The following is a 144179-nucleotide window of genomic DNA, read 5'->3' as shown; positions in this document are numbered from 1 at the left end:
GTCTCTGTACATATACACACGGGGGGCAAGCAGCGGGGCATGAGCGGTTAAAGTTTATTTCTGGATGTATTCATTACACAGTGAAAGGGTTGCAGTTGGGGCTAGGCAATTGTGGCGCCAGCGTGTGATTGTGGCAAGACAGCCTGACCACCCAAAAATGGCTGAGCTAACAGGGACAGGAGAGCAGGCGAGGTTTACACTTGCACTCGCTAGCCTTTGGCAACTTAAGTCTCCTCACCGTCCCCACCAACACACCTTATGATGATTATTCACCCCGCTGAAACCACTATACACTGCAACAGTTTGTTGACGGATGACAAAAAAGAGCCAGAGAGAGCGCAAAAGGGCAGAGAGAGGAGAGTGGCAGAGAGATCACAAGCGGAGAATCTGAGTCTCTGCTTTTCTGTTGAAACTAACAACTTCAGAGGAGACAGCCACCAAGCAATCCTGGCAATCACATACTCTTCCACAAAGAAATAATAAGCAGCAACTGGAGAGAGCGAGAGAGAAATTGTGAGAGAAAGAAAGACGTGAGGGTAAAAAGTGAGAAATGGATAGAGAGAGTTAAGAGAAACTACTTCTTTGGAGAAGTAACTGTGCTCAACCTCCGAATGTTGAGAGAGAGAGAGCAGTTTATTTGATGGCTCTGTACGTTTGAAATGGTGAAAAACTTGCTCCCGTCACCTTTGCCTTTCTATGGCCTGTGTTGCTGAGGGTGTTTCACTCTGAGATGTTGTGTAGCTGTTTTGTGATGAGAACACCCTGAGGGAGACACAGCGGGACACAGGGTGTTAGGGTTCAGCTGTGTTTGCTTGCTTACAACCCGAGGAGGAGAAAAAAACAGAGACATAAAATCAATGATGAGACTGTTAGTGGAGGTTTAAAAGGGAGCGTTTAGAGAGGATCCCTGGGTGGAAGGTGATGTAGTTTCAGTTTGTAAAAAGCATGTGATCCAACTCCACACTGCAAGAGAGCGAGGGGCAATACGGCTTCTATGTGAAATTGCGGTTTTGTGTGAAAGCATATAGGAGTGATGGAGCCAGAGGATGAGTGAGCTTGAGAACATGTGTTGATCTGTTTTTTTTGGGGGTATTTATGTGAGGTGGAAGAGGTGAAGGGGTGGGGAGATAGTGTGTGTGTGTGTGTGTGTGTGTGAGTGTGCACCCTTACATGCATGTTCTGCACATATGCGTACAAATGCCAGCGCTCTGGATATCAGTCTTGTGCGTGGTTCAGGATGATAAATCACATCCCATTCTTTAGCAGTGACAGCTCTTCGTGGCAGCAAATCTGATTCTGGCCTCTTAAATCAAGACATGTGGTTGAACGGAGGCTGTGAGATCTGAGGTTTGCGATGCCTCTCAAAGAGAATGTCTGAATGGGCCTTTTGATAAGAAAACAGCTTGAAGCCATCCCACACAGGCATGAAAACAGCATGCACCTCCCGTGTGAGAGCCAAACAGATTGGAGGGGATGCGATGCTGGATCTGTTCCTATTACCCAACGAGCCAAGTGCGCAGAGTGATTGACAATGATTAAGTGTAAGAGGGTATGCTAGTGTCATTCCCTGAAACATATTTCCTACTTGTCAGTGTGTAGGAGGGTTGGGCAGAGCCTGTCCATCAAAAAAGACGGGATGAATACATGGTCTCTATCATTTACAGATCTTATCGCTCTCCATCAAATTACTGTCTAACAGGATACCTGAAGTCCATTATGATGTTTTCCCAACTGCATTGGTTAAGTGTATTTTTTAAAGTGTAGGTCAGCACAACAATAAGAGGGTATATCACAGATATAAAAAAAACCTCCTCCAGCTTTGGAATACGATCATCCAAGTTTCAACTTGGAATCTGTTGTGGAGTGTCTGCCAAGTTTCAGGAAAACAGCGCTTGTTGACAAGTTGGTTGAATCATGATCAAGGCACCTGCCACATTGAGAACCTGAAACAGACACCATTTGGCAGTTCACAAGGTCACTCGTTCTGTGTTGAGGAGAGAAAGCATGTGCCAGATTCTCCTTTCAATCACAGTACATGCAGAGAATACCACCCACTTTTACACGGTTGGTTTTGGATCAGACGTAACAAAAAACTTAGATGTGCTTATTAGTGGCACCCTTTCGGGGCTGTTCTTTAGTTCACTTGCTTTATACAACACACGGTTTTCATTATGAGTTCACCACCTTATAGTCTGAGCTACATTTCATTAAGTACCTGCTCTCTGTTTCCTACTTTTCAGAATTAGCGGCCTGCTGGGTTGTGTGTGTGTTATATGTTGTTCCTCGGTGCAACTGCAAAGGAAAACATAAACACTAAATTGAAGCAGTTATGGCAATTAAACACTAATCACAACAGTATATTTCCAAACATGTAGAAAACAAAACCAAGGCAATTATTCTGTTGAAATATCTATTTATGTGTTACTACCTGAATTGTAAGAAATCATACAGTGGTGTGGCTTTCAGGAAAATATCAGGGTTATTATACTTTTTTCATGTCTATCATTTGTAACATGTTTATCAAAATGATAATGCATTTAACTACAAATATAACCATAGTGTTTATTTTGATTCAATTCAATGAATAAAAAAAATATTGTCAAATTTATGTTAAATAAGTGCAAATGTGAATTACATTTATTTTCATTTTTATCCTAACACCTTTTAAAGCTGCCAGCAAGTCTAAAAAAAAAACAATACCTGAAATATCGTGTGCAGAAGATAAACTACACAGCTACCTGTATAACCTTTCACTTCACACCTGCTTCTGATGTCATTAGCAAATTTTGCCTTAAAACCTAGTTATTATTATGACGATAATGCAGCAGCACATTACTTAAATATAATGTAGAAAAAAAGTGTAATGAAAATGTAAATTGTGAAATGAGCATTCATATTTATAGCTTTTTAAAAAATCAAATTCTTGTAATTAATATATTTACATTTTCATGCCTCATTTGATTTGTGCAACAGTGATGGCAATAATTATCAAAACAATTAATAATGCATTTGTACAACATAAACAACTTTGAAACTTCTTCTCTCTCATTCCAATTTCCAGGAGATGACACATGAGCTGCTGCACATGTTGCAGTCAACAAATGGTCACAACAAATCCTGCTCCGTCTCACCTGAGCCTGATTTGGAGGAAACATTATTCCTGCTAAATCTCTGCATAACAAAGACTTCTATGTATGTGCTTTTTAATTAGGAAGAAACAGGAGATGTGCCATCCAGGGAGCGTCGGTGGGAAAGTGAGAAAAAAAAAAGAGGGAGAGAACGCAAGGAGGATACTGACGGGGGGTAACAACAGTTGCAGACAGAGCTCTGAGCTTTTTTTTTCTCCAGGAGCTTCCTCACAGGTACGCATGGCATGCAGCAGCAGCAGCAGCAACAGCAGCAGCAGCAACAGCAGCAGCAGCAGCAGCAGCAGCAGTAGTGTGTCTTTGGCTGACCTATTTAGGTAATTGCACTCTTCATTAAAAAAACTCCATCTGCAAGAGAAATTACACTTCCCCAATGGTATCTAGGTAACATAATCTCCCTCCGGCGGACTAATTGCATGGCATGATAACCTCATAGGCTCGGCCTGTTTAATTTTTCATCTCTTTTCAAATAATTATGGATCAGTAGAGAGAGGTATTGATTTGATTCATTAACTTCCTACACTGAGCCAAGGTTAACGATTACACAGATCCCCAATTACACAGCAAAGATCCACCGGTCTATTTGCTTTGATTGGCTTCCACTTTATTGTTGGCAAAGGTTGTGTTGAAACAATGCACGGATTTGGGAGCGAGGGAACTAAGGAGCAGGTGTACTGTAAATGCACCGTGCCTTGCAGCTATAAGCACATTATTGACAAGTAAAATGAAAGTGTGCAGCTGAATAATCTGCTTTGGAACAGACTGTAGCGATATTTTCTGCAACACAGGGTTGCATTCCCACTGAGATGTGTCTTTCCACCGCTGGCATCTTTTGCTCAGGCTTAATGGGAAGGACACACCGTTGCATATCCTAGCCTGAAAGCGTAGCGTGTTTTGTTGAGAAGTTGAGAGCATTTCAATAAATGAGTCTCACAGCAGCAATGGGAGCCACATTTCCACCTTGCACTTTGCTCAAACACCTGCTGTGCTCTACTTGTGAACAAACAGGTCTTTAGAAGACACAGGGCCTGAGGCAGGGTGAACAGGCAGAGGAAGCAGTTCAGGCTCTGACTCCAGGGTGTCTTACTTAATGTGAAGAAGAAAGGTTTGAGGGCATGTGTGAACAATACTGTAAAGAAATTATCCCACAACATATATTTTCTTTTACACTATATTGCTTTGTTATACAATACAGTGATGTAATTCTTTAAATGTGCGACTCTATAGCATCAATTGCTTTTTCACTTTATATCCTCACACCTGAGAATCAAACTATAACTCCACTTCCCATTCTGTACTCTTTTGATTCTGTCACTCAGATTTTCTAAATACTCAAAATATTCAAAAACACAATATCAGTCTTTGTTACTTGAACAAGTTTGCAATACAGTAAAATCCTTGTCTTGTGTTAGACGAGTGTGTCCGGCCCCTCCAGGATGATTTGAGACAGACATGAGGACATTAAAATGACTGTAACGTCTAAATGATTTCCTCCCATTAAGTTTCCTTGACTCTCTCCTTCCATAATCATTTCTCTTATTTCCGCCACCTTGTGCCGGAAAAGGAGAGGAAGCTTGTCTTCACCCATCCACAGATGAATTACATATCTCCTTCACATCAAGGATGAAAAAAATTAATAGGAAAGAAAAAAAGAGTTACAGAAAGCACCAGATTTCATCCACATGTGTAAGTGCTGTAAGCTATTCTCGCCACTCCGAATGGGCTGTTGGGGCAATTTTGAGTGTTTACTATTACATCCACAATAAATGTTTTTGCTTGTTGGTCACACCATGGGGAACTTGCTAATCTACCCACTGCAATCACTTCTCTTCTCAGTCTCCAACTGAGGGCCCCCTCTTCTGTGTGGCCAGTGCCTAAAAGCACACACATGCACCGCACACATGCTGTCCAATGATCTCACCTGCTCTCTATGTGGCTTCCTGTGAGCCCTTCCAAACCTGTTATGTATGAAAGACAATAGCCAGCTGAGTGCGTGTCTGTGTTGAGCACTATAATGAACCCGACTGGTATGGGAGACTGATACTGATATATAATATTATATCAACACTTTAGTTAAACTCGTAAGGCCCTGAGGTTCCCCCCCCCCATTTACGGTGCGCAGAGTATATTTACAAACAGTACAGAAATAGAAATTCAAAATACAGATAACAGACAAGATAAATAAATAAGTTAAAATGTTATATAAAATGATTCAAGCTAAAAACAGTGTTATGATGCATATAAGTAAGGGTATTCAGACGTCTGTTTTATTAAAGAATATTTGACATTTCATTACATTATACATACGCTATGTATATGTATGAAAAATGACAATATAAAGAATAAATTAAAATAAAACAAGTCATTAAAAGATATCTGTGCTGGTCACTGTCACTCAGTTATTAACCATTTTAATGAAGAATGAATTAAAAAAAGTAAAAAATTGTTTCCACCATTTCTAAATCACCCCAAGCACTGTTTTGTGCAATATTATGGTGTGTGTATAAAAACATTTCTTTGATAGACTCAATATCGGCCGATAATTTCGGAGGCCTGATAAATCGGTCAGGTTGTTGTACTACGGTTGCTATGACGCAAAGGAATAACAACTTGAAAGGATAAACGAACATGTGCAGTTCTTTCTATCGTCTCACCACTGGCACCAACATTGTCACAGAAAGAGGGAATTATCCACACTATCCCACGCCTCTGGATGAGATCTGGGTAGGATCTGAGCAGGACCTCACCCACACATTACAAAGCGGCCTTGGGACTCACCTCATCCATTATTTTCTAATCAAAATGAATGTCTAAGTTGGTGGCCTCTCTTTTTCTTTCTTTCTTTTGATTCTTCTCACATCCTCTTTCTCATTCTTTTCTCTCCTTCCTCTCGGTCCTCGTTATTTTTTTTTCTGTCTACTGGCGGACAATGGAAACTCCTCAGACAGGCTAGGCTTTCCATGGGGTATACTAAACTAGACCCTGAGACCTATAGGGGCCCAGAGGGGAAACCCACCAACTATTCCTGCAGTCTCTGCCATGGAGGCTCATGTTGCCTTTCACCATCCATCTGTGGGCATAGAGAGAGTGCAGACAGGCTGGCCTGCTTTTATTTGCCCAGCATTTCCATTCAGGGTGATGAGGCCTGCCAAGGTTTCACAGGTACTGGTAATGTAAGCCTTGCTCTTGGGGTCTCAGTAGTCTAATTTAGGGGGTTTAGACAGCAGGTCAGGGGCGTAGCGAGCGGTTTGGTTGAATGGCTCTGAGTTAGGTTGCACTGTCTCTCAATCAAGCCCTTCATGAAGCAGACAGGGGGGAGGAGGAAAGCAGGGGTGCTACTTCCACTGTACAAAGTTATTCCTCCCTCCATTGCTTTCCTCTCTCTCTCTCTCCCTCTCTTTCTCCCCCTTTCTTTTCTGCATTGAGGTTCCACAGTGCATATAGTGCAGTAGCAGTCCCAGAAGGCTCATTCTCAGGCTGTTGACATTACAAAAAAGTGTAAGTTTTAACAAGTGTTTAAAGAGCACGGCTGGGGACACGGGTCTGTGACTCTGAATGTTTGGAGTGTTAACAGGACCCTGGGTACGGCTCAGCACAGCTCACGAAGGGGATTCAGAATGACATGTTTAGAGAAGTCTGGTCATTGTGGCTTACCGGTTTTCCCCAGCAGCCCCACCCCTCACCAACACAACCGGGACAGGGTTGCAGTCACTACCAGATGATATTACTAAATAGGTGGATACACAAGTTTGTTTTTGTAATTAGCTATTGCTCTCTGATTGAAGCCTCTAAAATTATGGGAAATAAAAACGAGTTTTTCGACCTGAGTCGGTAGCTGCTCTGGGAAATTGGGTAATTTTGCAAATCACCCCTGCAGGTACCTTTGCCAATTTCATCAGTGTGGGGGACAATAAAAACAACAGAGGGAAAAGCAGAGTAGAAATAATTCCTGTTTTAAGTAACAACCCAATTACACCACAGCCATACAACAGACCCAGAGAGACACTTGGATGGGGTTAATTTGAATAATGAGTGTAAATACTCTCCGTGGACTACTCAGAAACAATCCTCTTCATTGCCCACTTCATAGGTTTTTATTTAAGTAATTACACAAGTTTCTCTTCTGCATGAGTGTACCTTTTAGTGTTTTATTGACAAATAATTTGCATTGCTCTCATTATCTCTGAACCAAGATACTTGTGCTTAATTAGTTGCACTACATTTTTAACTATATAAGTCAAACCTCATTCACTGAAGTTAAAACAAATGGGCTAACTATATATATTTTTTACAATATATACAAACAAGACAATACAACCATCAACAAATCTAGGAACATTTTCACAACACAAATGATACCAATAGTCTATTTTTGTCTGTATTGTAGGCCTCAAGTTACTCATTGATCCGATTTTGAGCTCTCTTGGTTCAGAACTGCTGCAGTTATGTCCCTCTCAAGATCTGTAAGAATCTGTCTAGGTTACTCACTGCACCCCTAAAACCAACCTCTAAATCATATCTATGACATTTCTCCATCATTGGTTTGTTGCCAATTTACCTCATGGCAAAATCCCATCTGAGTTATACCCCACCTATCCCCCTTCATAGCTCCCAATTCAAACATTTGACAGCCTCTGGAAAGGTGCAGTTCAAGTTGTTTTCACTCAGACATCTCTCAAATGCAGCGTTAACAGACAGTATGAAAAATACCCCGAAGACACATATCAGTTTGGCTAAAAACAGGGTGTTAGGAGGAAAACATTCACAACCCCTTGTGAACCAATATGTTTGAAACTCTCGAGAGACACGGTGCTACTGCTTTCTACCTATTTTTTTAGAGACCAGCAATTAGCTTATCCCGAATTGTATCTCAGAGGAAAGTTTACTGTCAACACACTGTTCAGTATGAGAAGGTCAGATTTTACACATAGACAAGAACTGTGTGGGTTTAAAAGAAGGATTTACTTGTGTTTAAAATTCACTTGCACACAACACAGCAGGTAATTTCTCATTTCCCTTCAGTGGCTGTGTGTATGCTTGACAAAAATCACTATTTCTCACTGCAGTCCTGCGGGGCGTCCGTCAGGTTGACAACTTACTGCTAGGTCCACTGAACTCTTGAATTTTTGATTCTGAACATAACCCACAGCTTTGTTTTTTTTACTTCAACAAAAACATAGTTGGATACGGCACATACCTATCTCTCAACAGAATTTTAACCCCAAACCTGCACGCCAATGATCCACTGTATGTGGTGAACATTTATCAAGTTTCGTTTTACATACTGTTGCACAAAGAGCTGAGTGTTCTGGTAGCCTACAGTAAGGGACAGACCTCAGAGCCCACATGATCTGCATATGTGTGCCGTAAACCTCACCATACTTATGAGGGGATATTTCTTCTTCTTCTTTATATTTCGGATACATTTCTGTGGTCAGCATAACATATTTTGCATAGAGTTGAACTGAGGTGGTGGTTATAAAGGAGAAAAGAGGAACTTGTTGAAGATGTATTTTTTACCATCAGGGTAAAAATATTACAAAGTTGAGTTAAAGGAAATGAAATAACTCAGATTCCAAAATATGTTATTTTCACATCTCTCCTAATCCAGGAAGTTGATGTTTTATATATATCTTGATAAAAAATAAAACTTTTTCACCACCTCCCCTGAAACCCTGTACAGCAACACACAAACATATAGAAGCACAAACACATACACATGCACAGACTCATGTACACACAAACTCATGCACAATAACAGGGAGACCCTTTTTCCTCAAATGGGATACGACAATCCAATCAGGCATGCAATCATGCTAAAACAGAGTAAACACGGCCAATTACAGAGCATTTTGCTGGATGCTGATTAGTGCCTGTTACCCCCAGGCTACAGTGAGGTAAACAGAAGCAATGACCGACGGCACGTTGACGTTCTCCCTTCACTTCACTTGCCCAACCGCATGAGGGATGACAAGTCGGCGTGCGTAATCTGTTAAAGGTAGAATAACAAATACCAAATTGCCACTTCGGTTCCTCCATCCCCCGGCAGCCGTTTCCACCCCTGGAGGGCAATTTGGACCAAGATTTATTAGACATAATTAACTGACTGTGCTGCTCCTGTCTTAGCCCTGATATTTAATTTGCTCACTTAAACAAAAGACAGTCAAATGAGATGTATATTCTCTGTGAAGGCCTTTTGTTAGGCTTACTGCTCTGCTTTTCTGACTATGAAAGACTTAATGAAGTTTACATAGTTGCTACAGTTACATGATATAAATGCATGTGGCCATGCATACAAATGCACACATGCCACTGATGAGACATTGCCAGAGAATACTATTAGATTGTTTTGTCAACACAATAATGAAATAGCTGCTCACATTGCAAACAGGAAATTGTATTATTCAGATGAAGTTGCAGTAGATTGATGGATAGTAAAAAGTATGCTTCTTTACTTTAGACAAGTTCATCATTTACACTGAAAACAAATAATACTATAGTAGAAAAACACACAAAGATCAAATAATATACTTGTCCCTGATTTCAGCCTATAACATTTAAATTAGTTAAAATCCATTCAAGAATTATTATTTTTTTCATTTGATTTTATTTTGGTAACAGCAAGCAATCATTTTAAAATTATTTATATTATAACCATGCACTCCCTGCAGTTCCCCTCTGAGCAGCACTGTTATACCTACAAATGCCTGTTGACACTTAATGTAAAACCAACAAATTTCAGCTTAACCCATTCTACATTCTCAATGTGAAAGAGGACAGACCTATATTCATGAATACAAAATTATGAAATTGCAGTAGAGTAAACCTTTATTCGATAATCAGAGGTTTCTGATGAGTTGATTTGGGTGGCTCCAGATGTTGCAGTTCCTGACTCTTCTTTACTCCCGGAAAATACAAAAATGGGAAGAAGGAGGTCTGGTTGCTAAAAGACACCACCTGTTATGGCACTCACCTGTCAGCCAAGCCAGTCATGCCTTTATTTATGGATTACTTTAAGCATTAATATAATTTAAACTGGTGAATTATGTAAAAATTCCCCTTCCTACAGTCGTCCTGAAGTGGGAATTTAGCTAAACTAAATTGTTTTTGTACCTGTACATGTTTATTTCTGCTGTAAAGTTAAGCATTTTAACATGGGAGTCTATGGGGATTGACTCGATTTTGGAGCCAGCATCAAGTGGCCATTCAAGGAATTGCAGTTTTTGGCATTTTCATATTGGCTTCATCTTTTAGCCCTGGGGGCTGCCGCTTGGGGTGGAGTAGGAGAGGCTATATCAGTATTAACATGCAGTTAATTTTTGTGAGAATCTAACATCGTAATCACATTAAGTAACAGCAAAAAAATCTTTGTTCATTTTATTCCGTGGGTGGTATTAGTGGCTTATCAGTGAGGGTTGGCGGTGGCGTATTGGGCATTAGTGGTACCAAAGCCTGCAGAGAAAGAGGAAGTGTGTTCTCTGTAATGCTGGAGGTTGTGGTGGGGTGGGCGGAGAGTCGGTGCATGTCTGTTTGTTTCTCTGTCTGGTTTTCAATCTGAACCTATAAGTGTTTGGAGGGTTTGAGTGTGTTGGAAACCCCCTCTCTGTCCTGACTGTCTGTCCAGCTGCTGTTCGACAAGACAGAAGTGTTGAAACACTTCACTTCCTGAGATGCAGCCAACATCAGCATCGCCAAGCCTGGTTGTTATGTGTGTTCAGTGTGTTTGTGTAGTGTGTACATATTTCATATTCAATAGCTGGCGAGTCAGTGTAAATACTGTATTAGTAAAAAAATAATGTATTATTATTTTTTAGTTCTTCATACTGTTATGTTTTTATTAATCATTTTTCTCCCAGTCATACAGTATTTAGTGACGCATGGTTACTATACAGGAAAGGCGAGCACACTGGACACGTTGTCTGCAGTAGCTTCCCTTACATGTGCACTTCCTGTCTCACTTCCTCTTAAACAGAGACAGGATCTTTCTGTCTTTTATCATTATATTCTCATTCTCTGTATTACTACAATATACGTGGCAGCAGCACATTGGGGTACAGTATACAGCAGTGACAGAGCACTTCTCTAAACATAAATTTGTCATAGAATAGGGATCTGAAATTCCATTATTATATCAAAGTAGTTTTTGGTTTGCTATATTTTAGTGAATCTAGAATTGCGGGTGCATTGGTGAATAATTGATATTGTATCTTGTAACATATTTGACACACAGAATTACCTTTGTTATCACATTATCTCTCATTTCTGGAAAATAGAATGTGCATAGCATTGTCTGCAGAGTGACAGTAGAACACACAAAATCAGAGTACACAGTGCGTTTTTGTATGTGTGCATGTGTGTGCATCTGTGTGTGTAGATATGTGGATGACTATGCGCCTGCACACGTACATGAATGCAAGTGTGTAATGACAAGACCCGAGACAAGGGATGCCCTGCAGCTGCTTGTTCCATCTGATGAGGCAGAGTCAAGCTCTGATAGATTCCATCTACCTTGCCTTAACCTTAATTTGCCAGGATGCGGCACGTCAAACAGCCTCAGGACCAATGGAATCTGTCAGCCAACTTCAAAATGTTTTTCATTTCTTTCTCTGCCGTAACAAAGGGGTTCAAACGTGCATCCACTCAAGCAGCAAGAGATCTCCTATCCTCTTTCGTTTGCATGTCTCTTTCATGAGGCGTTCCGTTAAGTATTTTGCTCCAAGGAAGCTAATGTTGACACGTGAACTTGAAGTGTGATTCAAGGTCTTTTCTTTTTAATTTTTTTTTAAGTACCAACCTGTTGGTCAGTCTCTACATACCTTTCAAGTTGAGGGTGTTATATCTGTGCTTACAAAAAATCTTAAATTAATCCAAACTTACTAAACCAGATGATAATGATTAGAAAGAAATAATTACTTTCTACTTTAAGTTATCGAAACCATACTGATGTGGGTTCTTTTTTTAGTGTGGCATATATGGTATGTGCTTTCCGCAAACTGTGCTTTATTAAAACCCCACACTGCATTTGATATTAGATTCTCTGTATTTGCTGTTTCCAGGGTGCTACTCTTAGTTGAAAAGTTTTGGTCTCCTAATGCTGGCTTGTCATGAAGTACAGACGGAGACAGACATTCTCAGTTCCCCAATTCAGCACATGTAATTGCTTTTTACTGGCAGCACACTGTTACTCACAATAATAATGTAACTGCTTGGTAAAAGATTACTTTAAATCCATGCAAAATAGATGTTTTTTTTTTATCATATAGTTCTTTAATTTGGTACAGTTCTTGTTGCTTGGCTTGCACCATGACAGCTTGCATGTTTGTCTGCGTGCATGAACGTGCATGCATTTACTCTACGTGCAAATGTGCATGTTTGTGTGTCTGAGTACAGCTGTTTGCTTCTTTCCACAGAGTGCCTCTGTGGTTGCCTCCTTGGCCCTGAATGCCGGAAGTCCCCCACCAGTCGCATGTGACATTGGTTCCTGACACCCTCGTGTTTACAGTGAGCGCAGACGGACGCGGCCCCCTCCAGAAACGTTTGTCCTTAGTAAAAGAGGAGGTGTTTGTCCTTCCAAGCCTCTTGGGAAATTGTCCACGGCTCTCGTTAAGCGGCTCCAGACCACACTGAAAACACAGCCCTGTCCACAACAGATGTTTGTTTTGCGTCGACTCTGCTCTGTTGCGCTCGGAGCATAAGAATAGAATCCTTGTGGAGGCTGTTGTCCACATGAGCCACTTTGCTGTGGAGACTGTAGTTGATGAATTATATCAACAGCATCCCCAGACCCCTTGTTTAAAGTAATTTTATTGTACAAAAAGATTTTACACTTAAGACGATATGTTCACTCCAGAAAATAGCCAAACATTGGAATAGATAATGAAAAAATCAGGGCTACTTTTTTTTTTTTTTTATAGGAAAATGATATGAAATTCAATCCATATGCTTCCCTGATTAAAGCACTGTTCCCTAAGTGTTTGTGTGATGAAAGGTCCTTGCATAATCTTAATAGAGAGTAGGTTTAAAAAGAAAGAAAGTAAAACGAGAAAAAGAAAAGGAAAATATGGCCCAGTACATTACCACCAGCCAGGTCATTAATGAGCATTGCTCATGCTGTCATGGCAACTATTATCACAGTGATGTCGCTAATGGCATCTGAGACAGAGCAAGAGAAATATGTGAAAATTATTGTCAGATTCAATTAGGATCCTTGCGTCTGAACTCAGCTGGTCCTCCTCCAGGCCCCTCATTGATTAGCTATCAAATTGAAAGAAGAATGGAAATGGTGGAACTCAGACACCCTGATGTGAGAGTCATCACAGGATCCTGACGCTCAATGATAGAAGAAGCCTGACCCTAGCCAGCAACCTTAATCACCATCATTGCTGACATATTTCTGTTAGTTGTAGTGCAAACTATCATCTGCACTCAGAATGTAATTGTTGTGACAATGCCTTAGACGGCTGATGATTCAGTGCAGAGCGTTTCGCTGCATCGTTTGGAACAAAAACTAAATCAATGCACAGCCAAGAAACAAGTTCAAGTTGATTCACACAACATTGTTAATAAATTTTGACATAATTAAGTGAAAAACAAATTGTTTTCTCTCTTTGAATTTTGTTTGGTATTTTTTGTTTAGGCCACAAATTATAGGCCTATCACTGAGAACGTTTACCGGAAAATAATGAAGCATGGCTCGAGGAAATGGTGTGTTGAGAATGATGTCAGCTTAATGAGAACCATATTGGCCTGATGGGCAGGTGGTTTGGTGAAAGGGAACAAGTGAAAAACAGCGTGGATGTTTAAGAGCTGGGTGCTGGAGTAATCTGGATTGATGAGTCCCGTTTGGTCAACATGTTTGTGCGCTCTGGAATGCATGAGGTTGTGGTGGCGGGCCACATTAGAGAGGCCGGCCTGGATGGCCAGATTCCTGTGGTCAGACAACGACAGAGCTTCTTGCCCCCGTTTCAAGAAAAAAAAAAAGCAAAACCTCACTCGTGTTTGCTGGCCTGCTGTCGACAATAAAGTCGACTCAAAGCACACTCAGCTAACCTTCAAATTGCCTGACTATTTTAGCATAGAGGTATATATATGTTCCAGTATAGCAAGCCTGGGTCTCATTATGTCTCTCAAATGGAAAGTCTTCCATAAAAGACAGGATTTTGAAATGGACATGTGTTAATAAGAAAGAATAAGGACATTTTCTTCCCTCTGAATGAACATCAGTATGGTTTGGATCATGTGTATATTTAGATTAATAACCCACTATGTCTGCAACCTGACTGTGAACCACAAACTACAACACAACCATGCCAAAACTAACCTTTAAGGTTGTTGGGATTGTATCATTGTCCCATGCCTTTCAAGATCGTGTGACAGCAATAATTGCAGGTTATCGTGTGCCGTGTCTTCAGGAAATCTAAAATCAAGTGGACAATGTGGCCTATGTTTCTGTGTTCACAGCTTTAATGCTGAAGTTGTCTGCAGAGTAGAGATTTTAATGTAATACAACTGAGAGGATATTGCAGATTCACTTCCCATGTGTGCTGAAATGTAATCCCGCTTGGAGACAACAGTCATAGTGGTCAGTGTTAGCACATAGTGGTCACAAAGGGAACGTTGTGTATCGTAGTCTTTGGATCCTAGATTTCACAGACAGCACTTCCAGTTTAGACTGGATCTATGATCATCACTACCCAAAGGGGGGGTCTGTCCAAAAATCTCAACCAGGGACGTTTGGCTTCCCCTGGGACTTGCGTGCTTCATTCTTTGGCTCAGTCATCCAGCCAGCTCTTAAGGGATTGTCTAGTTTGTCTGGGTGGGGGCAGTGGTCAGTCCTGCGGCGGCTCTGGAACACAGTGGTCTGCCGCCTTCATTCTGTGGCAAAGATCGTGATCAGGGTCAAAGGAAGAGACGTAACAATACGGTTGCCTTTCTTCAGATGTAAACAGAGAACCTTTGATGTTTGGTGTGTTTTTGAATGTGGGTTTGACATGATGGAGGAGCGCCTTCTTGTCTGGAACATGTGGGAACTTCTGCGTCTTACCTTCCTTTATCTCTCCTTTATCCTCAGACATCACAACACATGACTTCATCTAAGACAATGGAGTCCAATAAAAATCAGCTGTCTTTGGAAAAATGTCGTCTGCCAAACACTGTTTGCCTGGAGCACTTTAAGTCTGCCGCAGGTGCTGCAGACATTTTAGTAGCAGACACTGAAATTGTGTTTTGTTCATATCTTATAATAATACATTACATTGAATGGCTTGGCTTTCAAATGATGCAGACAAAATAACCGCTATTACTTCATGCAACCATCCACACAGCATGACGTGTGTGCACGAAAGGGCTTTTCATTTGAAAGAGGGGTTTTCAAATTATTTACAGGCCAAAACCCAAAATTATATGAGGTGAAGCAAACCTGCTGCTTTCTTGCAAATGGGAAATTCTTTTGATTTTCTTGGATGCTTTTGAAGGTTTCCCCTTCCCTATTTAAACTGTATCAGCTTAGTGCAAGTGGTGATTTCAGAGGAGATGGATAAGGTGATTGAGATCTAATAACCACAACAAATGCCCCTCCCTCATTAGTCATTACTAAATACTCCCATTCTTCTCAGTTTGGCAGGGCACCAAAAACAAAATCACCACAACCTCACTGTTTAGTCCTCTACCTCTTGTATTGACACATACATTTCCACACTGACAAACCATAAAGGGTTGCATGCTGCCACTCATAGTGAGTGACATGTCTTAGCTGAGGCTAATATTATTACAGATAAATAAAGAGGATGTGTAATAATCCATACATGTTATTATCCCATTATGAAATTCTAGCCTGTGGCGCAGCCCTTTGGAAACTTTTAGACTTGACTGTGTTTGCTCAGGGCCTATTAATAAACTCCCCTTTGAATGATGGAGTGTGTCCCAAGCAGACAGCACATGTCAGTGATGAGAGAGAGACAGAGAGAGAGAGAGACAGAGAGAAAGAGAGGGAGAGAGGAAAGTTGACTGGACCAGTAGACAGGCTACCACAGCTCTCTTACTATTTACAGAAGACGTATACGCAGTCCACTTGTTTAGAGACAGGCCCTCTTTCTCTGTCTCTCTCTCTCTCTCTGGCTGGATGGTGCCACCACACCACGCCATCCTATTGCCCCCATTTACAGTGCCCTGCTGCAGCCACCATCTCCGTTCTTTCCTCTCACACCATCTTCCTGCCCGCTGCCACTTCATTTACTCCAACAGTGACGGCTTCCTCGCTTGTCTCACAACCCACTTCCCAGACCTGGTTCACTGGCCCTTACCACAGTACACCCACTGTCTCAAATGGCTTATGAACAAAGCATACTTTTCACGTTATAAAAAAAAGAGAGAAGGAAACGCTCATTTAAATTCAAACCAGTGTATTTGTGTAATAGCAGGGTAATTACACGGAAAGAAAGGCGACATAATTTAAATGTGGAGGGTTTATGCAGTGGAATGAAACACATAAGTACTTGTTTGTATAACCAATCTGTATATCTGTGGACACATTTTTAAACAAACAAGAGAAAAGGGTGCTTTTTTCCCATTAAATCACTGATTAAGATTGGATTCTTCCTCTCTATGTTTCTGCAGTAGATCTGTGTGCAAGCTGGCATTCTGGCATGCCCTACAAACAGTCTGACCTCTAGGACAGATGCAACCATCAGGCTGGTCTGGTTGTACGCAAGTCTGGGTGGAGGAATTCAAACCCTGCCACCAGGAATGCTTTCCCCCATACCTCCACATTCCAAAAGCAGATGATACACATTCCCAAAAAGTTTCCCCTAGAGGCTTCTTGAAAGCTTGTATCTGTCATAACCACCTCTCACATGGTGTCCAAAGCTAAACCGTAATCAAAGGCCACACTTTGGCAGGGAAAAGTATTTGGTCCTGGTTAAGTATCTTTTGATCCCAGGGCAGGGATGAGTAAGAGGCCAAAACAGCGGCAGACATGGCGTCTGCTTTGGGTGCGGTGATCACAAGCCTTTGATGAGACGAGAAGAAGGGGAGAAAAGTGGCGGAGGATGTGATTTTGGCGAACATGCAGTCACACACTTACTTGCACAAATGCTTGTACCCGTGTATGGTTGTGCACTCGCCTCCCATCAATTCAGTAACACTGCAGGCACTAACAATAGAACACACCTGTTGGTCATTACTGCAGAGACACCAGACACCATGTAGACGCACCAGGCTCACTCCCAGAATCCCCACAGGGGGGCCTGCATGGCTGTTGCTGACACACGGTAGCCTGTGGAGAGAGACACTTTCCGGACAGATGTACGCGCATCTAGAAGCACATACATTCATACAACAGAAACACAGACAAACAATGATCAACAGACCTGAACCGTGTTAGAATCATTTAGGTGTTTATTCTGTAGTCCGTCCGTCCATATGAGTGTCCCTCCAATCCCATAAAAGGCATCATAACGGGATGTCCCGTTTGTGTGTGTGTGTGTGTGTGTGTGTGTGTGTGTGTGTGTGTGTGTAATTGTGGGGGGTAGGCCCACACAGGCGGTGCTAGAGACTCATACAAGCCTTTAACTAAAACTCACAATGCATGCAGTCAACTATGTTAAATAAATGACACAAACAAAGGGTCAAAAGGTAAACAAGAAAATGGGCAAACATGCACATATCAAAGCCACTATTGCAACATCTCCCATCTATAAGACCTTCATAAGGACATTCAGACTTTCATTCTTGGACTTTTACCCAATCCTCTTGGAAAGACCACCAACATCCCCCATTTTCTCATGTCGTACTTGTGCTCCAGAACCAGGTTCCCCTGGCGGTTCCCCTGCCATCGCCACACATGGACAGATGCAAACTGTTGGGAAGTGGATGGGGAAAGTCCCATAGTGGACCAGATTAGGAATAGCGAACCAATCTCTAGGGTAAATCCAGTTAAAACAACATACTTGCAACATACTACTTGCCAACAGTATCATCATTTTAAAAGGATGGTTCAGATTTATTTAAGTGAGGTTGTATGAGGTACTTATCCATCGTCAGTCTGTTACATACAATAGATGACGGATGGCACTTTTTTATAGCTGAAATACGTTTCACTGCGGCGCAAATCCACTGCAGTGCATTGCTTAACTGTATGTTTCCCCAAACTCCAACTTCTACTGTAGGCAATAAGTACCTCATACAACCCTACATCAGTAAATTCAAACTATCCCTTTAAAAGGAACAATTCACCAAAAGAAGGGAGAGATTTGTCACCATCGATGTAAGTAATCTGAAACAATATTAAGGCTTAATTACATTTTTTAATCCAGCAGCAGGAGCTTACAAACATCACAGCGATGTGCTTTATTAAGAACACTCACATTAAGAGCACAGAAGAGTAACGAGAGCTTTGTGATTGGGCAACATCTAGAATATTGGATTTTAGAATCCATGTGGATATACAGTGCAAAGTTTGGGTATGAAGCCATTAAGTTAGTTAAATATGGATATTTGCCTTGTCTACTTCAGCTGGTGTTGTGTTTACAGTGAAAATAATTGCATTGTGTTAAGCCTGTACATTGTAGACATTAATTTTATCGGTGTTTATACTCAACATTTCATTCTTGGCTAAAGTATTTGTTAACTGCTGTATGTTGGCTACTGTGCACTGTTAACTAAATAAAAGCTTGGCGACCATCTTTTTATGTTATAAACAGTAAGATAATAGCTCCATGCCTCTACAACTGGAGCTTTCAACTTTCCTTGTATATTTTGGATGCTATTCTTCCAACCATCTTGTATCCCAAATTCTGGCAAGAATAAAGTCACATTTTCTGAACAGACTGGGAATGTGAGCAGCTAACCCAAATCAGAGAAATATGAAAATATTGCTTGATTGTCTATGAACATTTGTCAGCTTAGTGCTCACAATTAATTTACAGTCCATCCACTTACAAAAACCAAACCCCATCCTCTTTTGTCATCCACAGAAATCAATTTAGGAACCAGAGAATGGCCTCTCTGGCCCACTCATTATCCTAGCATACGATGTTGCATTTGTAATTCTCATGTAATCAAAATTGCCATTGATGTGTGCTCTCGTCCCTCTGGCAAGGCAATTCATGAAACATAGAGGTAATCACAATAACTGCGTAGTGACAGAATATGCTGATTATGTGATTAAGTGTGCATGTAATTGGCATTATTGTTATTTTTAGCTAGAAGTTAATTGCTAATGGAGATCCTAGTAATTGGATCACCGAATGGCAACACTGCAAATCTATTAGCTCCTAATAATTGCTGCAAAGTGAGAACAGAAAGAGTGGGTGGAAGGTGTTTATGGGGGGATAAGTAGCTGTCTCCTTGCTGTAGAGGGGATACAAATAGCATATTTGTCAAATTTTGAATTTACAGCATTACACTTAAAATGGGTGAGGTGTAATGGAGACTTAGGTGGTGAAAGGCTACCAATTTAAGTTTTTGTTGTTGGTGTTTAGTGTTTGTGAGTATGATGTGTGTTCAGTAAAATATTCCTTAACAGAAAGACATCAGTGAGCACAGGAAAAAAATGCACATTTTAGGATGGCAAATATATGGCGGAAAAAGAGAAAAGAAGAAAGAGTTGAATGGAAAGAGAAACACAGAGGGAGAGGGAGAGAGAGAAAGACAGGAGCCTGCGCTGTATCATTTGACAGGGGACCTCTCCAGTGCTATCAGATGGAGGCGTCAGAATGATCAGTCTCACACACATACACACACACACACACACGCTCTCTCTCTTTCTCTGTCTCCCTCTGTTTCCCCTTGTCTCCTTCCAGAGCAAGGACCAGCCGTTCGCTGATAGAACAGGCCCATTAGGATCCTGCTATCGCCCTCCACAGCGGAGAGATTGAAAGGCCCTGATAGCTGCTCTGCGATCCCCACAGTCCCGGGAAAATCACTCCATATCAGTCATTGGATCCCTTGCTTGAGACAAAGGGAAGAGAGGGAAGGAGGGAGCAGACGGAAAGGAGGAATGAAAGGCAGGTTAGACACCTAGTGAGAGTTAAAGAGGGAAAACGCGAAGCTGAGAAGGAATGACAGAGACTGTCAGGGAGGTAGAAAAATTCAGAGAAAGACAAAAGGAAGAAGAAGTGTGTGAGTCTTTGTCTTACTGCCTACATGCTGTTTACCAGAGGAGACAGCAGCAGATATCAGGAACGGCACATGAGCCTTTCTGAAGTTTATACCGTGTGACAGAAAAGAATCCCATCCTCCAACACAAAGTGTCAGGATTTTATGCATCTCACGGCGACACAAACTAAAGATTTCAGATGTAGACGTGCTTTCCTGTAGTTCAGTTATCCTTACTTTCACAGGCTTCTACTTTGTACCCTGGCCATCATCTCCTCCTCACTGCCTACAGGGAAACCCAGTCATTTAGGCGGCGGGGCAGAGGGTCTGTAGGTCAGGCCGGTGCAGGGTGGAGGACAGGACAGGACAGTCGAGCAGGGGACAAAGGCATGTCCTTGTATGGGCAGACACTTGACTGGCATGGCAGAGGCCAGCTCAGTGGTGCTAAGCTGCATGGCCTCCTATCAGTGGGGACGCAGGAGCAGCCAGATCCAGGGCACTTAGTGGATGACTTCCAGAGAACTGGCCAGGATAAACTTTGCGTGTGTGAGGTGTGAAAAAACTAGTGTACATTCATGCGTCTTGCGTGTGTATACGTTAATGTATGTGTAAGCAGGTGCCGGGGTTCATGTGAGTCACATTTATGCCGTCAAGAAATTGACTGACTGATTGACTCATATAAGGTGGAAACCACAGTGGTCTGGAAGAGCTGCCTGTGTAGCATCTGATTGAGTGAATGAGTCATGCAGATTGAAATAGGCAGTCTGAGCCGGAGCGAGTTTCACTTGAGCTGAGTGTGTCTGGATGTAAGAGCAAAGTTTTAAATTGCTGTGTACGCATATATGCATGTGCGTGCACCCGTGAATGTATGTACGTGTGTGTGTCTGTGAATCAGCTGCCCTCTGTGTCGTAGGGTAAGAGGCAAAAAACATTGTCTCTGCGATTTTGGCTGCTCTAATAACACCTTGCCACTGAGAGGCTAATGAAGCATGTCTGCTTTCTTCATCCTGACAGAGAATGAGAGGGCAGACACAGACACAGACACACACACACACACAGACACACAGACACACAGACTCACACACACACACACACACACACACACACACACACACACACACACAGAGCGCTGCAGAACAAGAGCTCTCTGGAGGTCACTATCGCGAATGTGACTCCAAATATCTCTTGTACATCTGCAATAGAAAGAAAGAATGAGAGGGAAATCAAGCAAGAATGACAGTATCCCAGCAGTTTGTCTTGCTTCGGCTGTAAGGGTCGGTGGGTTTGTGGTGCTTAGACCTCAGGATGCCTCCTGTACTGCCCGGGGGGCCTGTTTGAAGAGCAGGAGCTGATGAGGCTTCACCGTGAAGCCACATAGTGGTTTAACGGTGCAACTAATACGCCCAAGTCTCAGAGTCGACACAGCCAAAGTAGCAATTCCACGGAACGGTAGATTTCTATTAATTAAATCATAATTGGGTTTTATATATTTATTTGGTGGAGACATTGGCAGAGAGAAGAGTAAGATTAGGCAGAGATTTGCATGTAAAATGTACGAGCTTCATTACACTACCTTGGCAAAGACGGAATAATTCGCCTGCCTGCGGGGCACACAGATGGCTCTGTATGTTTGCTAATTTGCTCTCCTTTCAAGGTCATTAGTTCTGTTTGGGGAACTATCGAAAAGTTTATTTGAGGTGGGTAAGTTCCTGAAATGTTTGCAATGTGACAGCTCCTTTGTTGTGGGTCTGTAGATTAGAAGCAAACTTGAACCTCATCAAGTATCAGAACAACGCAAGGCTTTGCTAAAATACTGCAATTGGATGTAAAAATGAAAATGTTAGAAAAATAAAAACTAAATATTTAAACTAATATTAATACATCAAAATGTAAATATGGACACCCACTAAAAGGAAAAAAAAGTTGTTTTTGCAGTTCAGTGGTCACATGTAATATTTTGTTTTCACCACATTTTGTTCTCACCAACACTAATGAGTACTGTACAGACATAGTGTACTACCTGTATGTTATCTGAACAGCACCCAGCCGCGTCTCTCTCGAGCTCATTACTCAGCGGAGGTCTGGAAAGCTGAATCAATTTTTCAAAGTGCAATATTCACCATTTTCTCTTCCCTCTTTAGACAGGTCCTGTTTAGTTTTCTTGTGCAGGAAATGAGTTTTGACATAATGGATTTTTGCCCAGCATTACATAAACACTGACAGCACTGGCACAGTGTGCGGCGCAGGTTGCTAAGGCTTTGTTTGCGCTGAGACCTGCCGGCACCTCCTGTCACTCACATCTGGTTGTAAATAATATAGATACAGTACTTTTTTTAAAGGAAAAAAAGTACTAAAAACAAAATATTTGCCTGTCACAGAGCAAGACAGCTTTTTGGCAATTACAAATCTGAGCACAATAATTTAAATGAGCAGCCCTGTAAATTCCATTCATTGCCATTTGTTGCTACAGTCTGTATTAAAAACATATGAGCAGAAACTGTAAAGTAAATTATGAGCTCCAAGCCACACAGCTTGTTGTTCTGTTTCCTTTTCTTTGTAGGTTGAGTCTGAATCATTGATGAGCAGAGTTTGATGACAGCTATCATTTCCAATATTGTCTTTGACATGTGACGGACTACTTTAAACAAAGACCTAGTGATAAAACACGGTAAAAAAAAAAGTCTGAATCCACGAAAATCAAAGCCATGTCAGCATATTGTGCAGTCTGAATGGAAATATATACGTATGTGGATCTAGATTGGTCACGTCTTGTCAGTGGAATTGATTTAAAAACCCAAGAACACAAAAGGATTTGTTAACTAGAGAATAAGAGAGATAGTTGTGGGCATGTATCTTTTGAGTATATGCCGCTACTGTAAGTGTGATAATTCAAAATTAGCGTGTCGAATTCTCCGTCTTCCGAGATAGGCAATAGCAGTGTGTCTTATAGGGCTATGTTTCATTTAATAATGAAATAGACGAGGGAAAAAGTTTAATCAGCCTGGGTATTATTGAGGATATAGTGCAGACAGTCTTGCATGGTAGACATAGAATAAAAAAGAATCACTTTTATTACTATCTAACTGCAATTAGTTTAACCCTTTTATCTCTCACCATTTGTAACGCTATTTGGACCATTTCACAGAGCCTGGAAATTTGGGCAGTAACAGTGAAATTGATATAGTGAGGGAGATACCATCAGCCCAGAGGGAAGGGTCGGGTGGGGGGTGGGGGGCCCTGCTTATTTCACAGTCTGTCCTTATGGCTTAAATCCAGCCAGATAGTAGCCACGGAGGAGTCTCTATTTTACAGAAGCACATATTTTTTAAAAATCTAATAATATATCTGTCTATCTATCTGTGTGTCTATCTGTCATAGGAATCTTCAAACATGCATGGTCATTTAGGACACATACATAAAACTAAGCACCTTAGTATATGGTTTGTCCTGTGTACTAAAACCCCCAAAAGTCTTCACAGATCGATATAACCAACCCATATTTGACCTTAAATATAGGTCTACGGTTGACAGACCTTAATCCAAAATACCTCCTGTTCTCTTCCATGAGATTCAGGAGATAGAAATTAAAATATTCTCTTTCCAAATAATAATATGACTAAGACATCTCATTAGCATACAGTGCAGGGAAGAAGTCTTTAATGAAGGTATCAGAAGGATCTTATTGTCTGGGGATTAACACTTTCTTTTTCTTAAAAGCCATTATTCAACATTGACTAATGAACGTATTGTATTTATTTGTGTTATTTTTGGTCTTTTCTTCATGTTAATTGGCTGTTTTCATATTTCTTCTTTTTTTTTTTTTCCAAAATAGGGCATTGCAATTACTTCATTTTTTTTGCTGTATAATTAGAGGTTAGATTTATTTGTTTATTTCAGTGCTTATTTCAACTTTAAACTTGAGATTGACAACAATTGAAAAAATTATATGGGAGGTTTAGTCACTGACATTTCCAGACCCTTGTAAAAAGAACAATGAAAAACACGAGTGGATTTACAGTAAACATATCAGGTTGTGCATCAGACAAAACAAACAATTGAAATATAAATGTATTTATTTTGGAGTGTTACCCACAAAATGTAAATCATTTTAGGCCAAATCAGGTGATAAAATTCACTCTGTAATTAATACAAAAAAATCTTTACGATTGTAAACAAAGCCTGTAAGGCAGAGTGTGAGCCACTTTAAAACTGCCTGTTTCCCTCCTGTTCATTCGTAACTAATCTAAGTTGGCTCCATGAAAAATTAGGACCAGTTGAACCACAGCTCAAAACCATTAGACATAAAGTTGTACATTACCTGGTGAAACTAAGCCAAACTGGAGTTATATGGATGGAAATAACTAAAAAGGATTACAATTTTAACACATCCTGTCTGCATCTGTTTTGTATGTGGGAAAGATATAGGCAACAACGCACATCAAGGTGTCCTGATATAGAAAAAGAGCTTGGCAGAGGAAAGGTACTGTGACTGTCCACACTGGGGATTAATCAACACAAAAGTTGTCACTGTGAAGCTAAAATAACTCAAAGTTATTTTGTCTTGTTCGCCTAAAACAGAAACAGGAAGTTTCCGCAAGATGCTAACACTGCCCTGGCAAAATCTGACCAGTTTAAATTTCCTCTGCTGTTCAAGCTGAAGGTGTGAGATTAGCCGTTCGGGAGTGTAACACAAATGACAAGATTTGCAACTCTTTCACCAAGTGAGGAGAATGTGTCGCGATCATTGGCAGGGAAAATGAGCAAGGCTCTGTGCCACATGGCCAAAGACTGTGAGCCCACTGTTGGCAGCCTCGGAGGAGATGGCTACCTTCCAGTCGACACTCAGGGCTGAGTGGCTTAGAAAGCTTACTGCAATATGAATTAAGAAATGTGAATTGGAAGACCAATCTTGAAATTTCACTTTCAAAGTTAAAATTAATAACAATCACATGAAATTCCTAGGCACAGCATTTAATTTTATGTAGTGCCATAAAAATTCAGTGTCTGAAACAATTCAACAAATCATTTGTTTAATGGTCCTGGTTACAGTGGTTCAGCGGTGCGTTACAAATTTTAATTTACACAATTCAAATGCAATTTCTTCTGGCACTAATCTCTTCTAGCCTTGTAGAAGCCAACTGAAATATTGCAAGCTCTTCTTATGCTATTTGATATAGTCACTGAAACATCCACTGCCCAGAGTGGAAACTGAACCAATCCCCAAACTATATGTAATGAATTTAATGACAGCGATGTTGCAGCTGTGTTAAGAATTTTCCCAACACAACTGACATCGCCTGTAATCCAGACATGCCCTTTCCTCTGCTCCGCAAGACAAACACCATGTGATAAACCACAGTTGTCTATTAAAAATGATTTAGTATCTCAATGGAGTTATCAATACTCTGATATCACAGTTTCAATCAGAAATTGCAAAGCAAATCCTGACCCAGTCGTATTTGTCTGAAACTGGGGGTTGTTATCCTTCTGCTTCCTAAATATTTTAATTTTCCGTTCGGGAAACTCCCCTGACTCCCTGTCACTGGGGAAGATATAGTACATAGTGATTTATTCTTGTCTGGGGTCAGATGTTAAAGACTGCACAAACTTCCTGGTTTGTGAGTGAACCAGCAAAACATCTCTCACAGACTTGTTTCCCTTTCGGTGTAAAAAAAAAAGTAAAGACAGAAGTTAATTAGGTGTGCTATTACACAATATATGGTACATTGTATGGTGATACTTGAAATTGATGTATAAAAAGTATTATTATTAATGCAAATGGATTTTGGTATTGGTATATATTTGTGTGTGTGTGTGTGTGTGTGTGTGTGTGTGTGTGTGTGTGTGTGTGTGTGTGTGTGTGTGTGTGTGTGTGTGTGTGTGTGTGTGTGTGTGTGTGTGTGTGTGTGTGTGTGTGTGTGTGTGTGTGTGTGTGTGTGTGTGTGTGTGTGTGTGTGTGTGTGTGTGACCAGCCAAGCTCTAATGGCTTTGTGTGTGAGATAGGCCAGACTGTACTGCTCTGACAGTGAAAAGAGGATAACAGGGAGATGAGGAGCAGAGAGAGAAAGAAAGAGAGAGGGAGAGAGAAAGAGAGAGAGGCACTCAGATACTCATTAGCCACCAGACGCTATCTGGAGTGTGTCAATAGAGTCATGTTAGTGGGGTGTTAAAGCATTGACCAAGATACGCTGAGAGAGGCAGAGAAAGACAGAGAGAGGGGGGCAGAAAAAGGGAAGGATAGCAAGAGCTCCCCCACCATTGCAGCACCTGTCACACCTTGAGATAATCATCCATCATGCCTCGCCAGTGACTGGAGAGTGTGTGGTCCTTTTTAATGGCCGCCATTGACACGATTCGTCTTCCCCGCCACCCACAGCCTGTCACCAAATTGCTACTCTTGCAGCGGGGATTCATTTTATTGCACCTGTGCTAAGATGAGATGTGTGCATGAGATGTGTGCATTCTTGCCTCTAAGAAGTTTTTGCCTAGAAAGGTGTGATTCGTATGTGTTGAAGGTAAAGAAAGTGGTAATTTCTATTGTCAAAACTACAGCAACTTGGGACACCCTCCAAGTCTTTGAAGTTGCAGTATTCACTGCAAGATAAAACTTGATAGCAATACAAAACAGCTACTGGAAAATATTGCACTTTTAGGAGACAGCTTTTTTGCAGCTTTTGCAGCCAAAGGACATTTAACTACCATGTCCTTTTTTATCTGAGTTATCCATTTTTTATATTAAAAGAGCTCTTGGGCTGCAATTACAACATATTGCTGAAATAAATCTGATTCTGATGAGCACAAGGAGCTGTGCAGACATGTTTTAAAGCCATGAGAGCATGTGAATGAATAGGCACAATATCCTTCACTCGTTGTAGATACTTGGCCTTCACACAAAGACACCGTTGTTTCTTACAGACCGACATCTAACTCAACACAGGTCCAGCTCCTCACTACGACAGACCTATGTATGGAATGATCGCTTGCGTGAGCATGTGCTAAGTATATAAGTAAAAGTGTCTGCTCACATGCTCCTATGCTCTTATATGCACATTACTGTAAATCTGTAGCGTGAATGTGAGGATATGTAACTCACCAGGATCTCACCAGGTCCCCCACTCCGCATGATGGCTCTTCCTGGGGAAACTGTGGTAAGGTGAGCTCAGACGTTAGTACAGGCGTTAATAGCGCATCTAACACGACTAGATGTCCCATGGTGCAGCTGGGCACGTGAACGGAAGAGGCCTAGCTAATGGGAGGACCCCGGTGGGAGGGTGGCATGCACCCAGGGCCTCTGGCGGCCCTTTAATAGAGGACCATGGAGATGTCTGCCTGCTGTGGTTTCTGGGTTTCAGATGATTCTAGTTTCAGGTGACATGCCTCATGCTCTATTAGCAGACTCTTCCGACCACAGTTTTCTTTGGCAGCCACACAGGTTCAGACTGCAGCAGCTCTGAGCAAGACTAGTTTTCCACACGCCACCTTTCTCCTCCTCCATCATATACACACATACACACAAATAAACGTATACCCACACACACACACGCACACACACACACACACGCGTGGGCCTACCAACACATACAAATCAAAATCTCTATTTCATTAATATATACACATCCAGACACATAATCAAACATAATCATGCACGGACACTGACAGACAAGCCCCGCTGTTAGTCTCACTGGTAAATAGAGGTCTGTTGATGTACATAGATAGGTAGGGAGTCCAGCACACAGACATCCATATATTTTGTCTGGGCCAATACTGTAGGTTGGCCTTGACATGGTGGCAGTGGAGGGTTTAGGCTCCAGTGGTGTTTGTGAAGTACAGAGCTGTGTCCAAACATCCTGCTTATTCCTGTGAAGTGGTCGGATGCTAGTCCCTCTCTCTCTGCCCTTTTTCAACACTCTGGCATGCATTCTGGGTGGCATCAGGTCTCAGGCCTCAGTCAAAGAGCTGTCTCCTTGACTCCTGCTATGCTTCATTCTCTCCTTTCACCTTCGCTGGCCATTTCTCTGTCTGCCTCTCAGTGGAGTCGTTCAGACTGTATAATTTTGTTCTCTCTTTCAGAGGATCCTGCGAGAGTCGATAATGCTAAAATGAAGCAAATGTGTCATCTTCTGCGTTCCGTTTGCATGGAAATCTAGAGAGAAATGTGAAATTTAGTTTCATCTTCTTTTAGAGTGCTGAGTTTTTTCTTTTGTCATTGTGACAACTGTATTATAGCACCATATTTTACACGCACAAAGGCGCTCTTTGTGCTTTTCAAATCACAGTTCCTTAAGTTTTTTTCAGTGATATTGTTTTGTGATGTATAAGTTTTCCACTAGTGATTTCTCAGTTATCATCTCAGTTGGATATTGGCTCTCGAGTGAAAGTTGAACACCCGCCATTCAAGTCATTCTTAATCTGCCTTGTGAAACTCTTTTCCATGTATTCATTTTACAAAAAAAGCAACTTTATTAATGAAATCAATGGCACCCTGCATGAAAGTTGCACAGTATTTTTTTTCTGGCGGTTGGTGTACGTCTGGACCTCGAGAGGTTTGGCTGAAACACCAAATTAAACCAAGAACTGCCACGGGTGTGAAGCTTTTAAATTGATTTGGACAAGTTTTGTTAGGGAATTACATAGGGTGTGTGTTTACACATGTCAAAACCTCTGCTTGTGTCTTTTTAACACAGTGTATAAGACATACAGTGACAATTCAAGACCAAATGGCTGTGAGTGAAGAAGGCATTTGGTTAATAAAAAAGTAAAAGCTGCTTTGCAACTATTCCTGAAGCTAAATGAAAGGGGATTTTATGCTTTCGCAAGTTCTCAGAAACACATAACTTTTGACTATTTTGGCTATAATCAGACTGCAGGCACATCTGATTTGGATGGCAAAACCCCAGGGCTTTGATTGGTGTCTGTGTCCTGTTGGAAACTTCTGATTCTGTATGTAAGTATTCATTAACCTTGTTCTTTTTATCCTAACCTTAAAAAGTGGTTTTGTTGCAGAAACCTAACCAAGTAGTTAATGTCACAACATTACAAACTTGTTTGAAACAGTTTAGTTTTTCTTTATAACAGCAGGATATCATGTAAACCACATTGCATACGTTTTCGTACGTCCCCATTGTTGAGAGTATGTTGCATTGGGAGTGACGCAAAAGACACTTTGAAATCTGTTTTGAGTGCAGAAATCAGATTGGAATCCCATTTCAAACCACCTCCAAATATTGTTTGGATCTGATTTACAAAAACTGCATCTAGTGGGTGCTGTCCAGAATTTTAAAATCAATTTGGATATGCCAAAAACATATTTGGTCTGGCAGTCTGAACAAGGCCTGGATTTCTTTAAGTATAAAAATAATTTAGTCCTTTTCCCCCTAAACCTTTTAACTGATGTTAAGTTCTTTGAATATGACCTGTGCATTAAATCCCTGTCAATCACTCATTAAGGCATTCATAATGGATTCTGGCATGCTCTGTATTGAAACCATTTATCTCAAAAGCTGACGGGAGAAACATCGGTGTCGTCTTTTTTTTAATGTGAAGAGAGATCATTTTGACAACGATGAGAGTATTCATGAATCAATGCACTGATATGTGTCTGTTTATGTCTGAGTGCTGTATGTTTGCTGTATAATCCGCATGGAATCGAGATTTTCAACAGAGGATATTTTCATCCGGGATGATCTGATTTTAATGAAAGCTTCTGTCACTCACAAGGCTAACCTGTGTAATTTGTTGTGTATACTGTGGCTTTAGGGAAAATGGCAGGCAAACAGGCCTCTAATGTTCAGGTGAGACCAAGCATTGAGAAGGAAAATGCATGCATGCATACTACCATGAATTTGTAGTGTCATTCTTCCTTATTGTGTTCATGATATACTTGTTATACTGCATAGATACTTCACTTACATACAGTATAGTGCAGGCAGTGTACCTGCAATGCAAATTGACCCCCTAATATGCAATTCAAACAACATCGTCACCAACCACATCACAAAAATAGCGAGCGTGTTTCCTTTGATCGTGGCCAGCGAGACGGCTCAGCTGACCAGCGAGGAGCCCGACCAGCTGGCTCACGTGACCGACATTGACCGTGTTATTTACATTCAGCTCATGGTGAGCTGTTTGCTGAGAGGGATAATTTGACAGTCAGATAAACAGACAGACAGACAGACGGATAAACAGAGTGTTGGCTACTGACAGAGATCTCACTGTCAGTCTCACTGCCACTCTGTTCCTCTCTCAAGCCCAACAGCCACGGGGCAATATTTGAGCAGACAGTCACCAAGTCTTCCAAATATTGAACAACATGCAGTAGCAGTTTTTTTCCAAGTGATTTTTGGACTCGCCGTCTCTTCTTCTTCTTTTTGTGGTGAAATACTGGCAGCACATAGCCGGCTTTAACACGTTTCTCCCTTTCTTTTATTTTTCTCTACTCACTTTATGTCTATTTTTTAAATACTGGTGAAACATATAAAAAGGTCATTTTAATCTCTTGTGAGATTTCAAATTATTTACTTTTTTCTTTCTTTTATTAGAGCAGAATTTATTGTACCAGAGTTCAAAGCTAAGCCAATAGAGGTCTGTTTGCTGTAGAAACATGGAAAAATAAGTTTTTCACAATATATACATTTCACAGTTGACCTACTGTAGTTCAGAAGTATTTGCTTAATTAATGCCCATACAGGATGTGGCATCACAGATATGTGTCTTACAGTATTCCTAGCTTCTGTTTTGCGTAGGCGTGATAGTTTTACAATATCAGATGGTGCCGGTGCTTGTCTTTGTGTCTCCCTTCGGAGTGTGTCTGTATGTGTGCATGAATATGTGTATCCATTGTGTGGCCATGTGTGTACTGTATATGTGCACCTACATGTGTGTTCAGTGTTCTGTGCCTGCTGTATCCAGTGACGTTGTCACACCTCTCTTGGTGTCCTGCTGTGTTTCCCGCGGCGTCCTGAGGTCCTGGATGCTGTCTCAGTATCGCTGCTGAGGATGGTGGGCGTCTGGCACAGATAACACTCTGATAGCTCAGTGATGGACAGCCGGGAAACTTTTTTTCTTTTGCTCTCCTTTCCCCATCCCCCACTGAACACTATGACAACCTGCTGTAAATGGAGCTCAGAGGTGTGTGCGTGTGCTTGCGTGCGTGTGTGTGTGTGTGTGTGTGTGTGTGTGAGTGTGTGTGTGTGTGTGTGTGCTTCCACTTATGATTGTGAGATTGGGTGGGGGTCGGACTTTATTTGAAAGTACATTATAAATTTAAATCTTGCCTTGATGAATCCTGGAAATGAAGAAAACAGTCTCCCAGAAATCCGAAGCAGCGGGAAAAAAAAAAAAAGAAATAAAGAAATCGGCCTTACATAAAACAAAGAACTTTTAATAAGAAATGCGAATTAATTTTCCTTTTTATTCCTCTTTCTTTTTCCTTTGTATTAGCAGTTTTCTTCCTCTTTCAATTATATCACAACTTCTAATGCTGCTACTTAACTTGCTGTTAAGTTTTCAGTGGTTGTTTGGTTATTCACAAATGTCATTGGCATTCTTTTATTCTCCCCTTGTGGTGGCCTGTGGGGGAAAGGCTAATATCTTGTGTGTCAATTCACAGCATGAAACTTTTAGATCTATATAAGGTTACTCATTGCAGAACTTATTTTCTAAGAGAGAAAAGAAATCCATTATTTATGAACATATTCCCAGTCCATGGCTAATTGTTTATTTTCTTCACAATTGCTTTGATGTAACCAGCTAGACACTTATAGAAGTCTGTCGAAAGCTGAATATTTTCCATTACACTCTTTTAATATATGATTATTATGTGTCATTGCACTAAAGTTTATTTTAGTTCAGTGTTTCCCACATGAGGATTTGACTAAATTAAAGAGATATTGTCTATGTCCTGCTCTAAAAGGTGCCACCATGATTTCTTCTTAAGTTTATTCCAAATTTTTATTTCCCCTGACAAATGTTTCCAGTTTACTCTCCATGGCACTGCTGGGCAGTATTATCTTTTATCTGCTTTGTGGTAAGCACCCATTTACTTCCTTTGGTTGCGCTTGTAAAACAAAATAGAGAAATCACTCGCCTGGCACTGAGTAAAATAACAGAAAGTGCTTTTTGAGTGAGCTGGGCGGAAGGCGCTGTGTTCTTCACGGGGCTTTCTGTAATTAAGCGGGCTGCACATTCCTCAGTTAACATTACGTCTCAAGCTGCCTGATCAGCACTCTGCAGTATTTAGAGAAGTTTAGGGTGGGAGCGGACGCCCAAGCCGCAGAAGAAATCAAACGGTCATAAAATCGGTTTCAACTACAACAAAGAAAATGGCCCCCTCTAATTAGATTAGGGAAACATAAAACATAAAAAGAAGGGTTGTGTATACGCTCTCTGCCGATCTTGAACGATACAATGCCCTGGAGTTCGACTATTGGACAGTTAGGGGAGCAGTAGAAGTGATCCCAGTGTGGTTTTTCTATAGTTTGTTGTTGTTTTGAATCACACTAAATAGCTACTGGATAACTTGCAAAGAGGTTAATTATATATCACCCTGTTGTCTGTTTACATAGTCTCCCATGCTGATTATGATTCTTTATTTAAACTTAATATGTCTTGTATTTCAGTGTAAGTAGAAGTAAGTTTTTTGCTATACTGAGTGATGATAAGCAGCTTTATGTTAAGACTTTAACGAGAAGTGAACTTTTGAAGAAAGTTTTTTGGGTGCAACAATTTTATCAACACAAATTATTTAATTTTTTTTACCCAGTTGTTAGAATAACTGTTGATGGTATAGTTTCTGAATCACAGATACACTGAATCTCAATGTTTCTGAACCACTGAAACCAGTTCTTATTCTCTCCTGTGGTGGCAATAAAGCTTTGAGGGGAAAAAACAGACAAAACATAGTGACAAACTCAGTTGGAGTCTCAAATACATGGCTAATGTTGTGAATTCAATCAAAAACTTCTTGGTTATGCTTATGCACCATAATTATTTTGTTATGTTTAGACAACTAACTCTATGATAAAGTTTAGAAAAAAGAATTAAGGTTAAAAAAAAAAAAAGAATACACTTAAGTACTGGATGCAGAGTCAATAAAGATTTGAAAATAAATAAACTCATGGGCACAATTATAGAAGTTATGTAGGGTGTGATGTTGAAATTTGATGTTTTTTTTACCTCTTTCTATGAAATTATTGTGATAATGTGATTTATTCTTGACGGATAAAGTGTATATCTTCACAAAACTTTATCAATCAATCTCATATCACATTGAAAATAAAACCACAATAAACATGTGTCTGACACAATGTATCTGAAAACAAAATTATTTACCGTGTATTTACAAAAGTTTATTTACAGGTTAACTTCAAACTTCAGAAAGTTAAAATTGTGTTGATTCATATCAACTCATTTGTGAAACTTTAAATTGACTTTAGATTTCACACTGTGCACAAAGTGAGACCAGATCACTGGTCTCCTGGGTGAAAGTCCAGACTCACCAGCCTGGTAGGGTGCTAAAAATGTTTCATATCAACTTATTTGTGGTTTGAAGAAACATATGATGCCAAAATTTTCTGGGCTGCATTTTAAAAATATTTCTCTGTAGTTTTTATATTTTTCAGTATTTGACTGTTGAATAGATTAATTAATACTTGCATGGCATCATACTTGTAGTCATATAGACAAAGTTCTGTTAAAGCAAATCTGTCGATGCCAACTACTTGCATGTTGCTCAGGTTTCAGTGCTATGTTCTCCATACAACCTCTCAGGTATGATCGGCTCTATACCAGCCAACTCCACCTGTCTAGACTTAACGTTCCCAGTTGGCAGGCTATAGGGGAATGGCCTCCTCACTGAGGCTTTACACAGAGCCATGTCGTTCAAATGCCAGGGTGCCCAGTGGCGGGATCTGCAGCTCTGTTCTGGATATCAGCTTTCATAGGATCAAAGCACTGGCAGCGATATCCTCCCCCTCATCAGCCGAGCAGCAGTGCACAGACCCAAGGGATATGATCGGCGGAGGGGAGGAGGGGAGTGAAAAGAGGGAGTGAGGGAGAGAGAGACAGACAGATAGACAGAGAAGAGAGAGAGGGAGAGAGAGGAGGGGGTGAAGGATGCTGGTGAAGAGGGGGGATGGTTTAAGGGATAGGGAGATGAGAGCTAGGTTAAGGGCCTGCAGGGCTGGGGGGGACGGGAGTGGGTGAGAAAGGGTTGGAGGATGGAGAAGAGGGTTGTTAGGGATGTTTGAAGACAGCGGGGGAAGTGCTGATGGGAGAGCGATGCAAGGAGTGCAAGAAGGGGGGAAGGGATAGGAGGGCCGGGCGATGTGTGTGTAAACGAGACGGATACGCCAGTCTCATCAACATATAGGGCCTGGGTCTCTAGATGGAGCCCTAACAGCTGAGTTTCCCCCAGCACAACAGCATCTGTGCCTCTCCCTCCCCCCCTTGCCTCACCTACCTTCACCACCCCTTACGCCCATGAGTCTATTTACTCACCCGCTTGTTTGCCAAGAGCGACAGCATACCACCCCTCCTCCACCAACACCGCCCCCACCCAGACACCCTCCACTCCAGCTCCTTTCCCCCCTCTTCCTATCCCCTCTATCATCTTCCTTAGAGATATGAGGAGCGAGGTGCAACACTTTACTCTTCCTGCTCTCCTCCCTCTCTCCAGGCGCTTTTTGATTTCTCCTCTCACCTCCTCTTTTTCTCTTCCTCTTTCATATCCCAGAGTGCTTCTTTTCTTCTGTTCGTCTCTTCCGATCGCGAGTTCTCCTCAAGGTATCAGTGTGTGGTATAGAGTTGTGGCGGAGTCTTTTCTTAAAAGTGCTAGCTCATTAAGGAGTGGGAGTGTTTGGATATGCGTAGTTTGTATTTTTAGTGTGTTTGTTTGTGCCGCTGTGCCGGGGCTGTGTTCTCGGTTCACCGTCTGCGTGTGTGTGTGTGTGTGGCATCTGTGCGTGTTGGGTGTAAAGTAGAGGTAGGAACAGTGCTGAGTCTGATTCTTTCTGTTCCACCGTGGCGTTTGGGAAGCGCAAACTTTATTCCTGTATAGCAACAACATCTGTTTACAGTGTCGAACATACTGTGCACCCAGCGAGGTGAAACAACAAGATGTTTAAAAATCTTACTGCATAATGTAAGGATGTGATGGTACAGTACATGGTGTTGATTCAAACTTTGTTGCAAACCCAATTTCTTATTATAGTTGTAGGAAATAGTGATGGCATAGACAAACATGTACGCATGTTGTTTTTTTACATTAAACAATAGGATGTGACCTAATTATATATTTTTTTAACAAGCAATATTCTAATGTTTAATACAGTCATTTAAAAAGAATTTTGCAAATAAAACCCCAGTTCCAGGTAGTAAAAAAAACCCCCACAAAAAACCCACCAACAATCCTAAAACTGATCTCTGTCCTTCCATTGGTTGATGACCTTCACATCCATGAGAGATAAGTTGGAGAAAACTAATTTCCATCTTTCTGAATGTTATTTCAAATTTGACTATCACCTATTGCCAGTACATTATGCATACATTTTCTGTATATTGTAATCTGAAGAGTTTACCCCGTAGGTGTCCTCCACATAAATGCATTTTAAAAGGCTTCTGATTGACATACTATAAGGGATTCATAGAGAGGCCATGGGATGCGTGGGAGAAACAACTGTAGCCTCATTATAAATGTGTCACAGTTATAGTTAGTGTATTTCATGTCAAAGTTACCACTCCATTTGAGATACTACTTCATGTCATATTTTTGTCTCTGTTTAAAAATTAAAAAAACAAAAACATTTGTCCATTTCTCTCCATCATAGGGATTGCTTTTAAATTGCACGGTGTACTGTCTGTCTTTGACAAAATACTGCACCACACAATGACGATGGGAAGTATTTCTGTGACATGCCGTCATTCACACAGGCGGGGACACTGGAACAGCAGCAGCCTACATGCATACTACAGAGAGTTCACCTTTTAAAGAGCCATGTTTGCTCTTGGTTAAGACAGCGACTGTCCAAGAAAATACTGTTGCAAGGTAAGAGGAAAAGTAGTTCCAGAAAAAAGGAATCAGTTCTGTTGAAGGGTATGGAACTTATTATAGGGGGAAGTCGGTAGTGAAGGTAATGTTTTTTTTAAAGCTCGACCCTCCTCAATGTTATTAATATTTTGACATTTATTACCCTCCCCTGTAATATTTCAAAAATAGTAAAACCACAGTAGTGAGTTTAATAATAGCATTTGATGTTTAATGATAATATTTATGTTTAAGGCTCAAGCCTGACCCAAGAGCTCAATATACACGTGAAAATGGGCCTGAGCTGGCACGGGCATGTAAATAACCTCGGGCTCTGTCGGGTTTGGGCCGAGTTGGCGACCATATATAAGCGAGCAGACTCAAAATGGATATGTCTGTGTACCCAGTTGCTGTCACCTTATCTCCTGACAACAGATCACATTTCACAGACACACACACACACACACACACACATACACACACACAAACTAGGAAGCCTAGCTGCCCCAGCTCAGCTCTGCACCCCAGCAACAGGCTGGCAGCTCCCAGTTCTGAGGTCTGTCCCAGTGTGAAGATGTGTGATTGTGTGTGTGTGTGTGCGTGTGCGTGCATGAGTGTGTGTGTGTGTGTGTGTGTATGATAGTCTACACCATGAATATTTTAGCCATGACCCAGTTCCCCGATGCTAGGGATGTCCTGTCTTCACCAGAGGAGACGTGGTGTCATATATTCCAGGTGGTTAACTGAGTCACTGTGTGCACTGTGACATTTCAACCCACTTCCACTTAATTCATATGCAATCAGGATTATGCTGTGTGTCAACCACAGGCCTGTCCAGTGATGGGTATTCATTATGGACAAAATGCTTGCAAACAACTTCTGTTACATATTATATACGTTATAGACTGATTCTTTGTACAGTACAGTATCTGTGGACTGAAAGACCTACTGACTCCCTGACTTCTGAGATCACAGACTGGGGGCAATATATGCACACATTCTTTAACTTGTGTATCCACACAAACACACACAAACAAACAGGGTACAATGAGATGCCTTAAGGTCTATCCTGTATGTGCAGAGTCTTCCTGGAAAGAGGAAGGTAGCAGTAGCTGGCAGGCTCACTGCTCCGGATCGATACAGGACTGCTTTTACTGCTGTTTGTGGACGCCTCCTCTCCACTGTGTTATTTTATCCTTCACTGAGCTCTGTTCATTTGTTGTTCATTTGCTCTGCTGTGTTGGTTCAATAAATCTTATATCATCTTTGTTTTCCCCCCATTACAAATAGCCAGCTCTCCTTTGCCAGGTCCTCCACAGTATGTCGGCTCGTCCTCAGCAGTTATTGTCTTTCCAACATTATCCGGCAGGCCCATCTGTGAGCTTGGAGAACAGATTTGATAAAAGCGTGTGATACACAAAGAAAATCAAATTTACATACACACATTACACATGCAAACATACAGCTTGCTTTGAAACAATACGAGACTGCATATGAATGCACAGATACGCACATCACACCCCTCCCCCTGAACTTAAACACTCACACCCACACATACACACACACACACACACACACACACACACATACATACACATACACATACACATACACACACACACACACACACATGCTATAGCTGACCTGCCATAAGCTCCATTTAGGTCACCGTCTGCCTGGCCACAGGTGGTCTTCCTGTCACAACCAGTGGACCATGACTATGAAGGATTAGTTTGGAAAGGTACAGTACCACAAAACACACTTTATATGAGACAGGAGACTGAGAAGCTTAAGTTTCAATGAAAACAAGAGAGGATGGTGGTACGATGTCAGGCTGTAATGTAGGAGAGGACAGGAGTCTGAGTCTCTCTGTCCACCAGACTTCTGCAGAAGGTGCCAGGCATGCCAGGGAGACTGTCACTGCTCTCACTGCTGACAACCCCGGTGCCACCCGCCTCTGTTTGTGTTTTATTCCCCTGCTTCCTCGTCATGGCAACCTGCTATGTTTCCTCTCCTCCTCACCATCCTTCTTCTCCCTGGTCTCCTTCTCTCCACCTCGTCGCCTCTTTTTTCTCCACGTAAAGTGATTCTCCAGGTGGAGGTTGGCCATTTGGAAGCTTGTGGACTGGCAGTTGACTGGTACGCGGTTTCTCCTTGAACCCATGCTCACCCCAGGGACTGGGGCCCAGGGGGCTCTTGAAGCTCGGCATGGCTGACGTCCAGCATCTCCTCATCGAGTAAGACCGCTGCCTGGCCACGCTAAGCGCTCCCAGCTCCAGACAAAGGCTGCCATGTCCTGTAAATACTGTCAGAAGCAGTTAAGAGTTACACTGATGGCTGATTAATTTGTGTGGGTCATTTCCCTCAAAATTTGGGCGCAAACCAAATTTGCCTATGGAAAGAAATTATATGACCTTATTTGCCACCATTCAGCAAATTTCTGCCGGGAGTGTGTGGTGTGAATGAGCAGTACATGACAGTTTGATTTACCTCCTATACATCAGTACCGCAGTGACATTTCAATCTGTCTGATTCGCGTTGTCTGTCCGTGTGTGTGTCTGTGTGTGTACCTGTGGAGGTGTGTATTGTGGAACAGAAGATCACCTTGACTGTGGCCAGTCAGAGAGAGCCGTGGGCACTGAAACTGAGAAGGCGGGGTCGAACTGGCTCCCAGAAGGCCGTTCTGTTCAGCACAGCCGTCTGCAGCCCCTCTTTGGACTTCCTCTCTTTTTCTCTCTCTCACTCACACACAATCTCTTTTACACGCACACACATCCCCCCCTCCAGCTGGGAGGTCCCGGGAGGTAGTGAGGCTCACTGACTGATTAGGTCTCAGGTAAAGCACTGCCCGGGAGCCTGCTATAAAGCCAAAGTCAATGACGACGCTCCTTCACACACACACACACACACACACACACACACACACACACACACGGATACATGCACACACACCACTGTACACCTTTCCCCACTCAGCACAAGCACACACACATAAAGACACACAGACGTGCGCATGCCTACTGTCTCTATCAGACAGCTGCTCATGCAGTCTGCTCACCACTGGGATTTCCCTGTATTGTATATGATATAATGATATTATTCCCTCTATTTGCTGGGTAGTTAGGCACCATGCCAGGCAGCTCACTTATGAAATTGGGGTAAAAGCATGATGTTATTTCAGGATACGAAATGGCTGTGGAGTGGGACTGATAGAAAATCTTATTTGGCCTCTGTGCATTTTGTTTCTGTTCCTCGTTTAAGCTTCTCCTCCTCAGTCCTCTTTTATCTCTACTTCTCTCTGCTTCTCTTCCTGATGCCCTCGCCTCTAAACGTTCTTTACAATGGTCTCGCCTTTAACAATAGCCTTCATAGCACTGTACCCACATTTGTAAACCATGCACCGCAGTGCAAATCAGGAAGTTGCTGGACAATGGCGGCAGCCCCCTCCAATCCACAGGCAGTAAAATGTCTCTGATTCTATTCTTTGCTCTCTGCCATTTTACAGTCTGTCAGCCTGTTAGGAGCTCTGTAGTTCGAAGCTCAGACCGGAACCCTCCAATGCTATTTCCAGCCCTTTTCTGAAAACCCGCTATTGTGGAGGTATAATTACAGGCCTATATGCTGTGCTTAATTCTAAAACAATAGGGTATACTTTTACACAAGGACATGAAATTACTCTCCATTCAGAACATGCTTGACTAGACAACAGAGCTCTTCATGTTCAGCGGGCATCTATGCTGCTGTAACGATGTATTGAAGAAGCCAGACTGTCTCTTCCTGTTGCTCCCTCTCATTACTTCAGTGTTCGCCTAACACCACACTTTTAATACCAATGATGACTCATCTATCTATCTATCTATCTATCTATCTATCTATCTATCTATCTATCTATCTATCTATCTATCTATCTATCTATCTATCTATCTATCTATCTATCTATCTATCTATCTATCTATCTATCTATCTATCTATCTATCTATCCATCTATCCATCCATCCATCCATCCATCCAACCAATAAATATATTTGAAAGGATTTCTCTACTACCTCCGCAAAAGACGTTATGTTTTCACCTCTGTTTGTTTTTTGGTAAAAAAAAAAAGGAAAAAATACTGTCCCAATTATTATAAAACTTGGTGGAAGGGTGTAGCATGGCCCACATAAAAGCCAATTATATTTTGGAGTGGATCCAAATCACAGGGTGGATACATTATTTTTCAATTTCATTGTCATTGGGAGATAGATCATGGCCTTGATGTAAGTCTACGCGCTCCGATAGCCCTTCTCATTTGTTGTTGTTTTTTTGCTGTAAAATTCATATGAGGCATACATTTCCCATGAACATATATATTTTTTAAAACTTGCAACAAATGCACGTGCACGTGCAGTACACCTGCCCCGCACCACTAGGACTGTCCGTGTGAATGGTTTTTGAAGTATTCAAAAAGTAATCCAAAGTATTTAGAATATGTTACTTAATTTGACATATAACAAATGACATTTGAAGGCATGTATTCAGTAATCTGTGATGGAATACATTTGAAAAATATCCCTCCTAAGTAACTCCAAATCCAAATTGCAAACGTCAGCAAGCCTAATCTAATTTATTCCCCTTTTTCCTTTGTTTGGTTCATGGAACAGGTTGACGAAGTTCCATAATTAATTAGTAACCACAAGCAACCGTCACTGGAATTAATTTTTCTCCTCCACATCCATCCCTTCTCACTGTCTTTCCTCTGTTTTTTCTTCTACCGCAGCTCTGTTGTCCCTCACTGGTCGCAGCCCTGTGTCTGACAGTGATGGTGTTGTTCCCCCGTTCTCTGTTGGCCTCCTTCTCCTCCGACAGGCACCCAGCTCCTGACTCCTAATTGGTGGTAATGCTAGCAGCATCTGGTTCTGGTGAGCGTCTTTGTCGACGAAGGCGGTTATCCAGCCGTTTGACAGCTGGTTGCCATAACGTCATCACCTTGGCGACAGACTGGACTCTGGCGCTGTTCTGGAGTACCTGCCACTCAGCATTAACAGCCACCCTCACAGAAGAGACAGGGCATTTCATGCATCCAAGAAATGAGGCAGTTTGAGAGTGAAATTTGATAATAAGCTTATTTCAGCCCCCACCACAACACAACACAACACAGCAAACAGCCCTTCCAGCTCTCCATGACTAACCCCAGCCTGTGGGAAAGGGACTAATATTTTAGTGGATGAATTATATGGCCTGTTAACTTTAAAAGATTCTGTCGACAGCGCATAGTGTCAGAATGCCATTTCATATAATGCCATTTCATTTCTCTACTTTTCACTGTAGGATTCCAGCGTTACTAACGATAGGGAAAGCAAAGAACCTTGTTGGCCTGGAAAAGAGAAAGAAGGAGAATTAAGTCTTTGGGAATTCTCTTCTTTTCCCTTGTCTCTCTTTCAAACCCCTACACTCGAGTCCCCTCCTCTTGTCTCTGCTTTTTTCATACCCCTGTGGCCACATCCATGGTACTCCAGGAATGCTCAGGCTCGATGCTCGTGTGTTTCAGCCTTTGGTGCAGGATACTGGTGCAACTTCTGCCACCAATGTAGTCATTGTTGTCTGGCAAAAAAATACTGTATTTGGTGTTTTTTGTGAAGATTGTTACTTTTTTTTTATTGAATTACACGTAATCTGTATGCCTGTGAAGACAGTATTCCAGCTGTCTTAATTAATTAGACTCGCACCAGGTTTGTTTATTTGATTAAATGTGAAATTACAAGTGATCTTCTGAATCTGAAAAATAAAAAAAAAGCATTAAATGTGCCGTCACTTGGCTCAAAAATGTTTGCACACTACTTTAACAGGATATGTTCAAAAAGTAATCAAAATCGAATTAAAAAACACATATTGCCAATCAATCATTTACGATTATTCATTAACGGACACACATCTTTACTCATATTTCTTGTCAGGACTTAGACAAACACAGACGCATAAGAAAAACTTCATAAAGTTAAATAAACATACATCCTGGGTTCCTGCAAGGTGGCACTCATTTCCACACATCACATCATATTTGCTGCTATTTCATATCCACGCATGAGCAAACACAGTGCTGGCCATACAGAAGAGGAGGCGGCAGAGGAGCAAACAGCATGAGGGCACCATGTTCAAACTGTGGTGACCAGTGGCTCCTGCCTGTCCGTGGCCTCACAGCGTTGCCTCTGCCCAAGTGGCTCAATGCAGGTATTCACAAACTGGATTCCAGTGGCCACCAAAATATCTAGCCCAAATGGACACAGTGACTCTTCTAGGTAAATAGTGGCCTGTGCCAAAATCTAAACCCTATTGCCTTTCTTTCTCCTCTCCATCTCTGTCAAATTTCTCCCTGGCTTTGTTTCCCTCTGCAGCCTAAAAATGAAAATGAGCATGCTGTGTAACAGACCTCACAACTCACATCCTGGAATTAAATGCTCCCAGTCAGTAATAAATTTAAATGCTGCGCTGGCACTATTTTCTTCTGCGAAAAAGAATTAATGATGATTTGGGGGAAGGTTTACTTCAAATCTACGTTTCTAAAAAGATTAATCGAATGACATTACATTGTAAGAAAGAACAAACATTTCAAGCAATAGAGACTAATTTCCCATCCTTTATTTTTAAATTGTAATTATTGTTCTACATTAAGTGTCTCACCTAGGCAGTTGTGGAAGCCGGAGGAGACTTGATGATTTGGCAAAATTTGAGCAGAAACAAGAGGCAAACACGGGGCTACAGAAGAGGCAGACAGCTCATGAGAGACCAAACCACACCACAGAGAGAGAAATCAAACCTAAGAACAGCCTTCTGAAACCAGCCCAGTCTCCCTGCACGCTCAGATTGTTTCTACTTATTGTTTACTTGGCTGTTTGACTGATCGGTTTATTGGTTACAATCCAAACTTGGAGAGTAATGATCTGAAGTTACATGTTTCACGCTTTCAGGGAGTCTTTGTCAGTACTCCAAAGTTTGTTTTAATGCCGCTCTGGCATGTATTTATTAATCATCGTTGCATAGTTAATTCACTTACAGAAGGTAGGCCTGTAAATCCTCAGGCATGCAAACAAAACTTTATTTACATAACAGTCTAGCTTGTTTTATCAGCTGTGAGGTGCATTACATCACTAGATTTCATAACAGCTGTTTGATAATCGATTATTTGTTCAGTCAATTTGTGTTTGTCATTTTAAGTGAAATTATTAGAGAAAAGATGCAATTTGATGACATTGTTTCAAAAGCACATAATTTGTAATGCTTTATTTTATTATTGTTTTTACTATTTCAGTTGTTTTACACTAAACGATTAATCAAGAAAATGATCTGAAAATTAACCGATAACTTTCCCTAGACCTCTGCTGCTGTATGGGCAGATAATGGTAATATATGTTCTCTAACAGTGTCATTACTTGTATCATTAATTGTTTGGGGTCAGTTAAACCCAGCGAGGTCAAACTTCCTGTTAGACCAACAACCACGTGATACGACCCACAGAAGCGTTTCCTAAATTAGCGCCCTAAGGATGTCAGGATATTAACACGTCCTAATAGCTAAATATAACAGTCGCAGTTATAAGCATATGGTGAACATTGTAAACATTGGCAGTTTGGTTAGATTTAGGTACCAATAACTTAACGTTGATTTTTCTTTTTCTATACCCAAGCAGTGGTCTCCTGGGTCAAGGACTTTCTCGCTCTTTATACTATGTCACCTCCTCTTATTCTCCGTCATAATGACTAGAGCCACTAGGGGTTGCCGCCTAAAAATAAAAATAAATATGAGTCGTAATAAGCTGCATATGGGTTGTTTTTGAAGAAGAAGGTCTCTGTTGGATCTCTTATGAGAAAACTGTTATAAAACTCCAATTACAAATAAACTTATCTGTGTTAAATGGGAAAGACCAGTCAGAAACATAGAGTTTATCCATTCTAATTGACCACATTTACAGCCCAAACTATAAGTAATGTGCCATTGTTATTCTGAAATGTCATCAGTACAAAATCATTTTTGCCAATTGTCAATTAAATGCTAATTAAACAATGTTAGGTACATTTTAAGTACGTTTTGTGAACCATTAAAGATAGCTGGGGGACTTCAGGACCCCAAACAGAACTTTAGGGACCTACTCAAATTGAGAATTTGAATAGTTATTGGTAATAGTATTTCCATGCCAAACAAATAATCTGTTAATGATGGATGAATTCTGTTACGTTATATAAAGTTAAAGACGTGCAGAAGGTTTTACCTGATATTAAATCAAATATTTCTCATTAACCTCGCTGCATGATTTATTGGCTATGACATAAGTAGCGACTGGTGTATTTTTGTAGGAACCTCAGCATCGTCTGGCTACGGCAAGCAGTGGTCTACAGGCTTTCCACATTTATCGAGCATAATTGCTGCTTAAAGTCTTAAATTATTTATTATTGTGAGATCTGACAGTGCTGCTCAGAAGCAAATTGGGATCATCTTCCATGACCACCAAGGATTTGCAGATTGGAGGCAGAACTAAGTTTATTTCCTCCGCTCTGCTTTTATCCCTGCAAACGAAGCGTTTAAAAGGATCACCCGCGACAGATAACCACGTTACTGTACAGACGAATAACGCCGCTGCTCTTAAGATCCTGATTTTGTCTGTGGATTTTTTTCTCTCTTCCCTTCACCCCAGTCTAATTGTGCTGATGCTCTCCCTGTGGGTTTTAATGTTTGACACGGCGAAACGCTCTTAAATCCTCCACACTGTTCCCTCCCTTATGAGGCCCAGTATCTTAAAAGCAAAAAGGATGTATGTCTAATTCACAAATTTATCACTTCGCAAAATGATGCATTAAATGAGAGGGGACACGCTCTGATTTGAAATGCTGACTTTAGAAAAGAAGTTCTGATTTTCAAAATGAGTTTAGATGGGCTCCCCTTCACCCCTCACCCACCCGCTCGCCTCCCACGTCCTCTTGCTTTCTCAGTTGTACCACTCTCCCTCCTTGAGATGGAAGGACATGCAGCTCTCTCTTTGTCTGCTTCTCTTTCACTCTCACTTTCTGTCTCTCACTCACACACAAACATACATTTCATTGCAAAATTGAGCTGGTTGTCAATAGAACATGTGTTTGCACATCATGTATGGTTTGCATGTGTGATCATATTTGCTGCATGCACACGTGTGTGTATGATATATAGCACTGTTTACATACATTTCTTTCTTTTTTAAGATTACGCTCACATGATTGCCTGCATGCAATTATCTTTGCTTTTGAGGACACGGCGATAGAGATGCTCCTTCTTTCACAAACCATGACTGATTTTCATTTCTCTAGCCTTGAGAAACTCGGCACTTACATCAGTATCTGCTTAAGGCCAGTTTAATATATCTTACTTGTTGCAAAATATTCTTTGCTTTATTGTTCATCAAGGACATGTTAAACATCGCTTTTTATTATTTAATTTCTTTATTGTTCATAGAAAGCAGACAGCTCAGTTATATGTAGCTCAACACTCACAGTCTCATTAAAACCAAGATGTAATATGACCAATACAGTAGCTACTTTTTAAAGTCATGATAAATAGTCATGAGTTTATTGACATATTTTTTTTCTAAAACTCTCAATTTCATTGTTTGCTTTTTTCACCTTTTTGTTTTTTTTCTCTATTATTATATTTTATATTCTCAGGTTTGGTTTAGACAGAAAAGCAGTTCCCCAGAGTATTGTGAGCTCCCCAGAGGCTGAAACCAGAGGAGGCATTTTTGAACACAGTTCTAACAGCTTTTGAACGCAGCTCAACTGGCTGTGAGGCACCGTGGGCTTCCTCTCGACAGGTCAACCTGCCAAGAAACAAGTTTAAAGAGGAAAAAAAAAACGTGTGTAAAAAGAGTAAATGTAAATGTCTGCTCAAGCAGCAGTGATCCCTGGAGATGTGTTAAAACAAGGGCGAGGACTAAACTGATGACAACTCCATCCGCACGGCCTACACCATGGAGGGAAAAAGCAAGACATGCTTAGTTTTAAGAGCTGCTCTCTTGACAGTGTTAATGACAGTGTTAGGCTACTGGTGAAATCATGAGGGAGAAGAGTCCAAGCAGCACTTTGTGCTCTTGGAGTGGGAGTTGTGTTTGGGCAAAAATTAATTTCAGACATCATTTGCTTTTATTTATTCTTGTTGTTTAATGTTTTACATTCACACATAAACCCTTGCTGTCATTATATTTGATGTTGTTCATAGATATATATATATATATAGATTATTGGGTAGACTTTTATAATACATCACATAACTTGTTTTTCACACTTGACTGTGAAAGTCCCCTTAACTCATGGTGTAATAGCATTGTATAAATCAGAACAAAATACTTACTGGCTACTACTGGTACTTTAATGTGGGTACAGTGGACCAAAGGAGTAACAATTAAGAAGTTTAGAGGAAAGGAAAAATCATTTAAGTAACTTGTAAAGTAAAGTATAGTGAGATATTTTGTTAAGTTCTGGGTATTTATGGGGTATTTTGGAGGAAATATATATATTTTTTCAATTACGACTCGTATCATTCATTTCATTTTTTCATTTTCATTTATTAATTCTTGTTTTCGTACCATAAAAATAAACAAGGACGTAGGCTAGATGCATATATACATTCACATACTCACATACACACCATTATACAGATATACATATAAACATATAGACATTTACACATATAGTATATATAGTAACCCTATACATATACATGCATCTGCCCCGTCTAAGTAATAAGATAAATATAAGAACCAGTCAACATAATATTCAATACACATTTCCTTATATCATTTTGGTTCGAAAAAATTCCTCCTGTCTCTCCTTTCATTTCCTGATATCTTGTCACTTTTTTGGTATCAATAGAAGAAGGAAAACACAAAATGGGTGCCCTGTGTCGGTGGTCCCACCTTCCTCTCCTTATATACATCAATTATGCATGTTTAAATACATCAACACGTCCTTATACCTTAACACTCCAGTCATTTTGTCAATGACTCAAAATTACCATTCTGTTTAGTATTATGAAATTATTGCACTTTTGAATCCGAAATTTTTGGTTATATCTAGACAACAAAACTACTCAGTTAGTTGACTTTATGTTATGTGATGTCATATAATGTAATGATGTTATGTGATGTCATATAATGTAATGATGTCACTTAACTGTGTAACAAAACAGTCAAGTTCAAATAACTCAGCGCTGACTTTTGCAAACAGGATGCCAACAGAAAACAAACACCTGTGTTGTTCTGTGTTGGTTCACCCATCCACAGACCAACCACCATTACCACCAAGCTAAAGTGAACTTTCACCATCTTTCTTCGTCACCTCACTTCCTGTTTTTCACTGTCATAATTATTATGGCCATCATAGGTTACCACCTAACTACAAACAAAAACATGGGTGGTAATAAGCTGATTGCAAAGACGACCTATGGCTGTTTTTGGATGACGACGGTCTAAACAAAACACATGCATCTATGGTAGATTTGGTAATTGACAATAAAAAAAATGTATACCACATTTTAACCAAATGTTACCCTATGATATTTTTACTATGAAATTTGCTTGCAGAAATTATTATGTAAAAGTACTTCTTTGGTTGCAATAATAACTAAATAAGACTCCACTGGAATCACATTTTGCTGTCTTGGCAAGTTGTATATACTTGATTTAGAAGTAAGCCTCCTTTCAGTGTAAATGGTTGCTTAATATATATTTTAGTCACCACTCGACTTGTCTCACATCCTTGGTAACATGAGACGACGAGGGGAGGGAAATGCTGCTTAATTTATCAGCAGGCTAACTATAGCAATGCTAGCTTGCTAAGCTCAATATACATACTAATTCAAGACTAAACCTCCCCTCTTTTTTTGTTGCCTGAAAGTAGACTTTAAATATCTGCAAATGCATCACCACAATAATCACAAATGTTTTATTTGTGTCTGACCGCCCTATGGGGGTGGACTAAACCATGTGCAGTTGTTAGAGGGGGAGAGCAATTAGGCTCCAGTATTGTTTCAGACACAAAGAATTGTCTGCCAAACTGTTTATTCAGTAAGAGTAATGATTTACTTAAAACTATAATGTAAAAATTAAGAATTGCAGATAAAATCAAACATGTTTGGGCCCTTCATATTTTGTTCTACTGTTCTCCTCACTACAAAATCCCAACATCAAAATGCCGACAAAAATGCCTCAGAAAAATACTGGGAAACGTCCAAACAAACCTGTCCAGGAAACTTTTGTATTTCCAGCAATTGGAAGCACTGACACTCCCACGTTCGCCTACGGACATACTATATCAGTATGAAGGGCTGTTTTTTTTCAGTGCTGGTGTCATTTAAATCACACACTCACAGAGATAGTCTTTCAGTCAGAAAACCTCGGCATGACACACAAGTTGTTTGTTGCCCTTCTTTTGGTATGGTATATGGTGTAGGCGAACGGGTCTAATAAATGGTCCACAGTGTCAAGTTACCAGGCAGCCAGAGTTCTTTGGCTACTCACCAGACATAAAGCTGTAAATCAGAGGGAGTCAGCAGATTACTGAAGCATGGCGCGTGGTTACAGGCTGGCTGCAGGTGTGTGTTCTCAAACACGAGAGACGGAGGGAGAGAGAAATGGAAAAAAATCCAGAGCAGAACTGAGAGTGTGCTCGGTAGATATGGCCACTTCCCTACACTGTCCAGGTGCAGAATCGTGTTGTTGGGAGAAAACAAGGTCCGCCAGCCTCTCTTGTTCGTATTTTTTTTTCAAGTAGAAAAAAAACAATATATATGCAGACATATATATACTCCAGATGATCAGAACAAGGGCCTTTTCAAAACATGGCTGCTCTTTGGTTTATGTTGTTTTTCCCAATTGATTAGGATGCTAGCATTCACATTACTATATGTGTTTTTCTGTGTACAATATGTGTGTGTATGTGTGTGAACGAGTCCCAGAGGGTACATCATGCTCTGTGTTGCACACTGTTTCATCCCTCATTGTATGTGACTCAAACACTGCTGTTCCCGTCCCGTGTTTATGCATCCCTCCCTCTTGATCGAAGCAAACACAGCCTCATTAGATGCAAACACACTTGCACATGCATGCATACATGGAAATATACAAGCACTATACATAATGAACACAGAGCCTTAGAGTAGGACGACATCCTGCTCTCTCTGGGTTTAGAAGGTGAAGTTTGTTACAAACCTCTTCTCCCAGCTACAATTAAAAAGCCACAGAGTATAATTAAATACTCTAATCATAGAAAAGCAAACGGACAATACAGGAGTGTATTGTATGGAGAGTACTTACAGGCACGTTGATTGTTAATGATGAGTGCGAACACTTACACAAGGACGCTCACACACATCCACGCATCCATGGGATTTTCACCTGTACGAGAGATTAGCACATGTGCTTGTATCTTATAGATTTGCAAGTATACAGGCAGCTGGTGTTTTCTCAACTTTATCTGAGACAAGAAGAAGTGAAAAAAAAAAACCCTACACCACCAGTCTCCATGAACCCACTGGGTATAAGGAACGGGTGGGGGAGAGTTTGAAGAGACTGTAAAGGTGAACAGGTGAAAGAGAAAAGCAGACGAGTGTAGCTTTGCCTGCCACCTCTCCGCCCTTCGTTGCTCCCCCCATCCCTGCATCACCTCGCCTCGGGGGGTTGAACAACTGCTCTTGAAGGGGGGGCAAGTGTTCTCTCTGTTCTTTCTCAGTGCCTCTGGGTGTACTACCGACTCTCACTACCCTGGCGATCTCCTGCCGCCTCACACTCTCAGACTTTCACACACACGGAAACACAAACACACGTACGAGCACACAAGCGCTGCGCAGCATCTGAACCCTCTTCACTCTCTGCTCCCTCTCATCTTCCTATGTGGGGCTCTTTGTAGCTGCTGTGCCTGAGCTTGGTGAGGAGAACAGGGAGAACAAAGCGAGGGAAAAAAGAAGGATGGAGAAAAGAGGACTGAGGTGGTGGTGGATGAAGAGGAGAAGGGAAGGGATGTGAGAGAAAGAGAGAGAGAGGGAAGGAGCTAATGTTCCCATCGCATTGGGAGTGTCGCCTGTTGTTGCTCGTAGAACATGGGTCGGCGAGCGTTTGTGTGCCACAGCTTGATTTGGGGGTTGTCCCCAGCTGCGCATGGAGACAGCAGTATGGAGACGTGGCAGAGACTCTAATTAGACGGGCCTAAGTGTGCTGAACTGAGGGAGAACCCTGGAGCGTGAGCAAACGCTGCTCAGCCCCCCTGCAAACAGAGCGGGAGGAGACCCCCAGCAGTAATTACAACGTTTCACAAACCAAGCAAGACACCTCCAGGAAGTTTTCAATCAGAAAAATCCTCTTCAACTCACTGGGGAGCTGAAGAGGAGTTGCATTTCATTAGCCCTCACCATAGGGTCCTTTTAAAGGAGGGGGGGATTAAGCTTTGACTGGGGGAGGTCATCCTGTTGCGTCTTCCTTAATGGCACACCGTCAACTGTGAATCAGCATTGTTGGCGAAAATAGGCTAGACACCGCATCTCCAGGGGAAACTGCAACATCCCAATAAGGGTTATATAAAATCGTTCCATTACTCATAATGGAGTCAGATATGCAGCACACTTTACTTCACAAATACACACTAAAATTCAACTGATCATACCTGAGTGCGAAGAACATTAAAAGCTGTTTGAGAAAGTGCAAGCTGAATTAAAGTGTCGACTTTCCTGCCTGCACAGAAATTAATGACTGCCCTGTTAGCAAAATTAAACTTTGTGAATGGATTTTAGTGGCATGGAGGTAACACCAGAATGGTTTTCTGTGACTGATGCATTTATTCTAGGAGTAGAGATCTCCATTTAGTAAAAATATATGAATATTAACCATTTTATAGCATGCTAATGATGCTCTTTTGAATGAATGCGTGCAGGTGCAGTAAGTGGCTTGAGATGCAGTGTCAATATGTAGATCTGGAGGGGATACATCTTTTTAAGAGCTGCTGCTTTTTGCAGGCATGAAAAGATTTGGTGTTTGTTGACAAGATGATGTGGAATTCTATATGTTGTTGAAATAATATGAGATCTGTTGCACACAATTCAAACAGGGACAATATATACACATTCACACAAATTTCATGAGAGTAAAGTTGTCATAAGTTGGATGCTGAACTATATAAAATGGCATTTTATTTAATCCGTCGTAGCTTGTTATTGCAGAGTGTGCTGCTGGAAACTCTTATTGCAGAAACTGAGTGAGAAATTTAAAATGCATAAACGTGTCACTGGTGGATTAACCCTTAAATGTATTACCCTCATTCATTTAATTAAACCCTTATCTCCCTTGTATTCATCAAAGGGTTTGCTGTAAACAGTGTTCTGTTGTCAAAATGTCAAAAATTAAAAAAGAAGGAAAAAAAAACAATTTTAAATTTAAATGTTTTCTCTAAATCATTTATAGGGTTGCCAAAAGAGTCTTTTTTTATTCATTGGATGTATGCAGGATGCAATCGATAATATCCAAAGTAGGTTTATATTATCCTACCTAACACGATGGTACAGCCTCTGGGTGTCAGGTTTAGTTCAGAGTGGCAGTTTCTTTGATTTTGGAGGGCAAGAATGACTAACTAGCTGAGATAATACTCTGAATGTAACGACAGTCACAATGGCATCCAAGTAGCAGTCTAAAACTGAGTTCTGGAGTTCTCTCAGCTACCTCAGCCTTGCAGCTATAAACACACAAGTAGTTTCCCTCCCAAGTAGGGAGGCCAGATGATCCACGAGCATTTCTACTGCACTGGAAAACCTTGGCCTTCACCTGTTCAAAATGAGAAATATTGATGAAAAATACTAATACTAATTTTTAATAGCCAAATATGAAAACAAATACAGGCAGTAATTAGATTGCAGAGTTCAAACTTTCGTGTAAGTGACTGAACAGTACAGAGTAAAATTCTAAAATATATCCAATGTGCATTATATTCACACAATAACAATAGTGTATTCACACAATGGTGAGATTATGTTTTTTAAGTGTGTGTCACTGCTCTCTGTGTGTGTGTTAGCAAAGGTGTGAAGGCACTCTCACCTGTCTCAAGCCAGAAGCATGTCACCTACACACACACACACACACACACACACCTACACACAGATGTATATACACATTGTGGCATGTGTCATGGAAAACAGATGTGCAAAGAACAACACTGCATCAATTATCCCACCAAGTGTACTCAGTAAATTAGAAAGGGATAATTATGTCTTACTTATTTTGTGACCGTGTCTATCTTTTTCACTTTTTAGTTTTTTTGGCAGTTGTCATGGAGTGCATGTAAAATCATCTGTGCAGGTAAAATGTCTAATCTATGCTTTTCCTGTTGGGATTAGCCAAGGAGGCTGTGGTACGGCTGTCACAAAGTGTTAGGGAGGGAAGAAAGAGGAACAGGAGCAATATGGGACACCTGCAACTTCACTGCCAGACCAAAATGGCTATATATAAGAAAGTTAAGAAACTGTGTAACACCACCATAAATACTGGTTTTCACTTTCAGCGCACAGCAAATGGAACGGTGGAATTATTAAACAAAGCATCTCTTGGAATGTTGCATGATAATTCTTATATAAATTGAAATAATGTACTTTAGTGATAAACATACACATACATTTTTCTGTATATTATTTGCTAACATCTGAAACATGAATTTGTATTAGCTTTATCTGCTCTTTCTCACTAAACCCACATGCCTTTACTTCACCGCAGAGATGGTAATTACAATCACACTAAATAGGCTTGAACCGTATCAAAAATTAATTAATATCAAATTTATTTGGGTTATCCATTGCTAAAACACATGGTTTTTGCATGCTAATGCCACATATTTTGAAGCATTCCTGCAATTCAATTACTTGGGAATATCATTAAAGGCAACAAATTTACAGTTTAATTTGTGTGGACTATTTAAGTCGCTCCAGAGCTACAGAATCCCCTTCCTCTATAAATGGATTAATTAATTTGAATCAATAAAGTCTCTTAGTCGGGGTTGCACTACTCCCCCAAAAAATAACTAACTCCGCACAAAGCCTTATCAGCTGCAGCGTCCAAGGTCCAAGCCCTTGCTTTTCAGCTCAACAAGGAAGTTTTGCTGAAACAATTACCAGCAGATGATTTCAGCCCCGTCTTTTGCTCTTTAGCTTTTGAATCCGTGCAGAATGTTAATTTGTTTGTGTGCTTGTTTTTGCAGCATGTTTTGTCTTATGATATTGCTTTTATGCAAGCCGTAAGCCGGTGCATTCAGAGCTCTTTGTATCTACTCTATGGTAAACATTTATTATGCACAATTTAGATTTTTTAGGTTCCTACTTATAGCTGTACAAAGAAGTGCGTCCCCATATGTATTTTTAAATGCGAATCATTATCCCAAAATTACCAAAATAATCAAGATATCGAAAAAAACAACAATCACATTGTGCTCTAATAACCCCATGGTCTTCAGCCACTTTGTTTCCAGTCAGCACTAATTACACGCAAGAATCATTGATGTGTATCTGTATGGAGAAACTGTGTACATAGCTGAACACCGCGGCTCCTTTTGAGATCTCTTCTCTCTTTTAATGTGTGAGCCAAGGACCATAGATCAACAACAGTGGGTGCAGGTTACTAACAGCACCTCCCTTCTTTCCTCCCTGTGTGTGATAATATTCTGTGTGTTGTGATGCAACTGTGTAATCATCGTGTGAAAAATGTTGGTTAGGTTGTTTCATAAAATTCAGACTTTTTTTAGTAACCTTTTTTTTCTAAAACAATACCATGTACATTAAGATTTAAGAAATAGATGTTACTTTTATTAAACCCCTCTGTATCCCATCATAAAGGTATCATATTTGGTTAGATGATATTGGACAGATGTTTACAATGTGTCCACCACAAGATGATATACTGTAACAGTTCTTTTTTTCTCTCCTTTCTCTCTTTTTCTCTACAACAGTAAATTTACTACGTAAATATATAGTGCATGATGGCGTCCTGACCAGAGAATGAAAGAAACGCTCCCTCCGTGAGTTTTAATCCAAACTTCTCTGTACTTTGTTGTCAACAAACAACAAGAAATTGTTTTGGTAGCCAGACGTCCGTGCATCCATGTTACTGCATGTGAGTTTCTGTGAGTCCATCTCACCGCTGCTCTGCCCTGCTCTCATATACCAGATATCACCAATTGTTGTTGCGGAAGGATAACGGCCACCAGTCGGTTCCCCTCAGGTTCCCCACTGCTGCAGTTTTTAGGACTGTTCTCGTAGGCATTAGCACCATTAGCATAGTTTAGAGCTTAGTGCAGGCAATCAATGTCCTCTGAATTCCAAATTGATCTTAGAATATGGATAATAATAATGTACCCCAGGAATTTATGTTGCGTTTTTTTTTTTGCTCTTTAGAAAAAAAGTATTACTGAGCAGAGACAGTTACAGGGTCTCACTACACCCACTTCCACCTCGACCACTTTCCAAGGCATGGAAGGAGCAGTCGTTTCAAGTGTTCCTCAAAAGAAAACAAATTTGTATCCAGAAACTCTATGAAAGCAAAGTGAAAATCCACAGTGCTAGTGTGCTTGGTGATGGTGAACCAAAACCAAAAATTCTAAAGTTGAGTTGGCCTGCCAAGTTCAGCTCTTCTCCATGGTTACAAACCCATGATTTAACCTCATTGCACACAATAAACTCAATTTGACTTGAAATCAGTTTCCTTTCTTGTGCGCTCACTATGGATGGCCTTAATAAACAAACTAGTCAAAGTGGGTTTTAGAAAAGGGGAAGAAGGGAAGCAGGCAGAGCAACTGCCTGCAAGAAGCCAAAAGCTATGTTTCAGAAATATGGACACATGACACATGAAAACACATGAAACATTCAACTTTTTGATTAGATGGTGAAATAGACTCTTATTTTTCTACCGAGTTGAATTGCAAGTACAGCTTAAGAATATATGGATTAAAAAAAAACACTCACCACTTGACAGGTTTTGTGCTGAACAGCAGGAGACCGAGTTGCTCGATGACTCACTGTGACTACCCTGCAATGTAAAATTCATGTAAAGAACAATATTCTGCCTCCACATGTCAGTGTTTAACATTGGTTTTGCTGTTTTAGTGTCGTTTTACATTATTGGAAAAGCATAAAAGTGCCTCGCTACGCCTTAACACATAAAACAGCTCCACTGGATTACTTCACATTTCTGTGCTCATGTTCATGCTTCATTTGGTTCCTACTTTCAATTAAGGATTTAGAACAGCTGTCTTTTAACATAAAGATTATATCGTGTGATTTGTGTCGACTTTCGCTCCTCAGAGGAAAGCCCGGTTTAGTTTTGATACTAGCAGGAGAGTGAGTCTGAAAATAGTGTTGACAGATGACTCTTATTCGTAGCCAGTCACAGGGTGTTTAAACAGTGTGAGAACAAAATGTTCATCCCTGCACTGACTCGCTCTGTTTTCTGAATAGACAGGTAACATCATAATCCTTCATTAGTTTACATATGTATAAATATATATATACACACACACAGTATGTACGTAATGCCCACACTAAGTCTGTTTTTCCCTCCTTCTCGCTCAATCTCTCTTTCGCTCTCTCACTCCCTCCTTCAGCCGTGGTGAGGAATCTGATGCAGAGGTGTTGCATTTCTGTTTGTCTAAGTGTCTGTCAGAAGTCCAGTTGGGAAAATCTGAACAGCTACACTTGTCCTCAAACAGAAAGCTGTTCAACACGGAAGGCTTATGACAGGAAGCATTATTTATCACATAACCCGAGCCCGCATGTGTACGGGATCTGAGGACAGGAGTGCTGCGAGAAAAAACTCAAGTGTTGATGAGAATGAGATCAATGTAGTCGTACGCTTTGTTGAAAACGGCCCCAGGCAGTGTTTGTCTCTCTCCGTCTTTCTTTTGTTGGCCATAGATGCGTTTTATACAGCTGTTGCAAATGCTATTCACTCCTCGTATGCCTTTTATTTCAAGCCAAAGGTAAAGATATCCTCAGTTGTTTTGTTTACTTTTTCGACCAAAACACAGACCCCGGCAAAATTCTCCTCGTCACTCAGCAGCATAAAACTGCCTGTGAGAAACGAGAAATGACACTAAATATAACATGGAGCGTCGGTTTAAACTGCTCCAAACAGATGGTAACAAAAGAAGGACTGTTTTCTGATGGGGAGACCACGCATTTGCCTTATTAAATTGTCACATCTGTGTTGCAAAGCTGCAACCAAACCTGCTCCTTGGAATCTAATCAAACTCCGAAGGAAATGGAGTTCAGAGGGAGAAAATGAAAGACAAACGAATATCAGTGGATGTCCTCCACTTTCAGAAGGATACACAGACCCACTGGATACAAGAGAAAAATAAACATGTTTACAAGAGGAAGTTATTAAGTGTAAGTCGTCAATTTCTGCAGTTACAGGGTCTCTCTGATGTGAGGGCAAATCAGCCAAATGGGCTGTATCCTAAAAAACATCACTGCTTAACTGCACAAAATATATATAGGAATTGCAAGTTATAGAAATGCAATTAATTTATGTTGACATGTTTGATATGACTGATAAATGTAGATGACAGCTGTACATGTTTACATATAAGGTGTTTGACTCTGCAACAGCTTATCGTCAAGGTGTTGTATGAGTCATTTGTCAAGTTTAATCTGCTATATGTTTTGACAATATGTTTTCATGCTTTCCTTCTTTTTCCCCCTTTCCCTGTGTATGAAATGTATTAAATTAGTTCAGTTGTTAAGGGCATGACTGGACCAGCTATTGCCATCACAGTATTAGTTCATTCTTATGCAAGAAGAGAAAAAAGAGGAGCTGCTTGTAGAAAAACGAAAAATTTTGTATTGACCTTTGTTTTTCGTTCAGTTGGAAGCAGAACTAGTACATAGTTGCAGCACCTTGTGGATTTCAAAAAGCCTTGTCAAGGCTTATTGCATTTATTTTTACACTTCCATTATAATGCAATATACAGATAGAGGTATATTATAATACAGACATGTGTTTCATAATAAGCTGCCTTTTTTCCTTTGGAATCAAACCCTTTGTGTATTTCTCAATTCACTCATTCAGAGCAGATGAATGTGTCTTGATGTGCCGGCCTTGGCTCCTGATCACTCTGAGAGCTGATGGATTGGATCAGGTATTTGAGTCAAAACCAAGGACACATGTTCCATTTTAACCGATCTCTTAAATCTATTCTAATGAGTCAGAAACCACAAGCCAAAGCTGTTTAATTTGCCAGCAGAACTGAAGCATCACATTTGTTCATCATAAAGCTGCATTAACTAATCAGTCTGTCTCTGTGTGTGTGTGTGTGTGTGTGTGTGTGTGTGTGTGTGTGTGTGTGTGTGTGTGTGACCAGTCTTTGAAGATTCTCTTGTTTCTGTCTTTGGAGAAGCATTTAAAATGTTATTTACATTGTCATTGCCAGGCAATCACACTGATTACATTTTCATTCCTCCTAATGATGCTTCTTAAAGTTGAACTTTTTTGCAGGTAACTTTTTAAGTAAGTCTGAGATTTACTTTTTAACCAAACATTTACACGTAGAAATGTCTATGTACAACACGTTACTGGAGGATTCCTACAGAGGGCACAGCAGAGAAATCAGACTGTGTACAACTACTGGATTTGCGTGACATAAACAATAACATGGTGACACTCCAGGAGGTTACTAAATTGTTAATTCTGAGAAAATAGCAGAAAAAGCTGCGGCATCATAGATTATATTTAAGGCCCCTAAATCAGTGCTGCCCATACACTGCCACTACTGTTCATGTGTGTATTGTATCTTGCTTACGTGCAGCGTTAAATTCTGAGGTTGTGCATGAGAAACTTCAAAAAAAGGATTCGGCAGGCAGCCATCATGTGCTCACAAGCTCCAGTTTAAGAGACCTTTCTGTTTTGCTGTGGCTATATAATTACACATAGAGGGATTTGTAAATGTTTAAACTATTGAAACAGTAATGTGAATAAAAGAGAAAGAAAGAAAGAAAGAAAGAAAGAGAGAGAAAAAAGAAAGAAAGAGAGAAAGAAAGGAAGAAAGAAAGAAAGAAAGAAAGAAATCAGAGGATGCCTTTTAGGTGCTGTTTTTCAGTTAGTTTTCAGCTGTTCAAGAGTGGTGGGCAGTTGGGCACTTTAACCTAAAACACTGTAATGGGTGAAGACACAGGGTTATACTGGCACTCCACATCCATCTACTCAGAACAGCACTACCAGAAACTAAGCTCAACCAAGAGCTGCCCTTTCAAAATTCTTTTAGCCCTCAGTAGCTCTACACAAAGGTAGCAAGTTTCTGGACTTCTGAAATGGCAGAAAATCAATACCGAGTAGAACCAGAGCTACTGCAACACAAGTCATCTCTCTGTAGCACTTTTGGTTTGGAAACCTAGTCAACTTGAGTAATGTCAAACCACCGTTCAACCTAGAAAGAAATTCATGTTTTCTATTCTGTCACTTTTTGTGTTAATTGATAATGCTGTTTTTCACCCGGAGTTGTTTCTCCAAAGTAGCTTTTGTTTCTGCTTTGCTTTTATTGTCTAAAGGAATACATGATTGTCCACTGACAGAAAAATACCACGAGTACTTCAAATAATGGTAGTGAAAATCCAGTCGGATGTGACCATAATCCCCCAGCAGTGCCAGGGCATATGGAAGATCCAGAGACATGCCTCTCCATCTTGGTGGATCCATCTGTCAGTCTTTGGCGGTGCTTTGCTGCTTTCTCTGGCACATTTGACAGCCCCACGCCTCGGCTAGATTAGAAAATTATACAAATGTAAGGGTGGAAAGGTGTAATTGAAGATGGCAAAGGGCTGATTGGGAGACATTTAAATGATTATTCTCCAGTGTTCAACATGGAGGGCGTGTAGAACAGGCCACAGAGAGAAACACTTTGAAATGATTACCGCTCCTGACAGGTAGATGACAAGCCTCTCTTTTCTTTCTGTGAACCTATGCATACAGTGTCAGCATATGTATGTATGTGCGCACTTGCACTCACTGTGCATGGGTTTGTGTGCTTTGTGTAAATGTCGGTGTGTGTCTTTGCAGGATGTGTGAATGTGCGTGTGATATGGCTGGCGGGCATGCATATAAGCCCTGCGGAGTTGCTTGCTCAGAGCCACCACAAAGCAGAGAGGATTTACATCAGACATATTACAGCACTGCCACCATGACAGCATCTAATGGAAGAAACAAGACACCTTTTAATGAAGACGCTAATTTAAGAAATATCACACTGTGCTCAGAAATATAAATCAGACATATAAGTATGAATCAGATGAGGATGCAGCAGTGGAGGGAAGACATGGACTGACACAGGGATGTCCCACCTTATTTACTTGCATTCAAAGATAGATTGTATCTAATGATGCCCTTCAAATAAAGTTTTTTTTGCTTTAATTTAAGTATGTAGCAGTTTCCACTCTCAGCAGATTGCTCGCCACAGATTGATGTTTTTTTTAAACTATTCTTACCCCATTCTTGTGTTGTCTGGGTAAATACTGAACATGAACATTACATCAACAGTAGCTTTTTAAAAAATCCTTTCTGTAATTTTTAACCAAGTTACGACTTCCACTCCGTTGCATGCGTGGCAGTCGTACAGAATATGCCACAATGAAACGTCTGACATATCACTTTTTCCCCTGACATAGTCAGAAGTTTTCTATCTATGTGGTCTGAGTCAGAGTTGTGTTCTGTCATGTTAAATGCAGTTGACAGAGGAGCCAGGCAACACCCTAAACCTCTGGCCTGAGACTTTGTTTTCCCTGGGCACCAAAGCACTGTACTCCCTCAGGCTTTGGTCTGCTGTGGCTGGGTTACTGTACTCTCTCATGTCATACATTTAACATAGGCGAGTGTTACACTTCTTTGTCATCATAATCTGAAAGGGTGTAGCCAACTGTGGATTTATCTCAGTCGTCATAGAGCTTTAGATATCGCTTTATGCGCTACAAATGCTGACAATAGCTTCTTGAAATGTAACTTACTGGGAATATTGCAAGATATGTGCAATATACATTTCATCATATCTCATTCTGACACATGAACATTCAAACTTTATCATGAGACATTTGGAAATTACATCCAGAATTAACTTTTTTACTGTTTTTATTTTTAACTTTATTTACATTCAAGGGAAATAAAATCTAACTTGTGTATGTTTTTAACCCATTTGTGCCCAAAGACTTTGTGATAAAGAAAACTGAAACATTTGTCTTGAAACTTGATAAAGAGATACTTGCATGTATCTAACAGTACAACTTTTTAAAATGCAAAAACAGTAGTCCTATGTGCCCAACTGACTAGATATAGTAAATTAAGAAAAAAAAATCACTTTTCAGTAAGGATGATCCATGTGGATTATTTTCAACCGATACTGATAACAGATGGTGCTCATGGCTGATACAGATAAAATACATTTTTGTGTATTAAAAAAGAAGTTCATAACCTGCAGTTTATGCACACCTGAGGGGAAGAACAGCTACAATGTATCGAGCAAAGATGGATGATTTAATTGCAAAGCTCTGACCAAGTCAGACCGATGCTCCTTTGGCATATATTCAAATAAGTACACAGAGAAAACAATAACATAAAAAACCCTAGCTGTTTAAAATAAAATAAGAATAATTAATGAGTATCTAAGGTGGTTTACTAATTGAATCCATATTTAACAAACATTGAAAATGAGCCATTAAAATTATATATCACCTTGAGAAAAAAAAAAGCCACAGAAGTAGTAGGTTGGAAAAAATAAAAGTGTGAATTTCTTACAAGGTGTGTAATGAGGAGAAATGAACAGAAAAAGATTCCCCTCCCGTTAGAGGATGTCAATAACCCATGAAGTAGGATTACATGACACACACGCAGACATCACTGAGTATTTAGTTTCTCCTCAGTCTGAGCTTCGTACATTACATTAATTCCTTTAACTACATATTTCAAAAATAATCATACTCCATTTCCCCTGTAAAATTACACAGAGGTAAGTCTTGGCAGGTATATAAAAAAAAAGATTTTAGATTTTTACAAAAGCAGTGTCTGTCTGTGTCAGTTATTGTATAAACTAATCTCTCATTATATGTGACTCCCATCCTGCGCAAAACCTAAAACTACAGATTCGTTTAGGAGAATAAGATTTTCCGTATATGTTGGGTTCTTCATGTGGTCAGCAAAGAGGTTCACCATATGGACCAACAGTAATCATGAGACACAAAAGTACTGAGCCAACCACCATAATGTATACAATATAACGTAAATGGTACACATGTGTACTAATGCACAGTCCATTAAGTAAATGTGCTGCTAAACGATTTCTCAGACAGGGATGTGTTATCCTACTTTTATTTCAATAACCTACAGCGTGTGTTTACATAAAAATTGAATGATTTATTGTACAAAGATGCTCTACATAGTTAATGCACTGACATGAGAAACACATATTTGGTAATAGTGGAGTATGCAATGCTGTGATTCCACAAGCTAAGGATCAACTCTTGATGCTAAATATAGCCTTACTTTGAAAAATACACTAATAGGCAATTTCTTGCCTGGCCTGCGTTCAAAGGAAGTCGGGATCATATACCGATATACATAATATGGCATTATTGAATATGGTACAGTATGTAGTTTGGTTGGGTTCAAATGCCATTGCAAGTTCATTGTTCCTATTGGCTTTCAAGTCAAAACATCTGCCACGGAGGTTTACTCAGGGGTGAAAACACTCAAAGAGCAATATAAGGAGAAAATGAGAGCTTGAGATTTAATTGAATGATTTAGTTGCAGTGTATCCAGCGTCAGTGATTAAAGCGTGAATATTAATCAAGTGCTCATTTTTTGATATTGTTAGTTTGGTCCAATCTACTTGTGAAAGCTAAAGAGATGTGGCTAATCAAGAAGTCATCCTATTTTTCGCCCTTTCTTACTCTTTCGCTAATATCTTTGACGTTTCCCCTAAATTGCAGATAGGGGGCTGACGTTTCAATTGGACCGCCCGCCACTTTAAAGATGGTGCCTTAGGACATAGTCTGAATCACAGTATTGGAGGAAAGGAGTGAAGAGCTTCTGCTGCCGCTCACATTTGTCTCAAGAGTTCAGAAAGTACCATATTACTTATGTTTTGTTATTTAAAAAAAAGTATATTTACATACAGAAGATATGTAGTTTATTGCCTGTATTTACTTCAAATTCAGGTAAAAATTATGCATAGTCTTTTTGATTTATATTTAGAATGCCTGATAGTAGTCACTGCACCTACATTTATTTCCTGTACAACTGTCCTTTAGGAAAAATGTCAAAGTGGACTTACAGAAGGAACAGTGTGGGATAAAGAGTTAGACATGGCACCAGTCATAATCCACCCTTCAAAAGAGCCAGATGGAGAGGGTAAGGTTTCAGTCATAATATTGTTTTTGGATTGAGGTGTGCAGTCGCTCTCTCACTCTTGCGCTCTCTCAATCTCTCTATGTCCTTGTCTCTTTCAATCTTTCTCTCTTGGACTCTCCGGCTCTCTTTCAAACCCTCCTCCTGCTGTGTTTTATCAGATCCTGTCACAGGGGGCCTCTTATAAAACCAACAGAGCTCATCAGGATTGAGCTCCAGAGGACCGGTTCGGTCAACCCTCGTTAATCTACTGTGGTCCGGGTTGGGCTAAGGCCTCGGCTGGTATTTACCAATCAGATCTTGAGTGCAGATTTAAAGTCAGCGCTACGAATCCTTTTCATTGAAAGTGATTTGCGATGAAAACCATGGTTAAAGGGACCCGTGCAGTGGTCCTAAATCAGCAGTCTTACCCTGAGACGCTTGATAAACATACAGCCCCTGGGTTTGTGTCTGGACTGGTGGGGCTGTGGGGCAGAAAGGTATGTGCTTAGTGGTGATTGTGAGCCGTGGCCTCCCCTCATTCTCCGAGGCCGAACACACACAGAGCGACCTTGTGTGGAGCAGAGGGCTGGGCAGACACGCTGAAGTCAGCTCACGCCATGCACTGCACTGTAGGCAAAAGAAGAAATTATCCTTCTGGATTACACACATACAAATATTCACCAAAAACGTCTTCCATGCTATTGTGCATTATTATAATTTGAAAAGAAATTTAGAAAACTAATATACAGATTCATTCTTACTAGTGATTCTTATAATTATCAGCTCCAAGCCAGACTGTAGGGCTGCCCCAGACTACTGTAGAGTTGTTATGGAAGCACTCATAAATCCACCCAGAATTGCATAAACCTGTCAGTGGGTTCATTACAATAATTACTTTAATTTTCTGTTGATGATTTAATGATAAAGCAACAGAAAAAAAGAGAGAAAATAAAACAGAATGAAAGAAGTTTTCAGAGGAGACGCCATGCCACGTTTCCTGTTGAGCGCCTTTCACCTCTCAGCTGACAGAACACTTTGTGTCTCACCGCTGGCATAGCCCACAGTGTTGTGAGCCACAGCACGGACACGCGGCCTCACCCCTCGGGGACACACACTAATATGCGTAAGAACACACATATGTACACTAATGAGTAAATTCCGTACCTACGATGCACATGCATGAACACACACATAAAGACAGGCGACAAAAAATCCTTACACTGAAACCGGTCTGCGGACTGGCTGGTCCTCGTTTGATTAGGACAGGATGTACTCTTAAAGTTTACTGACTGTACTGCAGCTTTGCTGGTTCTTGTGGTCGACAGTGTGCCACAGACTGCCATGCGGCTTGCTGTTTTTCTCTTCTTGACCCTGCCACACTCATAAAAAGACAGGCAGGCTTTAGTCCTCTGTCCCTTCCCTCCACAAGCCCTGTTAAAAGAGAGACAGAGCTAAAAAAAAAAATGCTCTGAGAAGTTTCGTAATCTAGCCTTCAGCTGTCTTTATAGATACAAAAAAATACATAATGATAAATCCAACACAGAATTAATTTATTAATTTGTCCATGCTGAAAATAGTCATTAGTTGCCTTTCCACTGTTGTTGATAGTTGTCCAGGAGCTGTTGATGCTGATGCCCTAGTGTTATGTCTGTTGTCCAATCAGAGGCTGTGTTTCTGACTGTGTGGCAGCTAAGACAAGTAAGTTTGGCTATCATGCTAATGGCAAACATCTCAGTAGAATTTCACACTTTTCATAGCACTGTAGATAATTCTATTCTGCCTGTGTGTATAAAAGCGACAAAGTGAAAAGGACACACACAGAAAAGATGATAGTCACCTAAACAGTTAAATCTTACATTAGCTGGATAGCTTGGTTAGCAAGGTGCATCCATAATTCATGGTAACTGATTTTAATTGGGATGCTAATTTTGGCAAGAACCAAATGTACTTACTGGTTTTTTTTTGTTGCTGCTTTTTTTAACGATGCACAGGACATATTTTAACCAACCAAACTGTTACAGTTGAACTTCGTGATCATAGACTTTGATACAATCTCACTTATTTTTGCAACTAGTAACTAGTACAGTCGCCCCCTGCTGGCAGTTTGAAATAATGCAGTTTTCAGGCACATCTGCATTGCCTTGCCTTATCAGAACCGGAGCCTATGTCCACTTCTTTTATACAGTTTATGATTCAGAGGACGTCTTCCACCAAAATACATTAATATGTGTGTGATGATTGTTATTCTGTTGTATCAGTATCAATAAGTTGGCTTTGTGGGTCCAACACAGATCACATCACCATTTTAAAGCTTTGATCAAGACACTCAATCCCCGTCATCTAGGGATGTCATAATTAAATTAACTCCCACCAACATCCATCAGTTACCCTCAACCCTCACCCCCATCCAAGAAAATCACTGAATTCCTGTCCATGAGGTCATCATTAATACCAAACTAGGCAGACACTGATCCCTCAATGTATAGGGGTGCAGGTAGGTAGGCGTCAGAAACTTCTAAAAATAAACAGATTAGTTGATTACCTGTGCCCAGAAACATGTAAACAATACAACCAGATCAATACAAAATATATTTCACTGTCAGAAGAGTGTGAATATCAATCATCAAGGGAACTCCACTGTTTTATCTCCTCTCACGGTGGATATCCTCTTTTAGATGTATTCTGGGAAAATACCAATCTATATTCTACTTATCTTTCCTTCATATCATCAATCTCCAGATTCACAAATTGCTTTATTTAAGAGCGATTTTTAAAACACTAATTTGGGTGTATGATTCAGTGTCATTACCTACATTAGATTTTGGCATCAGGTATAAAACCCTGACTGGAAAATACTTGATAAAATACAATTACCCCTGTGCCACCCCCATAAAACTCTAATGTGAAAGCAGTCACAGAGCATATTATGATATAAGCTTGTTGATACTTAAATTCAACTGAATGTATCATTTACAAGGAGAAATGTCTTACAGTCACGATGCCAGCAGCTCAGGGAAACTCAAAACTTTTCTCTTGGATGGGAATGTATGATTTTTATCAGGTATTAATGAAGAACTGACATTTCCTGGGCATTGTGGTTCTTTGAAAAAACAAGGCCGTAGGCGGATTTCAGTCATAGATATACTTAGTTAAATGAGCTTATAATTACCAAATTATAGGTGTATACCATTGCACCTGGTGTTTTGACATTTGACAAGATGTTATCAATGCCAGCTAATCTCTTCCGTTGGGTAATTTATTTATGATTCACATAGATTACACTGATGCTGGTTATGAAAGGGGTAACATATTTGTACAGCAAAGTTTATTTAATATGTTTTGCAGCTCTGATACCCTAAGTCATCAAAAATAAATTACATTTTAAAGCTGCAAGTTTTACAGATCTGGCTCATTTAATATGGAATGGTGGCTCTCCTCTCAAATGATTACAGAAAGGTTGAGGAAATACTAAAAAGGTTGTGCAAAGTATGGACATCAAGCTCCACCTGTGACAGCTCTGTTTCAAAAGAAGAATGTCGTCTGTACAGTTTCAAGTTGTGGATGTGTGAAGGGGGGAAAAAGGGGAGGGGGGGTCTTTTTTTGCACTGTGAAGATGGCAGCATTCTTGGGGGGGCAATAATCCAGGGCATATATGCCAGTGCTGACAAAGGTCTGGGGTGTGTGTGTGTGTGTGTGTGTGTGGTGCTGGTGGTGGGGGGGTTGTCACTGATCCCTCAGAAGGCTAAATTTACCCAGGAGTGATGGAGGCAGGTGGACTCAGCTGGGACAGTGGGGTAGGGGGGGTGGTTGGAAAGAACCATACCCGGTTTCAGTTCAGACAGAGATCGGGGGCAAACACACAACCCAAATCGGGGGTTTCTATTCAAAGCCAGCTGGTCTGGCTTTATTACATGCAGGACATTTATTTTAAGCAATTTGTTGGTATTTTTTGTGTTCTTTTGGTCCACTATCTACCTTTATTTTTCTTTCTTTTTTTATAACTTTTGAACTATTTGATTGAGCTGGGCCTGGTGCTGCGGGGTGTAACTTCCTGGGGAAGCAGAGAAACGGCACGGGTGAGTTTTCGCAGAACACCTATTCCCTTCCTTTTCCCTTCTCCTCATTCTGCCGGTGGAAAACCTGCCTCCGTTAGAATTTCAAAATATACTCTGCACAGTGGGTCATGACAGGTTTAACAGATTAAGCCGTAATTTTGATACTTGAGCTACTCCATTCATCCGTATGGATATTTATTTTGAAGTGCTGTTGCCTAATTGTTTCATTATAGCCTCGCTGGATTTAGTGAAAGATGTCTTTGTCATATAGCTCAAAAAGGGGGAAAAACTGTACCAGTATGAACAAGGCCAAAAGATACATCTAATTGGTGTTTTCTTTGAGTTTTTCCTGCTCTTGACAAAGTAGAAAGACACCAGAGAAGCTGTAACACTGCTGAAGGAGGAGTCAGGTCCCAGCTGTTGCCAATCACCTCTGCGGAGCACTTGGGGAATAGCTTATTGAGGCTTCTGGAACCGTGTGTGTTTAACTTTTAAAAGTCTACATTTTTATTTCTCTAAGGCAAGACAAATGGTTTCAGTCACTAAAGTGGAACTTTATATTGTGTTGTTTCTCTGCTTCTAATTCTTCACAGTCAGTTTAGGTTACTGGTACTTTTAAGGGTAATTGCTTAGAACATCTCATTGCACAATCTGGAATTATCACCGAGAGAAAAGAGCATGGCCTTAACATGCTGTTTGCTTTAGAAATGACTCATTCCCTCAAGGTAGCCACCTAAGTGGCAAATACGCACTTCAGTAGCAATATGTGTCACACAGTTCAGTGTTTAAATAAGACATATTGGGCAAAGTTTTGAAACAAAGGAGAAAACTTTTGTCTTATTAAATGAACAGAGAGGGGTTTATTCCTAAGCAAATGGAGACATTACAAAAGTGCTTTACTGTAGGGCACCTGTCCCAAAACAACCACATGGAATTTCATACTAAAGCAAAGGCTTTGTTTGATTTTAATGAGTGGTGAATGACTCTGTTGGACATTTTCCCTTTAACATTTGATTTCACTGTAGCTTTTGGATATAATAAGAGGAGAAGTAATATTATTCCCGAATATGATATCCTCATTTTTGTGTACATTTGATTTTTGGTTTTTGATTTGTCCCAACCAATTTTTTAAATGGTCCATTTTGTTCCCATCGCTTTTAAAAGCATAATTTGTTAAAAATAGCCGGCACCTAGAAATATCAACTAAAAGCTACACGATAAGTAAACATACAATGCAATGTTAAAATATGAGAAAAAATGTGTATTGTCCCAAAATTATCCTAAAATGTGCAGCTGTGGATGCAAATGCACATGAACGACGCACATGAACTTTACTTACAGTGCCGTCATTTGTTTTGTGCATTTTATGGTGACTTTTTTTCATACACGCTATGACCTTTTGATGCATCTTAATGCAATTTTTCCCTACCCACCTTAACTATCTACTCTGTCCTCATACGAATCCCAACATTACATTGTCTTAAATGACATGTTGAAGACCGATTATAAAATGTTTTTTCATCTGAGCTCTTATGTCCACACCACTTTTCAACAAAGTAACGCCGTCAGCCACAACTACAGTTAGCACTACTGTAATAATGAAAATGAAAACAGTTTAATTCCACTGTAACAAGCTAAAATTAAAGAAATTAACAGATTTTTAAAATGCCTCTCTGGATTTAAGTTAACAAATTTATGTCCCTTATTTCATACCTGGAGAGAGTTACTATCCTCTTGCTGTTAACCCAAAGAGGCAGGACCTGAGAAACTTTGACCCAATTTACAGGAACCGCTCAGTCCTCACTTATTATCTTTTCTGCCCCTGAATTCCATGGCTTTGATGGTCAGCGGAGTTGAGGAAATGCGTTGTTTTCTTTCTCTGTAGGGTGGCGAGCGCTCTTACGCAGTTGCCTCTCTGCCTTTGAAACTCTCCTCATCCTGTCACTTCAACTCCACACTGTGCTATTAGATTCATTGTTGCTGTTCTTTATGCATTAGGAAAAGTAGAGAGGATATTTGTTTATCTCCACTCATAATGTCTAAAATGTCAATATGGATTAAATCAAATTTTATTCAAAGTTAGGAGTAGTCAAACTGTCAATATCATCCATAAAACAAAAGGTGACACTTGCTGAAATGTATCAGAGACAAAGAGGTTTGTGGTCACTGCTGGTTTCAGCTTGTTTAGTTTTCAGTGGAAAGTAATTTGATACAGATATGCTTTTTGAGGTTTCCACTGGTGTTTCTGTGTAAATGAATAGGAAGGTTAAGATAGAGCAGAGAACCAATTTGCTGTTTGTTTATCCTGTAACAGCCACTGACAGAAAGTATAGCAGTAGTTGGGGAAGTAGTTAGTTTCCATGGTTATTTGGTGGGCACCACTGATCCAGATGCTCTTGAGTTACAAAGTATGTTACAGAAGAAAGTGCATTTCATTTTTAAAACAAATTATCACTGTACCAAGACCTATTACACAAATGGAAGCAATTTCAATTTTGATGGCATGGAAGTACAAGTTTGTTCCACTGTAATGGCTTACAGTAATTTTGCTCTTATTTTTTCTTTTTCATCCTCTTCTATTGTCTTTATTATTTAATTCTGGAAGATTTCCAGCAGAAGTCCAGCCCACCGTATGAAAACTCTCTTTCTATCTACCCCCCTGAGCACTGTCGAGGCCAGAAAACAGTATGACGCTCTGCCGCCACTACACAACGCCTGTGCGCCGGGGCCGCCTAAATCTACAAAACACGAGTGCTGGCGCGAGGCAGCTCCTTTGATCTGCAGCTAATCTCAGTTGCCTGCCTCCCCTCTGATCATGTCTGAATAAGAATGAGTCGGGGGTGATCCTGGAGGCACAAAGAGCTTTAGACGCTGCCGCTCGTCTGCCGAGCTCCACCATGTAACACGGGGCCCGCGCTGATGGTCGCTAGGACTCGCTATCACACATCAGAGCTGGGAAACCCTCATTTAGACACACATTATATTCCGCTCCACTTGCTTTTCTTCACAGTGAGATGCTATCAGCTGCTTGTTGAGAGTGTGGGAGAAGTTGCATAGCCATGCTGAGTGATCTTTAATTGTCAAGGGAATTGGCTGAGGTCAACAGCTACAGGAGGGACTTCTGCTGTGTAATGGTTACTATGGGAATTGGAAACAGTGATGACTGTAGGCTTTTGTGCTGTAGCTGAATGTGTTATAGCTTATGGATGAGGGCCCCTGTCAGTGTAACACATTATCAGTAAAATAGTGATCAAAAAATCACCTACACAGACCATAACCCTAAACTGTGATCTGAAGTGAGATCTCACTGCCGGCCTACCTTCCTGAAGTGTTGATAAGTTTAATTTGGTTGATGATTATTTCCAACAGCTGCAAAATGATATCAAAACATCAGATTTTTTTGCAGCTTTACAGCTACAGAATATGACTTACAGGTGCAGGACTATTTATCCTCCAGACTAAACGACCAAATATATTGTAATTGCCTTTCAAACAACCCATAATAGTGTTTTCTACACTGGTATCAATTTGTCAGTGGCTTTATAATAAATATATAATCCTTTCGAAGCAGCTACCACTATGGTTAAGATTTGGTTAGGTTAAGGTTAGGGAAATATGATGGTTTGAATTTTTAAAGAACTTGCTTGCATGCTTAAGTTTAGGGAACTATCGTGGTCATGGTTAAAGGAAACCAATGTTGACAGCGATAGGAAATGGGAAACAAACAGCGGTCTGCCATGTCAAAGTCACTTGCAACATAACGCCTCACTAGATCCACCTTTGCTTTTAAACCAACAAGTCGGGCAAACTTTAAAGATAAAAACAATTCTGTCAGTTCTGTTAAGGGATTTGTGAATTAAACTTGAATGGGAAAAAATTAAGTTTGTATTGTGATATAAGTTCTTGATTTAAACTTTCACATGCTTATCATGGAAATTGGGATCTATTCAATTTCTGCATATTTAACACTAATAATGTTTCAGACACAGCTTTTGCACCACGTCAGGAAACACCGGTAGGCACCCCTCGGACAGAGACAAAAAAAAATCTAACATTGGCATCTCCGCTTTATGGGCACAATTAGAGAAAGGGCAACGAGAACAATGAAATAACTGTGCCTGTGTTGGAGCAGTTCATAGGGAATTACTTTCCAGCCATTCAAAAGGAGGAAAAATCATTAGCAGAAAGAGAGTTTTTCTTTTTTTCTCTCACATGAAGCAATCTAGTGCAGACAAAGAGAACTTTGAGCCCCTGATATACAGACAGAATGTCCAGCAATTACACTTGCTAGAGTATAGAGAAGACACGGGCAGATGAGGAGGGGAGGGAGGAGTACCAGTGTCAGGGATTAGAATAAAAAAAGGAAGTAAATTGAAATAAGAATGATTAAAATGTTTTTTGTGGGGTAATGGTTACTGATATTTAATTGCTATTGAAATTAAATGACTTTGCCTAAATGTTTTGATGATTCCTCTGGAAAAAAAAATCGCTAACCAAATTAAAATAATGTATGGTTAAAAAAAATGTTGGTTAAACTTTGCATGGAGAATACCTCCAGTTAACCCATGCGGTAAACCAGTTCATTCTGTGCTAAAAAGGGTGCAGAGCTCCCCTGCAGGCAGCACATTTAATTACACAGCGGTGCCTGAATGCCCCTCTACAGGCAAAGTGTGTTCTTCATATGTAGCAGGTGGTGCACTGATGGCACCTGTCGTGTATACTATTTTGACATACATCATGCATTCCGACTGTAAAATCATTAAGCAGTTTTGACAGATGCATAATTAATCTGCAGATGCAAGACAGAAAATCCAATAATATATGAAGTCAGCAGCTGCTTTTTCTTCTAAATATCAAACTGATATTTGGATGTTTGTCTTGTGGAAGTAATTTATTATTGTTCATTAAATTCAAGAGACGGCATAGTCTGTTTTTATTTTATTTAAGTCTCATATACAGCACAAAGATCAGTATAAATTTTCTCATCACGCAGCACTGTAAATGTGAGTGTGTGCATCTGTGTGACTGTATCTACATGCACACATATACATGAGTGCAACAAAGTGAAGAAGCAACAGGTCTGATCAACAGCTCGGCCAGCGGCACTGTGTCTCAGCCAGTCAGCACAGTCACAGGACCATGGGGCTTTTCTTATGATGTAACTGGAGCATCAGGCAGAACAAAGAGAGAGCTTGTTGTTCAGCTTGTGCCTCATCCATAATGCATAAAAGGTGTACGGACAGAATACTGTTGGTTAAACACGACACATGCAAATCACCAGCGCTGTCTCTCATTTGACACTGCTCGGTAAGGGGTCGTTATGTGGCTATTACAGTTTCACAGGCCTTCTGACTTTGTTATTACTGCATTCAAGTCCGTTCTCTAGAGTCTGATCCAACAGGGTGCCGTTCTGAAACTGAACTGTAAGGACGAGGAAATATATGAAATGGTACAGTGAATTTACTGCTTGCCAGACGCAGTTAATGGCCAAACCACACAGAAAAACTATGTTATTGAAAATAAGACTCTGTATGGTTTCACTGAAAAATGAGTCATACCATTAGAGAACACAGCAGCTAATGACAAGTAGGCAGACCTTTTTTTTTTTGCTTCTTTTTTTTTTTCTTACTTAGAAAACAAGAATTAAAGCTGACCAGAGCTGTGACGGTTAAAATGACTGAGGTGACTTTAGGTTAATGAAATACGTGGGATCATTTAATGTCCAAGTCAAATATCTGTTTATTGTAGAGTGATTGTATTTCTTGTTTTTTTTCCAGTGATACAGGGGAACTAAATGATACTGCTTCATTTAATAAGCTGTCATTCAAGTGCAAAACTTAGTAATTAAGAGCAATTTCCAAAGTAACTTATTTAAATATATTATATTTACATATATGTATGCAAGGTTATTGCTCTAAGGAGTTAATATAAATGATCTTGACTCAAAAACAGTTTGAACAAACTGCTTAACTGCATTATTTCTGTAGTGGAATAATCAAGGTGATATTGCCTGCAGTTCACATTTAGGAAGGAGGAACATCACCTTTATAAAAGCTTATTTGAGTGTACAAATAAAAACTTCCACAGAATCCTTTTTTTCTTTGTTTTATATATTTTGTAATATGAGAACGTATGATTTCAGTTAATTAAAAGTGGTTTTCTCACCTTTACTCCCCTAATTACACTGTACAGTGGTGCAATTCCTGCAACTATAATTACTGATGATATTGCCCTCTGAGTTTCATTATAAACCTTATTAATAAGGAGCTTCGAATCATGTGTAATATAGAGCTTTGGATGACTAACACAAAGACCAAGTGCCGAACGGCAGGGAAATGTCTCACATCTCTTCTACAAAGTGTGAGCTTACTTCTAAAGTCGCTATGTTTTCCCAGAGAACAGAACCCAGATGTTCATGTTGATGAAGTCCTGTACAATATGGATGTCATCTGTTAACATGAACAAAACATGCATGTAATAGAGTGTGTTTTAAATATGTTTTGTTTTTCTTAAACTATAAATTATATACAGTACAAACACTCAAACACTCATGGATAATATTGCATACATTATGCACTCAAACATGTGACATTTACACTTGCAGATTAAATATTAACATGATTAAAACTGACTTTTATAAATATGAATATATATATATATATATATATATATAGACCAGTAGGTGTCATGTAATGCTGACATGACATTTTATAAATGCATTAATAGTTTTATTTGTGAGATTAATTATTTGTTCTTCAAAACCACATTGGTCTTACCCTTAACACACACACACACACACACACATTCACACAGGCATACACAAACCTACAAACACAGGCGCACACACACAAGATCTATAGAACCCCAGCTGAGCCTGTGAGTTAAATTGGCCTGCAGGTCTTTCTGTAACCCCTGTGAAGCTTGGTCGTCACATCATGTAGCATCAATCTTGTGTCAAAGCACCAAATGTCTCTCAAATTCATTAGGGATCGAGCGCAGGAAGAATGACTGAAAGCAGTAAATACCACATAAAGCTGGAAGCATCCTCAGACATATCTGACATACAACAAGTACTCCATGTGTCTCGTAGTGCTTCTGTAATAGCTGGCTAATTCTCAGGAGCAGTGAGACAGAGTGCTTGACAACATCATCTACTGTGACAGGCAGATTGTGTTTTCACGTGAGCGTGATCGACAACAGATTGCACTGAGCCCGGGCTGTTCCTGTTTGCCCTGGAAATGTGTTAGTGTTTATCTTTTGCTTGAGAGAGGCATTCCTTTCTTTCTCCCTCCGTTACAAAAAAACACACATTTTTCAGGCGAGCTGTTTTGCATGTGTGTGTGTGAGACACACGCTGTGAAGTGACTGCCAGGAGAGGCTTAAGAAACAATCCAAGCAAGATCAATATCAGCAAACCGCACTTATGTGTTTGACTTAACATGCAGTTGCAGTTTCCCCTCTTCCCTTTTTATGCACAGCTGAGCTGATGCCAAACCTCACAAAATTGCATTTACCCAAAAGCCTAAAGTGTGTGTATACACAGTGTGACATATTTGAAATTACATAATTGTTTTGGCAAACTGTTGATTTTTCTCCATCAGGCTTTGATGAGACCGTCAGCCCACACTGGAACACACACACACACACACACACACACACACACACACACACACACACACACACACAGAACACAAGTTCAGATTGCATGTTCTAAGTGTAGGAGGAAGGGACAATGGCTAATGAGTGAAGCAGGGAAAGTTTCAGATAGCAAGAAACTAATCATCTAGTTTGTTTTAATGAAGGAAAAAATAATTTTGCCACACAAAAGCCACAACCTGTGACACACTCTGCTTGTGCACACTTATTGTGTACTCAACTCTCAATTTATTAGCTGTAAAAGACATAATGTGTAATACAATGTAACAATAATCTGCCTGTAAGGCTTTGAGTTGTTTCTATCATATTCACATTCAGCTGTAGACCCCCGCTTGGTAGTCTCAAGAGCAAAATATACAGTGAGTTCCCTACTTTGCATTAAATGTGTGAGCATAGAATGAGGCTGTAAGTATGCATTCACTATAAGTTTATCCCTGTAGACAAGTCAGACAGTCATTTATGAATATGCATGAGCCAGTGTTTGCCTCGTTTAATGATTTTTCACCATTCAAATATATTCACTCCACCTCCCCCCATTTATTTCTCTGTGCTTCATATGGACATTAAATACATACACACACACACACATAGATGGATCCTGCTCACTCTGTGCAAGTTGCTTGCAAACAATTACCATTTCACTGGCAGGTTCACTCTCTCTTCTCCTCCTCACGCTTTCCCTATGTTACTTCTCCCAGGTGCCAACCAAAAACAACCTCAAGCATTGTGAACACTGAAAGGACCTCTCCGATGAATCGCTGACAGGAAGCACAGAAAGCTACGAGACTGAGGGCACGCAAGACGGCTGACGAAGGAACATTGAACGTGGTATGTACGCTCATCCAGGCACCCATAGGTCTCCATATGCCAGTGACAGATTTAATGCCATCACGAAGATGTCTGAACATAGGAAATAGTCTATTAAGGGTGTCAAATCTGTATGTTTCCTACACGCTGATACGCGATGCCATTGATATCTGCCATGTTGCATTTATGAACCCACCGTGTCTAACAGACTACACCTTATTGATTATCATGGAGGTCTTGGGGGCAGAGGAAACGCTATTAAAGATTAAAGGGTCAGGTGATGTGAAGGTGGTATTCCAAGTCATCAGACACCAGCGGCTTCAGTTACGGGCTGTAATGTCCGCCCGTCAAGCAGATTAGCCGTCTTGATTTATTTATTAACTGATTTCATGTCCCACCATTTCCTACCCTGACTGACTGACTGACTGGGTGGCTGGCTGCACACGTGGCTTATGCTTCACAGGTGAAGTTCAAAGGAAGGGAAAGATTAGGATGCTGCTTGGTGTCCACTTACACTTTACACAGTCTAGTGACAGGCATGTACTGCAGAGCTATAAGCTGTGAGAAATGCTTCGCTGTTTGTCTGCGTGGGGTTTTCAGTGAAAAGTGGGTGATTCTTTACCGCGAATACAACGAAGGTGAGGATACGATTAAAGCTCAACAAAAGTGGCCAACTGTTTTCACCCTTATAAGGAGAAATAAAGGGACAACACAACAATATTTTAATCTTTCTCTGTGTGGAAATGTAAACGTTGGCCATCCAATGGGCTTCAAAGACTCACATTTATGAAAACTCATGATTATATTTTCTTTGTCTGAGGATGGATTTGAAGAAAACTCAAGCGTGAGACCTGATGATGTATTAGAGTATAACAGGCTCCATTCAAGAGAACCATTATTTAAACTGATACAACACCCATATAATGTGAGTATAATAGACCCGCAGTATTACAAGGCCTATCTGGGATACATCTCTGTACAGACTGCCTGTCTGTGTCTTATCTGAAGTGGCAAACTTGCTGTTCTAATTGTTATCTTCACACTAATAGAGTGGATGTTTTGAAATCATTTGGTTGGATGGATAAAGGCTTGGTAATTCCCCCATGCTTACTGTCTGTGTCAGGGCTTATCTGAAGGAGATAGCTGGGTCCTGGAGAATGATTGGCGGCGTGCAGGAGGTGGAAAGTTTGTAAGCGTCTCAGAGAGGAGGCAGCATTCGTGTTGCACAGACATGGAAGAAATCTGTTGAGAATTGAATAGTTTGGGGGCTACTGAACAAGATTTATGAGTTGATCCCAGTTTTTATTGCAAGAAGCATATTATATTATAAGTGTAATGCAGTTGCATGAGTTTTTAAATATAATTTCCCTTAACATAAGAGAGAAAGTAAAGTGTTTTATGTGCTTCTACCATTTCTTGAGTGTAGAGGTTTACCTTTTCTGTCTTTTTTCTGATGTGATATGCATGAAAAAACAGGCCACAACAACACACCAACTTTGGCGGCTGGATTTAACTGTCTAAAGTCGACTAAAGATGCTCAACGTGCTCTCGATGGTTCATTAGTTAAAGCACACATCCCCCATCATCTTCCTCTAGTGGTCCTCTCTGAGCAGTAATTGTGCGTCCACTCTATCGGGGCTGGCGCGATAATAAAGCATTAAGAGCCGTGCCTCTTTCATTAAAGTAGAGTTGGGAAATGTGAGCCCGCCCCCTTTCAGGAGTCAAAAAAAAAAGAGGAAAAAAAATTCGATTATTTCTCCTCGCACTGGAGAGAGGAGAGGGCTTGGGGAAAGACTCGGTCAGGATTGTGGGAAGGAACAAGAAACAGCCTCTCAACATCACCATCAAGCTCCGAGGACGTCCAGCAGTACAGCAGCACCACCCTCCAACCATCGCGGCTCCACAGGGTCCCTCTCCGCTCACCGGCACCTCGCTGAGAGCAGGCGAAGCGTCCTCGCCGCCTCCTGAGCAGACACTGCCGATCAGAGAGAGAGAGAGAGAGAGAGAGAGAGAGAGAGAAGAAGAGAGAGAGAGAGAAGAGAGAGAGAGAGAGAGAGGGAGAGAGAGGAGAGAGAGAGAGAGAGAGAGAGAGAGAGAGAGAGAGAGAGAGAGAGAGAGAGTAGTTGTCTCTGACATTATAGAGACTCCTACCACGTACTGTAGGTTACTTTTTTTTTCCTCCCGGCGACGTCCTCAGCTAAGTTGCGCTCCTGGATTTTAAGTGCGTCTCGGCGAAGTCCGTCCCCATCAAGCAGCAGCTCCAACCTTCCTGTCAGTCGGCCGGACCAAACAACCGGCGGACCGCTTGTTGTATCTTTCACTTCACCCGGACAAGATTTCATGCGAAATAAAGTAAGTACGGCGCTCACACTCACTCGCAAAAACATCCACCACACGCGTTGCATCATATGATCCGTATTTTTAATCTTAATCTTCCAGAGGGAAACTTGAGGGTCTATTTTGATGCGCGCTTCCTCCTCAACAAAGTACAGTTAACTGCGCTTATTGATTTGTTGTGACCCTGATCGACTCATGCCGGTGACAACTATGTCATATAATTACCGGCTGACATCAATTAGCTGTTTATGCCCTGTTAGGAGAGTCAAGCTCTGTCTCGTGTTTTAGGTAGTGTTACTGTTGTTTCGACCTTGTGTAGCTTTCTCATGTCCACATGCAGGCGCAAAGCCCCAAAGCCACAGCTACTGAATACGCTGCTGCCCTCCTTAATATCACATAATACAGTGTGTGCCTCTCTTCTGCGCTATGGGATGGCACGTTAAAAGTTGCACTGTTAGTTTAAAATGTAGTGTTTAATCTACCTGATGTGTTCAATTTCTCAAAATAATATTATAAGAAACTTAAAAAAAAAACTCAGACAATAGAACATGTAAAAAATACATGTTGTTTGGAAGTTTTTAAAATTCTAATAATTAGCTTAATTAAAGCAACAGCATGCAGGAAAACTCACTATACGCAGGATGGCCTTACTTTGTGAATATGTAATTCTTTACCAGCGTAATAAACTGAGTGCCTTAATGATCACAATTATCCTGCTATTAAATATAAATTTAAGATAACCTGTACATAGGCAACTTTCATAAATATATTTAAAAAAGACTGGACAATGTAAGCATTAATCTTTTCCACACTACAACATAGGAGAACACAGTTAAGCAGACTGAGCGTTAATTCATGCAGTCCAGAGACACAGTGATAACAGTACTGTAAATCAGTGTTTTAGAGAAGGTTCGGCATGTTCAAGCTCAATTATAATTTCTTCTCTGTGACTTTGTGACTGACACTGTTTAGACTTTTTTCACTCAAGCAACAATGATATATTTATACGATGAGTTTAGTTCAGTCTTGTGTGGCTCAATTGAACCTGTTGCAGAGAGAGGATTAATAATGACACCATAATTAACCTGTGGCAACTTTCACAGGTTGCAGCTTTAGAAATCCAATTGGATTTATTTATTTAGGACTTAAAGTGTGGATATGAGGCCCACTGATGAAATGTGCAGATGCACTAATGACGGTAATGAAATTTAAAATGACTACAGCACACTTCATTTTAATTTTCGACAGATTGTGGAACTGACTGGGCTGTGTGCATTTAACTCACTTTCATTAATATAAGCATTCATATCTATACCCATATGCTTGTGAATTTCTTATAATGTTAAACAGCAGTTATATTCCTGAAATAAATACAGTCCATTTTAAAAGTAAAAAAATGCTTTTGATTGTAGAAATAGCTGCAGTTTCTCTAAATTAATAAAACTGCTATAATATTCACAGCACATTTTGAGATATATAAGAACTATTAAATTTGAAATAGTCTATCAATGGGGTATTTTCAAGGCAAAGTACATTTTTAAAGTGATAAAGTCTTGCAGTCTACTACAGCATATCAACCTAATTTGTGACTCTGTGAAAAGCGTACAGCACACACTCAGTCACTTACTGCTTGATTGCATTTCACAGTTGGTTTAATTTGAAAAAGAATAAGATACAGCATATATTAAGTAGTGGAAACATTTGAGGTATTTTTTTTGTTTTTTACATTTTAAGAAGATGAAGTGTCTTATGCACTGCACCAGTATTTTATTTTATAATTCTTTATGCTGTTTTCTATGAGTTGTTTACTCATGAAAATATATATAAAAATGTATTAGTCTATAAAAAGATTTTACACATGGCCTTCCCTCTTCTGCCCATCGTCAATGAAGTTGTTCTGTGTGGCCTGTCTGGCCTGTTGCTCTCTTGGGATTTAGCGTTAGGTTAATCCGCTCAGAGGAAGGTGAGCGCTCGCATGTGGACCAACGATTACACACAGAGGACTCTGTCAGCCAAGCTCTGTAATCTCAGAGACCCTGTACAAACACACACACACACACGCACGAATGCAGTCGCACGCTAACTCACACAAATGCCTAGGCGAAAGCATGGTCTGCCTCCTTTCTCCCTCTGTCTTTTAGTTCCACACACACACACTCTCGCACACATGCACACACCGACACCCACACTATCTGGCCCGTGCTGCTTTTGTTTCTCTTATTCTCTTAAGACCTCTCCCTCTTGACAAATCATTTGGGATTTTGGGCGCTGATTCACAAAACCAACACTGACAACAAACTCTTACCCCTTCACACAGAGAGGGATTAGAAGGTCACGTGTCCCTGTGATTGGCCAGGGCATTGAGCCGATTGTCAGGGCACTTTGCTGTACACCAGGGGCTCAGTAGAGCTTTAGTTAAGTGAAGGGAAGGGACACATTGTGTGCCATGGTCAGAGTTTTTGCCATGTGTTTTAAAAGTGCTCAGACAAAATCAGCATAGGATGCACTGTTGCTTATATCACAAATCTAATATAATGTGTTGTCTAAAATCAGTGCTTAAAAAAAAAAAGTATACTACTGTGCTGCCTCAGAGCATTTAATACTGTACAGAAGGCACGTTTCAAGATTCCCTCCTTCTATGAAAACATTATTCTTAATGGAAACATCAGAAGCATTTATGTTTAAGCAAATAATTTAATGGCCCCTTTTGCTATGCTTTAAAGTTTTTTTTCCACTAATGGTTTCAAATATTTTGGAAGGGGTTTGCAGAGTTTGCTCAGTTAAACATCAGTAAAACACTCATTTGCAGAATGCAGGTTGGCAAGATCTGCAGGTAGATATTGAAGTACTGTAATTGGACTTCATGCCCCTTGGCTCAAATAAGAAGGTAATATAAGAGTCAATTGTAGAGAATCTTATTTACCTCATATGTAAGGAGTATATAATATCTTAAACTGTCAAGAGACATCCCTGTATAAACTGCAAATAACCCAAAATAAATGTAACAGAGAATACCCACTATCCAGATGTGATAGAATAAATATAACCTCTCTTTTAAATAAATTTATCTGACACAAATAGTGCAGAAATCTCTAGCCATTTGCTTAGAATAACCCTTTTCTTGTCTGTTTATAAGCAGATGAAAATACTTAAGTTTTATAATAACTCAAGGGCTCGTTGTATTCTTGTTTATTGCACAAGGCAGGTGTTCCCTCTTTTGCTACATGGGAGGAAAAGTCTCTTCTTGGTTTTCATACATTTTTATGGTACTAATGAAAAGCGCAGGGCTCAACCTCACCATGTGTTTATTTACTCATTGTGAACAGATCTCCCTTTCTTTGTCCTAACTGTTGTGCATGTTAGAAATGTTTACCCAAATGTTTCTTTGCCTTTGGAGCACTGTCTGTATATCTTCATAAGAGCTGCAATTACTCCTCAAACTTAAAAAATAATAATTTAAAGTAAATAACACAGTCCTTGAGTGGTTTATGGTGGATTGAATGCATACATTTGAATATGTCCTGGTTTTTGCATAATGATGCAAAGTCTTCTTCTGTCTCTATCTAGTAATTAGCAGTGACGTTCAGCAACTTTCTCAGTGCGCTGTAAGTGGATGGGGGTGTATGGGGTTTGTTCACTGGGGTGTTAAAGATCACAGAGGAATATATCAGCCTTTGATGTTTAATTGTATTGTAAAACACACTTTAGAATATTTCTGCATAAAGTAGACTTCTGGCTGTGCTGTGCTTTGTGTTTGCTGTTTCTTTGTGTGTTTGTCTGTCAGTGTATGCTGTGTGTCTGGGAGGTGTGTGTGTCTGTGTGTGTGTGTGTGTGTGTGTGTGTGTGTGCACGTTCAAGTTTGTGTCTTGTCTCCGTCTGTTTGCGCGTCGGAATGTTTGTGCTTTTGTGTTTTTCTTTTTTTTTTGTCTGAGTTTTGTGAGGTTGTCGCTGGTGTATATTCAAATGAAAATGCGTGTATTTCTTTTTCTCCTTTATTCTCACACTGAAGAGGGTAGGATTTGATGTCTGGGATGATGGAGCAGTCTGGAAAACAGTGTCAGTGTGAGGGCTGAAAAGGCAAACTGAGAAGACAGATGCACAGAAAGACAGAGAAAGACACACACAGAGAGAGAAAACGCAGATAGAAATTTATTTGAGCTTAGGTGACTTAAGAGCAGAGCGACAGCGTATTAGGCCTGTGATCATGTATTCTTCATTAAACAGAGATGCTTTCGTGATGTCATGCTTAACACACTGATCTAGATGAACAGGATGTCCTGCCTTCTTCTTCCTGTTTCCTGTTTCCTGCTCGGCCTGTTGGTCATTATGGCGGCAGCTGCCTGCTGGGTGGTCTTTGCTCGGTAGTGCTGACCACACAATCATATCGTCAGCTGCGGCCCACCTAAAGAGACACCCAAAACACCTCGCCATACTTGAGGCCTGCTCCCTGAAATATTTGGACAGGGAGAGAGTCCTGGGAGGCGAGAAGGCAGGAGGAGTGCAGGGAGAAGAGGACTATGAATGATAAGACAAAGAGAAACATTTAGAGTAGAACAGAGGTTGGATTTCTTTGTCTAAACATTGGATGGTTCAGATCAGGCTGAATCCTCAGCCCCAAGACTTAAATCATAAAATGAGAGTTAAATGAACAAGTTAATAAATTAGTTCATTATCTTCCCCGCCAGACACTTACTTTAGTTGCCTTCCTGTGAGATTTTTATTCTTTTTTCCAGTATCAGTGTAAAAGGCAGAATCCAAACAGCCTAGTCTGTAATACCACATACAGTGTATACATGCTCTACACATTGTGCGGTATACGGATTAACTAGGGATCCTTTTTAGTGAGTTTCAGAAGTTTGTTTGAGGTGTACGTGTGCATAAATGTGGCGACAGAAGGCATGTTTCATCATAAAACACAGTACCTGACCTGTGAACGGTGAGGGGCAACTTCTTACCCCCTAATATATTTTCATAAAGATACACCCCCCCCCCACTGCTTCACCATCTCCCTTTAGTGTGGCACAGATTTGGACGACACCCAATGGCAAAAAAAAAGAAAAAAGGTGTGGAGAAGGGGAGAGAGTGAGAAGAAAAAAATGTAGAAATGTTTTCCAGTGGCTGTAATTTATCTTTGTCACGACTACAACATAGCCGAGTCATTCTGCAACATAGTCCAGTGAGACGCACAGAGGTAGCTCTGTGCCTTGGCCTCACACAAGCTCACATCCATCTGAAGCCCCTGCTCACTCGTCTGCCACGATCTGCGCCGCTGCCGCCACTGCTCCCCATCCACGCTGCTGCAGAGCTTCACATGGCTGTTGCGTATTTTTAGCAGATCTTGTATTCACACTAGATTCAGAGGACTTAAATTTTACCCAGTCAGGCTTTTGTGTGATGTCGCTCTTGTAATAAAACAGTGTCACACTAAATTGCCACTAATAGGCAGCGCGATTGTTAAGTCTATCTTTTTTTTCTCCTCTAAGGGAGAATATTACAGCCTTAAATGTGATGCTTATTTTTCATTTTTGAGTCTCACATATCTGGGCAAAGTTTGTAACATCAGGAGGTTCGCTGCTCAACTCAGAGGGGACCGTGCCGTTGCAAATGCTGTTAACAACGTCTACGTCGGTAAAAAGCTACAGTATATAAGAATCCACACTCTCCTTCTTCTGCACAGCACACAGCTTAACCAGGCCGTGCCCTGCCAAAGTCCACACCAGTGTTCCTTTCCACTGTCATCTGTGCCATTCCCACACCAAAGGCCAGCCTGTAAAAGAATGCGCAGCACAGGACTGTTTTGAACACTTACATTACTCAGCTGACCAAAAAAAAAAAAAAAGAAAGTCAGGAGAGAGCAGGACAAAGAAAAGGGGTGTTGCTGCTACATGAAGAAATTTGAAAAAGAAAGAAAAAATAAATTACGCTCAAACTTTTCAGCTAAACTGTAATCTGAAATCAAACTTAATAATACACAATAACATACAGCAATATGAAGTGCCCTGAAGGCGGAGAAGGGTGAAGCAACACCCCCCCACACACACGCATACACCCCTTTTCTCTTTCTCAGTCATTTTTTTTTTTAAACTTTTTTTTTTTCATGCCGGCTCCTTCTGCCCCGTGATGTATGGCTTTTTCCTACAGTGGCTCTTCCAAAGTGCAGCTCGTGATGTCATTAATTTTATTCATACTTTATGGATGCTCTGTCTGGAAAAAAATGAGAGAAAAAGGAGAGGGACGAAGTGAGGAGAGAGGGAGGAAGATAGAGGGAGAGGAGAAGAGATGGTGTTGCGGAAGGAGATTTTCAGTGCAGTTGCATGTATAATGAATGAGGGGGCACTTTGTTTGAAACTCCAGCTTCACTTCAAGGTTTGCTGGGCAGAGTGGGGCCTTGTGATCTCACACCAGCCACTCTCTTTATCCTGCCAATAGATGCTTTCACCTGGCACTGTGGTTCGACCCAGTGGAAAAACAAATAACCTTGTGTGTGTGTGTATAAGAGAAACACACAGAGAGAGGGAGAGAGAGAAAGAGAGAGAGAGAGAGCACTGACAATGGAGCAAGGGGTTGGGGGGAAAGGGTGAGGAGCGGGTGAGAGAGGAAAGAGGTGAGTTTGTATAACAGCAGCAGTGCAATGACGCCCAGACGATACTGAGGAGAATACTGGCACCCAGCCCACACTTCCTAAATAGTGCTCTCTACAGAAATAGCTCAGCCTTGATATTGACTTTTGTCTGGTGTGTATGTGTGTGGATGTTCACGTTTGAGCATGCTCGATAGGAGGACAGAGATGGTTTCATTGTCTAGTGTGGAGTTTTTCACTTTGTTAGTATCAGTTGTTAATTCTTGGTAGATATTTTTGCGCTCTTGGCCATGTGTTTGCGTGTTAATGTTATACTGCATGCGTAAAGAAGTGAGTCGCCTTTATTATGTGGGATATAAATGGCCTCCGTCTTATTTTTGGCCCTGCGCTGGACTCATGCTTTTATAAATAGCCGAGGAAGTGCGGGGGATACCTGTCGTGGCTCCAGCCTCCCTCCAGCAGAGTCCCAGTGCCTACACGTCACATCCATCCACCGCCGGCCCACTCCGGGCTACGGCAGAGCAGCCCCCTCGGGGCCGGGGAAACAGGATGGGACTCAAATTGAGGGTGTGAGAAAATCAGTCTCTGGAGTAAAACACAAAAGGGCTTGCAGTTCAACATGAGCAGCCTAGCTGACACTGTCAGATTTTGTAAAGTGTGGATTATAAAAAAAAAGTTAATTTTTTTCACAAACACTAAGGCTTTAAGAAGTGTCAAGATGGCAACACAAAAGAACGTCTTCATAATGAGAAGTGTGTTTTTTTGACACTTAGTCTACGAGTGTAAGGTCATAGGGTGGTTTTCTCTCCTCTCCGCCATCTGTATGCCGAGGTGTCTTGTTAATTTCATTTCTGCATCTCAGGCATATGCCATGTGAACAGCACTGGGAGTGTTAACTTTCTCTCTTTGCGTCAATGTACACTGTTTCCCTCACATTCTGCTCTCACTTTCTTATGGGATGATCTGGCTCTATTATTTTTGACAGTATAATCAGTGTTTTTGAATGATGGAGCGCTTAATAAAAAAAAACATGTGTGAATGCGCCTTGCTGACAATGATGTTTGAGTGTAGAATTGACTTACTATAGTCTGTTTATACTGCTAACATCCAACAGTTATTTATTTATGAAAAGGTTCAGATCATCTCGGGTCAAACTCATATTTAATGTCTCAATTATGTGGGCGGATAACAGTCTTGTCGCTTATTCCTCTTATCCTTTACTGGGCATCACATTCCTCCATCGAACCATCTAATTATTTGGTCTTGAATCCACGTTATTACACTGAGATGCTCTTTTATCTGTGTAAATGGAGTCTGTCTAGTAGAAAGTGGAAAAACAGCACATGTTAAGCCTGTAATTCCATTAAACATGAGCATCATCTGTGCTGTATCCTAGCCCGAGATATTGTTCAACCTCTAAATGAGTGCCACTGTACATCTTGGCCCCTCATATCCGGGGCCAATAGTCATATTCAGAATAGGGCCAAAAGAGAGAAATAGAGAGACATAGAGAGAGGGAAAAATCTTTGAAAAGCTTTACTGCCCTTGGTGGACTGTCTCTATACGGAGAAAGAGAAACCATTCCCTTTTTTTCGAATGTGCTTTTTTCCCTTTTTCTCTGTGAAGGGAATTGTGCTGCCTGTTATTAATGTGCTTTTGACAGCTTAATTTGATAAGCGGGCTACTTGTTAAAGAAGCCTTGGATTGTTCTCATAGAAAGAACACGCTTTTTTTCCCTCCCATGTTCTTCAAAATGCTGCCGCACAGTCTGTCGATGACCCAGTTCTGAGAGATGGTCGAAAACAAGGAAGAGCAGTGCAAAATCCACAGGGAAAAGAAGGGAGAGAAGGCAAGAGGGTAGCTGGAGAGGGAGAGAAAGATAGAGTGAGCAGGGATAGTATAAGTAAGAAAGGCACTTGTGGGAAGTTAACTCAAACGCTTTTCTTTCTTCTCTCTCCCTCTCGCCTCCTCCTCACTCTTCCTCCTCCTGCACTGAGCAGCCTACCTTCTTGCGCTCCTCTTCCCTGTAGCCTAATCGGAAGAGAAACGCTAGGAACGATAACGGGGATTAGCTTCCACTGCTCGCCAGCTCCCCTTGGTTAAGTACACGTGTAATGAGTTGTTTATTTGGGATAATGCACAGTAGGTGCAGCAGAAGCCCAGAGCTGCCCTCACCTCCCTCTTCCTCTGCTTACAAAGACACACAACAGAAATATGCACATCAAGCAAATGCACAACACAAGCTCTAACACCACAATGAACATGCAGCATACGTGGTGTGAACATTGACGTGCGCAGGTATGTGCAAATACATACATTCACACACTCAACCCTCTCACAAACACACCCACTCGTACAAATTCCCACACACAGCTGTGATGCAGGTCACTTGCTGTGCAGAGGAAGAAAAACCCTGAGTTTGGAGTTGAAGGGGTTTAGTGTGTGTGTGTGTGTGTGTCTGTGTGTATGTGGGGGGGTGACGTTCTCAGGCCTTCTTTGGGTCATAAGGCCGGGGGATTTTTCTCAGGGTGAAGAGAAGGGGAAGAAATTGAATGATATGAGAAAAAATGAAGGGAAGGAACCAAGAGAAGGAAAAGGGATATGCTGTGCCCGCTAGTCTGCGCGCGTGTCCGATGATCTTGAGTGCACGCGGGCCAAGTTTGTGTGTATGTGTGTATGTACATGAAGTGGAAAAAGCTGTTGCCTTGTGGAGGGGACGTGCTCTGCTATCATTAGCTGGAGGGGGGTGGGGGGGAGTAGGAGGGGGCAGGCGAGGTTATGTGAACGGTGCAGCTGTGCTCGTAGCAGAGGGATTTGAGTGGAGGGGGGGAACTCCAGGCAGCCAGGTCCTTCACTGAACCACCAGCTCGCAACACAGAGGAGAAGAGAAGAGAAAAATTCAACCAAGCAGCGAGCCTTGTGAACCAAACACAACTCGCCGCCGCCCCCTCTGTCCACCGTCCCTCCATCCCCCACTCCTTCACTCCTCCGCTCCTCCACTTTAGCTCTTTACTTCCCAAATAGGAAAAATAAATAAATAACGATTGATGCTTGATGGCAAGGATAAGAGTGCAAGAGAGAGGAAGAGGAGGAAAAAAGAAACAGTCATGATTTATATATAGTGTAGGGTACGCTTTTCTGTAGGCCATTTGTGGTTTTACTGTCCATTTTTATCTCAGACTTCAGTCAAAATAACATTTAATTCAATTAATAACAATCTTTGTTTTCAAATAACTGTATTAGGGATAAAGAATTGTTGTTCAAGTTTGCTGCCTTTTTGATGTTTGGGGGGATTTCCCCACGACTTGACGTACAAATCCAAAATCACTCAAATTTGTTTAAAGCTTCCTCCCCGCCTCTATTATTTTGCTCGCTGAAAGAGTCGGAGCCCACGTAGCGAAGGATGGTGCGGCAGACGAAGACCCAAACTTGCTTGTCAGCCCGTGTGATCAGTCGCAGTAGAGAGACAAGGCAGAGGTGGCTGAGAGACGACAGAACACAGAATGGCATCGGCGTGCACTGCTAATGCATTCAGCCTGCCACCATATCCAACAACAAGGCAAAATATCACACAACTCACTTCACAAGATGTTCCTACAACAACAACATCAACAATAACAGACATATAAATGCACACACACACGCAGGCACACAGTCACACAGTCACACACAGGCTTGCGCACATGCATAAATAACCACACACAGCATGTTAAAAACCAACCATGAGGAACAAGAATTTGAAAGCAAACAAACAAGTCAGAATGTAAGCAACTTGTCTGTGACTTTATGACAGAAAAATAAATGAAAAATGAAAAAACACCTTTTTGTTTCATGAGAAAGGGAGCTAAATTGCTGTGGTGCACCAGGCATTCAAATTTTGAGGTAAAAAAAAAAAGTTTAAAAAAAGAAGTTCCTGGCAGATTTTAGCATAACTGTGAACTACGTTGAGCACAATGGTGCGCTAAAAATAGAGCGTGGTCAAACAGCAGTAGTGCTTTGGCAAGAGGGTCATCTCCATGTGATACAGTGGCCTTCACTGTAACCACATATTGAGAGCAGAGGCACTCTGCCAAAGCATGTAGCTTCACAGCAGTAATTTAATATTTGTTTGTCTCTATTATTTCTTTCTCCCCTCTCTCCTTCCCCCTCTCTCTCTCTCTCTTGCTTATGGGGGTTAAGTAACAGTAAGCTTTATCAGATTACTGGGTCTGAGGTCTCTTTCAAACCTCTCTTTGCCATCTTGATTTTGTGCAGCTGTGCAGACTCTTTAATCATACGCTATCTTTTTTCACTCACCCTCCCCTCCTCTCCTCCCTTCTTCGCGTCGTCCCTCCTCCCTTAACATATGTTAATTGGCTGCTTTCTGTGACAAATTACGAGCGCTCGCTTTGATGAGGTCGGGTTGTGATGGTGCTGGGAGTGGAGTAGAGTAGAACTGCCAGACCCTCGCCGGTTCCCCCTTAACCACTCCAAAAAGGAACGCGGCACCCAGCCGATGACTAATGAGAGGCTTGGACTGGGTCTGGCCCGGCTCTGGCCTTGGTGGGGCCACTCCCCTAAACAGAGGCTGAACTGTAGGTACCGTATGCCACCACACACCCGCCACACTCCATACAACCTTTATCCTCATGCACCCCACCTCCTCTGGGAACTGTAGAGCAGTGTGAGAGGAGTCCTGTGCTGAAAAAGATTCAGATTTTTTTAAGACCCAAGTATATGTTATGACATTTTTTCATCATAGAGATTGAAAAAAAAAAAACGTCTTATATATACTGCTTTGGATTGAATTTACTTTTTTTATGTTTAAATTGAAACAAAGCGCAGGAGTAACATAAATTATAGATGCAACGCATACAACCTACGTCTCGGGTTTACATTGGTGTGTGTATGTGTGTGTGTGTGTGCGTGTGTGTGTGTGTGTGTGCATGTGTGTGTGTGTGTGTGTGTGTGTGTGTGTGTGTGTGCGTGTGTGTCGAAGAGACAGTGCCTGGAAACATTATACCAGCCTTGCTTAAACAAACACCAACAGTGGAACAATCTCTGTTTAATGATGCGCAGCGTCAACAGAGAAACAATGCTCACCAATAATCAGCACAATCAGCTTGCGGTAACCAGAAAAAAAGAGGAGTGAACCTGACATCATCCTTGTAGGTTTTTTAAGTGTTGGGTGCGGTGTCAAATTCTGACTCCTTTCAATCTGTCCTACTGCTTCTTTTGCTCAGTCTTTCTCTATACCTCTCTTGCTTTCTTTCTTTCTGTCTCTCTCTTTCTCTGTCACAATCCCTCTCTCTCCCTACTCCACGATCTAGGTTACTCGGTTTCCTAGCAGAGCACAGGGACCGGAGGAGGAAAAAAAAAAAAAAACAGAAGGTCGAATCTATGAAGGACATCCTTGTTGAAGTGTGCAACCTTCTACTTCTCTGCAAATTACCCACACGCTGTGCATAGACTCAAAGCAGTGCTGAGGCTCTCACTTCAGCTCAGCAAGGCTGCGACCATGACACATAATGCTGTTGGAGTGTCACAACTGCAGGGAGAGACAGAGTTCTTTAGAGTGTTAACTATATTTCTTTTATTTTTTTTTTTTTTTAAGGTCAATTTTTTTTCCCTTTAAGACACGAAGCCAAGGTATGTGTGTTTAGTTCAATTTAAGAGCGATGCTAATTATGATACGTGTCAGGGTTTTTTTTTTAAGATTTTAAGTAAGTTGAGGCCCTCAGCACATTCAACACAAGTCTTAAGAAGACCCCCAGCAGTTTGTTACGGTCACAACTACAGAAATAAACACTTCACGTAACAGTTTCTTTGTGGAATCCAAAATTGCTGATGAAGCGAGAAAAAGAAAAATAGTAAATTCCACAACTTCCACAAAATAGAGCTGCCCGTCCACACATGCTGACTTAGTTACAACAAACAGCCAGAAAAAAAGGAAATCTTTTATTTACCTCTTCCCATCAGCAAGTGTGCATAACAGATAATGACACATAAGCAAGCACACATTTCCATAGTTGATAGACAGGCATGCACACACGCTAAAAAGGGTGACAAAACGAAGCTGGTGTAGAAAAAGGAAGTGCGCCGGGAACTCGTGGTTGCATGAGGGTTAGCCATGTTAGCATTAGCCTGCGGGTCTTAATTGAGGCCAGGAGGGAGCATTTAATAATTGCTGTCAGAAGATCAAATTTAATTCTCCTCTCTTCACAGCCACCACTGCTGTAGGGTAGAGTGAAACAAATTGTCATCAGAGATTTCTAAATGAACAAAGCTTTTAATTAGGGTGATTAGAATGCTGTGGCAAAGAGAAAGAGTAAAGGGGTGGGGGTGTGATGAAATCATCAGCGAGTCTTCTTAACCATGATGTCTGGTGTTGATACAGTGCGGGTGGGGGAGGAGCAGGGGCACACGACTACTGGGAAGTTTGCTGAACATAAGTAAGCATGGCCCGTGCAGCAGCGAGCCCCTAGCCTCGGTTTCAAACCTCTGACACAAACACACACACATACACGCACTCTCTGCCCTTCTCCCCCCGCTGGAGAACATTGCTAACATCCTGAGACATTGTCATACTCGGCAGGGAACATAATTGGGTGAATATGTCAGTGCTTTGTGTTCTTAGTGACATGACTCCCGGCTGTTCCTGTGGGGGCTGGGTACACTCATTGAAGGGTTTTTACTGCTATTCCACTGCGTTGGTTCATTGTTCATTACAGTGTTGTTTTTCCCCCCTTGTTTTATGAACATAATAGATAAGCAGGGGATGAGTTATCAGTGCACCTCGACGCACACTTGTGATCATTCATGTGCACGTGTGTGTGTTCATTTTCTGTTCCCGTCCCTTCAGTGTGAGCAGTTGGTTACACCTGGGTCCTGCGGTGCGCGGGGCAACATGTGAATTGAGACAGTGGTTTACACTCACTGGAAAACATGACCTGCGGCAGAGCTTTGTAAATGACTTTACAATGGCTGGAAAGAGAGAGAGAGAGACCAAGAGAGAGGGAGAGAGAGAGAGAACTGAAAGAAATTGCGTCAGTGTTGATAAAATGAAACTTAAGTGTAAGTTATTTGTGTTCAAACATCAGATGTGCGTATCACCACAATCAGCACCACTTCCATATTCAAAACCTCTTTTTTTTTTTTAAAACCCTTTTACCCGACTTCCTTCTCACCTTATACACGTGTCACCTCTATTAAGTTTATTCTTGTTATTTTCTCTGTCATCTTTTCTATCTCTGCTTTATACTTGAATGCATCCATTGCCCCTCCTTATGCTCATGCCATGGAAAGACTGAATGCGCTAAATGGTGATTCATTCCAGCCTTTCCGGGGCCTCTCCAAATTGTGGCTCGCCTATGCTTCTGCTTTTTCTTCTCTTCTCCTTTTTTTCTGATACCATTTTTTCCAGCTTGGCACAAGGGTATGTGTGTGGCAAGTTTGTCATTGCGGTCCTCTAAGTTTATTTGTTTATCGCTCATGGCTATAAGCCACTGTCACAACACAAAGCTGCTGACAGTCGACAGGGAATGCCTTTTTAACCGCATCGGCTACTCGTCCTCCCTATCTCCGTCTGTCTAGCTTCTCCTGGCTTTCACGTGTGCCCTCTTGCTCGTCTGCCTTTGGCCCAGCAGCTGCGGCTTTACAGCCCTTGGCCTCCTTTCAAAGAGGGGGGTTGACGCATTGTGTCAAGTCATTTTGTCCTTGGGGAAGTCAGCAATGGGCTATGGAAAGATGGCTCTCACCTGTCTCCATACTGGCTCTGACGGATGGCTACCTGCCTCCATTGCTGCTCTGATGGCCCAAGGCCCCTGTTTGCTGGTGCTGAGTGAGACGTGCAGCTGCCCAAATGAAGGGCAGGGCTCCACACTCCTCTACCTCCATTTCAACTCGCTCATTACTACCTTATACTATCATAAGACAGCTGACAAAACTCTTCAAAAACAATAAAAATTAAAGTGTCTCATATCAAAAACAGTAAATTAAATAGGCCTATTTTTTTCTGTAAACAGCCGTATTCAGTAGAATATAGATTTACTAAAATACAACCACAATTGAATATATCAATCTGTTGGGACTGATTGATTTCACAATAATAATAATTATAATAATAATAATAATAATAATAATAATAATAACGTACAGTAAGTTTTTCTTTAAATAATTTTACATCACCTTTTACATGGAAAGCAGACACATTAGTGTAATTGCAGCCACATAATAGAGCTTCTGTTTATTTATGCATTTTGAAGAAGACAGGTGAATTATCTCTAATTGCTCTTTAAATGGAAACTTCATTTAGTTTACAAATGTTCATCCCATTTCAGTTTGATTGCTGTTGTGATGGAAAGCTTTTGCAGCTAAGGTGCTAAATTATTGGTTTAAAAAAAAAAAGGAAAAAAATGTTACAGCTGATATTTTGAACTCATGCAATACCACTCTAATCAAAGGAACATATTTATCAAAATATGTTTCATGCAATGTATTCAAATGTAATATTATTTATTTAGGCAGACAGAAAGTTTTTATACTTTAACAGTTTTTTCCCCCCAGTTTCCCAGTCAGTGTTTCTCAATATGCTGGGAAACACTGCATGATTGAAAAAGTTTCTGGTTTGTTAAATTTAATTTAAATTAAAAAGTCGTCTTAACAGATTGCGTCTGTTTATTTGCACTTATCATCTGCTGTGGCCGATTGTATTTTGATTTCCAATTTCTGTTTTCTGAACGGGGTGATTTAGGGAAGGAAGCACCTTTAGCACCTTTGATTGTCTGTGCCTGCTGATGTCACATCCTTCCGCTGAGCTGTGTGTGTGTGTGTGTGTGTGTGTGTGTGTTTCCTGTCTTTCTGTCCTCCAAGACCCCGGGGCAGAGCTGTGGGATTGAAGGATAAGAGGGGAAAGTGCTGGCAGACTCTCATTAGTATGAAAATCAATTAAGTTTAAAGTTGACGTATGAAGCTTTAAGTTGAGGAATTGGTTGGCCAGAAATTTAGGGCTCATCTTGTAGCACTTGAGCTGCTACTTATAACAATATACTTTGTTCCATAATGTCAATCACACTTATGAGTGCTTGACAGAGTGTATAAAACTTGTGCCAACCACAGGCTATTGGCTCACTTTTCTCCTCATCAATAGACAGGTGTCTCAGTTCTAAGGCACATAGAGATTGAAAATAGAATACATGTAAAACTGTCTCTGTCTCACTAATGATCCAACTAAATCATGAGCTAATAGAGAGAGACAGGTGAAGACATATCCTCCAAAACACACAAAAGAACACACACACACTACAGCCTCTCAAATTCAAGTTTAGCAGGAACGCTCACTGGGAAAAAAAAGAAAAAGGAATGAACATATTATAAGATGATCCACCACTATCACTCTAATCCCCAGATGTACATGTTGCTAATCTCTTTAGCCGCTAACATGTTAAATTAGCCCTAATATCTGCCGAGATTCAGAGCCATAGAGGCCCACCTACGCGTGGGCTACCGCCCAGGTTTAGGTCACTCTTCTCCCTCAGCACTCAAAAAAGATACAGACATTAGAGTGGTGGGGGTGGGGGTGGTGGGGGCTGAGGGAAGTAGCAGTGATAGCCATTCGTCACCCTGCCTATCTCGCTCTGACAGATGGGGAGTGCAGCGTGCCACATAGAGGAGTCACTGCCTGTAATGACATTAGAGGCACAATGAGACCTGATACACATTTTTTTCTGTTCCCATCCTGCCTGGCCATCGACTCGCTCCTTTGCTTGATCCTTCCCCTCCTCTCATTCCTGCTGGTACATCTCCATCCACCCTGACAGGAGATAAAGTGCTGTGCACCACTATTTCCAAATAAAGCACAAACACACAAATGCACTCACAAACACATCACATTTATACCGGCATATATAGCTACATCAAAAACACAAAGAAGAAACCTCCAAAAAATCTACACATCTGAAAAAAAAAATCTTCTACATGACAGAAATGCTCAAGTAAAAATGGAGCACTGTGAGTGTGTACTGACATTCAGATTGTATTTGGAAAACCATATTAAAGCTCTTTTTTTTCGTCCTCCTCTTCAAGGAAATGGGAGTTTATTTAAAAAGAGAGAGCGTTTATTTAATGTACCATACACCTCCTAAAAGGTTTACTTACTGCAGTGTAATATGTTATTTCAAATCCTCACAGCCACATTTCCTAGGAGGATAGGGGATACTGGCGTTATATATTTTTTTTCAGGACACATGCTATTACCAAATGTGTTGCAGATGTACCATGAGCCGCGGCTGTGCTGCTGAGGTGGGGTTTCTTGGAAAAACATCGCCAATCCTGTCATGATAAATCACCTTCCCCAATTTGCTATAACATGTAGAATTAGGATACGAGGAAATCGGCATCAGCAAAATTCTACACGTCCATTCACACAACTTCCAGTTTCATTTTAACATTTCTACAAAATTAAATTCTGCAGAACTAATCTTGATTTTACGAAACTTTTGTTCTTGGAACTTAGGGTTCATGCACTTTTCTTCAGCTCATTCACAAACAAAAGTCTGCAGTTGTTTTCCGAAGTGACAAATAGTCCCGAGCATGAGTCAAGGTAAAGTTCCTGTTTTTGTCGCCCCCTCTTCTTGATTCGTCTTCAGTGTCTGTCCTCAATAACAAAGACACATTAACAAGCACCCCACAGACCGTCTATTAGAATGTGAAAAAGCACCATGTGCTGTATATTAGTTTTTAGTGACTAAACACTTGGGAGAGAGGCGACCTAGAATCAAGCCTTGTGGTGCACTGAGTGTATATGTTCTCATCGTCCTCTCAGCTCCACTTCTGAGACTCAGAGAGAGAGAGAATGCTCATTAGATCTATGTGCTGAATCGCTGCTCCCTCTCCATCTCTCCCATCCTCCCCAACCTTCATCCCTCTCTCTCTCTCTCTCCCTCTCTCTCTCTCTCTCTCTCTCTCTCTCTCTCTCTCTCTCTCTCTCTCTCTCTCTCTCTCTCCGTCCGTCTGCTTAACAGATGGGAGGGTCGTGGGTACAGCTCTTCCCCTCCCCCTGGAGAGGCCTGGTGCCTGTTCAAAAGATCCCTCTTTATGCTTCACTCCATTTCCCTCTCTTCTCTCCATTTCTCTGTTTTCCTCTCTCCGCTCTCCTTCTCTTTCATTGTCACCTCTCCAGCTCAAAGCACGGAGAGTTGAGACCCAGGATAAAAAACAAGCAGAGGAGCGACTGTTGTCCTTCTGTCTGCTTGGTGCCAGCGCGCTCCCTGACCCTAGCAGTCGCTCGCTCCGGCCTCCTTCCAGTTACCGAGCTAGTGTGAATGCCGGGATACCATTAGTCAGACTCCACGGAGAACATAGAGAAACTCTTTTGTGTATTCTTCATTTTCCCCCAGCTCATTCCCTCTCTCCCTACGCCTTACTTTGGGATTAGTAAATTGGCTTATTGTGCACAAGCTTGTTAGTTCTTTCTTCTGAGTCGCTCTGTGTGTCTTCATTTCTCCTCTTGTTTCCTTCTCACCTCATTTGCCCTCTCAAGGTCAGGTGTCAATGTCAGTCCACTGCGAAAAATTCCAGTCAAGGATTACCGCCCTGTGCCACTTTACCATGTTCTCTAAGCAGTGCTTGTTTCCTGCATTTCCCTCCATTTCGCCGTCTTGGCGTCATGAGGCTAAATTGGATTGAGTGATTCAGTGGTAATCTGTTAAGTTAACTGATGCTCTATCTACCACGAGAGAAGGAGAGGGAAGGGAGCCCGATGAGGAGGTGGGCACTCAGTTCTTATCCAGAAGCTGCCTGGCAATCATATGGGACGGGGGCGGGTGTGAGGAAAAGCGGGGGGTGTTGGCGGGAGAGAGGTGGGGACGGAGGGAAGGGAACTTGCCTCGTTGTGTAGGAGGAGGTAGAGGAGGCAAGAGTGAGAAGGGATGGAGAAGGAGGGGAGGGCTGACGCGGGGAGGCGCCGACACGGGGCTAAGCGGCAGCAGAGCCTCACCTCGGGGAGCGTTGGCTGTTGCTGGGAGCCAAAAGCAGGGATTAAATGTTCAGGACACGGGCTTAGTCTTAGCATTAATGTTACGTAAGGCCTAAGGTGTTGCCCCAGCGGTTGTTGACATTGAGAGGTTCAGCTCTGCTCAGCGGGCTGTGGGAGGAACGAGGAGGAGGTGGAGGCCAGGAGGCAGGGATCACGGAGGTAACGCCTCCTTGTTTGGAGCGATGCCCGGGCTGGGTAGTGTTGAGCACAAAGACTGGGAGGGGAAGATGCTGTCAGCCTGTGATTGAAGTATGCCGGCTTGATTGATATCCTTGTCTGGCTGTCTTGTGCCAAGCGCCTTAGTGTTGGCTTGTAATCCTAGTTTGTCTGACAACATCCTTCTTTGTTTTCTTCCAGAGGGCAGCTCTTTGTTTTTCTGTCTGTGGATGGGTGTGTTTGCGCAGAGCAATGCTAAAATGTTTTGGATAGCCTCTTCAGAGCTGCCACAGAGTTATTTTAGATCTTGTTATTATTATGATGGTGCAGTCCGGCTGTTGTCCTAACTGCCAAATGATGCATTTATGTTTGTATCTCATTTCTTCCATAAGTGGGCGTATTCCAAACCATCAACTCAGGAAGTTTTTTGTCATGTATTTCATCATTGTTCAAATTGTATTGTCTCACTTTGTTTTCCATTTTAATGTGATGGAAGGTTTTGGCAGAGAATCTTATAACATACACAATGTTAGATGCAATGTTATTACTTACAAGTTGAATTTACTTACTAAATCCATGGTTGGTAACGGAATACAAATAACAGGATTATGTATTTTAAAATAAAACTGTATTTGATAACAGTTGGAGGTTTTAATTGATGGTTTTCTGAATTCAGTTACTGATTAAAAAAATGTATTTCTTGAAGGGAATACATGTTTCCGCAATGGAGATTATGTTTTTGTTTGTTTGTCAGCAGGATTACAGAAATTCTATGAGCCTAAATTTCATGAAACTTGGTGGAGGTTTGTAGCATGGGTAAAGGAAGAACCAATTAAATTTTGGAGCGGATCCAAATCACGGGACAGATATACGAATTATTTTTCACTTTCATTAAGATTGCAAAATAGGACGTGACTTTGGCAGACATCTGCACTCTCCAGTGCCCTTTTAGTTTGATTTCCTATTTAATTTCCACAGTAATCTAATGGAATACTTTACAAAATACATTTTAGGGCATGCATTCATTAAGCTGTCGTGGAATATGTTTTAAAAGTAACCCTCCCAACATTAAATAAATCTATGTATGGATTATAAAGCCCACATCATCATATTAACACTAACTAAACTGAACTAAACACTTGATTTTGAAAGAACCAAGTAGGAAATATAGAGCCTGTGTTTTCTATTACAAATAAAAAGATCTAGTTATATGCTCCTACAGGCCTTCATCTGTCACTAAGAGACACAGTATCCCTGGATGTCCCTATTACGCGCTTTCATTATCAATGTCCTACTCTCTAGCACAAAGAGGTCAAGTGCATAGCAATGTGCTGTGCTCACCTCAGGGGTTTATAGCTTTCTTGTGCTTTCTCATGCATGTTACTCAATAAATACATAGATTCAGGTTAGGGGGAAGATAAAAAAAAGGAAAGAAGGGGAAGAGCATCACAATGTGCATGCATGTGTGCGGGATTGTGCAAAAGAGAGAATATGAGAGAGTGAGGAAGAGAGCAAGGGTGTATGAGAGAAGAGAGAGAGAGAGTGATAGTGAGAGAGACTGAGACTGACATGTCTTTTGGTGAAGCGGTGTCGTCTTCCACATCAATGTCTGATGCTTGTGCTGCCAGGTGCCGGAAATCTGGTTCAGAAAGGAGAGAAGAGAGAAGAAGGGGAAAGTAGAGAAAAAAAGGCAGGGTAGATGGAGGATTTTTTTATTTTTTTTATGTGACGGCGCTGACAGCTCCCCTGCATTGCACTGAGCTTAAATAATGGGATGCTCATTTGCATAACGAGGGACGTTATCACCTCTACTGTCAAAAGAAAACACAACAACAGTTCTTCTGCTCCTCCCTGAGATAGATTGGGTTGGCCTACTTTAGCACTCTGGAGAGATGCACTGGAGCTCTGGCTTAGCCAAGCTCACACACACACACACACACACACACACACACACACACACACACGTGAAAACTCACACAAACACATGCACGCACGCACGGACACACAGTCCCTCACTCACGTAAACTTTTTGGAGCGCAGCTTTCTTCTTCGCACATGCAGTCCAGCTCATCAGCTGCTGGCCTCCACTCCTTGAACACGGGTACACACACACTCCAACGTTCACACACAAGCAAACGCACAAGTGCACTTATTTAGATGCTCCTCAGATGCTCTCATTGACATGCAATGTCTCCAGCTGGATTAAGCTCTTGTTGAAATTTTTGTTTGATTTCTGTCTCTAAGAAACGTCCTTTTACCGTGTTTCAAAAGATCACTCTTGGCACTTTTTCTTCTTTTTCTTCTTTTGTTTTTTTGGCTTTGTTTTGCTTGAATATGGCAAGACTGAGCTCGGTTTTACATCTGTATTCTATCCTGCGACCCATGTCTGCCATTTTGGAGATGAGCTGCAGATAGAGTAGAAAAAGCTGTGTCTGGCAGTTCCACTGTCAATACAGTGCAGTTCGTGGGAAGAAACAAAATGTATTTCTCAGTCTGGAGGTAATGTTACAGTGTTGGTGATTAGAGCGTTTAAGTTAGCGGCACTTCCAAAACACTGTCAAACTCTCTGTGAACGAAGCGAGATCCTGACAGCGCTGTCTCCTCTCATAGTCGGTGCCTGGGAAAAAAATGCAAAAACTGATTTGCATGATATCGACAGTGAAAAACACAGCGGTTCTCACAACATTGTTGACAGATTCTTTGTCTTTCTTCACCCTCCCTTGTGGCTGCCATGATGCCACTTTTATTATTTTTTTCCTCTCAGTATTTTGCCATATTTCATTTCATTTAATGCTTATCCTCTCCTCTCCTCCCCCTCCCCATTTCTTTCTTGCAGGTACGGATGCTGGAATCTTTGAGTTGATTGGAACAAATAGAAAGCAGAAAAAACACAGATAAAGGAAGAGCAGAAGAGAAGAGAAAGAAGAAGAAGAAAGAGGAGAGAGAAGAAAGCATAAAGTTCTTTAGAAAGAGGAGAGAAAGAAAGCGACGGGGACGATGGGGAGGAAAAAGATTCAGATCACGCGGATTATGGATGAACGCAACAGACAGGTAAGTCCCTGGGGGATGGGAGGATGGATGAGTATGAGGGTGGGGGAGAGGTGGGGGTGGAGGATGGAGGAAGGAGAAACACCCTACACCCCACATAGCCCTCAACAATGAAGGTCTTCTGGGAGTCTGGGCAATATGTGAACTGGGCGACAGAGAAGTATACGCGGGGAAAGCACAGTTATTGCTTTGGGTGGAAGAGTTCCATTGGGTTATAATGGCAGGTTTGTTTCCCCTCAATCTAACAAACCAGTGTGAGGGCGCCGGGAGGAGTTTTCCAAAAAGGGATTTGCATGAGAACATTTGTAATTCTTAAAAACCATTCTGCATATCACTGCCCGCTCTGAGGGCTGTGGCCTACACACAACTGTAGCACCCTTCACACACCCAACCTCTCACACCATGCCACCCAGTTTAGCTCACTGGCAGTGGAATATTACCGGGAACAGGGTGGTAGCACCGGAGAGTCAGGGTGGGAAAAAACATAAACAAATAACTAAACAGAGATGGGATGGTCTATAGTGACACACCGCAGTGGGCCAACAGGGTGGAGATGAAGGAGACAAACACTGAAACAGTATTTTTTTTTAGCTAAATCAGTAAGAGCAGAAGTGCTGTAGCTTTCCTCTGCATTGCACAAGAGATGCATTTTTAAACCAGCAATACTGTACAGTCATTTGGGTAAAAAAAAAAAAAATCCTGGTCATTTACCAAAACCAAGCAACAATGGAATTCTTGCTAGACACTGTTTTATCAACAGCTGGCATTACTTGAGAGAGAGACATAATAAATTGTGGACAGCCTGATTCAAGCAGACACTACCGTCTGTGGCAGGAAATAGATAGAGACAGAGCTCTCGCACTGCCCTCGAGGCCCACAATTGATCACTTCCTGTGGCACGACTGACCACTGACACTTTGTCAGCTTCCTGGCAGCCCAATTGGATCCATACGCTGCTAACGTGGCCCCTGGAGCCCAGGTCAAACACAGGCACAAACACCTTGTCTGAACACACAGACCCACTTCATCGCTTGTACCGCGTCTTTATCATCTGAATTCCACAAGAATAGCCCACAACAGTTTCTCACAGAGCGCTTTATCAAACACTTGTAATTTGCAGCTCGAGTAAAGTGACATAAAAAGGCTCAAGGAATCGATTGGGCAGTACTGGAGGAGTAATTGAAGCAGATTGCGACCCCTGTCATGACTGCTCTCAATGAGTGTGATTGCAAGAGGATAGTGAGAGGAGAGTGAGGATGTGAGTGTACCTGAGATAAAGACTAAACTTCCAGTAATCATGATTTTACTGTCTGGGATACGCATCGTGTTCAACGCAAAAACATGGTGCTTTTAGAGTCACAGCTGCAGCACATACAGTAGCGAGTGAAATCTATACATGCGAAATATTTAACAGTATGTGCAGTACCGTATGCACCTATGTGCTCTGCATTCGGATTTATGTATTTGTTATTGAAAGAGAGACGGGCAGAGAGAAAGACAGAGACAAGAGCAAGGAGGAGGTCACAGAGTTTCAGATGAGGACTAAAGCTATCGTGTTGCTGCAGCACCCACACTTCCTCCTTACTGTTATCTCAGCCCTTTCTCTCTCATCCCACCTTAGACTGGGCCCGCCAGTTGCACTAGGCACTCCGGCTCCTGCGGATAAGGAGGGAAAGAGGGAGACAGGAAGGACACCTGAGGGGAATCGATGCCTGAGATATCCGGGCTTTACTTACAGAAGGGGGGGGAGGAGAAAAGGAGAGGAGAGGAGAAAGGGTTCAGGGAAAGGAAAATCAATATATCACTGGATTTTGTTGTTTTGATCTCTGATATGATAGATTACTTTTCTAGTTGTTTGTTTTAGTTGAATTGCTATTCTTACTGACATGATGTCATCCAGTCATGTGGAAAGCACCGCATGAGCACATGCCATTCAGTGTCATTCAACCTTCTGCCTAAATACATTACATCACCATATTGTGAAGAGGTGGACATCACAAGACAGAGACAGACACAGAAACTTAAATTTTCTTCTTAAAAGAAAAAAAAAACAAAAACGGAAGCTTTGGCTTTGCATATTTTCACTTCCTTTTTGAGGAAATGTCCCAGAGCCAAAGCCAAATAAACACCAGAGGAGTTTGTATAGAGCCCCCTTCAACCTCACATTCTTTACATACTTTTACTTTTAATGTCTAAAAAGTTTTGCTTAAAGCTCCTCTGTGTTTAACAGATTGATGCTGTCATTGTGATTTGTAAGATACAGCAGAAGTAATAGTTATATGACATAATATGAATATTCAGTGACTGATAAAGTTGGTTAACAGAAAATGGTACAGTTCCTGTTTCTGTCCAAAAGCAATATAAAGTTATTGTAACATTGCCCCTCATTCTTACATGCCTGCATACACACTTCATACTGCAGTCGCCTTTGGAGTGGCACCACTCTGTGTGGCTGTCAGCGCTACCTTGCCACCTACAGGGCTACACTGCCTCCCCACTCCTGCCCTCCTTGCAGCGGCAGCATCACAGTGGGCACTGGGCCTGGCTCTCTCTGGGCGGCCACTTTGGGCTGCCACCCCCAGGCCCCGAAACACTTCCCCAGAGCAGGGGCAGAAGGGCCAGGCCTCCCTGGCGTTGACTGGCTGCCCAGAGCTCTGGACAGTGGGCAGCAGTGTGTGAGCCCTGGCTCCAAGCCCCCCGACCACTCAGACCCTCTCCCAGCCTCGGGCACATGAAAGAGCCCCCTGTGCCATAAACTCATGGGCTGCACACAGAGAGCAGACTCTCTTGCCCCAGCTAGCACATACACAGATAGACACACACACCTACAGTACAAGATGCATGCACAGGTGTGTGTGTGTGTGTGTGTGTGTAGATTTGAGACATAGCAGATTATACACTCAGACACATACTTAGATGGTGTATTTGGTGTCTTGTTGGTATGGCTTAGACAAATGCATGCTTGTAAACACATGTACACATCTAAAACGCATCCATCTCTCTGGAGTCGGTCTTGGGGATCGACTAATTTGCTGCAATTGCCTCTAATTAGTGTTACCTCTCCAGCCAGTACACTCAGTGGGCTTAATTTAGGATGACTTGTTTGTGAAAATCTGTGTGTGTGTGTGTGGGACATGTGGTTTCCAAGGGGGAAGGGACCCAGGGCCAAAGGTTAAACATGTATCAGGTCATCAGTGACAGGAAGTAAAACAACAGGATCTCCCAGCTCCCACAAACAACAGTCACACTAACACGTACTTGGCTGGAAACGATGAAAAAAATATGTTTTTTCATGTCGTAGTGCATGTGCCGCTTCTATCCTTTCACAATGTTAACTGCAGCTGAAATAAGGGTTTTTTTGTTTCTACGACAAAGCATTCTTCTCTCCAATCAACAGCACTGGGGTGAGAAAATGTGCGAGTGAAATTAACAGCAGGAAAATAATGAGGCCCAAAGGGTAGCTCCTCACCCCTGCACCCCTCCTCTAATTCCCTGATTCTCTGTTTCCCACCTTCTGCCATCTCCTTCTTTTACCACAGCAAGTGACACTGCTCTCTATCGTATGTTCAGTGCTTTGAGACTTCACCTGAAATGGGCTCACTAAGCTTTCACCTTCTCTCTGGTGTATTTCTTTTTTCTCTTAAGCCTTCTCAACATATGTCTTGGTTTGTTTCTCATTCACATGTTTTTCACATGAATCCCTCACCTTTCCTCTCTACTTTTCGCAGCAATTTCTACTCAGTAAAAAGTCATAATTTGTCTGTCTTCCTCTCATTTCTTTCCTTTTTCCACTGTAGTGTTTTAATTTTTAAAGTAAAAGTCTATTTATTTATCAGGGCACATTTTGAATGATTATAGAAGAAGCCTGTAGAATAGACATTAACATTTTTTTTCACTTATTACAAATTAATCGGCCCATAATTTGCAGGTCACTTACATTCTCTTTTTTTACTTTTCTTCCTGTTTTACGAGAAGCTCATTCAGAACTGTGCCTGCCATGAGAAGGCGTAATTGGACATAACAGGGTCTTCCTGCACCAGAAATCACTATAACAATTAGAACTTTTGGGACATTCAATCTGTGTAAAAACCAATTTAGACCAAATGGCTCATGTTTTTTTGAACATGAACATGAACATTGGTTAAAGTAGTGAAAACGCTGAGCCTTAAGTATACAGTGTCAGCCTTGCTGCCACGACAAAAAATGTAACCACTGCAAATGAATGACAACAAAGTTATTTTTGTCATTCCGGCCACTAACTTGGGCCTTGCAATGTAACATCCACTTTTTCTTTTTTGTAGTTAGTGGGCATATCCTTTTCCAGTTGCGGTTTTTCAGCATAAACAGGAGCATACAGACAAGGAGCGTAGCCAATCATTTCAGTCCTGTCCTGATATGTAATTACAAGTTCTGGTGAGAAGAACAATCTAAACTGGCATGTATTTTAGGACACATATAACTAAAATCGGCATAATTAAGACAGCACTCAATCAGCATAGGTTAGCTTTTAACTACTCAGGACTCTTTCGATTCAAACACTGAATGAAGAAATGTTTGGAGTCTGCTGCCTCCTGTTCCTACTGTATAATGAAGGCGTCACTGAAAAAGGATGATAAATGGGTTTTTTTCAGAAGAGAGAAGAGCATAGCATATATTAGAGGTGGGACAAAGCCTCTTTTGTCGTAATGCCCCTCTTAACAGCTTCTTTGGCTGTGAGGCAGAGTTCAGGCCCAGGTCTTGGGCTCCTCTTATTCCTTTTGCGTAAGCCTGTGTCTTCCTGCTTGGCCCCTGACAATGGGATAAGTGTTTGTCTCAAGACAAATTGTGCTGCTCCATAGCTGACTGACATACGTGTGTGTGTGTGTGTGCCTGCGTGTGTGTGTCCCCGCACGGCCATGTTTGGTTTGCTAACCAGCAGTTTTTGGTGCCTGTCTCTCCACTCCTCCTCTTCCTCCACCTCCTCCTCCCCCAGGGAAGCAGGCAGGAGGTGGGAAGCAGAAGCGAAGCCATTGTGAAGGGGAAGCCACTGGCCTCTTCCTGTTATGAGAGGAAATGCATACAAATGTGCTTCCTGTGCGTCCGCCCCCTCTCTTCTCCCTCCTCCTCCTCCCTCACCTCTCTCTCTCTCCCCTCTCACCCATGTGGCAGAGAATCAGCCACTATCCCTCCTTTCTTTTCGTCTCTCTGTTTATCCTGGGCGTTTTCTCTTTTTTCTTTTCTGCCGGAGGAAATGTGACAGGTCAATTGTGCAGAGCAGAACTGAATATTTCAATTTAATAATTTATTTATTTTCCATTGGTCATTTTCCAGTCATAGCATACTTATGTATAATTGCATATAAACACATAAACATACATATGTAGAATGAAAAAAATTAAATAATACAGGCGCAGAAATGAATTAAAATGGGTTGAATTAAAATGGGTTGAATGAAAATGTACGAAAGAGACGGATTTGTTCTGAAAGGAGACGTGATGATAACACGTTTAGGTGTTTACAGGGGTGTGTGTGTGTCTGGAGTCATTTGTGTGTGCATGCGTCTGAATCTCTCATGGGATGGGGTTGCGGAGGAGGATAGGGGTGAACGAATAAGGCTTGTGTGCCACTGAAACTACAGTGTATGCTTATGCCTGTGCTCCTTATGTGCTAGAGGTAATTAAGTAATTGTAGCACATATACAATAATACAATAAGTAGGTATCCGTGTATACACTAGTAGATATGATGGGATTCAGTTCAAGAAAGGATCCCAAATTTTAAGGAAGATTTTGTGCTATCTCTATTTGCAAGCATTTTCACAACTGATCCCGGTTAAGCTGATGGTTAGTGTAAATAGTTTCCAAGTACAAAAACTCAAGGACACTTTGAGATATTCAGGTTCTTCACAAGAACACACAGAGACTGTCCTACTCAAAGTTACGTGTCCCATTATGCCATGTTTTTGGGCTTTACCTCATTGACCTACAAAATTTTTCTGTGCGTGTGTTTGCGCGAGTGAAGACAGATTTCACACCCTGGTAACCAATTTACTGTGAAAAGTTCACACTCACACTCTTACACTGGTCCCTTTTACCAGTACACACAGTTACAAATGTGCTGTAACGTCATGCTCTCTGTTATTAAGAAAGTGGTGTGTCGAACAGCACGCACCAACCAAGGAATCAAAGATTACACCCGCATTGATATACGGGTAGTTTACAATGATTCGTTGTTTTTGACACAGGCCTCATTCAAAAGGATAATGTCCAACTTTAAAGTCACACACTTGCGTCAGAATTATAGGTGCTAGAATAAAAAATGTAAAAGTAGAATTAAGAATTACATATTAATACTGTGACTTTTGCACAGTAAGAATTTGTTGTTAGAATTTTAGAAATTCTGCCCATACTGAAGTTAAACTTTTAATAGTCTTACATTCACTATGGCCATTTTCTAAATAGTATTCATAATGTGTTATTATTTCATGAAAGTAGACTGTAACCTTTTCACTAATGTACAAAATCAGTTTTTACATTTTTCTGCTGAGAAAGGCATCCATGGTGTTTTCACTGTCAGATATCTGTGTTTGTAGATCAGGTGTGCCATTCATAGCATCTGTTTTTACCCACTCAGAGTGCAGAGCAGTTGCTCCTCGAAAACTGGTCCAGCGCACTAGTTTACAGCTGCTGTGTGGGGCGAGAGCTGTTTTGAGCTTGCACAGGAAAGGCCAATGGTGACAGCACAAGCTTTTATGTTGACGTGCTAAAAGGGTCATATGATGGCATCATGTGAGGCCATGAAGTCACGACACAGTTACCTCAAACAGTAAAAATTTAATCCAGTACGTAAAAGAATTGAATACAGAACATAAAAATTTCAAAGCACAAATTACCACATCCCACATGATGTTTTTCACCAGTATATACCAAGATCAAGACAGCATTTATGTGCAGGCCAACTGTCTTTTAAAAGTGTGTGTGTGTGTGTAGCACGGTATATATGCCTGTGTATTTATGGATATATGTGCATAGCGTTGGTAATATATGTGATTTGGAGGTAGCAGGTTGTACGTGTCAGATTGAGATGTGGGGGTGCGGTGTGATATTTTTGTAGGTGTTATTGTTTGGTCAGTTAAGGATTTTCATAATCACACCCATTCTCTTCCTGTGGTGTTGTTAAAGTCAGTCTACGTGCGAATTATAATATGTGGCAAATGCACACACAGTTCCTCATTTAAAGTGTGAGGCCCAAGACAACTTTGATTGGATTCCACTTTTCATATTCTACAAGTTGAAATAAGAAGGACTGTGTGATATGACGATATATATATTGTCAAAACAATATTAAAACTGAACTGCATTCAGACAAAATTTATGTCATTCGGACGACATTTTCCATTCTGATCCCTGTACGTGGGAGTGAGGCTGGAGCGAACCATAGAGGAATTGTAACGCCAACATGGAGTATGCAAAAATAGGCTTTACAATGTGATTGTTTCATTATATACTATTTATTTATTCATTTAATTACCAGGTAACATGCAATATTGTGATAAATATAGTTATATATATATATATATATATATATATAATATATATATATATATTATATATATATATATATACAGAGAGAGAGAGAGAGAGAGAGAGATGAAATGACCAATAACGGGATAAAAGATTTTTGCCATATCATACAGCCCTCGGAGCAGTAAATGAGTCTTTCTATCAAGTAAAACTTCAAACAGAGACTTCTGTGTTTGCATGTGTGTTGTGCAGATGTTTGCGTCCACTAATACGTGCACGATCCAAGCCAGCATGTGGACATCCCCTTCGAGATTAGCAGCTCTGGACCTCTGGGACTCGCACCCGGCCCACTGTGTGCGTCACGTGCCACCCTTTGATACATTAATGGCCCCAGCAGAGTGTGTGACTGAGCGAGTGGGTGATAACGGAGCTGGGCCGGCAGCTAGCTGTGTCCTGCGTTTGCCCCGGTGCCCCTTGCATCAAAACACCAGGGGAAGACAACACTCTACATGTCCTGTTCCTGAATAGTCTGCTCTGACCTTATGTCCTACAGCCCTGTCATCTTATTCACACGCTCATGTACGATTTGTGCTGTAGCCCTGTGGTTGTACAGCCGGCAGACCCCTTTAGGGTGCACACGTTTCAATTTTTGGACGGTACAGCTCAGACTGGGTTGGATATGACAATTAATCTTATTGTCACACGATGCCTTTTGATCTTACGGCGTTAAGAATGAGGCTTGTTTTTTTCACATTTCAGTATGACTGTGTAAATGTCAGCATGGTATTTAGAGCCCAGGGGAGCTTTCTCTCCTGATGTCGTCGGTGAATCAGATGCGTGTTTGTGCCGAGGTACAGAACCTGACATTGCACACACCGCTTTGTAAGGAGTTAGAATGCCGTCCGTGTCTCTGGTTTCAGACTCTGCTGTCTGACACATGGCTTGACGTGACGCGATGACATCACTGGAAAACTTTAAGGGGGGGAAGCTGGTCCTAGATACGGCAGTTCATGCAAGGTTTTACCCACTCTCAGTGGAAGGGGAGACAGGGAGAAAGACAGGGTGGCGGTGAGGGATAGTTTGATATTCAGTTTCCCTGGTGCATCCTGGGAGATATGATTTCAGGAAATCCAAAACTATCTATCAATATCCATTCAACCCTATCTCCCCTTTCAGACCTCGGAGTTGTAAAGAGAAAACGTGAAGGGCAATACATGATAGATTTATGCAATAAATCTATTCATGCATTGCCCTGATCTGCCGCACACAGACCTCTTAGTTAAAGGCTTTCTTTGTAAAGGTTTTTATAGCCTTTATAATTGTATTCAGAGCATGTTTAACTGAGTGTTGGGAGGTTTTTATTCTGTGTTTTTTGGCCCACTTAAGTGTCAGAAGAGAATAGACAAACATGCAGTTAATCAACAAACTGAGATCATTAGCTACCAGCTGGGCACAGCTTTGGCAGGATTCTTCTCTGTAAAAAAACAAACTTTGTCAATACAGATCTCCAATGTAAATAATACACACAGTCACAGAAGGAAATGAAAGAAAGCTCAATACAGAAAAAAGCAGTATTGCTCAGAGAAGGAAGCTGGCAGTGGCACATTTTTTTTTTCGTTTTCCCATACAGCCAAAGAGCTTGCACACATGGCTTGGAAAAGAAACCAGGTGCAGCTCACTGGAATTAACTCACTTTCACTGCTCTAGTTTTGATCCAAACAATAGAGGAAGAGAGGCTGTTCTATTTTGACAATGTGGGCACTTGTATGCGTGTGTTATTAAAGGTACCAGTCTCGGGCCTTAAACACACACACACGCACATGCATGCACTTACACGTACCCTGATAGAGAGAGAGAGAAAAAGAGAGAAAAGGCTCCATTAGAGAAAACAATTTCTGTGGTTTAAGTTGAGTGCGTTGTCACTATTTGAGCACTCACAAATAGCTTCAAGCAGAGTCAGGGAACCCATCCGTTATTTATATCAATGGCTTGTTATTCAGTATGAGAGGCGGTTAATTGGGCAACAAAACAATTGAACAACGTGTGTTAATGTCACTGTGAGAAAATACTATGCCTCAGCTGTTTTTTTGGATTAAAGGTATGTGTATTTTGTTGTCATGCAGGCCGTAGAAAAGGGACGATTTAACGCGACATATGTTCCATGATGAACCTCTGTGCGCTTTGATGTACAAGCAGTAGCTGGTACACTCTTTACCGTTATCTGGCTGAGACAGAGTATTTTCAGTTCCTTAAATAAAAGCCCAGCTTCTTTCTTTTTTTTTTTTTTCCTGGTATCGTGGATGGACTGTTGCAGTCAGGGGGTGTTGAACCATTAGCAGACTTCACTTTCCTTTAATTCAGTTTCTCTGAGAATTACTCATTATAAAGAGGAGAAGTTGTGATTTCTGTTTATTCCCTTATTACAGTATTAATATGTGGGGGATTTTTTTTTTGCAAGAATAAAATGATGACGACAAGTCAGAAAAAGTGAGCTATTTCATTATAGGTGAGATAAGTTTCCTGTTTCTTACTGTGAATATTTTTGTATCTCCTTTTTTACCTAGGTGACATTTACAAAGCGAAAGTTTGGCCTGATGAAGAAAGCGTACGAGCTGAGCGTGCTGTGTGACTGTGAGATTGCCCTGATCATCTTCAACAGCACCAACAAGCTGTTCCAGTATGCCAGCACAGACATGGACAAGGTCCTGCTTAAATACACCGAGTACAACGAGCCCCACGAGAGCAGGACCAACTCTGATATTGTGGAGGTAAGTTACAAGAAAATACAGAAGGCAACACATGCATGCGCGCACAGATGCACGGGAGCACATGCACGGACACATGCGCACTCATGCAAACACACAAGCAGACAGATGGTTTCAGCATTTGTGACTCATTCAGCAACCCTTACTTCTCTCTTTTGCTCTTCACACCTAACAAAGTGTAGAAAATAATTGCTCCCATAGTTTGTTGGCCTTCCCCAAGGATTCAGTCCCAACATCAATCACTTTTACAAAAAAAAGGGTATTTTAGGACTCACAGTATATCATTATTCTCAAGAAAATATGTTTATCTAAATTGGCCACTTGTGTTGTGTGTACCTCGTAACAAAAAAGTGGTAGCCTCTCATTGATCTGGACCTTTCAGACAGTCCCCTGTGATGTGCGATCACCAGCCCCCCTGCCCTTGGTGTCTTGTCACCATTGATGTGCCTCTTAGACAAGAATGTTGATCTGACTTGCTTTGGACACATGTCGCTAGTGTGGCTCAAGGCAATGTTAAACAGCGCTGTCAGGCCAGCCAGTAGGCAGGTAGATAAAGCAGGAAATGACGCTGGCACCCTCCAGGATCCTTAAGCTCTCAACATGAACCTGTTATGCAACATTCACACTGTAGCTCTGAAAAAACCTAGTGGGCCACACACACAGACATGCATGCATTCATGCAGAGTTTATCCCTTTACACTCACACCCTGCTTGCTAATTAAACTGCACATGTCCCACAAAGTTGAAAAAATAATATATTTTTAAGGGATAAATCACATCCGGTATACTCAGTGTTCTTTGTCTGCTTGTTACATGAATTCTTAAAAGTATAATGATGCTTACAATGTGCTAATTCAGATTGCATTTTTCATTACTGCAAGATTGCAATGATAGTATATTTTCATATTTATTTTTTACAGTATATATGGCAATAAATAACAAATAATAATAAATCAAACATGTAGAATTTTGGCTACTTAGAGGTCATATAAAATGTTAACTGTGTCCATATGTACTGCTTTTTTTTAATTGTGTCTGCATGCAAAGTTTATAATTTAACAGGCAGCAAAATGTTAATTCCTTAGATCGACTTCATGCACAACACTACAGTCTGCAATTATAAGCTCAGGATTTAAAATGATCGAAAGGAAAAATAATGAATGTATACCCTTAGCAGACACGTAACGATGGAGCTGGCTGGCCAGTCTAACACAGGATCAAACAGCATGGGACGTGTTTTTATCTTTTCATATGGGTGTTACTGGGCTTGTCGCCCGCCCACGGGTGGACAGGCCCACCGGGAACAGTCCTGCTATTCCAGATGGCACACTGCACCTGACAACAAACCTTTTGTATTTACACATTGATATCAAATGTCTTCTGCTTGGGAAGAGATTTCGCCTCACATTATCCCCATACTTTATATAATTACCTCTTCCTTCATGTCATGTTTGGAGGTTAAAAAAACAACATAAATAAATGTGGTTTGCTGATGTCGTTATTGCTTTTGTACCATCCCCATTTCCGTTTGCAGTCAAATATGTAATGTGTTAATGTAGCTCATACATCAAAGGATACAGCACTCAACGTATGGCTAACCTTAATGATGACAACAAAGAGAATGGACTGGGTGCATTATCATGGACAGTATTTAGAAGCACAAATAAATCCACTAGACACACATAATAGCATATTCTTTTTTTGCAATGCAGTATGGGCTTTTATTCCCTTCATATAATTCAGATTGTTGAAGCATTTTTGAATTGTTAATGTGATTGAGGCTATAACTTTGTAAATTTAGATTAGTTTTTAAAACATGAAATCCTTTTGGTCATACTATTACTCATTATATTATTGTATGTGCAACTCTAAAACATGAAATAATCAGTAAAGCTGTGTATATTTATGCGGTTTCCTCAAAGCTTAGTTTGAATCTTATTAGAAATCATATGAATTGCCACAGTTTGCGCAAAATTCATCATATCCAAGTATATCAAAAGGGATAAAAAAAATAATCCTCTATGCATTATATCATTTACATTAACCCATTTAGCATCCACTCATATCCCTTGTGTGCCTGTGAGCACTGATATCCTTTATGCAGCAGGCCCTTCAGCCACTGTATAGTCAGTGTATTACCCTGCCCCAGCTGAACCCATGAAGAGAGTTGTCACATGTTTCAGCAAGTGCCTGTGACGAGAGCTCCATGCTTTGAAGCTCTCTCTTTAACTGTGTCTCCATTAGAGAGCAGAGGATGGCTAACGTGTAAACAGCCGTGTCAGAAAAAGACGCTAAAGAGCCTAGTGGGGGAGTGTGCTGTGGAGCACTACCTACACTGTGATCCCTGGAGGACTCTGAGCGACTCACAGCGGGAGAAATCGATCTGAAGAGGCCTTCAGCCTTAGCTGGGGCGTGCTAACGGGATTGGCCACAGGGCTGACACTAGCATGTTTAGCATGGGTGGGAGGAGGTTGTGTGGAGAGGGAGGGGGAGAGAGGGGAACGGGGGGGTTGGATCTCTCCCGGCGAGCCTTGTGTGCCGCTGCTAGGCTACGTCACAGGTGCAGGAACGTGGGTGGGTTGTTGAGTTTGGGGGGGGGCAGGAGCAAAGCGGACTTCCTGTTGAGATGGCAGGATGATGAGGAGGAGGTCAAGAACAAGATGAAAGGCTGGATTTAGGGGTGTTGATGAAATCTAGGTTCTCCCACTGGGGAACAATAGGGCTTAAATATGACATCTGATATGTGACTTATTTACTTTCAAATTTGTAGCAAGCTCTTATCTTTAGAAGTATACAAACTGCATGCATCTCTCTCCCTCTGTTGCTGCTGTGCCTGAAGGTGTAGTGGGAGGAGAGGCAGAGGTAGGGGAGCGGAGCGGAGCTCAGAGTGTGGGCGGCTGGCATAGAGGCCTGCTACATTAGCAATAAAGCTCTATGTAATTAGCATGTCTTTGGTTGATAATTAGCGTTGTTGAGAGAGTGGCACTGAGAGCGTTGCACAGCCTCTCTAGCTACAGCATGTTTACAAGAGGCTGGAGGGCTTTTTTCTATCTCTCCTTCAACCTTTTTCCTCTCTTTTTTTTAAATCCGTTTTTTCATTGACTATACAAAACTTGCATTAGGTTGAAATCTATGGATGGGTCAATATGTAAGAGGCCGAAATAGGGGGAAATAAAGAAAGACAGAGTGAGAGAGAGACAGAGAGAGACAGAGAGAGAGAGAGAGAGAGAGGAGTGGTAAAGAAGGTCTTGATGACTCACTTGAAAACAGTCTCAGCTGGGAATGACACTTCCACAAATATCTGTGAAAGCAAAAGACCAAGAAACCAAAGCTAACCCTCTTCAGAGCACAAGTGGTAAAACAAAAGAAGCATTGCCGATCAAAATGGCTACAAGTTATTATTGTGACATGCGCAACTCATTACACCCAGAAACCCCTAATAATCACATAAAAACAGTCTGAAACAGACCTGCTTCATGCTTCATTTAATCCCATGCCATACATATTGCCATGCAGGATACAGTGGCATCTACACTCGTTGAGACTCCCTTAAGAGACTCTAATAAAACATGTACTACACGGTGTTATCAGCGGTTACATAAACAAGTGGGGAGGTCCACTTAATTAATACTAATTGTTCAAAGAGACATGTAAGCTCATCTGGGCTCTCTTAGCTTGATGAAAGCAAACATTATGGATCCTCCCATCACTGGATGTCCATGCAGAGTCCAAATGTGTCGTCTGGCAGGTCTACAGTACACTCTGAGTCTGGCTCCAGATAAAACAGTCAAACACGCAGATAGATTTCCTATACTTGCTGTCTGCCAGGCCCGTTTCCTGGACATGCGAACGGCATTAGGGGAGAATTGGAAAGCCGTGTTGGGAAATGACAAGAGAATAGATCCATCTCTCCCTTTTTTTCTCTTTTTTAATTCCTGCTTTAGAACAATCACTTCCTGCTCTTATTGGTGATTTATTATGCCAGTATGGGGGTTGTTAATTGCAATAGCACATGAAAGAGACCTTTCTTTCGCCTCCCGATGATTGCAGATCAAGCCCAAACCTAAGCAGTGCTGGCTGGTTCGTGCTGTGATTGAACGGCCCCAAATCCAACAACACACTTGGGCCGTGCCAAATCCCTGTTCCACAATGTGTTTGTTTTCCCCTCTGTTGAAACAAAGAACACAGGTTTGTGAAACAACTAAAGGGTTAGTGAGTTAGCTGTGATAGGGAGCTATATCCCCTCATTGCCTAGATATACCTGAGTGGAAGGTGGCAAGGATGCTTTAGTATTTGAGTGCACCCAATGTGCAGTTTGGTATAAGCTACTATGCTTATATGCACACACACAAAAGTGTGTTTGGCCTGTGTGCTGCACTGCATGGGTGTGTGTGCGTGTGTACATACACTGTGACAATTGGCTCAAACCCTGCAGAGCTGACGGCATTGTGATGACCTCAGCCAGCACAGCACACTCTGATGCCATTGGCTCAAGTATCACATGGAATGGCACATGCCTCTTGATACTGAGCTGACCTGCCTACCTGCCAGAGGAAAAACCGTTGGCCAATCCCATTTCCAGCAGATTAACCTAATCTGAAAGTTCAGCTCGCCCTGTAATCTTAAACAGCAGCAGCAGGGACCTGCCTCACCACCCATGCTCAACTCATTTCTCTCCCTTCTTTTCTCCTTTCTCTCCCTCTGTCCTCACCTAGAAGGAACTATTGAATGAGAGGGGGAAGGGGAGGGACAGAGGGATGGATGAGTGCGAGAAGGGAAGGAGGGAGGGAAAGAGGGATGGAGGGAGGAAGGCTGGTAATTATTTCCAAAGGTCATTCTGTTAATGACTACCCGCTTGGCTAATGAGATTCAGCAAAGCTCCCTCACCATGTTTCACCCTGCGTATGTTTCACCCGTGTGCCGAGATGTGTGAGAAGCACAGGTGTGATTTCAGCCCAGTGACAGTCCACTGGAGGGAGGGAGGGAGAGAGGGAGGGAGGGAGAGAGGGAGGGAGGGAGGGAGGCGAAGTAAGAGGGTGTGGGGGTGGAAATGAAGAAACATAAAGAGAAAGTAAATCAAGCAGGTATGTCTGGAAGATGGCAAAAAGAAAACGAGTAATGTAGCATATCCACGGCAGTTCATTGCATGCATTGCACATACTGTTAGTAAAACATGATTTTCCACACATTCTAAATACTACAGAGACTAATCTGGCAGATTTCACTGTCATTTACATCAAAAATTCCCTTCTTTAATAATTCAAACATCTTTTTCTTTGCTTTCTCATAAAATTCTCACAAGTCAACAGCACATGTGATCCCCTCTCTGAAGTGCCAGTGTGCTCATGTTCTGCCTCGCTCTTGTGAAAATATTTTCCAGCATGTGTGCTATTCTATGTGCTTATTTGGTTTCTAAACAGCATGGAGAACATTAGCCTTAAGGACTTTTCTGTGTTGATCAGCTCGCTGAATGACTTCTTCTCATGGCTCTCAAAGGCTGTATAATTACTCTGGCTTGAATGCCTTCACTAATTTACCCTGTACGACTTTGACATGTGTCAGCATCCAAAAGAAATAAGGGCGTCATATCATATCTCCTGTCTTACAGTTGTCCACAGTAATTTCATGTGGAACCGTTTTGAGGTTTTTAGGATAGGGTACATGTGATGCAACATGGGGCAGAGGTAAGGGGCGGGGTTGTCACGGAGATCACAGTGCCTCAGTGTTTACTAGTGACGAAGAGATCAGCAGCATGGCTTGTTTTTCCTTGTGAGCTGAGAATTAAGGTTTGAAGCTGCTTTGACTCACTAAGTAAATTAACCTTGTGACATTGGAAAGCTAACAGTATCACAGTTTGTTAAAACAAAGGACTGATGACAGTTTGTGTGCACGCCCCAGCACATCTGCAAATTAAAAAAAAGATGCTGGTTAGTATGTAGCGTACACAGGGAGAATTACACGTTGAAGAGTGGGCGAGAAAAAATGTATAACTGTCTATAACTTTTAACACACCTTCACCTTTGGTTCAGTTCATTATATTTACAGTGTTCAAAACAATGGTAAAGTTGGCCCTGGAAGTCTTTCACAGAGTTACAAGGTTGATTGAAAAAGCCAACAAGTTACCACATATTATATATATGTGAAACATCTTTCCGGTGTTCAAAGTGTGGTGGATTCCACAAACGGAGGCGCGCCTTTGTCCTCCCCCTTTATCCGTCTACACCCGTCGTTGTCCTCTTTGGTTTGGACTTGAAGCTTCCAGATAGACAGTTGTTTATTCCAATGCATTGAAAAAGGGCAGTGAGACAAAAAGCAGAAAAAAAAATGTTTAGTAACTTCATTTCCTTCACATTTCCACATGAAAACTAGTTTGTTGGACGGTCAAAATAAAGCACCACCCCCAAAACAACCACCAACATCCCTCCCTTTTATTTGATGTACTCTTTTTTTCTAATAAATGCCTCAAAAAGTGGTAGTGGTCTAAAAATAGTGTGTGGTGAGGCTAAAAATAGTTGCCTAGCTGGCGGTCTTTGCTGGGAGAGAGTAGAAGAATAGGCATGGAATCTCTCTCTCTCTCTTTTTCTGACTCCCCCCTCCTTGTGTTTGAAACAGGGTGGGTGGGGGTTGTTTTTGAAACAGAGGAGTGAGTAAGCGAAGTGTCAGAGTATTCATTCAGCCTCCGTCTCGCTTTCTGCGGACGGACCATGAAGAGTTGCCCTCGGCGACCACATGCATAAGACCAATGATCTGAGACCCTGCTGTGCCTGTAAACATATGATCCCTCAGATAAAGAAGTCTATTATTTAATTCAGTTGTTTTTCTACAACCACACTTTACCAAACAGAGGGTTCCTGTCTGGTTGTTTTCAAAAAACATTGCTATTACAGAGAAAAGACATTTCTGGAACATAACAGCATAGGCTATTATCTATGTCAATGGAATTAAGTGCATATTAATCAGCTGGTCTGCCTATAACACCATTGACATGATAGTCTCCTCACACATCTGAGCACTGTCTGCTCTGAGTTTTAGGCTGGCACACAAGAACACATCTGTCTGCGGCGCCAGCTTCAGACATAAAGAGAACAAGTTTACTGAGTTCCTATTTTATAGACTATATGCCTCTTCCACTTCTTAAGAGTGGCTAAAAGCAAGATGACAGATAATGTATGTGATCTACAGGCTCAGCGTTTTATTCCACATCAGACGCCCGCTGCCCAGAAAAGCAGAACCTCAGACAAGAAACTAAGTAGCACTTGGATCTCTGTCAGAGGTGTTTTTTTAAGGTCAATAAACTGAAGCGGAAGTCTGAGGTACTCACACACAACAACAAGGAGAGGTTTTAAAAATAGACTGTTTGAAATGTGCCAATATGTGGTCCCTGTGGTGTGGAGCGGTGAAAAAGGCAGGCCACTTCTGAAGCCATGCTGCCAAAAGGCACGGCTTTTCCACTACACAGCCCAAAACAATTCACGCCAGCCATTAAGATGAAATGATGCCTTGTTCTTTGAAACTATTTGTGGAAAATTCAGAATAATGAAGATCTATTTTTATAGATGGCATTCCCTGCCCTGCCTTGAGCTTCCCCCCTGGCCTCAGCCCCTCCCCTGCCATGATTGCTGCTTTGGACAGGGTGTGGAAACTCAAGGTCACAGTATAGAGGTCAACCGGCTGGTCATTGTTACTCAAGGCCTCCCTCAGGCCCTCTTTTCCTGCTGTGGCACCACTCGATAAGAGACAGAGAGACAAAAGACGATAAGTGACGATTGGTGTGGGGACAAAGAAGGAATAGAGTAGAGTAGCTGCAGGGGAACTTGAAGTTTTGCCCACCCTAAGACAACTGGAGTTATTTTGTTGAGGCTGTTACACTATTACCAAGATAAAGTATGAAATTGAAGGCTTTATTTACAATGTCACAGTGTAGTCAAATAGTGACATGTGTGAATAACACACTGCTCGTATTGTGTTACAGTATATAATGCGAGTGAGAGCCTTTTCCACACACAATTTAGCCTCAGCAAATTGATTTTTATGTTAAATCAGAAAAACATATAGACACATTCTCATTTCTCTCATTTGAATAAGGACAATTTATGCAAGTGAAGCATAGACAGGATGAAAGATGGGTAGGTTGAGGGTGCAGACATAAGTGCCCTCTTTATCCAGTTTCACTGAGCTGGCATTGTGTCTCATAATGTCTATCTGGGTAATTATACAGTGTAGTGACTAGTGTGAATGACCACTTTGTTCCCAGGGCCGGGATGCTGCTGTAGCAAACAGTGTTGGATTCTGACATGTGCTTAGTGTTTGTCTATTCCATATGGGAAACACTGCACCATCTGGTATTGTGCTGTGTACTGGCTAGCTAAGACTGTCTGTCTGTGAGTGGGCTCTCGTCTGCTGTGGGCTCTTCTTAATGGTGATTTTAGCACATGCACCATCACATTGCCACAGTTTGGACAAATGTGGAGGAACCTTGTTGTGCACATGGCATTTCTGTCTGTCTCATTTACTTGTAATACTTTTCTCAATTTTTTGCTCTACTTTTTACTCCCCCCTTTTTAAAGTTTAGTCAATCTAGTAATCCCTAGACAGCTAGTAATTACATACACAGTTAGCCAGCGTTATTACTGAACACAAGACCACTTTGCCAGGGATGATGGATCCCAGGCGCCAGCCTTTGATTCCTGATTATAGTGCAGCAGGGCACCAGGAGTAAGGGGCTTCAAAGTCACCAAATCACTGAAAAGTCATTGATGCATAGTTTTTCAAATGTCGCCTCAACCAGTGCATAGGGATGCACAGATGATGACTGAAAAAAAAAACAGGCAGGGACAGGCTGTGATTTGAGGGTCCCATTCCTCAAATTGGTAACCTACAAAATCAACCATCTCCCCCCCAAATGCTCACTCGCACACATACGCACACTCACACACCATGTAGCCATCATCCATGGGCATGCCCCTCGACATGGTCCTGGCATGTTCAAACCACGCTTCATGAAACTGTGGCCTTCTTGCCTTTGGTCTGCCATCTGCTTCCAATAAGCTAAGCCAGCCTGATCCCTCTGATGTTCCCTCCACTCTGAAAAGCAGAGAGAAAGAAAGAGTGAGCGAGGGAGACAGAGAGAGTGAGGGGGAGAGACAAAAACGAGAGCAAGCAAGAATGAGCCAGACAGACAGAAAAAGAAATAGAAATAAGGAGAATGAGAGCACATCTCAAACATACTATTATCCCATCTCTGCCGCCAGCAAGGCCACCCTGAGTGCGCTTATTGTGCAGTGGGGCTGGGGGGTCTTAATCCACAGCGGGTCCACTTCATGACCAACTCCATCTTGTTATGTGTGATGGGAAGGGACAACGTTTCTCCCCACTGCCTCACCCCCACTGACACTGAGCTACATTGGTCTTTACCAATCTACTCTGACAAAATTGAGTTTGTCAATTGGTAAAAGCGAGGGAGCTCACTGTTGTCCTGTGGTTTTTCAAACCTCTTTTTGTCGCCATTTCCCCTGAAACATCATGAACTCTATCTTGTGTTTGTCAGTTTGTGTAAGAAATGTAAAAAAAAATGTATGTTTGTTTGTTTTTTAGGTTAAATCTGCTGTATTCCATTCACACTTTAGTACATTATGTGATTTTAAAAACCTTATTTAATCATTGTAGCCCCGAGCTTTAGATGACATTTTCTTGAAGATTATTTGGGAGCCCTGTTGAATTCCATTTGGATTCACGTTTGGGTCCTAAACCAGTTACTGAAAAGACTGTAGTGCATACTGTAGGTGCACCCTGTGGTCACACTCAACCTACACAAATCCTCACACATTCTGAAGGCAGGTCTGTATAATTTGCATACTGTCATGTCTTCAAGGAATATCTCTGATAGTCAGAGTGAATCAATCTGTTCCCTACCATTTTTAACATAGTGACAAACAGAGGCTGAGACCCTGCCAGGCAAAGCTGTTTATCCCAGTACAGTTTTATTATATTTTAACAGCACAGCAAACATGATTAACCATAAGTGGCACAGTTATTAATGCTTTTATATTGTGCTCGTCTGTCAGCGACTTGTTTTCCATCGACTGCTGAAATATACTGCGAAACCATAAACTGCTGCATTTATTGGGCAAAAGTCTTTGTGCTCTCTTACCATGCTATCTTCTTTCATAAGTCTTGGTTTTGCTTACAATAGTATGTGTATTCTGAAGACCATACAATGTTGGCAAAGATATAAAAGGCTCTATTATAAACTGGCTGTTTTTGTAGAGGGTTTTTTCAGCAATGCTGTCAGCCATTGGTTTGAAGACATTGAGAAACATTCACTGGCCTGGCTGTCGCCAACAGCCATAAACACAATATTGAATGTGTCGTACCCTTCAGCCACTGCCAAGATAACTGCAGAGGGGAATGGTCAGCAATGAAGCTCTTTCCAAACACAACCCATCGACTAGCCCAAGTCTATCAGAAATAAAGATGTTCCCATCAAGCCAACAATGTTTTGACTCGGCTTCTGTTGAGACGTGGTGGTATTGCAGAAAGTGAGGAGAAGAGGACAGAGGTAGGGAGACGGAGACAGACTGAGTAGCAGACTGAGACAGAAAGATAGGGGCAGAAAGATGGATAGAGGAAAGAGAGGGTGAGCAGGGTGGCAGAATGCCGAGCAGACGGATCCTGGTATGGCAGGAGCTCTGGGCAGGCGTCAGCTGTCCCTAGCAGACCCCCTGGGGCCACCCAGAATTCACACCCAAATACCCTCCACAGTTTGTCTCAAGAGCAACATGAAGTTATTACCCACACCCTAAACTATGAAATGTGTATAAGGCTGGACTTTTTCCTGCAATTAAAACATCAGAGAACCTAAATCTTTGACAAATGTACTAACACCAAGGAATATACAATATGACTGAATTCCCTTGTAGCTCACACCTGCTTCACTTACCCTCTGATTTTCTCAGTCTAGCCCAGGTCACCTTACTTAGCCTTGCCCACTGTGTTCCTGTAGCCCATCTTAGCCCAGCCCAGTGTAGGCCAGCCTAGCTGAGGGTACAGAGCTGAAGGGTACTGATGAGACGGGTGTCTAAATATGTAGGACGCCGTGTCTATGCTGTGCCTGCTTCACACAGGCCCTGTGACAAGTCGAGTCATGAGGGAGCATCATGAAGAAGGAGTTTAATTAGGAGCAAGCCTCCAAAGGGGCCACAGAGAAAGACACAGAGCCAAGCAAGCATACACAGCTTTTTTTTGCAGTCTTTCCTCTCTGTCATACTTTTTCTCCTTCCTCCTCTAACTGGATTCACTCTGTAACATACCCGGTAACATTGTAGTAGTTTGTACGCTGAAGCTTTGTTTTTTCTCTCATTTCCTTACTTTCTCCATCAATCTTTCACTCTTATAAACTGGTCTCTCACTTCATAGTATGCCGAAGAAAAAGATTAATTAACAGTGAAAAAAATACAGAGATAATAAAATTGCTATAAACTTGTACAATTCTCTATGAAAAGTTTTCCTTTTATGCCAGCAGTCATTTTGTATAAATAACATTTCTTTATGAAACTGAAAATCCCAGTAACTTGTGAAATTGAATAATTTTAATATGAGAATGATAATTTGGGGGAATATTGTGTGCATAGAATTCTTGGCACAAGTGAACTGCACCAAAGTGTTTTTGTTTAATCCTCATCCTATTAGCATATTCCCAAAAGACTCTATTTTCTTGCCAGCTCCTCATACCCATACTCCTGTGTCTTTCAATATAAGGGTAGCAGCTCCTTTTCCAATGATCATTATTCTCTCCGCCACTGCGAAATATATGTCTTTGACGGGACTTATATGGTGATGATGTCACTGAGTAGGAGACTCAAAGCCTTGTTTGGAGCAGTAGTTGATGACTGTGTTGCGCAGAGGCATGAAACACGTAACAAATTCAGGGCACAGATTAAGCAATGGGCTATTAGAGAAGGGGAAAATACATAGGATGACGAGAGTAGGATGGTGAGGTGGAGAGAGCCAGAGGCCCTTCTATGGCTATGTGAGCACTCCGACAGATCTGATTGGCTGTTGGGTTGTGTGTCAGCCTTTGGCAACAGGTGTGATGTCTTTAAACAGGTGGGCATAACTGGGATGAGTGGCATACCGTCCTTGTACCGCACCCTCAATGTGCTGAGCCCCGGTGGAAAGCCAAGCCTGGGCCACATGCTTTAAAGTCATATAACACTCATGCACTGGCTCCATGCATCCAATCAACACCCAATGCAACCACAGCAACCCCCCCTCCCCCACCAGACCACCAGCTCAGTTACCCCATATGGGTGTCACCTTTACCCCAGCACTCGTTCTCCTCTCCCAGCAATGCCCCCTCTTCCTAGAATGGAAGTGAATTGCTCATGCACTCTGTGCTGGCGGCGGTAGGTGGTGAAAATCTGTGCAAGTAGGAAGAAAAATTGTTTTTTTTTTGTCTTGCATGCATTCTCATGTGAACAGAAAAAGGCCAGTGGTTCAGCTCTTGTCAGTTCGATATGATGCATCGCCAAGGCCAGAATGAAACTACACAAAAGAAATAGCAAAAGTTTTACATCTCACGCCTTTGCCAAAAAAGACAGCATGCTAAACCTCTGCAACCCCTTTGTTCTTTTGACTCATGCACCTCTGATAGAGCAAGAGTGCCTGATTCACTGTGGGTCTGTTAGAAGTCAGATCTCCTGCACCGCCTTGGTTGATTTGTTTGGTGTGATTTCCTGAAGACTGTCAAAGATGTGAGAGACGCTTTCAAATTCAGAATTCCAGATTTCCACTCTGGGGGCCAAGTGAGGATTCAGAGAAAGAAGAGGAGAGCCAGCAAATGTTGACACGCTTACAGTAGCTGCCTCGCCACGAGACGCCTCAGGAATCAAACAGTTATCACACACACAAAAGAAGCCCTCTAAGTTCACTAAAACCACACTCAAAACAGGCCTTTGTTGTGCTGACATGAGAGATGACTGGATTGTTATTTGTTTTCTAAGCATGCAGATCGCTCCCTGTCACTTCTGCTGCTGGTTGTGATGGAGTAGCTAGCATTCGTATCGCTTCCGTGAGTGAGTACTGACGGAGACAAACAAATGAGAGGAAGAAGTTCACCGAGATTAACTTATCTTAGCATCTATCTTCCTCCTTGCTCCTGCTCAGTCTCTCTTTCTTTTTTCTTGACGCTAACACCCACTCTCACACACCCACACATGCACACACAAACACAGACTCATTCCCCTCTTTCCCCTCCCACACACAGACACACACTCACACCAGTAGACACACACGAACTCCAACATATACAGAGGGAGAGACGCACACACTTGATCAGCATCAAATACAGGGTGTGCTAAAGTAAATTTAATTACGTCTGTCTGATATGGAGCTTCAGATGAAAGTAGGAGAGCGCAGTGTGAAGCGACGACTGCACAGACAGGAGCAGGCCCGTGATATTCCTCCTGTAGACTAATCTCCCTTTATTAAAGCCAGGAGGAGAGAGGGAGGGGGGGAGGAAGAGAGTGAAAGCAGGGTGGAGAGGAGGAGGGGGGGTGCCTTTGATGAGATCTCTAACTGTCAGCTACTGTACTTTTCTTCTCTTCCGCTCTGTCTTTGTCTCTCACTTTACGAGGCAAATGAACACAGCACCTATCGGTACATGCCTACTTGCTCAAGCAAACATACCCTCGTGCTATCACACACAGTAATGTGCTCTGAAACTTATCCCTGTTGTTATGGTTGTCAACAATATCTAAAAAAGGACAGAGGCAGCTCTCTCTCCCTCTTGCGCTTTCTTTGTCTGTGTCTCTCTTCCACTCAGAGGGAGTGGTGAGCGAGTGGAGAGTGTGCTTTTCCGCCCGTCTACTGTTTTCTGGCCACTCTAATGGGGGCAGGTGGCCATCAGGTGGCCAAAACAGAAACTGCCACATTAAACAGCACATATACCACAGTCATGAACTCAAGCACCTCAACTATATTTTAATTCTATTTCATGACACACTGATGATTATGGTTATAAAATGTGTTTTACTTTTATGAGTTTTTCCTTTCCTGTGTAATTATGAGGTTTCAAGGTCCCATGATTTGTCATTTGGTCAAGAGTTTGATCACTTGTTATGTCTCGTTATTGGATGCAATTAAATCCTCCGTGCCATCTTGAATGTTTAGCTGCATGTTTTCTTGTTCATAAAGCAGCCAGTGTATCCTCGTGTCACCCCACGTTGATGGAGGTTAGAACAGAAAATGCCAGAATGATTGATGTCTTTTGTAGAGAATTTTCTCAGAAACAGATGTCATGAAATAAATCTAGATAAACCACTATATTAAAGACATCTCTAAATGTTTTTTCCAAACTTTCTGGAATTGGCCTTTTGTCAGGATCGATTCTAAAGGTCATAGCTCCTCACAAGTCATCACCATTTGTCCCACCCCACATGGGTCACTCACTGTTCCCTACCCCAAAGCCCTTCAACTATGTGCAACTGCTCTGTTTGCAGACATTGAGAAAGAAGGGCCTAAACGGCTGTGACAGCCCAGACCCCGACGCAGACGACTCGGTTGGCCACAGCCCCGAGTCCGAGGACAAGTACAGGAAAATAAACGAGGACATTGATCTGATGATCAGCAGACAGAGACTGTGTGTAAGTACCTCTTGTTAAACCCCGAACCTTCCTCTCACCATTCTTTCCTCTCTTTCCCTTTTCTCCCCCCTATGCTTTCTGTCGCTTCGTCTTCGTCTCCTCGTTTTCGTCATCTGTTCCTACCACCCTCTCCGTCCCGTCATCTGTGTCTCCCTCCGTCCGTCTCTGTGGTTGTGGGACCTGGCAGGCATTAAGCAAGAAGGAGAACAAAGGCGGCGAAAGCCCGGAGCTCGAGTCTGCTCTCATCCTCACCCCACGCACTGAGGAGAAATACAAACAGATTAACGAGGAGTTTGATCACATGATTAAAACTCATAAGATACCTGTAAGTACTGGGTTGACGCTACGCCGCATCCTCAGCAGGCTAACCAAATGCTGACTGGCCAGTAACTGTCGAGCTAACCCAGCTAACCACCATTGTTTGCCACTAGACTAAATACACAAAGTGAGAGTAAGACTAGAGTGACATGATATTGTATACTTACAGTGAAAAAAATGACAGTCCTTTGATTTTTCTTGATTACAGATGAGGATCTGTCCTCTAATTTGACATAACTGAAACCATAACTAGCAGGCATTTTTTTGCTATAGTAATTGCAGACTTTCTCTCGTGACAAATTTTAACCTTACTGGGTTCCCTCCTTGAACCCGTTACCCATAATGCCTTGCCTGGCTCTCAGGGGAGGCGTGGTCTGCATGTGCTTTTCCTTTTCCTGCACAAAAACACAGCACTCAGTCACCCGCAACAACAAGGACAAGCACTGTGGCAGTGAAACAGCAGCAGACATTCAAAAACTCCTAAGCATATCTCTGTACCTCACGAAACTCAATTATCTTTCCTTCTCACTGAAACTATAATAATAATAGTCTTCAGTAATCTAACAGCATCTTTGTTAATAGACATAGATGTGTCAAGACATGTCAGCTGCTGGATTTATATTATATGTGTTAATTTTATAAAAGAATGTAATCTGTAGCCAGCTGCCAGAAACCACAAAATAAAGACTGCTCTCTATGTAAACTGAGCCTGCCCTTCATTCAGAAAGCAACATATTGGAATGGTTAGTGCTCCAGCCTTACAGAGAAAGAGATAATTCCATGTTAGATCACTTAGAGAAGAACAGTAGTGTCTGAGCCGCGTGGAGCAGGGGGAGCTGTGGTTAGAAGCAAGGCAGGGGTTGGTGAGCTGGGATGGCGTGGCGGTGTAGGGTGGGTTTGGGATTGGAGCGGGGTGGGGATGGGGGTGGAACAGCAGGGATGGTGGTGTTGGGGTGGGGTGGGGGGGGGGACTCTGCGCACAACAAGTGGCAGTTCAGTGTGTGGTCAGGGTGGCTGCCAAGCACTGGGCCTCTGGATTGCAGGGGACTGTTGAGGGGACTGTGGGGAGAGGCGGAGGAGGAAGATGAGTGAAAACAGGAAGGATGGCACCAGTTAAAGGACAGCTTACAGATGGGGCCCTTACACCCAGCAAAAGGGGTGCGTGTACACGCACATGTGCGCACAGAGACAGCTCCCCCACTCTTATAAAACACCACATAGGGAAGTCTTGAGGTTTAAAAACTCCAACAAGGAATCCGAGATGGAAGAAATTACTATAAGTCTTCAAAAAATAAAACAGAACCAGAGACAGCCCCTCGCTGGTTATAAAAGAAAGCTTCCATAGCTTTTGGCTAACCCGCTCCTGTGTAAAGTTGCAGTAAAAGCGAAACGTTCAGAGGCCCGCAATGAAATAATATTTGGCCTGCAAAAGGTACATTAGCAAAAGGGAGAAAATTGAAGAAGACGAAGCAGCACCATAAGGCACATATTCCATTTCCACGTTAACCAGGCCGATGATCCCCCCGATGCGCTGCCTCCATGGCTCTGAGACACATGGCAGTAATTTAGGGCCCTATTTTCTACTTCCTAAAGCTAACATGCAGGATCAACCACTTCCAGGGCACTCCCAAGGTTAAGCCCTTCTGCCAAGTGACACAATAAACATGACAAACTAGACGCCCGGGGCCGGCAGCCTACCTCTGCTCATGTTCCTGATGAGACTGCTGACTGATCTGAGTCTACCCCTTAATAACACTTTATATTAGCTCCATGTGACAGACAAATAAATTATTCCTAATTGCATTCAGATCTCCAGTCTTGAATCTACTTTTACAAGAAATGCTGTAGACTTTTTTAGTGAGGTGAAGACAGAGTGAATTATCTTTAGCTCTCTTAGAACAGTTGGATACCATTGGCTTAACTCCCAGTCAACCGTAGCCTTCTTATTTCTTTAATGTAATATACTAGGAATGTATTTCAGGGAATATAAATAAGTGACCACAACATAGTATTTCCTCAGGTCAACCTTTTGCCTTCACAAAGACAAATGTCACAAACATGTAAGGGGAAAAATAGGGGTCATTTTCCGAAAGATATTATTAGCCTCTAAAGTAACCTGCCAATGCTGGATCAAATTTGAGTGACAAATTTTGCCAACCCACATATCAACTTGGGGGCAATTTGAGTAACTCTAAGAGGAAATTTGTAGGTGCTTACCCTTTAATTTCAGCACTCCCCTCCACCATCCATACTGTCTTGTATTTTTAGTTCTTTGTACCATTCCCTTATGCATGTCTGTCTATTGTTAGTTGTCCATTTGTCCTTTTAAACGTGGCTGTCTCTGTCTTTTCTCTTTTGTTTTTGACTGCTTTGACTATAGATAGTCAAACAATTTTTAATTCTTTTATGAGTGTTTCTGAATTGTCACGTCTCTTCCTGTGTCCATTCCTTTCATCGAAGTTTTAGTTTCTTCAGTCTGCAATTGTTTTGTATCTTTAGTCTAATCAAACTTGTGTCTCGGTCTCTCTTTTCCCCCTCTCTCTCTCAGCAGGCGGTGCCCCCATCAAACTATGACATGTCTGTGTCCATTCCCGTTAGCAACCAGAACAATCTCATTTACAGCCATCCAGGTGGTTCCCTAGGCAACCACAACCTGTTGCCACTGGCGCACCACGGCCTACAGAGAAACAGCATGTCTCCCGGAGTTACACACAGACCCCCCAGTGCAGGTAATGCAGGTAGGGCCTCACAGCCATGCACCCATGTACATGCTGTTATTCCATCTGTACGATCCGTCATGCTAATACTCACACACATGAAATGTGCTATTTACTTTGAAAGCTACTGCAATATTCCACCTAAAAGCAGTGGATGAATCTATAGTCCCTCCCATGTCAATTCACATTTTGCCTGCTTATTATTTCGTTCAAAGTAAGTTGATGATTTGATATAACATTAAGTCCCAGCCCACAGTCTCGTTGATTTAGTGTGAGGTTCTACACATGGGATGTCTGGCCCTATGTATAGGCTTTGAGCTGCTGGTGACATAAGCAAATCAGGCCTGTTGGTTTGTTATTGTTGTCCAAAGTCCTTTTTCTGTCCCTCTGGTCTGAAGGCTGCTGCCCACACCCTCACCCTGTCATTACAACTGGATGCTAGAAGCGCTAGCACAAACTAAATATGAGTGTTGGCGCTCGCAGCATCCACACCAAACCGCACACGTTCTGGACCCTCCCACTCTTCCACCTCACATGGCTTAAAAATAATAATGTGTCATTTTTCTTGGATGGCAGCTTAATGTATCCATTCGCAGTGTCCAGTTGCTCAGAGTGTTACGGTTTGAGTGGGAAGCAGTATTACTTCTGGTATCAGTACACATATGATGTACTGACACACAAACACACACACACAGCAGATTGTGATTAAATTGAGTTAGCTTCTCAAAGGCCAGCAAGGTAAGAGACAGGAGGCATAGTGGATGTTACGTGGGTGTCTATCCTCTAATGGTTTTCTCTTTTGCTCTCCTCTCTCTTTCATCTTTCAGGTGGCCTCATGGGTGCTGACCTCACCACTGGCGCAGGCACCAGTGCTGGTAAGAATGGCCTCCTCTTCTCGCTCACAGTTGTCTGCTAACACACACACACACATACACTCCCCCCCATCCCCCCCACCCACTCACACACACACACACACACACACACGGCACCCACTCACCCACTCTGGGCCATAAAATGCATGACTAATAGTAACCCAAACCCAAGTGGAGATTTTGTCCATGATGTGTTGATGTTAGTGGTCGTGGAGTTCATCTGGGAATGTTTGCCCAGTGCTGGGGCTGTGACACATCCTGCCTGCGTTCAGCTATAAAACGGTAGAACAAGTGTGGGGAAACAGAAATAAAATCGCACTAAATACTGAAGCGGCAGCTTGACTGACGGGCAATCAAGAGATGCTAGACTTTTGTCTGTTTCTCTGCATGAAGAGCAGCCGCTATATTTTCTCCAACCTCTTGGATTTGGATGTAAATTCAAAATGACAACACCCATAACTCCCATTCGGAGCACACACAAACTCGTTACACAGTAACTGCTATCATATGTCTGCAACTAAATTAATTCAATGTTTGGAGAGGCTCACCATGCCATAATGATCCTGTGGAGAGTCAAGCAACCCATGTTTGAGGAACATGTGTAAGGAATCTTATGTGTTAGCTTCTGTGTGTCAATGGATTTGTCCCTGAGGACATGTCAGGCCCAAGTTTATTGCAAAGAGACTCTCTTTTTAAAGGGTTCAATTTTACTGCCTCGACGTACAGTGCAAAGTGTAAAAATGGAGAGTGGGGGGGTCAGAGGGGGTACAGCTGGGCAGCCTTGTCTGGCCCCTAGGGCTCCATCACAAGGGGTCAATGCTTGGTTTCTCTGTCTGGTCACTCATCACACACACAACAGGACTATTTGTTGTGGCGTGTGTGCCGTCGACGGCGTGCTGCAGAGCATGCTTCAAATGTAGCCTTTGTGTCGCTGCGCCAAAGGAACAGAGGCGCTCTGTGAGAGCAGTGCGTCGCTCAGCAGCAGCGAAAAACACGACGTGGAGAGAGAGTCATGTGGGAGCTAAAAGATTCCATTCAACTCTCTCTTAAATCTCATCTAGGGGGAGAGAGAAAGAGCGTGTGGGGGGGGAAACCCCAGTGATAAATATCCACTGATGGTGGAAGCATGTGTGCAAAGGAGAAACAGTGGGGGAACACAGATGGAAGTGTTCTGTGAACTTGGTCAGCCATTTTAATGATGTTCCTCTAAGTGACTCAGTGTGAGGTGGCCCAGCCACAGTGGCACCACAAAGGCTGTTTTAATGTTCCTCTTCTCCTCACGGTAAGTTTTGATAAGCTGATTGTTCAAGTAGCTGTCTGGCCCGTGTATGAGTGTCTTAAGTGGCATGGCCTAAGGGACACAGGAGGTGCCTTGTGTGTGTGTGTGTGTGTGTGTGTGTGTCTGTGGATGTGTCGATGAGTGTGTGGTTTAGGCTTGCACATAAACACAACACCTCCTTTGTGCCTCAGATGTCATCATTCCGCTGTCTGTAAAGAGAGAAAATGACAGCTTTTAAAGCCTAACTCACGTGGAATTAGCATTACCTGGGGGCCTCCAGTAGTTTGGAAGGACTGCAGAATTTGTCTTAGTCCCATAAGAATACGCCATGTCCTCAATCTGTAAAATTCCATTAACTACCATATTTTACCAAATACACATTGTCTGATAATTTGAAATTAGTGTGAAATTCCATTTTAGTAGATTGTCGAACTCCAAACATATTGTGCGCTCCACTTCCCATACACTAAATACAAATATAAGAGTTCCTTTTCATTGCAGTATTAGCATGAAGATGCACTATGTTTCAATAATATCTGCAGATTATCTTTTGGAGTTGGTTTGTAAATGTAATTAAAACACAAACTTTTTGTTTATCTTGTGCAAATACGCCGCATGAAACCCAGACATGGGGGGGAGTCTAAATCACACAGGGTCCCCAGGTAATTCTAGTCCAGTGCAAATAGGGCATGTTACTGAACGGCTGAATCATCATATCTTTTCTATGGAAATATTGTGGGAAGTACATGCGCGCGTTCGCTCATTTATATAGAGTATGTGTTAAATCTGTCAACTACTTTGCTGCCGAGAAGAAAGTGGAGCTGAGGAAAGAGGCAAAACGTGAGTGAGGGAGAGAAAACGAGCTGATGAAGAGAGCTCCGGACCAAGGCCCCAGCTTGGTACCTCCATTTGTGCAATTATGTAGCTGTCATCAATGCTCCAATCAGCACTCTGCTCACCAAACCAGTGCAAGGATTTAACAAATGACTCTCGTCACCTTTCAACCTTGATCAAACACCAATTACTCCCTCAAATAAGTTGCATACATCTTTAAGACATCTCTGGTCAATATCACACAGAAATACAAGCTAAAAAGCACACAGGCGAAAACTGACAACAAGTCAGGTTCATTAGATTAAAACAACGTGTGTCTCAATCTTGGCAGCACCTCACACCAACTGTACAAGTTTTAAGCGTGAGTGTGACACCTTAGTTCAGTTGGAGAATTCAGGGGTGAATGCACATTTGGCCAAACCGCAACGGAAGAGTGTGTGTGATGGGGAATAGAATGGAGCACGCCTGTTAGACCACAACAGGACATCAGAAATTTGTTCAGTAACAGTAAAATGTACATGAGTTTAACCACACCTCTTCTTTGTGTGTGTGTGTGTGTGTGTGTGTGTGTGTCTGTGTGTCTGTGTATGTCTGTGTGTGTGTGTGTGTGTGTGTGTGTGTGTGTGTGCGAAAGAAAGAGAAAGAGAGAACTCTTGTCAAACAAATGGATCTCGAGGTGTGATAAGTTGTAACCATGACACCTATGGAGACTGATTGCAATCCTTTAGCTCTGACCTCAGCTGCCCCTGCCGCACCTAAGAAAGAGTAAAAAGCTGTTTATCTACATCTCAGATCAGATGTTTTTCTCTATGTGTGACTTTTATACAGCAGCAAAACAGACTCCTGGCTGGGCTGTGTTTAATTTTGGTACTTCCTGTAAACGGTTGACGCCAGCCTGCGCCGCAGCTCGACCATGCAGAGCATCAGAAGAGGAGAGTGGAAATGAACTTTCAATATCATGTCTTCAGCTGATGTGATAGTTTGAGCCAAATGTGTCCTTATTGAATGCAACTGTCCTAAAATCAGGGTGATAAAGCTACAGAATAGAAAGATTTGAGTCGCAGCTCTCGCTTCATTAGCTTAATTAGCCAATGATTTTACTTTTGAAGTGCTTAAGGACTGGCCTATGCCACTCATGATCATAGTCATCTAGCAGATAATTGACTGGACTGCAGCCATCTCCACAGGGTGGCAATACACAGATGTCTGATTAACTGTCACCAAAATGAAGTCTGTGTCATCTTGACCGAAGTGTGTATTAATGTCTCTCTATAGCTCAGTCACTTTTTTTATTCATCTGTACAGAAACACTGATGTACTTCCTGCTGGGTTATTTACTAAAGTGTGTGTATGCGTGGTGTGTGTGTGTGTTTTATGTGTGTGTGAGGTCTCATTCATCTATCTCCACATGCACCCACTCAATCTCACAAAGGGCCAGCCATGAGAATGAGAGAGCGGGAAAACTGAAGAGGCAGCTGCCTCTTTGCTAATGCGAGATTGACACTGGAACTAAGAGGGTCCAATACAAAACACACACGTGCATCCATATGCATGGCTCGTGCATAAGCAGTCATACAGCATGTAAGCTAAAGTTACACTGTACGCTCAGTGTGACAGAAAAATTGTGCTTATGTAGAATCATGCACATGCAAAATTGTATGCAGCAAAACACACAATAACACACAAAGTCTATGTTGTTAACATCAACTTGTACATGCTCACACATCACACGTGCCAGCAGAGGCACAAACACATACACACTCCAGCAGTCACACACTGTTTTTCTCGTTCTCTGTCAGACGGCCTCATTTTCTCTCACCGCTAGCGGTCGTTTACTCTTCAGATTGTTCAAATTGAGCTTTTGAGACTTTTCATTTCCAAACAACAAAAACCTCGCTCTCAAATTAAACAAAGATCAGCAAGGGAAATTGCCCAGGAAGACATCTGCGACTCATTTTCCCCTGGAGTATATGATTAGGAAATTCATTTATGTCTAACGTATAATTCCTGCCCGTCTTTCAAGTGGGAACGTCCACACAGTGCCCTGTGTTCTACCCCTTGGAAGAAGGAAGGAGAAGTAAGGGGAAAAACAGCCTGCGGGATTGGGTTAGAAACAAAGACTATGTTACTTGCAAGAATGCTTCACTCTCATTTTTTTTAATGAAGTTGCCGGGATTTGGCCCCACCGGCTTTTGAGGAGGAAATGGGTGCTGCACTTGGCTCTCCGTATTTAGGGGAATGCAGATCTGGTGGCAACCCCAAGGCAGGGTCTTTGTCTGGAGGAACCACACATGTGTTTAGCTCTGATGGCCAAATGATGGGTCCCATCCCTCTGTGGTCTTGCTACCCGTAATTAGATGTTTTTACACGATTCACTGGCTGTTGTAGGGCACATGTAGCCTTAACTGACAGTGACAGAGGTGGAGGGTGAGGTCCTCTCTTAAGTGGGTGCCCCCATTGTATGACTGCCAAGCAAACAGTGGCTATCATCAAGGCAACAACGGTACGCTTGTTTGATTATCTGCCCTGGCAGTGTGCGCCACTTTCATAAAACACCATTTACAAGTCTCTTCAGACTGGTGAGCTAATAAAATATCTACCACAGGAAGTGGAGATGAAACAGACAGTCACAGAAAAAGAGCACAAGGTGAAAATGGATTCCTGTAGTTCTTCATTAGGCAACGCTTTTATAAACAGCAGGGTTTTCAAGATTAATTAAACTTTTGAAACAGGTTTAATAACGTATAGCTGTCTTTTTTTCAAGTATCATTAAAGTATATTTAATGTTTCTCTGCTTCTCTCTCCCCCACCTTTCTTTGCTCTCACAGGAAATGGATACGGGAACCACCGCAACTCGCCAGGTTTGCTGGTCTCACCAGGTGGCATGAACAAGAACATGCAGGCTAAATCTCCTCCGCCCATGAACTTAGGCATGAACAACCGTAAACCTGACCTGCGCGTGCTCATCCCTCCTGGCTCCAAGAACAACATGCCCTCCATTGTGAGTTTTCTTGTCCTATTGTATACCTTCCTATCTATAGGGGGGTCTGTTGGGTTTTTTTTTTGCTATTGTTGATTTCCTTTCATGTCCCCTCTGCCTCTCTCATCTCTTCATATCAGACTTGGGTTGATGAGGTTATGTTTGTGATAAGACTTTGGCACATGACATTTTTTTTTGTTTTCCCATGAGCCTTCTTCAGCTTCTTAAACGAACACTGTTCTTAAAAATGTACTTTTGGCCCAAGTCTGATATACTGTCAGATATATTTCGTCTGCTGTGTCTGTGTGCGTAAACATTAGTCCCTGATATTTCTTTTTCCTCTCCTTTCAATAAGGCGTGTTAAATTATTATAGTTACAGTAGATCTTAGCATCCTCTTTTCACACTAGTTGTGAATCCTTAAGCAGCCGAATCCCTAGATGCAAACTTAGCCACCACTTCAATATTCTCACTTACACTCACTAATTTGAATTTATTACCCTCCCCTTTTAATGCCGTCAGTCTGAGGATGTCGATCTGCTATTGGTAAGTCAGACTGCCACTTAGATGTAGAAATCAAAACAACCCTAAAAGGGCCTTAAGAATTAAGAAACTTTAAAGGTTTTCTGATGAAAAACTGTCATTCTTGAGAGCAAAATATGCCTTAGAAATGAGAGTGCTGCAGTCACCTGAGTCTGAAGTCTTCATTTGCATTCTTTCTTTTTATTTTTTTCACCACTGAGAATATTACAGTCAGAAACAGCGTTTTTGAGAAAAGTGTTCCTGACTCCAGAGAAACTTTCACCTTTATTGTTGCTGACTCTGCTGAAGGCTCCAATGTCACCTCTCATGACATTTTGTGAGGGCACATAGTGCCATCCAGTGGTGTGTCAGAGTAAAAGCAGCCTGGCCTTTTTCTCTTTTCTTCCTCAGCCCTTGTGTGTCTACTCCTCCCCTCCTTCCTTTTCATCTTTTCACTTGCGTATAGCGTCTTGCGCCGTACACGTACAGCTCACAGCCTTTATTACTCAGAATGCAGAAATGAAGGGCAACAAAAGACTACTCTTTCATTTTGCTTCAAACCTCCATTATTTTCTGCCAAACCCTCCCCTCTGTTACAGTAAAGTGCCTCTCCCTTGCCGTCGCTACCCTGCGTTGCCTTGGAGACCGATGGTGTTACTATAGCGACAGTGGGCCCTCGGAAAGGGTGGTAAATGATAGGGTTGGCAGGGTTCAGCCGTGCCGCATGTCAAGTGATTAATTTCCCCAGAAGTTGGCATCACATTCATTCTCTCAGCATCTGTTGAGTGAAAGAAAGAAATGAAAGGAGAAAAAAAACTTTCTTGGTTTATTGCAGTTTTTTGTTTGTTTTGTCTGGGAGTTGATTTCATGTTCTCAAGTCTCTCCCATCTCTCTTGCTCTCTGTGTCTTCCCTTCCCCTGTCACAGAACCAGAGAATAAACAACTCCCAGTCTGCTCAGTCATTGGCCACCCCTGTGGTATCAGTAGCAACTCCCACTCTACCAGGACAAGGCATGGGCGGTTACCCATCTGCCATCTCTACTTCTTATGGTACCGGTATGTACTGTGTGATCTTTATACATTAAATTCCCATTTGACCATTAACATATTCTTTGTAATGACCTCATATAGGTTGTAGATAATGTAATATTGTTTTGGTTACCCTATAAAATACCAAAACAGCCCAACAAATCAATAAAACAATAGTATTTGACTGATAATGATGATAACCAGGATATTTAAAAAATAATAATAAAATGTTGGTATCATGTTAATACTAGTCATGATTTTATTGTTTAAATAATCCAGACTTTCTTGAATCATTTTCATTTCTTCTTTTTGTCTGCTTTTGTACACTTATGTTAGAGACTCCCTTTCTATAGATGTTGCAATAATATTGTTTTTTTTTATGGAAACAACAATCCTGATGTGAAATAGTGACTAATTTCAAGTATACATGTTGCTTTTGAAACCCCCTTGCCAACTGTAAGTGTTATATGACATTCTAACAGCAGAGGGGGCTATTATCACACCAACAAACACACAACACATTCATGTAACATCACAGCAGCATTTATCAGAGCTGCATTCTCTTTGCAACTTTGATGGAACTTCTTTGAACGAGCTCTAATCTTCATCCTCCTCTTCCTTTTGACAATGTGTGTGTACACAGAGTATTCCCTGAATAGTGCAGACCTGTCCTCCCTGTCTGGCTTCAACAGCGGCAGCTCCCTTCACCTCGGCTCAATGAGTGGGTGGCAACAGCAACACCTTCAGAACATGCAGCATTCAGCCCTCGGCCAGCTAGGGTAAGTGCCCTGATCTTAATTTGAGGTGTTGTGTTGCTGTGAAATGCATGGTGTAACACATAAATCACTGGAGATTATTTTTTGATACGCCAAGAGTCCTTCACTGTTTTTCAACTTTCACTTGCAAGGACCAACACAAATATCACACCTCCCCGTTTTCATGAATATGAGTGTGTACGCATGCTTGCATGCAACAGACTGACTTTAAAATCACTTTGTTTCTTGCTCTATAACTCTGTAACCCCTTTGCGTTTCCCTTCCTTCCTACAGAAATTGCTCTAGCTCTCACTTATGTCAGGGTTCAAATCTCTCCCTGCCCTCTGCTCAAAGCCTGCACATCAAGTCCGAACCTGTTTCTCCTCCTAGAGATCGCACCAGCAGCACAGGGGGCTACGGTGGGGTACCACCTCCCCAGAACCCCTCGTCCCGCCAGGACTCGGGACGCTCCCCTGTTGATAGCCTGAGCAGTTGTAGCAGCTCCCACGAGGGCAGCGACCGTGATGAGCACAGGAATGAGTTCCACTCACCTCTGGGACTGGCTCGGCCCGCCCTGGACGAGCGCGAGAGCCCCTCCATCAAACGGGTGCGCCTGTCAGAAGGATGGGCGACATGATAGCTCTGTCCTTTCCCCGGCAGTGCCCCGAGTTGCCCTGAGCCCCCCGACAACGCAGCGTTACGATGCCCCCCAAAGTCAGCTCCCTCCTCTTGCTCCTCTCACTCGATATCACGAGTCACTCACCACCCAACCCCATGGCCTCTCTCTCCTTTTATCTCTTTAACGCTGAAGGAAAGAAAAGGGACAGCCCTTTTCAAAAATATGTTTGTAATTTCTTTTCCTTTTTTATTTTCTTTTTGCTGAGTGTGTGTGCTATACATATTGACATATTATAAACCAGTGGGGTGTTGTAATGGGGGTTTGGGAGGGTGGGTGTTGGTTGGGATGGGATCTGGGGGTATTTTTGTTGGGGAACTATGCATAAATTGTATTGTGTGTGGATAAAAAGAATCACATATGCATATATCTTTACACGTGTGTGTATGTGTACATATATGCATATCAACAAATAAACAAAAAAAATAGTCAGGTACTCTGTTTCATAAAACGTACTTACACTTTGCCTCAGCGATATATCAGTGACTAGAGAAAAAAAAAACGAAAAAAAATAACATTAACATGAGAGTGAGTGTGTCCAATGGAAAACACCTTAGCACTTGAGTTGGACAAACAATACATGTGTACAGTGTCAGTTTCATTGCTATATACCTTCTCTGCAGTTCTCCCTTGCAAAAATGTGTGTTAACATTAGATGATGTCATGTTGCAGGTTCAACGTATTTATGTAAATAGAGGGTCAAGGGGGGAAGGGCAGGGGTCAAAAGTTGCCAGACATTACAAGATTTATTTACTCACTAAATGAAAAGCTATTATGCAACATTTGAAGGATTGTACAGGTAAACAGGCAGACCCAATGCTAGACGTGTGGAACCTTTGATGATTTAAGCGCTCCCCTTAAAGAACGGAGCCGAGCGAGGACCACCCTTTGATCTAAGAGCTGCGTTAGTGTAATCAAGAAAACTCTGGATCTAGTATTAATATTCAGTATTAATAAACAAAAAAAGGAAAAATAAAAAACAATTGTACGATACACTTGCTTATATTTTCATATGAAGGAATACAATGCAAAGCATTTTTGTGGCTTTTTGTAGTTTCTATAAGCCAGAATGTGTTTTTTGATAGCTTTGCTAATAAGAGATGGATAGTTCACCCGGAGGGGAAGTGACAGGGCCTCGCAGCCCTAAGCCATGAAAAACAGACTGAGATCCAATGCTTTGCTGAACTGTTTTATCTTTGTAGAGGTTTGTTTTTAAACGTGTATTTCTAATTATATATAATAATGGTAATATTAAGATTCTTTAAAAAAAAATCTGTGAAATTAACATGCTTGTGTATAGCTTTCTAATATATAAATATATATACTAATGATTTTTGTTGGTTTCTTAGTGGAGTTTCTATGTGCAGTTGCACATGTTGTCTGGTTTGTTTCATTTGAGCCCTGAACAGTGCTGTTCAGGCGTGTATTTAGTCTAACCTTAAAAACCAGCTGGAAAGCATTGCCAGGGTTTGTGTAATGGAGGAAAGACAGGCCTAAATGCTGAAACACAACCTGTTAGTGGAAAATGTCACGAGACTGGAACAGGGGATGACACAGAAATAAATGTTTGTCATGCTGATGAGGAAATATGACTGACCCTCAATCCAGATGCATTTGAATGCATCAGATATTTCATTCTTAACCTTAATTATCTAATTTAATATGCTCATAAAACATGTTTTTGACATTAGTTCCATTTCAGATCTTCACCACTTGTGTTCAAGATTTGGCACAAGCTCAGACCCAATCCGTAAAAATTTTCTTTAAAATCATATTTATGTAATATAATTTTACAAGCGCATTGAGATTAATTATCGCCGATCACTTTCAAACCTAATTTGATTCGGTGTCGTCCTGTGACTCCTCATGTTCCACTCTTCAAAACAGGGTTCCACATCATTTACCACATGTCACATGACAGTTCAGCGTCAGATACACGAGGACAAATTGATCATGCTGGTATGAAAGAAGCACAATTGTTTATTTTTAGATGAATAGCTGTTTTGATTTTCTCTTTTTTAAAACAATGAAACTAGCCACATATCTCTCTGCCTCCCACTCCCGTATCTGCTGTCACTTAAGTGTTATAATATTTCTGTGTGCATATTTCATGCAGGTTCACTATGTTGTTACTGTATACAGTCTGTGTAGTCAAACAGGGGCAGAGCCTCTATAATGGTGTTCTTCTCTTTTTTCTTTTTTTTCTTTTTTTAAATTCAATACAAAAAGGTTGAGAAAAAAATAAACATGATGTTTCAGGCAGCAAAAGTGTGGAGAAACCAAAGCCAGTGGCATTTCTGTGTTGTAAATTCAACTTTTATTTTCACATTCATTTATGGTTTTTGCAAGCATTGAAACAAGACAATAAAAAGAATTTGCTCAAATGTACAATTGGTTTCACATTTCAATTTCAGTCAGTCAAATGTAGCTTTAGATGTCAGCGATTTACCTGTTTTGTTGCTCATCTGTCTCCCTGCATTGAGGTTTTATACTCAAAAACCTATTTTGTATTTATGATTTGTTATTCGCTCAGAATCAAAAGAATCATTGAGGCCTGATCATGTGAAACACATGCTTTCTGTCCACTTGATTAAAGCACACCACACAGTAATTATCATGCTACTTGATAAATGATTGAAATAATGCCAACATATCCTGGTGTTTGATTAGAGTGCTGTAGTTTTGACAATAATTTCAACCAAAGACACAGAGAAAACTTGTCTTTCTATCTTTTTTTTTTTCTTCTTCTTGTGTTTGTTAAATTTGAAGCCGTTTCTTTTTCATCACCTGTTGATCAGTTGTTCTTTGTCATTATTATAATAGACTAAATGTTGGTACCTCAAAATTGACCCAAGCAGTACCTCAGCTGATGTTTTGATAAGTCACTTGCAGTGAAAGGGGGAGACCATACACCTGTACAGCCATGTGTAATAACCATGTAATACCATTGCTTAAGGTCCCTACATTCACATGGGATTCTTTGTTGCTCCACCGTGTTTGTGGTTTATTTAAGTTGTATTCAAAAGCTGAAAAAAACATTTTTTTTTTAAAAGAGTAATATGTTAAAAATGCTTAAAAAGTCAGTCTGTAGTATCAAATGTAGCTTGTATAAACCTGAAAATGGGGGAGGTTTGGAAATAATGTTTTCTGGAACGCAAGAGCGGCTTTCAGCGGCATAAGCTGGCCTTTGTCGCCACTTGAGACTAAGATGGTATTAAATTAAATCCACATCTCTGTAACTCAAGGGACTTGATTCAGCTGTATGTAGTGAAAACGTATGGGGATGGAATAAAAGTCTCCTCTGCTGGAGGGAAAGGCTATTTGTATTTTGCAGAGATTTCAGTAAAGTTACTGGCTTTCTTAGTTATCCTGATGTGACTTGGTGTGATTTCATTGTGTTTGACTTGTTTCTGCATGCATCTCATAGCAAACTCTCATACTGTGCAGACTCAAAAAAAAAAAAAAAAAATCAACAAAAAAAAAGCATATCAACATGAAAATCTTCCATGCATGGAAGTCAGTGTTTAAGACAATACATGGCATGACATAGAAATAACGGCATCATTTTCTCATTTGCTTCTTTCCATACATTTAAAACAAATGTGACATCCTGACATAAGTATTCATTCTGCAGACATTTATTTGACATTTAAAGCCAAGGTTTATCTCACTTAACATTAAAGTTGCATCATCTCTCTTAGTGATACATTAAACACATGGACCTTACATTGACAGGGAAAAACACATGTTCATAAACAATGCAAACACAGTGATCTGCTCCTACAAATCAAAGAGATGTGAAAACACATTGAAATGGTCTGGGCCTACTCTAGGTCTTACACTCCTGAAAAAAAAGAAAAGCTCATACAGTTAAATTCACAATTTATTTTTATTTTTTCCCTTGTTGCCCTCTAACAACCGTGTGGGACGTTCTGATGCACAGAGTGGCGCTGTGAATAACTGCGTATTAAAAATGGCACTAATGACGCATTTCTGGTTTCTGAAATAGTTGCATATTTGTTAAGAAGTGGTGGTGTGATTGCAGTTTGTCTAAACTGTCAAAAATACAAACACTCATTATAAAAAACCCCAAACGGGGTTTTAAAGCGTTCTGTTCTTCCTTAACTCGCGTATTGATTCATTTTCTAAAAACCTTAAAATTCCCATGTGGTTATTTTTCTTCATCTATCAAAAATAAAACACGCAAAACAATAAAATATATGGTTTTATATGGAAACTTCCGGTGTCTTGGAGATTCGATAGCGAGGTGTGAGCCTTTTAAAAAAGTATCCCTATTACAACTTATTTTTATAAAGTGTAATATCAATGTTTTTATGATTATTATTTTTTCGTTAGAGTCTTGGATGCGTTAATAGGCTGTTTGAAAGATCAGGCCCACGTCATTAAATGTGTGATTCAAATGAAAGCTTTATCCTGTCAGGCTGACTCCTCAGAAGACAAACCGAGCTGGAGGTGAAGATACGCTCATCTTTTAAATCATTTCCGGTTCCGAACATATCATCTATAAACTCGGGTCGCCCTGTGTACTCTTTAACTCAACCAGCCCCATCAATTGAAATCAAATCATTCAAAAAGAAACGCATGTTATGATGCGTTCACTGACGGTGCCTGAAACTACAGGCCTACCTGTAGGATAAAGTTAATACAAACGCTTTTATGTTTTTTAACTTTTATTAGAAATTATTCATTTAAGATTTTAATTGTAAAAGTTAAACGTGTAGGAATCCAATTATTACGTAATATCCCAATTAAATTATTGATAATGAATAGTCATATAGGCTTATATTCAGTATCCCACTCTACAAATTCAAGTCGATTTTTTTCTTTTTTCTTATAACGCAGAAAAAAAGAAAAAACTATGTGAAAAAGAAAACTATGTGCTATAACGTCAAGTTCTAACGTTGCATAAAATACGTGGATTAAATAAAACATTTAATATTTTAGTTTTCAGTTTAATATAACTACAGACTCAAACACCTACTTTTATCATTACGATTGTGCAGAAAATTGAGGGGAAAAAACGAAATCATAATTCCAATGAAATCCTTTCACAGTACTGCAGGCTGCATCGAGAAATTATTCTCTTAAAATGCTCTATGAGTTACAGTACTGAAGAGTTGACATTACTGTAGTTTAATTTGCTGTATTACTGCAATATTCCGATAGGGATATGTGTCTCTGCTGCTAAACACTGAGTTTAATGGTTTATTGTATTTTTATCTCGGTAATATTCCTGCTGCTGTATATGAATTCTTATAAACTCTCCCGCAGTTTAGTCCCATAATACGTTTTCTCAGGTTTTAATTAGGCCGCACTCCATGAAGTTCCCCCACTGCTTCACTGCATTAAGCTTTTTAGTGAATCTGAAGGGTTAACTCCTGCAGCCTGTGGTGAAGAAGGCTGATAAAGTCGCTGGAGGCACAATATAATTTATTATCTGTCAGAAATAATCGATTTTGACAACAGTTCTCACAGTTTCTCAAAAGGTCAGACTGATGCAGAACACGTCGCCGTTTTAACTGGCAAACAGGTTGCTTAAATCTGATTTTAAAAAAAAACTCTTGTTAGAAGGTACAAATGCGAGGCAAATAAGAAAAAACAAGAGTAAGGTAAACATGAAACATGAAAAAACAAGCACATTAAAGTTTCAATCTAAATACAAAATAAATGTAAAAATTGACAACATATTTAAGTCAACTAATAGCCAGTAACAAATAAAAAAAAAGTAAGTGGGCATAAATAACATTTTAACACTGTAAAAACCTAAACACGTAACACCCATGCAGCAATATTTCTCACTTTATGCTGTAAATGCCGCATTTTGCAGGATTTTAGACGTTAGTCAGATATAACAACATATCTGACTGGGCTGTGGCAATTTAGGCTTTCTGCAAAAACAAAAAAAACGGGAAAAAAAAGATTTGAAGATTGTGCACGTGCATGCACTATGCATGTAATTTTGCACGCACCAACATGTGTGCTCTTGTACCATGTAACATATTTCCTTGACCGTGCAGGCTGGCCACATTTTCCTCATCCACATTCTCTAAAACCGCCACTAGATGTCACCATTTAGTCGTCTGGTCGAACCCCCCCTAACCTTCACCCTCCTCTTCCTCATCATCAGTCTCCAAAAGCTGTTCATGTACATCGAGCAGACACAGTCTAATTAAGCCTGTGTACTCTCCACTAACTGCTTTACCGACTGTCTTTTAGTGGTGTCAGTGTGAGATACTGATTATTCCTCCCTGATCATTTAAATCTACACCTTATTGTTTAAGATCCGACTGTAAAAAGAAATATACTATGTCATGTTGTAAAAACAGCAGTGAGCTAATAATAATAATAATAATAACAACAAAAATAATAGCCTAATAATAATAATAATAATAATAATAATAATCATACAAATATTAATAAATGTGAGCTTTCACATTTCACAAAGAACAAGCTATAAACTTATGTCTGTCTCCTATTAATAAAGGGGGGCGGGGGGGGGGGGGGGGTTATCAGTCCATGGTGAATGACACACCACACCTTTACAACTACAGGCTGCATGCATGCTATTAAAAAATAGCATGGCTGCTTCTTTAACTTGGAGGTGTTTCATTACACCAATTTGAAAACAGTATCTCCTGTGCCAGATAAGGCTCGCTTTGTTCTTGTTACAAAGTGCATCATAAGCTGATATCTGGTCACAAATTTGTGGGGAAAAAATATGTATTTTAATATAGGATTTTTGCCTCACTGGTGATTTCTGGAAAGAAAATGACGGTCCATGCTGGTTTTGCTTGCTTCGTTTTAAATGGAATATTCAGCCGAATTATTGGTTCATTTTATAACTATTTAGAGCATTTTATATAAATATAAATAAATGTATACAAAATGCTCTAATTTGTCCTTGATTCTAAACATTGGAATCTACAAGTTTTTATTTGGCTCGAACACGCGGCCTGGTGGCTGTATCATCATCACGCTTTATCCTTAATACAACCAAATCGTTTCATCAAGAGGAACAGATAATGCAGAATGTTTATCAATTGTTTCTCCTATGCATGATTTAAATCAGGCTCACCGCACAGCTCTCCTCTCTATAACTCCCATCAAGACTCTGGACCTGCACAGTGGTCAGTAGAAATAAAGTGTGTTTAAAAAATAAAAGTGAGGTGATTTATCCTGCTAATCTTGAAGGTCCACCTCTCCCAGTAAGAAGCGATGATAACGAATTGATTCATTTTCTTAATGCGAAGATGACACCCACCAATCGAAAGAATCAGACATTACACTAGTTTTGTTTAATCTTCTATGAAAACTTCCTCAACTTTCCCCACCCCAAATTCCCATTAAACTTTTATCTGTCATTAAAAACAGATATAAATAGGTCAAGAATTATAGTTTGATTTTATCCTGCGTAAAATCCTGCACATGAGCTTTTATTTTTTGAAGGTAAACGAAGGTGTGTTTCTTTTCTAAGGAGGTGGTGAAAACGCAACAGAGGATGATGAGTGGAGTATTTAGGCTCCCTGAGAGCAACCTATGAGTAACGTGTTCTAATAATTCACAACAAGTTATGGGTAAATATGAGGGGTTTTTTTAGAGTGAGAAGCCAAGCATAGAGGTGGGGTACTGGACTCCCGTGGCTTTGAATATCTTTACGCGAGCCAGCCCTGACCACTGGTGTTGAGCCACGATCAGTTTAAGAGCAAGGTTCAATGACGAAGGGAGTAGCCTGTGGGGACTGCATCTATCTGCTTTGACTGATTCCAGAAAGTTTGCCCTTCTCAGCAACTACTTGATAGAAACCTCGCACCTTGTTACAGCAACAGCACCGCTGGATGTTGTTAATTTCAGGTAAGTTACAGCATTTAATTTAGGATTTCTCTTTGGAGATTACATTTTGTAAAAAGAAAAAAAGACAATAAGTAGAGACATTTGAAATGGAAATCTTCTATTTTACAGTATGAGTATTTAGT

General features: G+C 41.3%; 1 protein-coding gene and 1 long non-coding RNA gene across 6 annotated transcripts in view; both read left to right on the top strand.

The window, feature by feature from the left end:
- Window positions 1-77276: 77276 nt before the first annotated feature.
- Window positions 77277-139677, top strand: mef2cb (myocyte enhancer factor 2cb). Of its 5 annotated transcripts, none has more exons than XM_059337969.1 (10): window positions 77277-77514; window positions 99085-99299; window positions 109362-109565; window positions 124061-124204; window positions 127074-127251; window positions 128067-128114; window positions 133053-133225; window positions 134652-134781; window positions 135398-135533; window positions 135804-139677. In XM_059337969.1, exons 2-10 carry the CDS (start codon window positions 99246-99248, stop codon window positions 136144-136146), a joined length of 1410 nt encoding a protein of 469 aa, XP_059193952.1. In that variant the 5' UTR covers window positions 77277-77514; window positions 99085-99245; the 3' UTR covers window positions 136147-139677. The 5 variants fall into 5 exon arrangements, with proteins under 5 accessions (XP_059193952.1, XP_059193949.1, XP_059193950.1 ...); XM_059337966.1 differs by having other exon boundaries at window positions 127074-127260; XM_059337967.1 differs by having other exon boundaries at window positions 127071-127251.
- A 1353-nt stretch (window positions 139678-141030) lies between these two features.
- LOC131975331 (uncharacterized) overlaps window positions 141031-144179 on the top strand; it is a 42633-nt gene continuing 39484 nt past the window's right edge. The window contains exon 1 of the long non-coding RNA XR_009394713.1: window positions 141031-144057. This is a non-coding gene — a long non-coding RNA (uncharacterized LOC131975331). The remainder of the gene's footprint in view (window positions 144058-144179) is intronic.

The sequence above is a fragment of the Centropristis striata genome, chromosome 7 (genome assembly GCF_030273125.1).
Source record: "Centropristis striata isolate RG_2023a ecotype Rhode Island chromosome 7, C.striata_1.0, whole genome shotgun sequence".
Taxonomy (NCBI): Eukaryota; Metazoa; Chordata; class Actinopteri; order Perciformes; family Serranidae; genus Centropristis; species Centropristis striata.
The sequence above is the reverse complement of the archived record's forward strand: the minus strand, read 5'-3'. Positions and strand labels throughout refer to the sequence as shown.

Bases quoted from the DNA above. Each gene is read 5' to 3' on its own strand.
- mef2cb (XM_059337965.1), top strand. From the start codon at position 99,246: ATGGGGAGGAAAAAGATTCAGATCACGCGGATTATGGATGAACGCAAC. The intron at 127,261-128,066 runs GTAGGGCCTCAC...TTCATCTTTCAG, and splicing joins CCCCAGTGCAGGTAATGCAG to GTGGCCTCATGGGTGCTGAC. The intron at 135,534-135,803 runs GTAAGTGCCCTG...TCCTTCCTACAG, and splicing joins TCAGCCCTCGGCCAGCTAGG to AAATTGCTCTAGCTCTCACT.